This window comes from Myodes glareolus, chromosome 22, assembly GCF_982192425.1.
Source record: "Myodes glareolus chromosome 22, mMyoGla1.1, whole genome shotgun sequence".
In the NCBI taxonomy this organism is placed as follows: Eukaryota; Metazoa; Chordata; class Mammalia; order Rodentia; family Cricetidae; genus Myodes; species Myodes glareolus.
The window spans coordinates 2,765,157-2,908,064 of record NC_142047.1 but is presented as its reverse complement, the minus strand read 5'-3'; the positions used below and the strand labels follow the sequence as shown (position 1 = coordinate 2,908,064).

The 142,908-nt window shown below is 45.5% G+C and overlaps 4 protein-coding genes across 14 annotated transcripts in view; all 4 read right to left on the bottom strand.

The window, feature by feature from the left end:
- Positions 1-18,523, bottom strand: part of Mcm5 (minichromosome maintenance complex component 5) — a 20,375-nt gene extending 1,852 nt beyond the window's left edge. The window contains exons 1-15 of one of the 2 annotated variants that reach the window (XM_048438242.3): positions 18,244-18,522; positions 17,911-18,037; positions 17,702-17,830; positions 15,978-16,150; positions 14,433-14,588; positions 12,668-12,834; positions 10,901-11,072; positions 7,806-7,917; positions 6,286-6,429; positions 5,922-5,987; positions 5,478-5,654; positions 3,916-4,028; positions 2,740-2,868; positions 1,317-1,459; positions 1-91 (exon numbers count right to left, since the gene is read on the bottom strand). The exon at positions 1-91 is cut by the window's left edge and continues 37 nt beyond it. In XM_048438242.3, the coding sequence (XP_048294199.1) occupies positions 1-91; positions 1,317-1,459; positions 2,740-2,868; positions 3,916-4,028; positions 5,478-5,654; positions 5,922-5,987; positions 6,286-6,429; positions 7,806-7,917; positions 10,901-11,072; positions 12,668-12,834; positions 14,433-14,588; positions 15,978-16,150; positions 17,702-17,830; positions 17,911-18,037; positions 18,244-18,410 (2,066 nt within the window). In that variant the 5' untranslated portion in view covers positions 18,411-18,522. Of the gene's footprint in view, positions 92-1,316; positions 1,460-2,739; positions 2,869-3,915; positions 4,029-5,477; positions 5,655-5,921; positions 5,988-6,285; positions 6,430-7,805; positions 7,918-10,900; positions 11,073-12,667; positions 12,835-14,432; positions 14,589-15,977; positions 16,151-17,701; positions 17,831-17,910; positions 18,038-18,243 lie in introns of both variants that reach the window. The other variant, XM_085682109.2, reaches the window with a different exon arrangement.
- A 4,843-nt stretch (positions 18,524-23,366) lies between these two features.
- Hmox1 (heme oxygenase 1) lies at positions 23,367-30,620 on the bottom strand. Its single transcript, XM_048438243.3, has 5 exons — positions 30,446-30,620; positions 28,595-28,715; positions 27,008-27,499; positions 25,557-25,656; positions 23,367-24,169 (listed from the first exon to the last, which is right to left on the bottom strand). Exons 1-5 carry the CDS (start codon positions 30,466-30,468, stop codon positions 24,036-24,038), a joined length of 870 nt encoding a protein of 289 aa, XP_048294200.3. The 5' UTR covers positions 30,469-30,620; the 3' UTR covers positions 23,367-24,035.
- Positions 30,621-58,490: 27,870 nt separating this feature from the next.
- Tom1 (target of myb1 membrane trafficking protein) lies at positions 58,491-93,361 on the bottom strand. Of its 3 annotated transcripts, XM_087900185.1 has the most exons (16): positions 93,202-93,361; positions 80,301-80,385; positions 76,912-76,990; positions 75,667-75,816; positions 75,271-75,405; positions 75,032-75,178; positions 72,732-72,848; positions 70,051-70,184; positions 69,078-69,111; positions 68,462-68,555; positions 66,700-66,820; positions 64,276-64,351; positions 63,024-63,095; positions 61,109-61,168; positions 59,450-59,489; positions 58,491-59,357 (listed from the first exon to the last, which is right to left on the bottom strand). In XM_087900185.1, the coding sequence occupies exons 1-16, from the start codon at positions 93,251-93,253 to the stop codon at positions 59,203-59,205; spliced, it is 1,551 nt and encodes a 516-aa protein (XP_087756311.1). In that variant the 5' UTR covers positions 93,254-93,361; the 3' UTR covers positions 58,491-59,202. The 3 variants fall into 3 exon arrangements, with proteins under 3 accessions (XP_087756311.1, XP_048294205.2, XP_087756312.1); XM_048438248.3 differs by lacking the exon at positions 63,024-63,095 and having other exon boundaries at positions 93,202-93,360; XM_087900186.1 differs by lacking the exon at positions 80,301-80,385 and having other exon boundaries at positions 93,202-93,347.
- A 1,136-nt stretch (positions 93,362-94,497) lies between these two features.
- Hmgxb4 (HMG-box containing 4) lies at positions 94,498-133,869 on the bottom strand. 8 transcript variants are annotated; one of them, XM_085682115.2, is made up of 11 exons: positions 133,779-133,869; positions 127,897-128,045; positions 127,713-127,791; positions 127,491-127,605; positions 125,997-126,949; positions 106,049-106,130; positions 104,048-104,112; positions 102,613-102,718; positions 101,274-101,443; positions 96,795-96,917; positions 94,498-96,406 (listed from the first exon to the last, which is right to left on the bottom strand). In XM_085682115.2, exons 5-11 carry the CDS (start codon positions 126,879-126,881, stop codon positions 96,362-96,364), a joined length of 1,476 nt encoding a protein of 491 aa, XP_085538241.2. In that variant the 5' UTR covers positions 126,882-126,949; positions 127,491-127,605; positions 127,713-127,791; positions 127,897-128,045; positions 133,779-133,869; the 3' UTR covers positions 94,498-96,361. The 8 variants fall into 8 exon arrangements, with proteins under 8 accessions (XP_085538241.2, XP_085538239.2, XP_085538240.2 ...); XM_085682113.2 differs by lacking the exon at positions 127,491-127,605 and adding an exon at positions 128,669-128,772 and having other exon boundaries at positions 133,779-133,859; XM_085682114.2 differs by having other exon boundaries at positions 133,660-133,794.
- Between the last annotated feature and the right edge of the window lie 9,039 nt (positions 133,870-142,908).

The following is a 142,908-nucleotide window of genomic DNA, read 5'->3' as shown; positions in this document are numbered from 1 at the left end:
ACCTGGGAGCCAATGGCAAAGCGGCGCTTGAGTTGCTTCTCAATGCGGCTCAGCATCTCTTGGTCCTCCTGGGTAGTGAAGCCCTCCACTCCTGTGAAAGTGCAATAGGGAGCTGGGTACTAGAAACCCCAGTTCATCTATACTGGGAGGGTCAGAGAATGATAGCCTCTCAGTAGAGTGGCCTAAACTAGAGAGAAAATTAAAGACAGAACAGTGTCAGGTGACAGTGGAAACCTTACCATGGAAGTGAGAACCAAGAAATATAGGGCGCAACAGAGGCCATCCAGCAGGCCCAGCGCCAGGTGGTAGAGACCTAGCCATCATGGTAACTGAGAGCCAGGCACCATGAGGCCCTGTGGGTCACACACACTGAGGCAACAGGAATAGTCACAGAAAGGATCGGCCAGAAGCAGTTATGTTTGGTTGGGTTTATTTATTTATTTTGGGGGAAATGTTTCATTGTATAGCCCTGGGTGGCCTCAAACCTCAAACTCAGAGATCTTCCTGCCTCTGCACCACCATGTCCAATGGAAGTACAAGTTTGGAGTTACAGAGCAAGAAGAGAGGGAAGGCAGGACCTGATAGGGTCCAAATATGGGAGGTGGCATTCATGAGAACTCCTGGGTAAGAGAAGCCTACGATCTCCACCAGATGGGAGAACATCATTCCTTCTCCAACACACCTGGCCCAGCTGTCATTACTCCCCACCACTCCTTACACTACCTATATTTACCTCGTACTGTATCCCAACGAGAAAAGTAAGAAAGTCTGTGGGATAGGTAGAACAGGGAGGTTGGGAACTGCTTGCTTACAGCTCTGACACCTAGACAGTGACTGGTAAATTCTCAGCCAGAATCCTGGCCAGATCAGAGTAAACCTAACTCTGAAGAGGCTGACATATCACCAGTCTCAGAGGACTAGCTGAAAACAGGCAACAGACACTAGGGCTCAGGCATCAACAGGCCTGTGTTCCACTAAGACTTGAGACCAAGGCACCACGGAATCTCTGTGTCAGTCTCATCTCCGAGACAGGAAGGACTGACAGCCCGGAGTCCCAGATGTGGCTGCCAAAAAAGATGAGGCCACAGGCTGGGAAACTCTACAATCCTGAGCTCAACACAGGATTCTTCACCAGTGACAGGCCAACAATTAAATTTAATGAACTGGTTCAAGAAGCCTAGGGAAAGCTTCCAAAATAGTGAAAACACTCAACGGAGAAGTGGAGGACAAAAGCACATCCAGGCAGCACCCTGCAGGCCAACAGCTAACTAAATCTCTAAGTCTAAGGTCAGGACTACAGCCTAGCACTTACTCACCTGACAGATTGCCAGATAACGCAGCATCCAGTGTGGACACCTGGAATAATCTCAGTGCTTCCTCCACATCAGCCTCAGTGGCAAAGGGCTGCAGTTTCATCTTACTAAGGGCCTCAGCAATGCGTACAATAGCCTCCAGCTGCCTGTTGGAACAATAGAGTACTCAAAGGCCTCAGCCCATTTACTCCTCCCACCCCCACCCCCATCCCTCAGGAAGGAGCATGGCCAAGGTAGTTAGAACTATAGGGGAGGGGGCTGGAGAGATGGCTCCGTGGTTAAGAGTATTGCCTGCTCTTCCAAAGGTCCTGAGTTCAGTTCCCAGCAACCACATGGTGGCTCACAACCATCTGCAATGAGATCTGGCGCCCTCTTCTGGCCTGCAGGCATACATGCAGACAGAATACCGAGAATACTGTATACATAATACATAGGGGGAAAAAAAGGAACAATAGGGGAGATTGCTGGATAGATTGCTGCCCCCATTATCTATTACTGGAACCCAATTTTCATTTCAGTACATGCTGCCTGGTAAAGGATATTGCCTGCCTCTTTGGTCAAGGTGGTTTGTGTAAACAAGATGTGACCAATGAGCTCTAAATCCAAGCATCATATGAAAATGTCAGAAATATCCTTCAGCCTTGATGAACGGGAGGGGCTTGGTCCAAGCTCAACTTAAAGTGCCAGGCTTTGTTGACTCCCCACGGGAGGCCTTACCCTTTCAGGAGTAGATGAGGAATGAGTTGGGGGGCAGGGAGGGAAACGGGTGGGAATGGGAGGAGGGAAGGGGGGGAACTGGTGTATAAAATGAAAAACAAAAAGCGTGTCCCCAGGCCGCCTCTCTTGATGACCAAAGTGATGGCTGGAACTTCTAGAACCTTATGGGGCTGAAAGGTTGACAGTGATGGACATAATGGAACACAGGTTGACAGCTCTGAAAAACCACCATAAACTACATATTCCCCAGTTTCATAATGAAAATAAACTTCCAACGTAAGCTACTCTCTTTGGGTTTCATTATACACAATCAAATCTACTTGTAACTTGTAATCAATACTAGAGGCAGGATTCAGCTTAGATAGCAGGCCCCTGCTGTAAGTATAAATAAAAGTTGAGATCCAGTGACAATCAAATTCGTTATAGTTACATAGTTGGCCAAAGGCTACAACAGAGGCCTTGCTTATCTCCCAGGACAGAGTGCTCCCCCTTACCTCAGTCTGCTTCCCAGAGAGGGAAGATAGGCAAACTATAGAAGTGAGGCCCACCCAACCACCCCCAAGCTTAAACAAACATACAAAGACAGACCATTAGGAGGCCAGAGCACATGGTCCCAGAGGCTCCCTTTCCCACCCCACCCTGGGCATGTATCACAAGGATGGCAATGGCCAACTGGCCCTACTCTGTGAGATGAGGCCCACTTGCTCACCGCACAGTGATGGGGATGCTGGAACGGCGATCACTGTCCCTCTCATGCTGACGGGCCCCACTCCGCATAATGATATAACGATTCTTCAGCTTCTCTGCTGCCTCTGCCGACAGCCGAGGGCCACACCTCCTGCAGATAGCAGAGTGAACTAGAGTGAGGCCAGCAAGAAATCTATCTCTGCCCACCCCATCCCCAGGCCTCTACTTGGCTTGCAGACATGGATGTTCCGACATTACTTGCAAGTCATTTGAAAGAAAGAGGGACTTGGGCTGACTATGAGCAGGTGTCAGAGATCTACATGGCATCTCTCTGAGAAAGCTGGTTGAGATCTGAGAAGACATGAAGAAAACTACTCTAACTGCTACTGGCTGCAGTGTGCTATCTGGCCAACAGGTGTATATTCTTCCAGCACTGAGGTTCCACAGCAGCAGGCTTCTGAGCAGTTTCCTCCTCTCCACCTCGCTGATTTGAGAAAACTGAGGACCTCCTCCAAGGCTTCCCAAAGCTCAAAGGCACAGGAACTATCAGACCAGACTCTGATGCCCACTCACTCTGGCAGGTCCATGACCTGGGGGATCACTCAACTGCTATGATAACCAGTGCCCCATCTTTGGGACCAACCTTTTCAAAGATAACTAACACTGAGAAACTGAATGAGGTTAATTAAGTGCACAGCCTTTGAGGCAGGTACCTGTCTGTTCCTACATATGGCCTCAGACAAGTTACCTAACCTTGCACCTCACCTTTCTACAACAGAGCTACAAGTCATTTATACACACACACACACACACACACACACACACACACAAAAAAAAAAAAAAACATGCCTAGGACAGAAGAAACGTGTAGGGTTCCGATGACAGTTAAAGCTGCAAACCACTGAGTACTGACCCAGTGCAGAGAGATGCCAAGAATTTAACCATCTTGAACAGTCCTTATAAAACATCAACCTTGGGCTACTGCTTGCTTGAGTAACCTGCCCTTTATTGTGGACACAACAGTAGCTTTGAAACAAATAACCTTACACTCATGGAATGAGTCACAGTAGTAGATGAGGGCAGAACGCAGTTCAAAACATGGTTACCAAGGAATCCTGGGTAAGGAAGGAGAACAGATCTGCATGCTCCCCACCCATGAAGCCCACGTCACCGAACAGGGTTTTCTCCCAACACTCACGCTCGGCAGTAGGCAATGAACTTCTTCATCTTGGCCAGGTCAATCTCACCCTCCACAGCCTGTGTCTGTGTCAGTGCACTCACATGCAGAGTGATCACATGTTTGGCTAGCATCTAAGCAAAAGAGGAAATACTGGGTAAATACAAAGGTTGAACAGACAGGAAGAAATAGTGATGTGGTTGGTAGGTGCTTCTGCTCCAGTTCCTGTGGCCTATCTACTGCTGGAAAGTCTCTACCTAAGGGTGGACATGGGCCTGAGTGGTGGATCTTTGTGAGTTCAAGGCTAGCCTGGTCCACAGAGTGAGTTCCAGGACAGCCAGGGCTACATACAAAAACCTATCTTGGTGGTGGATATTGGACATACCCAAGCCAATGAGAGTCCATCCTGGGATCTCTACTAGAACTACTGGAAAAGCCTTCTTCCTTTATTCTTTAGTGACTGTTAAATTACCAGCTAACAAACTGAGTACATATTATTGATTCTATTGATACTCAGAATTGAGTCAGGATCTCTTACATGCTAAGAAAGCACTCTGCCACTGAACAAAATCCCCAGTCCTTTTTTACTTATTTTGAGATATGAGTCTAAGTTGCCAAGCTGACCTTAAAGTTGCAATTCTCCTGGTTTAGCCTCCACTGAAAGTACAAGCCTACTCCCCTAAACCTAGTCAATCTTTTTTCTCAATATTTATTTATTATGTATACAATATTCTGTCTGTGTATATGTCTGCAGGCCAGAAGAGGGCACCAGACTTTATTACAGATGGTTGTGAGACACCATGTGGTTGCTGGGAATCGAACTCAGGATCTTTGGAAGAGCAAGCAATGCTCTTAACCTCTGAGCCATCTCTCCAGCCCAACCTGGTCAATCTTTACCATCTCTGGTAGCTTGAAAGAAAATAGTCCCCCAAAGGAAGTGGCACTATTAGGAGGTATAGATTTTTTGGAATAGGTATGGCCTTTTGGAGGAAGTATCTCACTGTGGAGGATGTCTCAGACCACTTCCTGTTGCCTATAAGTCAAGATGTAGAACACTCAGCTCCCTCTCTAGCACCACGTCTGTCTGCATGCTGCCTTGCTTCCCATCATGACAATGGACTAAACTTCTGAACTGTAAAGCCACCACAACTAAATGTTTTCCTTTATAAGAATTGCCGTGGTAAAGTGTCTCTTCAATAGCAATAGAAACGCTAACTGACATAGGGAGCAACTGCCTGAGAATGAAGCAGAGAGACAGCTGGGCCAACAACCACCTGTGCACTAAACTTATTGCCTTACCAAATTCCATAACTATTTTCTTTCAGAAATTTACTAGCGAGGGCAAGGAATGAAGCGCAGTGGAAGCTTCTTGCTAAAATCACACAGCATCTCCCTCAAGGCATAAATAGGACTAGGCCACAGGACTCCGGGTCCCTCTCCAACACTCTGCAAGTCACTAATGCAGTCATTTCATGTGCTTCTTGCTTACAGCCTGAGCACCAGCATTTCCCTGGAAAAATCTCTTGTTCACTCTCATGACCATGAAACCACCTGGACCCACCAGCCCAGCCACTGAGACATACCATATCCCTCTCCTCATTGTGCTCATCTTTGACGATGAAGATCATGTCAAATCGGGACAAGATGGTAGGCATGAAGTCAATATTGTCCTCCCCTTTTGTCTCATCCCATCGGCCAAACACTGAGTTGGCTGCCGCCAGAACAGAGCAGCGAGAGTTCAAGGTGGTAGTGATCCCAGCCTGAGGTGGAAAGTGGGGAGGAGACAGTCAAAACATTCTGGGACAGACCTCTGCTTCCTCGCATATGAACTCATATACACACACACCCAAATACATACATGTGTGTGTGCGCGCGTGCATCTAAGGATGCATGCATGTATGCGTGTCTGTGCATGCTCCAGGCCTGCTGCTACCAGCACAGTCCTAGGTAAACATAACTTGGTACGTCCATCAGAGCAGCTTGAAGACCACCAGGCTGAATTGATGAAGGATGAAAGGGCCACCCACCTTGGCAATGGAGATAGTCTGCTGTTCCATGGCTTCGTGGATTGCCACACGGTCATCTTCCCGCATCTACGTTGAAAAGACACGTCTGTCAGAATCCTCACCCGGGAGGGAAAAGTGGTAGGAGAATAACTAGGAATTGCTACCATTCTGTAATACAGACTTCAGATCAGCCAATGGCAGATGACCACATGAGCTTGGCTTTCACTCTCGCCAATTTCCAGAGCATCTCAGAGAGGTAAAGCAAGCAACTTGCCCAAGTTACCCCAGAGTGATAGGCACAAGAACTACATACAAATCTCTCAGAAGTGCTGTGTGCTACCACACCTGAGTCCACACACCCCAGTTCTGCAACTAGAAGACTTACCTTGTCAAATTCATCAATACAGACAACCCCACCATCGGCCAGAACCATGGCTCCACCTTCCATAATAAAGTTTCGGGAAGAGGGGTCCCGCATCACTGAGGCAGTCAAGCCAGCAGCACTGCTGCCTTTTCCAGATGTGTACACCTTAGGAAAGTGAGGAGAGGTGTCAACAAGAAACCAGAAGGCTGTGACTACTCCACATCACACTGCAAAGCTGACCGTACAGTCCAGAACTCAAGGCCCAACTGAGAATTCTTTCTTCTGCAAGGAAAGTGGCCATCCTGGGCCTCAGCCTAGTTGAAGAGTTTCTTTGAAGCTGGGCAGTGTTGGCGCACACCTTTCATCCCAGCACTCAGGAGGCAGAGGCAGGTGGATCTTTGTGAGTTCAAGGCCAGCCTGGTCTATAGACCTAGTTCCAGGATAGCTAGGGTTGTTACAGAGAAACCCTGTCTTAAAAAACCAAAAACAAAAAAAGTCTCGCCTGAGCACAGCCCTGTGACATAAGCAATGAGGCCCAGAAAAGGAAGGACATATTTCAAGCTGGCCTCAGGGCTGGTTCTTAGGTTGTCTCTACCCTTAGCTCTTCATCTGTGAAGACCTGCGTGCTACATGCTGTCAGACTCCTTGAGATACAGACCTACCTGAGATGTCTGTAAATGAGATACTCAGATCAGACTGTACTACTGGGAATGCCAAGTACTTGTTTATAGTAGGCCTGGGCTGTGGCTTTCCTAGCATGCACAAGATTTTTAGGTTCCATCTATACTGACAAAAAAAAATTATTTATATTGAACTACAGGTTAAACAGATTATACAAGTTATTTTTACCTAGTCTTTCTTTCTAAATGTGGCCACTACAAGATTTAACATGACAGAGCTCACATTTTCAGGCCATGGTATTTCTATGGGATGGCGCCAACATGGTAAACGTAGCACACACCCTCTCCATCTAAAACCATCACTTCCTACTGCACAGTCCACTTACCCTGATCTTCCCAGACCCAGGGGACCTGGATCATTAGACACACTGGCTCAAACCTTGTTCTAAAGTCCCCCAGTAGTGGGATCTTGAGCAAGACACTTTATTGCTTCATTCCTACCTCCAATGCATAACACAGGTAGTAATACTCATGAGGAGACAGTTAGATGAGTAAAAACTTTACAGGCACATCAGGAAGCATCTGGCCCATCTTGATACCAGCTATTATCACTAGCGGTGCCATTATTTTGCAACTAAATAGGTTGATGCTCAGGGAGTCTAGGCTACCTCTTCAAAGTCCATGTGACTACTGCCAGTCTGAGAAGCAAACCAGGCCTGACTCAATCCAATGTTCTTACCACCCACACCTATCTGTTGTCCCTTCCTTCTCACACAGCCTCTCTGTCATCCTGACAACAGACAAGATGAATGAGGAAAAAGTAGGTCCTGGTTGAGCAAGAACCCATGGATGCCCAGAAACTGAAGCTTTATTCCCTACTGGATATCCAACACAAGGAGAAAGTTGTCCCCAGCCACTCACCCCAATGGGAGAGCACTTCTCCACAAACTTCAAAAGCTGCGACTTGGCTGTGCCAGGGTCCCCCAACATCAGCAGGTTGATGTCACCTCGGCGAGTGAGTCCATCAGGGAGCCTAGACACATCAGGTTGGTAGAAGACAGTGAATCTGTGGGCTGTCCTTGAACTCCCCATCTTCCTACCTCAATCCTCCAAATTTTAGGATTATAGTTAGGCATTACCACTTCTGGCTTTGTATGGGTTGGTCACCTTCCCCTCAGAGTCTCAGAATAGGTGCAAATGACACTTTGGCCCAGAAACACGTTCACACCCAGTCCTGTGCTTCCTAGCCTAACACTGGGGGGCAAGGTTTATTTCCCAGGTAGAGATGTAAAGGAAATGAGGGCTATTTACACTGCATTCATTCCTCCCTTAGAGTGGGGGAGGCACACCTGAGAGCTATGTACACTGCAGAATAGCCACAGAGCAGGATCCAGTCCAACCTGGTACCTGGGGTAAGCCCCTTCATTCTCTGTGCCTCAGTTTCCTCGTCTATGAAATGGACACTACAGTGACATCCTTATAGGCTAAGAGGACAGGGCTGGGTTGTAGTTGTACCAATGAGTTTCACAAGAGCCGGGAATGGAGCATAACAAAGGTTTATTTATTTGGGAATAAACTCACAGTAAGGGCAGTCATCGCAGTCCTCTGCATGTGCTGGGAACTGGAACCAAATCCAGCAGAAACAGGGCTGCACAGGCTTTGCTTTTCATCCGTACTTATAGTACATGAGACCACGCCCAAAGTGGGCCGGTATCGTAAAGGCTATTGGTTGAAAGAGCTCCCACAACACTCCCCCCCCTTTCTGTCTAAATAAGAGAGCTGAGCTTAATAGAAAACTATATACAATAAGAACAAATAAAGTATTGTCCAGGGAAGAGGCAAAAACATACATAAAAATTAGAATTACAACCAGCATAAACAACATTGAACAAGAAAAATATGACAAATGTTTCAATAGTTATCCTATCCTAAGGCGTCTAAGCCATATATTAAAAATGGCTTATATACATACATATAATGGTAGTTGTCACTTATTAAAAATCAAAGCTGATTTTGGAATTATACGATGGTTCTCCTCTAAATCCAAGCATATTGTTAAAAAAAATTCAAAGTTTCTGTCTCATATGAGGAGACATCTGGTATGGGACAGAAGGAAGATAAAATCTAGGGACTGTAGTTTCTCAAAACTTTGCTTTCAAAAATTTTACTTCTCCCCACACCTACTTTTGCCTCTATGGTACCCTTTCATTGAAGTATGTCCACAGAAATTCAAACTTTCCATTTTGATATGGATAAAGTTTTCCACAACGAACAATAAATTTTCCTGCAGTAATCTTTATAGTCTCCAGGAAGAAGATAGAGCAACAACAACAATTCCACCTGGTTGATATGGTGTCATTATACTGATGGCACCACTTTAAGATGGGTTTGGGTTATAAACTGCTCAAGATGATTTCAACTTGGCTAGCTGAGATGGTGCACCTTCTTACAATGTTCTGGCCAGAACTTCAAACAAGAATTTCAGAAAAACCCTACCAACTACTCAGAGACTATCTGCAATTGTACCAGACAATAATCTTGAAATTTAACCATCATTTTAGTTTATACAGGATCCCATAGAAATAATATTGCGCCTATGAGAGGTGGAAGTAATTCTAGAAAATGACGTCCACTCTCCCAACAAAGTTTTTCCTCAGGGTTAGGGCCATCTATTAGGAGTTAGTTGTAAGTTGTATAGAGTTTGGGGTAGAAATGAAGTAGGCTAAGGGATCTCTCTTGAAAAAAAATGGGGGGAGGGAGCCAGGCAGTGGTGGTGGTGCACATCTTTAATCCCAGCACTCAGGAGGAAGAGGCAGGCAGTTCTCTGTGAGTCTGAGACCAACCTGATCTACAAGAGTTAGTTTCAGGACAGGCTACAAAGCTACAGAGAAACCCTGTCTCAAAAAAAATCTACCAAAAAAATAAAAGAAAAAATAAAAGAAAGAAGAAAAAAGGAGTGATGGATGGGATGGGATAATAGGTAGATTCCCTTCTCAGGTCTTTGATGGGGTTGAAGACAAAACAGTCCTCTCATGACTTAGCCAATATAAGACTTAGACTCCTTAGGAAAGAGTAACTATTGAAACATTTAGCATGTGTTTCTTGTTTGATGTTGTTCATGTGGGTTGTAATTCTAATTTTTATGTATGTTTTTGCCTCTTTTCCCTAGAAAATACTTGATATTTGTTCTTATTGTATATGGTTTTGTATTAGGCTTAGAACTCTCTTATTTAGACAGAAGGGGGGAGTGTTGTGGGAGCTCCTTCAGCCAACAGCCTTTAAGATACCGGCCCACTTTGGGTGTGGTCTCATGTATTATAAGTACAGATGAAAAGCAAAGCCTATGCAGCCCTTTTTCTGCTGGATTCGGTTTCAGTTCCCAGCGCACACAGAGGACTGCAAATGGCTATCCTTACTGTGAGTTTATTCCCAAATAAATAAACCTTTGTTATACTCCATTCCTGGCTATTGTGAAACTCTTTGGTACTACTATAATTGGTTCAGGACACATTAAGCACAAGAACGCTCTGAACATATAAAAAATGTATTAAACAGTAGCCACTAGTGCAATGTCATTGCTGCAACTGTCTGTAGCTGTATTTTGGTTTCAAAAGGACATAGGAAGCCATAAGTGACCCACACCTGCAATCTTAGAATCTGGGAGACTGAATCAGAAGAATCATAAGTTGCAAGGGCAGCCTGACTATATAATGAGAAAAAACAAAAAATGTGTTTCAAAAAAGAAAAACTAAAACTACACACACACACACACGACACTTTCTAAGTGTTAGATGTTTCACATGTCTCATTCAAACTTTGTTCAAGGTGACATCTCTCACTCCCCATACTGTCTAGGGCAGAGATCAAATCCTTGGTCCTAGCCCAATGTTTTCCCACTGTGCTCCCCATGCCAGCAAGCTGAGGAACCTGGGAGACATGAAGAAAACTAAGTTCTCAACACAGATGTCCTCCTGCAGCAACCTTTGTTATTAATACCCTCCTCCCAGGCTCCTCACCTCTTCCGTGAACCCCCAAAGAGTAGGCAGGCTATAGCCTTTTTCATATCCATGCCCCCAAAGATGGAAGGGGAAATGCTCTTAGAGATGAGCTCATAGATGTTGGGGAGGGCAGCCAGGCGACGAAATTCCTCCTCTTCCTGTGGGCTGACAGACCCAGCAAAGCTGCGGCCTAGGAGGACAGACAAGTGCATAAGTGAGCAAAAGGCATCTCCTCCAGCCTACTGCTGGGCCTAGTCCTAAATCAGGAACCTCCTCACCCCCTCAGCACACTCACACCCCCTCAGCACCAGGAGGGCACAATCTCATTCAAGAAAGTTAGGGCATAGGACTATCCCAGTCTTCTAAATCTCAAGGGTCCAGTGAGGAAAAGAAGGTTCCAAACAATCAAAAGGACAGATCATGAGTAGGGTTAAGTGGTGTACTCCTTTAATCTCAGCACTTGGGAGGCAGAGACAAGAAGGTTTCTGAGTTTGAGGTTAGCCTAGTCTACAGTGTGAGTTCCAGGACAGTCAGGGATACAGAGAAACTGTCTCAAAAGACCAAAAACAAACAAAACAGGCCAGATCATATGACCCCTGGGGACCATTGGCAAAACTCTTATAGGGCAGACAAAGTAGAGAATCAATGCAATTGTTTGGTTGCAATAGCATGGCTCACTTTAGTTGCTGAGGAATGGAGAAAGTGGACTTTCAAGTGTTCTTCCAAGAACAATCTAGGAGAAGAGTGGGACTCAGACCAGGGCACTAAGAAGTGGACAGTCCGGAGTGTGAACGTAGAACAGCCAAACAGCATACTTGCAGATGAGGTGGAAGGATTTAAAAAGAAAAAAAAAAAAAACAGAACTGAAGAGGACCTGGAGGGTTTGCTGAGCAACTGAAAGTGGGGGAAGGCTAAGGAGGAGCCAGTTTCAGAAGGTGGGAAATAAAAGTGCTTAACTGTAGCCACATTAACTCTGGGATGGCAAGTCAAGCAGAGTTAGATTTAAGCCTGGAATATGGCTAGATAATCAGGTGGCTTTTCCAATTTTAACCCAGGAAGGAGTTTTATGAACATAGAATATGGACAAGGTACTCAGAACTCCACTCTAGCCCAGAGGTTGCGACGACTGCCCCTGCATGCTAAGCATGAGTTTTCTACTCCATGTGAGAATTGAGGCTATTTACTTGATTCCTGACATTCGAGAGTTGAAGCTATTTACATGGCCCCAGCCATTCAACCCAGCTCTTACTAGAGATCCAGTTACATCCACCCCCTACAAGGCCTGAGTTCCCACCAGCTCTCCTATATTGCAAGACCCTTCTTCTTCACCTCTCCATCCTTCCAAGTCAGTGCTGACACCCAGGTGAAGGAAGCCTTCCAACAATTCTAGCTCCTTTTCAATACCTTGATGGAATCAAGCAGTTCAGTTTCAGACACCTGCTCCTCAGAGGCCGTTTTTTCAACTAGGCTGCTCAACCCTCTTTCATTTGTCTCCTCTGCAACTACTGAGACGCAGTACAGCACACACCACATTGCATCTATCTATTGCACTGAGTCATGCAACTCAAGCATGCATTTAGGCAACAACCTCAGAGCAGGAGCCACAACTATAAAATAAGTGGACATTTTGGGAAAACAAATTTTTGCTTTCTGAAAAATAAACACCCTGGGATTGGGAATATAGTTCAGTGGTAGAATATTTGCCTGGTATGCACAAGGTTCTGGGTTTGAGTCCTACCATGAAAAAGAAAAGAAATGCATGTCCTGATGGTTTGAGCAACTCACCAGAGCCATCTGTATCCACCTGGATGCCCAGGACCCGGATATAGGAACTCCGGATGCCCACACCCACCCTGTCCCGGCCCTTGCCGGAGTTCATTCCAAACTTCTTGATGGAATAGATGCCCATGATGGTGACTCTGTTCCCAGGAACAACCTTGTCACACAGGTACCTGAGAAAAATGCAGAAAAGAATAAAAAACAAGTGAAATCCAGGGGTGACAGTGTGGTGAGCTTAGCACTTCTACCCCAGCATCACTATCAGGCTGGCTGGATCCTCACAAGGCCTAGAGGAAGGGTGCTTTCCTTACTCCTGCTACACACCCATGTCTGTCTGGATGCTGAGCTGGCTCTCATTGAACTCAGGACGTCACAGGTTGTGCTGGTGGAGCTCAGCCTTCAAATGCCCTAGCCCCATTTTCTCTGTGGCCAGGCTCAATTTTGCCTCCTTAGGGGACCTTTCTCCTCATACCCTCCCAGATTCCTAGCAAGGACCACTCTCCATTTCTTCACACTCCCCAAACTTAACCAAGTCAGCCTGTCTCTAGGTTTTCAGTCAGTTCTTTTAATAAGATTGTAAGAGGTTAAGTCTCCAAGTTTCCCTAGCAGTGTGCCTTAAAAGATCAAAGCAGCTGTGTGATCTCAGAGAAATCACTGTGCCTCTCTGAGCCTAGAGACATGATACTTAACCTGATTTGTCTCAACTGTTGGGAATCAAGCAAGGTAAGAAACACAAAGATGTGGGCAGTGGTGGCACACACCTTTAATCTAAGCACTCAGGAGACAGAGGCAGGTAGATCTCTGAGGGTTTGAGGCCAGCCTGGTCTATTGACAGGTTCCAGGACAGCAGGACAGCCAGGGTTACACACAGAGATAGCCTATCTCAAAGAACAAAACACACACACACACACACTTTTTTTTTAGAGAGATTTATTTATGTATTATGTGTACAGTGTTCTGCCTACATGTATTACATGTATGCCTGCAGACCTGCTGGGAATTGAACTCAGGACCTCTTAACCGCTGGTCTATCTCTCCAGCCCCACAAAGGTGTTCTATACACTAACACTATCAGGTCACAGCTTCACAGGACTGTTTCAGGCACCCATACTGTTTATTAACCTCCTACACATTTCACACCTTAATTCTCAAGCCCTCTGGATACTCAGAGAATACTCTAATACCCTATACTCAGTTAAGGAATTGTGTTAAACCCAATGAATGTGTTGACATTCATTGTTAAGCAGTCTGAGACAGTCCAGACCTCCATTTTACTGATGGGGAAAAAAAATGAGGCTTAGGGTGTAGCTTTCCAAAGAGTCTGAGTCTGCACACTCTTGCCAGTGATAAAGCTGACAACCATGGTCCATCACTCCCCAGAAAGCTTCACATCTGCACTTGACGTCAGGTGTATGAGCCCAGGGTAAGCACTCAGGGAACTGTAAACCTTCACCCCAGGTCAACAAAACCACAGGCAAATTCTTAACAGGAAGCCTGACTAGGACAGCAGACAGAATAGCAGCTAGCACAGCTGCTGGTGACTCTACTGTGCTGAAAGGGCATAGGCCTTGGTACCGCTGTCTAAGTCATCTCACCTTCCCCAGCTACAGTCCCCATGTAAAATATGGGTAGACAGGCCTTGTGAACTATGGGAGACTAAGAAGCACCAGACACCACAAGAGCTCTACCCTGCACACGCACTCTGCTCCAGATGATCTCTATGGTACACCTGAGTGACACATGCAACAACCCACAGCCCCTGCCAACTTACCTGTCACAGTAGAGCTGCATGTGCCTGGGCATCTCACCATGAGGCACTGCATCAGGAAGCTCCTGAAGTTTCAGGGTCTGGAAGTCAACACACTTGCACTTATCAGGCATGATGAAGTAAGGGTCCAATGGGCACTTTGGGCGCCCCGCCTGATCCCTGGACAGGGGAGAAAGTAGTCACCAGAGTTACACTGAGAACCCAAAGGCAGTGCTCATTCATTCAAAGTCAGCCTTGAGATGCAGCAGCAATATAAGAAAGAGCTGTGCTAAGTTTGGGGAAAAGCCTGGAAGGGCAGTTTCCATGATGGCAGGATGCTATATCCAAAGTCAGAACTTCAGGAGCCTTGGCACACTGAGGTGGCAGTCATTCTCATAATTCCCTCATGAGGCTTCACTGTCCCAACATGTGAAAGAGAGGCTATATACCAAATTCCTTCCTAAACCGCATCCACAGCCAAGATCTTTTCCAGTAAGATTTTACCACCTCTAGAGCATTCTGAGGATGCAGACTGTAAAGCCTATAAGCCTACTCAACTAATATAGGTGAGACACAGCAGTGAACCAAAAGTCCCTGGTCTATGAAGCTAAGTTCTCATTAGGATTGAAATGACATTCAGTAAAAGTAGGCAGGTGAGAGGGTGAGCAGATATGTGTGCACCAAATGCAAGCACAGGATAAGGAAGAGGATAAGGTAAGAGGACAGAGAAGGAGCCTAAAGAGACAGGAAAAATGTGGCAGCCTGAGGGAAAACCATTTAGGCAGAGAGAACTAGACCCACAGCAGCCTAGGGAAGGGCCAAGCCACCCTGCTCTTGGATAGGGAATAGATTGAGGAGCGGGAAACCTGGGACACGGGGAGAGGGAGGAACTCCTCTGTGGCTGCAGGTGAGGGCAGGCAACAGCCTAGGACAAGGCCAGTATACCTCAAGCAACATGGAAGCTGAGAAGAAACCAGAAGAGAAAGCCAAAAGCAGTCAGGATACAAGTAGGGTTCATTAGATCAGAGTCAACAAACATTTTCTAATAAGAACCATACAGTAAATATTTTAAGTACTGCTAACTGAAAGACTATTTGTTCTACCACTGGAACAACATGCAAAATATCAAGGATAGTCAAGTTCTCAGGCAGTACAGTGGGCGCTCTGGCTCTAGCCCAGCAAGTCAATTTGCTTTAGAAGATTCTATATAAGCGGGGCAGTGGTAGCACACCCAGGCAGATTTCTGAGTTCAAGGCTAGCCTTATGTACAGAGTGAGCTGCAGAATAACCAAAGCTACACAGAGAACCTTCCCCGTCAAGATTCCATATAGAATCCATCTCTAAGGACTGTTTCCTCTTCAACCTTGGGTCTCCCACATAGGTTGTATGACATTCAGGTGGGGCACCCACATGAAGGAATACCATGCCAGGTCTGACCCAAGGATATCGCGCTACCCAGCCCTTCACAGAAGGCCTAGAACAAGTAGCTACAGGCAGTACTTGCTAGGGTTGTTGGCTTTCTTTCATTCAGGTCACTTCCCCCAGAGTCCCTCCCGGATATACACTCACATATTGCACTTCCTGGGGAGGGCATAGCCCTCTAGTCCTGGACGCATTGCAATATTGGTGAGGGTGTTGTGGCAGCTGCGGCACTGAATGGAGATACGAGTAGCTTTGGCACGAACCGCCGAGGCTGAGATGATGATGCCGGGGATCTTCACCAGGTGTGACATCATGTCTGACTGTAACAGACACACAAGGAGACTTGATGGTTAAGGAGAACCAGGAGACATGAGAAGATATGGACAAGATCTGGAAGAGGTGACAAAGCCATGGCTCATAGTTTAGCTCAGACTTTTCAGAGCATCCAATGCCAGGCTACCCAGACACCAGGTTCAGGAGCCTCAGACACAGGCCAGAACTTTCAGGGGCCTTGCAGAACAATGGGAGAGGACTGGAGAGACAAAGGAAACAAGAAACACATTTTATGACAAAACCAGAAGACCGAAAGTCCAGCTCTAACAATAACTTCCTGTGCTGTACCACAGAGAACAGACATGGGCAGAAGCCCAGGTTCTAGTTCAAGTTCCATCTCCAGCCGCTATGGACCTTCTGCCAGAAGAGGGACAAGCTTCTCTTTCCAATGAAATAGCAGCCCCCACCCAGACAGATCCAATGCCACCATCACAGATGCAGAACCTACGATGCAGTTCAGTTCTAGACCAAGACTGCGCAAAGGACTCAGAGCTGTCTGTGGAAGCTAGACTGTCCTGCTAACCGAGAACTTGACAAGGACTCCAAAGCTGCCAAGCTCTACTGGGGTCAAACAAAATGAAGAATAGCCTTCGGTGTAGTGACGCCAAGTGAATGGTGACACCTGGACATTACTACAGAGTACTGCCACATATACTGTGCTTTTGATTCTCAACAACCCTAAGACAGATCAATAATCAGTGCTGCATCCTCCTTCCTGCTTCCCTTTCTGCCTACATTATAAATCCCCTTCTACATAGCAGCTAGAGGGATCTTTGAACTCAGGCATCGGTCTCAGCTGGAGTTAAAGAGTACTTTGCCAGCCTCATAGAGAGAAAATGGAATCAGGGCCAGTGAGTCTCCAGGAACTGCACATGTGGAAGAGATCTGGACTCCCACACGTTATCTCTGCTCTCCACACTTGCAAACATCCACCTCTTTTACCAACATCCACGATCAGGGGACTCCAGCTGCACTGCCTTCTCTCCACTCCCCCAGACAGGCTACCACTATCGCCCCAGGGCCTCTGGACCTGCTGCTCTTTCTTGAGCTGGTGGGAAGCCTTTCCAGATTTTGACCCGGATGGCTACACACCCTTCAGTTTCAGCTCCAACATTACTTCCTCAGAAGTATTCTCTGTCAACTCTCCACCCCTCTCAGTCATGGTCACAGTGTCCCCCATTTCTTTTGGTCTTTTTCTTTTTTTCTTTTTTATTTTTTTTTTCTGAGACTGGATCTCACTATGTAGACCAGGCTGGTCTCACAGGTTTGCCTGCCTCTGCCTCTGAGTTATGGACGGTGTTTACTTATTTTTCAGTCTCCCCAATGGACAGGAAGTCACTGCTGTTTCTACAAGATTCAACTCTGCCTTCCCTTAGGACATCCATCTACAGAAGTAATTTTACACATAAGGACACAGGCTTACTAAGTCAAATGTCCTGCTCAGGGTTACACATCTGGTGCCACAGGCTACCGATACCTGAGCCTTATGCGCCATGCATCAAACACGTCACCCTGACTGGCCCACTCAATAGACCCACCTTCAGAATCCGAATGCCGGATGGGCTGGCATCTGACTTGAGCATGACCTGGATGTCCTGGAGCTGCTCATCACCTGCAGGCCGGGGTCGGGTCACCTCATCTGCTACCTCCTTGGCAGCTTCCTCAAGCTGAAGAAGAGGAAAGGTATAAGCTGCTGGTGACGGGACAGGGCCAGGCTATACAAGACTCTGAAACGGGCGCTACTCACCAGTTGCAGGTGCTCGGCTGGCTGTTTGTACAAGTAGTCGGCCAGCTCCTCGTCAAAGCTGGCCAGGTCCTCCATCTCCACCTCGACCCAGTATTCCCCCAGGTTGTAATGCCGCTTGAGTTCATCTCTGTAGGGGTCAACAAGAGGGCAGGGAGGCAGAAGGGCGCGGTGAGAAGGAGCCGTCAGCCGCGGGGCCCACGCAGCACCCCTGGCACCGGTGCCCACGCAGCACTCCTGCCCCCACCTCCCTCGACACCTGACCCGAGAGCGGTGCAGCCTTTACCCCAGAGGGTCCTCCCTAGACCTCCTTCCGCCTCACGCAAGCGGTCCCACCTGTACTTGAAGGTGAAGCCCGTGCGGTCGGTGCCCACTCGGTACTGTCGCAAGAACTCCTTGAAGCGCCTCTGCAGCTGCGACTTGCGGGCCTGGCCCTCGTCGGCGCCCGGGTCGCCACCGAAGCTGTCGCTGTAGAAAATGCCGGGGTCGTCGAAGCCCGACATGACTGCACCTGCCCGTCCCTCGGTCCCTCACCTCGCAGCGCCGGGCCACACGAAACTCTGTCCCCTAGATGAAGCCGGCTTTCGCGGGAAAACCAGCCTTGGCGTTCGTCCGCCGCGGCGTCTGCGCTCTCATTGGTTCGCTCGGCCCCACGGCCAACTATTGGGCCGTTCTGGGTTCGTCGAGTCCCGCCCCCCTGCCAGATTCCCAAAATGATTGGCTGTGATTCTTGGGGGCGGGCGTCAGGCACCACTTCCTTCCGGTCTCCATTTTGTGAGCGGGTCGTTTTGGCGCGAAACTTGTGAAAAAGGGGGAAGCTGTGACTGTGGCGCGAACCAAGCCACACAAAGATGGCGGAGCGTCACGGGAGCGTTGTGCTCATTTCTTAAAGTCTTTTAGGTCTGGCGAGGAAGCCCAGCCTGGTGGCGCACGTCTATCAGCCCCGCTACAGGAGAATCGCAGTAAAAAAGATGGGCCTGAGAGATGACTCAATGATGAACAGCGGCGCTTGCTGTTCTCGGTTCCCAGCGCCCAAGTCGGGCTCACAACTGCATGTAACTCCAACTTCAGGGGATCCAGCGTCCTCTCTGGCCTCAATGGGCACTTATACATGATATAGAGATGCATGTATTTTTTAACTTAAAAAAAACTGTAGCAATGGCTCAGCAGTGTAAAGAGCGTATTGCTCTTGCAGAAGACAGTTCCCCCCCACAAACACCCATATCGGGCATCTCACAGGCTTGTAACTCCAGCTCCGGGGGATCAGATGTTCTCTGGCCTCTGCAGGCAAGACCACTTACTACTTGGGTACACATAAATCTCCCACGGGTATACACAGACACGCATAAAGGGTAGACTCCCTGAGTATCACTGATCATGGCGATTTGTTCTAGCCCTGAGGAAAATGAATGAAACTCGGCCTTAAAAGTGGGAGGGGACTAGAGAGATGGCTCAGCGGTTAAGGGTACCCTGGTTCAACTCCCAGCGCTTACATGGCAGCTCACAACGGTCTATATTTACAATTCCAAGGGATCCGACACCCTTACACAGACAAAATAAATTTTTAAAGAATATGTAGATACTGTAAGAAAAATCACCCCTCTCTGAGCTACTGGGAGAAAGTAGCATGCCTGAGAGGTGTCCTTTTGCCCCAGCCCAGCAGGAGACGCCAGAGTGCTGTCCCTTAGCTCTTACGACAGGTTGCTTTCCGGTTTCTGACTGCTCACCTACCCCTCAAGCCAGATGGTACTAAAAGTAAAATGAACTAAAAGGAACTGCTTTCTTTCATCCATATCCAGGTGAATGATGATGACGATGGTAGAAATTTTTTAATCCGTTGGCAATGCTTAAGACAGGCGAAATTCATAAACAAATTTCCAAATTGAATTCTTGAAAAAAAATGACAGATTTGGTACAGCAACACTAGTCGTGTAATTCCCCTTGGTTGAGTTCCTACCATGCACATGAACAAGTGGAAACCTGTTCTGTGCCACAGCCACTCAAACATGTATTTACAGAGAATAAAATATATGTATTTTTGTAGTTTATAAAAAAAATCAAGTGAATCTAAGACTTGGTTTTCTCAACATTTCATGGTCAACCTGTGTACCAAGAGATCTAGCACATTCTATTTGAAGTTGCTGTATTCTCTTCTTGACCAAACTCTAGGCTCTGAGTCTGTTCTCAGCAGTTGTCACCAACAGCAGAGATGTAATTCCATATGATTGATTGGAGCCTCCCTCAGGTGCAGATGGGATACTTGACTTACTGTACAGAAAAGAATTTTAGAAAGAGTCAGAGTGAGGCAGAGTCAGCAAGTTTATTGGTCAAGAAACAGGCAATATTAGAGAGATGGCTCAGCGATTAAGATCACTTGCTCTTGCAGAGAATCCCAGTTCAGCTCCCAGCACATACATAGTGGCTCACAACCATCTGTAACTCCAGTCCCAGGGCATCAGATGCTCTCTTCTGGCTTCTACAGGTACCAGACATATATGTAGTGAACATATGTAGATGCAACCAAAACATTCATACACATAATATAACCTTAAAAATAAATAAATTGCCAAGTGGTAGCAGCACATGCCTTTAATCCCAGCACTCAGGAGGCAGAGGCAGGCAGATCTCTGAGTATGAGACCAACCTGGTTTAAAGAGTGAGTCCCAGTACAGCAAGCATTACACAGAGGAATCCTGTCTCAGATGATGATGATGATAATAATAATAATAATAATAATAATAATAATAAAAATCTTAAAGGAAAAGAAAAAATAAATGGACAGATGCACTTACAGAGAGCCAAATGAAGGCATAAGTGCTTCAGATCCATTAAGCAGATAGCTTGGGGGTTTTGGAATTCAACTGCTTATAGGAGTGAACCACACTCACTAAAGTGGGAGGAGAGAGGAGTGTGTTGGTCTATTCATTTTCTTATCAAAAGATTTTCTCTTTTTGTTTGTTTTGCTTTTTTGATTTTTAAGACAAAGTTCCTCTGTGTAGCTTTGACTATCTTGGAACTAGCTCTGTAGACCAGACTGACCTCCAACTCAGAGATCCACCTGTCTCTGCCTCCTGAGTGCTGGGATTAAAGAAGTGTGCCACCACCGCTCAACTGTTTGTTTTAATTTTAAGATATTTGTTTTATTTGATAGTGTTTTGCCTGCATGATGGTTTGCACATGAGAAAGTGTGAGAGCCCTGAAATGAATGGTTTGTGAGCCGTTGTGTGGTGCTGGGAACTGAGCCATAATCTCTCCAGCCCCCTATATTGAAACTCTTGACCAGTCGGCAAGGCAAGAGACATGAGCCAGGTCCAGACAGGTGAGGGTGGCTGGGCTGTTTTCCTGCCTATCCCTCCTTCGCCTCTACCTAAAAATAACTTGAATAACCATTTATATTTGGAATGGTTCAAGGCCATATCTCTAGCCAGAGAAAATGGAAGTGACAAAATCACCGGCACTGTTTGCTCCACCCAGCCCTGAGGATAGAACCTGCTGCCCAGTCTTTGTAAGAAGATAGAATTTGGACTTTGATAACTGTCTGCTGGCAGGCACAGCTGACCTCAAAACATCTACATTAACCAACCCTTTATAATTCTCACTCTCTTAACTCTGGTCAGCCCATTAGCCCCCTTCTAGTCCACAAACCTACCACTAAAGACCCAGGGTAGGCTGGTACTTAACTATTCTTTTGTGGAATTCAAAACTAGTTTGCTTTGTCCCTTTTTTCTTCCCTTTACTTCCTCAACCTTCAGGTGTTATGTTTGAACCAAAGGCATCCCACATGTTAGGCAAGCACTTTACCACTGAGCTATATCCCCAGGCTCTTTGTTTAATTTTATATGTATGGATGTTTTGTGTGCATGTTTGTTAGTGCATTACATGTGTGTCAGATACACAAGAAGGACAGGAAGAGTGTTTTGGATCCCTTGAAACTAGAGTTACAAACTGTGTGAGCCACCATGTGTGTGCTGGGAATTGCACTAGGGTCCTTTGTAAGAGCAGGCAGTGCTTTTAAGCACTGAGCCATCTCTTCATGATCTCCCCCTCAACCTTCCTTACTTTATCACAATGAAAATGTTCACAAGTGAGGAAACTGGGCCCAGAATGGGAGAGCAATATTGTTATCTGATGTCTATGTTTGGCATATATCTATACCTCTATCCTGAATTTCATAAAGAATGACTTCCAGACCTGGTATATCTGAATCATCCAGGATGCCTTTCTTGTGTGGTAACTCTGGGATCCCACCTCTTGGCAAAGCTCTAACCTCTGTGACTGAGCACCTCCACGGAGGTGGAGCTTCTGTGCACAGAATAGTGTTTTGACGTCATTTTGACATTACTGTATTCCCTCATCAGCAGTGAGAGGCAGACGTATTGCTCATTTTTCCATGAACAAATGAGATCTGAAGCAATGTGCCCATGGTTCCAGACTTGTTAATAAAGACAGTAAGAGGGACAAAGACCTGCTAACTCCCAGACCTCTGGTACCAGTGGTCCAAAGTAAGTACTTTGTTTCCTGCTCTACCTCCACTGAACATACAGTGGGAACTTTCCGTTCAGTGTTTGGATGGCTTTCATCACTTGGGCTGAAATCCTTCCTGACACTGGCACATTTGCCATAGGATATAGATCCACAAGCATGACAGATGACTCCTCCAGTACAAGAATCAGAAGACACTGCATAAGAGCTGGATGATGGAAGGCCTTGGGATTGAATGTGCTTCTCAAGACAAGCAGGTGAGGTCAACATTATTGTATTAATGTCACAGGTGGTAACTTTGAGTCCCAGAGGGGTTAAGTGACCAACTCCAAAGTGCAGAAGTAGGTGGTTCCGTAGGAAAAGTACTTGTTGCCCAAGCCCAAACTCAACTTCTGGAACCCACATAAAGTGGAAGAACTGTCTCCTCACACTGACTACAGGCTGTGCATCCCAACATGCATCACACACATACAATGAGTTAAAAATTAGAAAGAAAAAACTTGAACCCAGATATTCACCCTAAGTATCATTCAGAGCATTAGCAACTTTACCCCAAAATCTGCCCATTTCAGCCTCAGGCAATGTGAGCCTTCAGGCTGAGAGATATGTCAGTCAGGCATGGTGCCATGTGCTTGTAATCTTAGAACTGTAGAGGCAGCAACAGGAGGGTCCCTGGAGCTATATACATCTGGGAGCTAGAGGCCAGTGAGACACTGTATCTTAAAATAAGGTGGACTGGCCAGGCATGGTGGCCCATGCCTTAATCCTAATCCCAGTTCTTGAGAGACAGAGGTAAGAGGATCTCAGTGAGTTCAAGGCCAGCTGGTCTACACAGCAAGTTCCAAATCAACCAGGGTTACATAGTGAGATCCTGTTAAAATAAGATCACTTCCAAATGTCAAGCACAGTCCAACATCACCTGCCCTCCTGCCAGGTACTGAAGAGACAAGAGGGGTAGAGACATGAAGACACTTCAGTGACTGTCAGATAATGTCATTTATTATTTCATACAGAAATTCAAGACCAAGGTTACAACTATTAAATACTTCTTTCCCACCCACCCCTCAAAAGACAGCCCAACTTTGTTAGAAAAAAAGCAAAACACCACTATTCTGGTGGGATTGGGGATTTAAAAAGACACTCTGGATGGTGCTGGTGCACGTCTTTAATCCCAGCACTCGGGAGGCAGAGACAGGAGGATTTCTTTGAGTTTGAGGCCAGCCTGGTCTACAGAACGAGTTCCAGGATAGGCTCCAAAAGCTACAGAGAAGAAAAGAAATCTTGCCTCAAAAACAAAACAAAACATCAAACAAATAAACAAAAAAGACAAACACAAGACTGAACACCTCTGCACACTGTTATCAAAGTGGCCATGAAACCTTAGGGAAGCGGTCATGGCCAGTTCACACCGACACCAACAACCAAAGGCCTTGGCTCAGATCAGCTGCCACTTAAGGCCACTGGCTAGATGTGCTTTTGGTGAGGGAAAAAAATGCATCAGTCATCTTTCTCCATTCAGAGAGGGGCTAGAAGCCCCAAAAGCGTCTTAGAGGCCCAAGAGAAGAGAGCCAGGCAAGATCTCCCTTATAGAGAGAAGGCCCTTCATGGACAGAGTTCACAGCCCCTGGGGGCCAGCACAATCACATTTACATGGCATAAATTCCCACTGCCACTGTTGCCATCAGAAAGCTAAGAGTAAGGACCCATCGGAGGAGTGGCGCCTGGGATGAGCTAGTGCTGATTCGGGGCTTCCCTCTGGGTATCTCTTCAGGGGTAGTGTCTGAAAGAGAAAGACAGAAAAGGTCAAACACATGTAGCCTAGGGTATATGACATTGAAGTACATAGTCTAAAGGAGATGCAGTGTCTGTCTCTGGTACAGCTCCAGTCCAAGGCCACAATTCTGCTACAGCACAGAGTGTCCACCAGCAACTGTGTGAATGCCTTCAAAGCTAGAAACTCCACTCCCAAGCTGTTCATTCTCCTATGTTCAGCCACATCATCTCAAAAGAAAGTCCCAATCAGGTAGCTAGTACCATCAGGACTGGTCACATTTCAGGCACCAGAAGCAACATTATTAGTAACATGGCCATGGGATCCTGTCCCAGTTGGGAGAATGGGAGAACCTTAGGCAAAATGTGGGTTAGGATGGCATCGAGCAAAACAGTTTCACATAACCTGCCCTGCCCATCCTCTCAACCACTCCCTGCTGTGGGATAGTGATCTTGTACTCGGCAAAGACGTGTCACTTCTATTGGTTTAATAAAATGCTGATTGGCCAGGCAGGAACTATAGGAGGGACAACCAGACAAAGAGAATTCTGGGAAGACAAAAGGCAGAGACAGAGGAAGCAAGATGAGAACGCCTTACTGAGAAAAGGTACCAAGCCACATGGCTAAACATAGACAAGAATTATGAGTCAATTTAAGTTGTAAGAGCTAGTTAATAATAAACTTAAGCTAATAGGCCAAACAGTTTACAATTAATATAAGCCTCTGTGTGTTTCTTTGGGACTGAATAGAATGGCTGCAGGACCGGGTAAGACAGAAACTCTGTCTACAACTTCCCTGTGCCACACTCTGTCCCAGGGATGGTAGGCTCAGGGAAGACACATTTTGTGTCACTTTGGTCTTTTCTGAAGTCTTAATATAGGTCCAGCTATCATGTAGGAAGGCACAGGAGAAAGGGACTGGCACCCAAGGTACAGTAATCACATGTCTTCCTAGTGTCCCCTGGAAGGTCAGCACTTGAAATAGGTTTCCAAAAGCCCTGCCTTATATGGGGGTCTTCCAGAAGCCTTTAATGGGTCTGAAAAAGAAAACACAATAGCACCTATTTGTGAAAGATTGAGGCAGGAGGATTGCTTGTTACCAGGGGTCTAAGGCCAGCCTGGGTAACACAGTATAAGTGCCTCAATGACATTTTGTGGGAATGTTCCTAAATGAAAGAATTTCTGTATACCTCAGCCAATACCCAATGTGGGGAAACTGAGGTAGAAAAACCTTACAGCTCACCCAGTCACACATTACAGGCTGACCCCAGGTCCTTTTTTTTGTACCCTATTTCTAATTTAAAACAATCAGAAAAGGGGAGAATAAAGAAATCACAGAGACAGACAGCTGTGCCATGTTCCTGCCAAGAAGAGTCAGAGGCAAGAAGGCATCTTTACCTTGCACCAGGCTACCAGACCGCTGGCGAAGCCATTCCATCTGTGAGGGGATCTGACCCTTGTGGTCCTGTATCAGCAGCCCCTGCAGCTCCTCAAACAGCTAGAAGACAAGACATACTTGTCATGTTAATGCCACTCAGTGGTGGCCCCACTGCAGAACTTGAAACATGCTATGAAATACTGCAGAAATGACACAACTTAAGAAAACCATCAAACACCCATGTGTCTTTCACCTACCCTATGAGAGACAAGACAGGTTTAGTTAGCTCCCCGTCTGTGCTTCCCCAATGCTGTCTGTGCACTGCTTGGCTCATCTTTGCTAAGGGGCTGCTTGTGCAGGTGAGGGAACCACAGCTCCTGGAGCAGGGCTTGCTCGAGATTGACTAGGGGGTCAGGATGGAGACCCAGCTCTCAGCTGGGCTAAGGTTTTTTTGTTTGTTTGTTTTTTCCAGACAGGGTTTCTCTGTGTAGCCCTGGCTGTCCTGGAACTCATTCTGTAGACCGGGCTAACCTTGAATTCAGAGATCCATCTGTTTCTGCTTCCCAGAGAGTGCTGGTAAAGGCATGTGCCACCACCTTCAAGCTTCCTATCCTCAGAAGGATAAAATGGTCTAGATGTGGTTGGATTTAGAGATTTGAAAGGATAGTTTCCTAACAGGTGCTTGCCTGATGACCCTTTTAAGGGATCCCAGACTGAAAGCAGGAAGTCAGGAGGGTATGAATTGAAACCCTGACCACCAAAACAACCCCATCAACAGGACACTATACCCTTCCAGCTCTATCTTTCAGACCCTTGCTCAAAATCCACTTTCTTAGAGACTGGGAAGATGGTTCAGAGGTTAAGAGGACCAGCTGCTCTTCCAGGAGATCCAAGTTCAATTCCCAGCACCTACATGGCAGTTCACAACTGTCTGTAACTCTAGCTCCAAGGAATCGGACACCCTCACACAGATACACATGCAGGCAAAACAATGCACATTAAAAAAAAATCATTACAAGATCCACATTTGCAGAAAGTGAGACATCTCTGTGACTATGTAGAAAATCTCCTAAAGCAAATGTCACCTGAAGCAGTTCAGCCCCTGAAAACCTTACAGTGCCAACCTGGCTATGCATAAGTGCATAAGTACCCTTAGAGTCACACCACTGTCACAGGATGCCATCTCCATGACGGTCATGTCCCATAATACCAGAGAGCAATGACATCACAGAGCTTACCCTATACCAGCCCTTCCACAAGGTCGGAACTGTATCAACTTGCTTGCCCCTCACACCTTGAAAATGGACATTATCATTATCCCTATTTTGCAAGTAGAGAAACTGAGGAACTGGGAGATGAGATTCGTCTGTGATCACCCAGCTAGTAATCAGGCCCCTGGTCCCAAGTCCTTGTACTTAACTATGATTCCAAGACCAACAGGAGTGTGACCTGGAAGAGCAGTGGGGCTCACCTCAATGTTGAGCAGGAACGCGGTCTTAGCCTCCTCTGTCACCCTGTGCTTCACCTCAGGTGTCATCTCCAGGGTGTTCATGCGAGCACGATAGAGCTGTTTGAACTTGGAGGGGTTGTCGATGTTGGGGAAGGTGAAAAAGGCCAAGCCCTCACCAGAGCCGGGCAGGGCCAGGGACTTCTGTGCGATCTTCTTCAGGACCTGGCCCCCTGAGAGGTCGCCCAGGTAACGGGTATATGTGTGGGCCACCAGCAGCTCAGGATGAGTGTGCCCCACCTCGTGAAGGCGCCTCACATAGTGCTGTGTGGCTGGCGTGTAAGGGATGGTCTCTTGCCAGTGGGGGCCATACCAGAAGGCCATGTCCTGCTCCAAGGCAGCCTTTCGGTGCAGCTCCTCAGGGAAGTAGAGCGGGGCATAGACAGGGTTCTGCTTGTTGCTTTCTATCTCCTCCTCCAGGGCCGCGTAGATGTGGTACAAGGAGGCCATCACCAGCTGAAACCAGAGCCAGTGTCTCAGGTCCCTAGAAAACCCCTCTCTGGCTGCCTACTGGGAGACTTTCTGTCCCCACCACTCTGCAATCCTTCCATCTCCACCCAGCTCACAGTGTTCTCTACTGTGTGTCTAGTGTTTTCTTTTTTTCTCTCTTTGTGGCTTTTTGAGACAGGTTTCTCTGTGTAGCCCTGGCTACACAGTCTTTGTCGGTAGACCAGAATGACCTTGAACTCAGAGATCTCCCTGCCTCTTCCTTCTGAGTGCTGGGATTAAAGGTGTACACCACCACTGCCCGGCTGTATCTAGTGGTTTTTTACTGACATCAATTTCACAACTGTGCCAGGAAATAGCAAAATCAGAGTCTATTGTGTATTCTGGGTACTTAAGAAAGCCCTGCTGTCAAAACCAGATTTCTCAGATGCATTCGGGAGGCTGAATGAGCTAGACAATCTCACTGCGAGGACAGGACACTGCAGGGCTAAGACAACTTCCCCTTGCCTTCAGGAGCAAATTGGAATTGGGTTAAAGACCTGGGTGTGGTGGTACATGCCTGTGGTCCAAATACTCAGGAGACTGACTCGGAAGCACTGAGAGTTCCTGAACTATGTAGTGACTATCCAATAATCCAAGAACTAGGATTCTAGGTCAGCAGTTGGTTGAGAAGCTATCCAGCCCATGCAAGGCATAGGGATAACCAGGTCAAGAGTGCATACTCTGAAATTAGGCCATCTCTGTTTGGTTTCAGTCTTTTCCACATAATGCTCACTGTGTGGCCTCTTAACCTCTCAGGGCTTTCCCCTTATCTACCCCTCAAGGCTGAGACAGGAGAATAAGCGACCAACACAGAGTAAGTGTTCACTTAGCCATGCTGCTGTCTAGGCTCCTCTGTCAGCATCACATAGCAGGCCAAGCACTTGCTGTGTGACCCTCTCCTCTCTTCTCTGAGCTAGTGTCAAAATTAATAGAATGACTTCCTTGGACAAGCCCTCATCATCCCTGACTCCAACCTCTCCATTCAGTTATTGGCTTGAGAGCTCTGGGCGTACCTCCTACACCCCCTGCCCCAAATGTTTTGGCCAACCTACAGTCACATACCTTAAAGCCTTCCCTGGTCACCTGGCCCTTCTGAAAGTTCCTCATGAACTCAACATTCTCTGCCTGGGTATGCACCTCCTTGGTGGCCTCCTTCAAGATCTCAGACAGATCCTTGGGCGTGCTGTGGAGAAAGGGAGGAGAATCAGCAGGGGGTGGCTGTGAATGGGTCTTCCCAAGCTAAACACAGAATGCTGGGACCTCACCGGCACAGACTGGACCTACAGATAGGTCCAGCCTCCAATCTAGACAAGCCGTGGTCTTAACCATGCAAATAATCATCAATTATTAAATACTATGGGATGTAGTTCCCCAAACCACAGGAAGAATTCCTATTCTAGTTACTTCTAGTGAAGGAGAGGGAAGGTACGGGCTGACCACAGAGAGGAGTCACACCACTCCAAGGTCCATGTTCAAGAATAGATTTTTTTTATTTTATTTTGTTTTTGAGACAGAGTTTCTGTGTGTAGCCCTGCCTGTCCTAAAACTCACTTTGTAGACAGGCTGGCCTCAAACTCAGAGATCTGCCTTCTGACTCCTGAGTGCTGGAATTAAAGGCATGTGCCACCACTGCCTAGCTAAGGATAGAAAACTTGATGAGCTATGCCCAACGTGAAGGTATTTTTTTCAAAAAGTTTCAATTATGAATTTCACAACCAGCTGGGTGTGGTGGTGCAACCTTTAATCCCAGCACTCAGGAGCAGAGGCAGGCGGATCTCTAGGAGTTTGAAGCCTGGTCTATTTACATGATGAATTTCGGGACTATGTAGGAAAGCAGTTAAAAAAAAAATTAAAAGACAGAAAGAAACTTGCACACACACCCACATTACATGCAAAGTGTCTGCATTACACAGTCTTTGTAACCCAACTTTACTCAAAGGAGTTCTGCAGCAGCAAGATTTGAGAGTTCCAGGCCAGCCTGAAGGACTCATTTAAGACACTGTCTCTAAAGAGAAAAAGGGCGGTTGTTGTACATTAGTGGTAGAGTGTTTGCCTGGAATGTTTGAAGTCCTAAGTTCAGCCCTTAATGCTGAAAGGACAGGGGTCCGGGGTAGACAGGATGAGATGGCTCTGCCAGTAAAGGCGCTTGCCACCATGTCGGATAACCTCACCTTCCTTGGAATCCACACGGTGGAAGGAGTTGTCCTCTGACCCCTACATGTTTAGTGTGGCATATATGTAGCCACTTTATATGCAGAATAAATAAAACATAGTGGCCGTGGTGGTTCCTATCTTTAAACCCAGCACTTGGGAGGCAGAGGCAGGCAGGTCCCTGTGATTTCAAAGCCAGCCTGGTCTACAAAGCAAGTTCCACGATAGCCTGGGCTGTTACAGTGAGAAACCCTGTCTCAAAGAAACAAAAAACAAAAACAACAACAAAAAAAAAAAAAGAGGAGGAGGAAAAGCTAAGTATGGTAGTGCTGTATCTTTATTCCAGCACACCGAAGGCAAAGGGAAGAGGATCTGAGTTCAAAGACAATCTGGTTCTGTTGTTGCTGTCTCCCTAAGCCTTGCATTCTCAGGTGAGGTTGAAAACTGCACAGCCACGGTTAAGTACAGCCAGACAAGTGACCACTCCACGCCACCAGGAGAGCCAGAGCATCCCCCTAGAATGGCGGTGAGTCCAGGATCCAGGATTCAGCAGTGCGCTCACCAGCCCTCAAACCTGGATGCCATAAGGACGCTCTCATCCCGTCACCCACGGGTGTCAGAGGGGTGAATCACATTTTCTGCCTCCAGCTGCCCATGGCTACAGGTAGACTGGGCGGCAACTCGTCCGCCGGCCCCACAGCATTCCCAGGCTGAACAGGGAACACGGGTCGCCACACTTCCCGTCCCCACGCAGCTACTTGCCTGTCGGGCTGTGGACGCTCCATCACCGGGCTGGACTGGCTCAGGCTTTAGGCTCTGCTTTAGGCTCCGGGCTATGCTCGAGATGATTCTGCTCTGGCAGACTCCACTCAGTGGTTGTCGGCTGAAAGTCTGAAGGCGACAGGCGACTGTAAGCAGCTGCCTAAGCCAGCCCTTTAAGTAAGAAGGTCACGTGGCGGCCGCCTAGCTGAGCTCGAGTTCTGGCTCCAGTTGCAACACCACGCCCCGGGGCGGGTTGGCCTGGTCTGCAAGGGGATAAGTCATATGACCCTGGCAAGCAGTGCTACAGGATCTGGGGGGGAAAAAAGGAAATCTGAGTGAGTTGCCTGTGGGCAGGATTTGGATTCTTTCCAGAACTCTCTCTACACTACTCAGTGACAGGAAGACGGGAGTAGCCCCTCAAGAATCTTGAAGGTTCCAAAACTAAGAGACATTGCTGATGGGCAACCCCATGTACTGCCCCACCCGGGCCTTGGGTTCACCTGAATCTGCCTTCCCAGAACTCTGTGAGGACCCCTGGTTTTCTCAGCTTCTTTATGGACACTCAGCCCTGCTTGGTTTGCCAACACCCGCTGAGACTAACTTTTCCATAGTTCGTCCCTACACATGGTACTGGGTAGATGGCTCAGGCTTCACAGATGGGAAACCGAGCAGGAGGACTGCGTGTGCTGCCCAGCAGGGGTTCATGGAGAACAGCACCTGAGTATCTGGCTGCCTTCTCCTCACTCCTAGAACCTGGTCCACACCATGACTTCCTAATGCCTAAGTCAGGACACATCCATCATCACAGACACCCACTGAGGCTTAGCAGGGTAGGGCTTGGACAACCACCCAAATTCCTGGTGATGTGGACCCCTCAGGACCGGACAGAAAAGACACAAACATACTGGATGATTGCACAAAGCACCCATAGTACTTAGTTGTCCCTTTTCGGGTTAAAAGTGACTTCTTTAAAAAAAAATATTTAGGGCTGGAGAGATGGCTCAGAGGTTAAGAGAACTGACTGCTGTCCCGGAGGTGCTGAGTTCAATTCCCAGCAACCACATGATGGCTCACACCCATCTATAATGAGATCTGGTCCCCAGAACACTATTTACATAATAAATAAATTAAAACAAACCAACAAAAACCAAAAAGGAATCAGAAACTTTCCCCCTACTTAATATGGAAATAAATTTAAAAAAAATATTTATTGCTGGGTGGTGGTGGTGGTGGTGGTGCAAGCCCTTAGTTCCGTCACTCAGAAGGCAGCAGCAGGCAGATCCCTGTGCTTGGTCTAGAGAGTGAGTCCTAGGACTACACTGAGCAGCTCTATTTCAAAAAAGAAAAGAACAAAGACGAAAACAAAAAAACAAAACAAAAAAATTATATTTATTTTTTGTGTGTGTGGACCCAAGTACATGTATATATGCATTTGTGCATTCAGTTGCCTGAGAAGGCCAGAAGAAAGCATTGGATCCCCTGGAACTAGAGTTACAGGTGGTTGTGAGCTGCCCATGTGGGTCCTGGGAACCAACTCAGGTTCTCTGGAAGAGCAGCAAGTACTGTCAGCCTCTGAGCCACCCCTCCAGCCTAAAAGTGACTTCTAATGTCAACAAGATTTCATTTTTGTTTGTTGTTTCTTCTTTTATTTTTTAAAGATATTGTTTAGAAATGGTGGTTTCAAGTCCTCAACTCTGAAGAAAGACAAATGGAGATTGGCAACTGCCTGTCAAGGGTGGACTCCCCTTCGAGGGGAGCGGGATGGCCAAGTCTCACCCGCTTGTGCCCAAGAGTCTGTTGCACTTGGTAAAGTCCCCTACATCACCGCTGTCCCACTCAGCACAGTGACAATAGAATAGCAGCTCCAGTAACTGAAGACCCACGGCACGTGGACAACTCATCTCTCAAGAACTCCACCAGAAAAGCCCAGGGGCTGACTTTAGAGAACAGGACAGAGGCTTCCGCTTCTGATAGTACGTGAATTTACTGCAGCAGGAGGACTCCACATTCCCTGGGAAATAGGCAGCATATCTTCTGCCTGCGAATGATGTAGACAGGACAAGTGGCTATGACCATTGCCAACCAGCAGGTGCTTCTCTGGGTGTTCTGGAAAGGGCCATTTTCCCAGGGTGGATGGACAGCAAGTGGGCTGCGACTCTATCCACTTCGTGCCGTAAATCCCAGGGCTGGACCTGTGCCTGGCACATGACTGACGGTTAATAATAACTGCAGGAACGAGGTTGCCCAAAGACTCCTGATGGGAATGGGAATGAGGTGATGATGTTGCTTGGCTGTCATGGCTCGAAGCTGCCAGGAAGGGCACAAAGTACAGTCCTAGCCAACCTTTGTTCTTGCTGTGTGCAGAAGCTCAGCTAATCCTGGCAGCAGCCGTGAGATCTGTCCAACTGCCATCTGCATCTCTCTTTTGTCTACTGGAGTCTAACGAGGAGCAGTGAAGTCAAGGAAGTTTCTTGTCACTCGGCTATATTGATGTCAGGAATCAAAATTCTAGCCCTGGTAACAGGAAGCTAGGCCTCCCTCTTGACCGACCACCTTATCCCAAGCCCTGCAATGGAGGGTCCAGGAGTTTAGGGGGCAATAATGGGAAATCTGTAGATCTAAGGACCGCAAAAAATGAAACTCACAACATGAATCTCCTTTTTAGCATGGGGAGCTGGGGCACCCAAAGATAGAGGCACTGACTCAGGCTGCGGCCCTGTTAGAGACACAACCTTTGTTTAACCTGTGTTTCTGACTTCTGTGCCGTGACTTGTTCTCTGGGAGCCCCAGGTGTATCTAAAAGATAGACTACACACAATTTGGGGACAGGAGCCAGACCAGGCTGTTCTGATCGCTTCCCAGACACCGCCCGCTCCCCGTGTGCTCACACACACACCGTGCCCACACTGACTCAGGCAGCCAGACCAGGCTGTTCTGATCACTTCCCAGACCCCCCTCCCCTAGTGTGCACACACACACACACACACACACACACACACACACACCACGCACACTGTGCCCACACTGACTCAGACCAGGCTGTTCTGGTTCCTTCCCGGACCCCCCTCCATCACCCGACTCCCATGCCCACACTAATTCAGACCCCAATCCATGCCCTTTCTCTTGCTGCAGTGACTAGCTGAATACCCAACCCTCAAAGATGTCTATACCCTGACATCAAGACCAGAGAAAAATTCTGAAGGCAGATGTGAGACTGCCCTAGACTGTCCCTCAAGATCCAGGGTCATTGTTAGTATGCAGGCATACCTTGCCCTGCCCCACGGGAACCCTTGCCTGGATACTAAGATGGATAAGGAGAGAGAGGGACAGGAGACGGGAAGATGCTGTCCTGCCTCCTACACCGCAGCAAACTGACATACACACGCAGCAGCGTCAGAAAGCTAGAAACACAGGGAACTCCTGCTACAGGAGTTACCCACACCACCCCCTCCCCAGCCCATTTCACAGGCTCCTGCGGTGAATTTCAGGATAGAACAGACGTAACTCCAAAGCTTTCCAAACTTTGTGTGTGTGTGCCTCACATTCACGCCAGTTTGAAGTGTGTGTGTGCCTCACATTCACGCCAGTTTGAAATGTTTCAGACAGGGCTTTACAGTTTAGAACCAAACGAGAGGCTTCTGTACCTTGCTGGAGCTTTCATTTCCTCCTGCCTGGGGCTAAAGTTACCCTTTTACCAACTAACTTCTTCAGAGGGAAGCTGAAGAAACAGAGAGTGACTCAGCAAAATCTGCCTTCCCTTTGTCTGCAATTTCCCTCCCAACCATGACACAGCACAAAAGCAGCTGCAAAGCAAAGGAAACTGCAACTCAGCATGGGAGGCGGGGCGGGGGTCAGATTTGAGTTTGGGTTCTGCTTCCAGCTGTTGTGGAAAACAAACAAGGTTCAGGCTCCGGGACAGGGCAGCGGGGTGGGGAGGGGGAGTGGAAAGGGGGGGAACTCTTGTGCCTTCTACCCCAGTTTGATGGCAGAAAGGGGATTTGTGTGGCAAATTCTTCGAGCAAGAATTCTCAGAGGGCATATTGCCTACACCACGCCTGAGACAGTCCAGGAGGGGATGAAAGGCAAGGACTTCAATGGGGATCTTCAGCCTGCACATACACGGTGTGCTCCCTGATCCAAGACATGGATGACAGGAGGGTCCATAAGTAAGGTGGAAATCCTCTGACAGGCAGACAAATACATGCTGCCACACATGTAGGACAGAAAAAGAACATTCCTAATGAAACAGTTGCCCAAAGCAGAAAGACAGGGCAAATGACAACTGACCTCTGGTAGAGAGCTCCATGACAAACCCCGACACAGACAGCAGGTTGACAGCTGGATCAGACACAAGACCCTTTCCACACCTCGGCTTTTTCTTTCTCCTCCACTGTGACATCACTGCACACCCATGGTCAACACCTGTCAAGGGCTCCCTGCTGTCTCTGGGGTAAAGTACAAGGCCTTTATCGGGGCATAGCTGGCCTTGCAGATCTGGCTGAGCCTACCTCTCTGGCAGTGGAGTCCCCCCACACACACCAAGCGTGTCAGACTCAGAGGAGCCAGAGGAGCACGGCCTGTCTGGAACCACCAAGACTGTTATCCTTAGGGTTGCTAGCCTCCTCTAGAATACCACTTTTGCCAAGAGACTAGTGAGGTACATGCCTGTCACCTAGCACTGTGGAAGTAGAAGCAGGAAGAATAATCAATTCACTAAAGAAGCAAGAGTTACTTATGTAAGATTTTTTTTTTTTAATCGGGGCCATCAGCTCACAAATAACAACACAAAGACTTATTACTAATTATGAAAGCTCGACCTTGGCTTTTATGCTTTGTCCCACTGGTTCTTATAACAAATTGATCCATTTATATTAATTTATGTTCTGCCATAAGGCGTTACCTCTCTTCTGTCTTATGTCTCCTGTTTCCTCTCCATGTCTTAGTGGAGAATTCTCCTTTCTTCTTCCCTGAGTTCTCCCTCTGTCCAGACGTCCTGCATATCCTCTCCTGCCTTGGCTGTTCAGCTTTTATTACACCAGTCCCAGCCATACATCCCCACATGGTGTACAATATCTCACAGTATTTCCACCTTTTGTCTAAATTAAAAGGGAAGGTTTTAACTCTAACACAGTAAAGCTATATATAATAAGAACAATTATCAAGTAAGGATTCAATTTACAATGTCCAATTCATTTGTATTTGGTAAATTTGGAAAAAATCGCTCTATTATCTGTCTTACCTTGATGAGTCCAAAGTTTTACAGCTATAATTTTATAACTTGTATTTCCATCCTAAAACTATCTTTTTAGATGTTAGAACATCTTTTTAGATAAACAACTTAAGCTTTTATGTTTTCAACCTTACAAACTTTACAGCTTTTGTGTAAGTTCTTTTTTCTGAATTTGGTAACAAGGAAAATTGTATATCTAGTCTTCCAAGTACTGGATTAAAGGTGTGCACCACCACCACTTGGCAAAAATACATAAACTTTTGAAGGTAACATATGCATCAGTCTTAACACAAGCATGGAATGTGCAATGTATACAAATCAGCTAAAGATGATTTTTCATTTTATGTTTTAGCTGGTAAAAGGCATCTGTCACTTTATAAACACATTTGAACTGCATAACCGAACTGTAACATGAACCTCCATCCTTATGAACGGATGGCACGTAATAATAAGTGCTGAGGTCTCTGTAGCCAACAAGGCTATCCATCCAGTCTCAGAGCTGCTCCCATGCAGAGATCAGCATGTGTCTCCTGTCCTGTAGTCTTTCCTGACTTCTTCCCTCACATCTGCAGTCAAGATCCTCATGAGGTCTCCCTAGTCAAGTCTGATCTTTACTAGTTTTTGAGTAAATCCAAAGCTTTTTGTTTCCTGTGAAAACAAAGGCATAATCTTTCCTGACTTCCGTTCTCTAAAAGGTATAGGCTGGTTTAAATTAGCAGTATTTTCACAATCCAATATTTCTCAGCAGCAGTCATTTTTAAAAATTTCAAAGTCAGGCTGGGTGGTGGTAGCACACGCCTTTAATCCCAGGATTTGGGAGGCAGAGACAGGAGAATCTCTATGAGTCTGAGGCCAGACTGGTCTACAGAGTGAGTTCCAGGACAGGCTCCTAAGCTGCAGAGAAACCCTGTCTTAAAAAACAAAACAAAACAAAACAAAAAATTCAAAGTCAACAAAGCACCACACAGGGCCCAGATACCCTGTGTACTTCCCATCCGTACATGGCTTATCCTTTATATGATCTACTCTCTCTTTAAAGACTGTACTTTATTAAACTATTTTTACTACTATCTATATCCATTTTATTTTCTTTCTTCAGCATCTAAGATTCTTTTAAAGTATTTGTACCTTTTTAGAGGTTTTGTGTGTGTATGTGTGTGTGTGTGTGTGTGTGTGTGTGTGTGTGTGTGTCTGTACCTGACTTTCTGCTCCTCTGCAGTGTTCTCTGCCTGTGTGAGGAAAACTTTGAACGGCAAGGCTACCGCCATGCTGCTTTGGTGGCTGGTTCCATCCCCCTTGGTTCCATGAGAGCCTAGCTTCATGCTGGTGGATATTGGCCCTGGAGCCGTATTTACCCACCTCACCTCCTGGAATTTTTTGTGTCTGCCTGGGGCAGGTGTTTGTACCCAGTGTCAGCTGCTCAAGTGCTTAGTTGCTCAGCAAAGCCTCTTAAAAGAGCCATGTCTCTGTATGCCACCAAGCCTACCAGAGAGACTGTGGTCTCCAGGAAGCCATGTCTTCCAGGTTCGGAACTCTTGGCTTTTAGCTTTCTCAGGCCTTATGTGGATATGCAGGCCCCACGTGGGCACCATGTGTACGAAGTTCTCAGGCCTTATGTGGATATGCAGGCCCTACGTGGGCACCATGTGTAGGAAGTTTTTTGTTGGGACTGCAGCTCACAAATAACAACATAAAGACTTATTATTAGTTATAAAAACTCGGCCTTAGCTTACACTTGTTCCACTAGCTCTTATAATTTAAATTAACCCACTTATATAAATCTGCATTCTGCCATGTGGCGTTTCCTCTCTTCCATCTTGTATTTCCTGCTTCCTTTCTGTGTCTGGCTGGCAAATCATCCTTTCTTCTTCCCCGAGTTCTTTCTCTACCCAGAAGTCCCGCCTATACTCTTCTGCCTAGCTATTGGCTGTTCAGCTTTTTATTACACCAATCACAGCAACACATCTTCACACAGTGTACAAATATCCACTAGGTCTGAGAAAGGACAGCACAATGCCAATTCCACCCCTGAGAGCATTCTACACTTACTAAAAGGGTTCACTTAAGGAAATGGGTGATTCTTATTGCTACTGAAAACATCTTTTATTGCAAGTGATTAGAATCTTACTCTAATAACATGCTATGTTAGCACATGATCATTTTGAACCGAACATAATAGGACCCCCCAAGAGTTCGGTGCTCTCCCCTCCCTTACCTGCCCCAAAGTAGGCTTAGCATCATCATAGTGGATAAAAATATTGGATCTTTCCAAACTCAGAGAAAGCCACTTAAGGTGTCTTTTATAGTAATTATTTTATTTTCGGTGTTTGGGTGCTTTGCTTGCAGGTATGTCTATGTACCACATGAATACCTGGTGTCCAAGAAGACCAGAAGAGGGTATTGTAGACACCCTAAAAGTGCAGTTACACGTGAGTGTAAACCGCCATGTGAGTGCTGGGACTGCACCCAGATCCTTTGCCTCTTGAGTGTGGGGAGGGGCTAAAGCCCTGCTTCACCGGGCACAGTTTCGCTGGTCTTTTTGTTGTTATTTTACTTACAGTCAGAGAGCCTAGGAGGTAAGAGGAAAAGGTTCCTAGACCAAACTACTCTGTTAAAGTTTCCTCAAGCTCTAAGTGTCCACCTACTCTCCAAGCAAGGACTTAAATTTTAGAGGCTGTTCAGGGACACTCATGGTACTTTATTTGCCATAGTTTCAAACTGAGATAACCTATACATCCCCCAGCAGGTGACTAGATAAACAATTGTCATATAAACATGAACACAATAAACAGGAAGGGATTGATTCATGCTGCAACATGCAAGTCTTCAAAATAGCTACACTGAATAAAGACAAAAGGGTGTGCTGGCGCATACTGTTAATCCTAGCACTCGGAACAAAGAGGCAGGCAGATCTCAGTGTGTTCAAAACCAGCCTGGTCTACACAGCAAGTTTCAAGACAGGTAGGGCTACACAGAGGGACCCTGTGTCAAGAATTCAAAAAGCAAAAAGGCACTTGCTGTGTAATTCCATTTACATAAGGACATGTATAAAATATATAACAGAAGATTTTATATATATATACATATATATATAAACATATATTAAACGAACTTAAAAATCTAGAAAATGTCAAGAAAACTAATCAAGTATCTTGTTATCTGGTCAAAGGCTGGTCTCAGCAAGGTGAGAAAAACCTTAGGAGTGATGAACATGCTCAAAACCTTGGCAGTGGGGATGCTTTCATAGATTATGGGGCCTGAACTCACTGTACTTTGTACATGTGTAAAGTTTGTTGCAGTTCAGTTTTAGCTCCATGAAGCTATAGACTCAGACAAGGCTTCCCTGCTTTTTCCTATATCCAAACACTTTAAAGGGCCTGCCCTCCAGACCCACTGCCCTAAGACACTCCACTCCACCTAGTTGTAAGCAACCCAGTATTGGGAAGCCAGATGACTCAGGCATCACCTTCCTAAGCTAGAGCTTGGTAGCACCACACAGGCAGTGTCTGCCTACTTAACGTTGGAGGCTTGGAAAGCTGGGCTCAACTCCTTCCTGGAGGCCTCAGACTCACCTAAAATGTGGAGCCAGGTGTACCTGGCATCCTGCATGTTCCTCTTCAGAGTAACCCACCAGGCCTAAATACCGAGGGTGTAGATAGAGCCACACCCTTTCAAAACATCATCCAGCATCCCTCAGCCTCCCTCAGGCTGGAGGTCTTCTGTTTGGACACCTAGACCACAAACACCACATTGCCATGTGCAACCTGGCTATAATTCCATGTCCTTGGTTGTGCATGAAGGAGGGATGCCTAGGACAGTGTAAACGCTAATGAAAGGAACTTCAAGCAAAGGTTTGCAACTCGAAACAGGATCCTGACAAATAACTGTGTGCACTTAAATTCCCTAAGCCTCTATTTCCTCATTTGACAAAATGAAGATTAAAAATTGCATCCACTCAGTGTGGGGGAGGATTGGGTCAGTTAGCATCTGTAAGAAGCTTGGGGCGGGGGGGGGGGCTGGAGAGACAGCTCAGAGGTTAAGAACAGCACTGGCTGCTCTTCTAGAGGTCCCGAGTTCAATTCCCAGCACCCACATGGCAGCTCACAACTGTCTGTAAATCCAGGATCCAACACAGACATACATACAAATATATTTAAAAAAAGAAGAAGCAGCTTAGAATTGGGCGTGGCTCAGGGAACAAACAGAGGAAGTGTCAGGGAGAGCCAGTTCCCCTTTCACCATTTAGACCCAGCTCTTCTCTAGAAATTTCCAAAGGGTTCTGCACTCAGGTAGGAAAATCAGTAGTGTGTCTGACCAACCTTGTTCTCCACCACAAGTTGTGAGCACCAGCTTCCTTCTGTCTCTTTTCATTTATTTATTTGGCTCAGTGGATAATGAGCACGGCAAGCATCTCTGACAACCTGAATCCGATCCCTGCAAACCATGTAAAGATGGAAGGAGAGAACCAACTTCACAAAGTTGTCCTCTGACCTCCAACTGTGTACCTCCCCCTGTTCTGAGATATTCACCAGAGAAAACCCCTCAAACATGGATTTATTAATCAGCCAGTTAACATACTGGATGCTCAGGATCCCTGTGTAGGCCTGAGACTTTCTCAGGGGGAGCTTTTAAAAACAAAAAACATATCCTGGATTGACATATTTCAGTTAACAAGAACAATTAGTGAAAAGCTCTGTAGACCAGGCTGGCCTCAAACTCACAAAGATCTACCTGCCTCTGCCTCCCGAGTGCTGGGATTAAAGGTGTGTAACTTTTATGTGAGGCACTTATGCTAAGGAATAAGGGAATCCATAAAAGGCAGAGAGGCTATGGGATGAGCTGAGTGAAGAAGAACCACATACCAGGAAAGACAGATAATAGAATCTGCTTGGCCCTGCTCCCTGATTTCCAGATCACTGCTTTCCTCCTGGCCTGTGGTTGATAGGTTTCCACCACTCAGAGACTGAATTTCCTGTCTTTGTTGCTATTTTGTGGGAGATGTGTGTGTGTGTGTGTGTGTGTGTGTGTGTGTGTGTGTGTAGAAAAGGGGTCTGTTTTGTAGTCGTGCCTGGCCTAGTTTTCAGGCAGGAAACTTGTCTTCTGCCATAGACACTAGGATTAGAGAGGAATGAGTCAATATGTCCTGCCTTGGTCCGTCCGTCCTTCCTTCCTTCCTTCTTCCTTCCTTCTTTTTTCTTTCTTTTTCTCTCTCTTTCCTTTTCTTTCCTTTTCTTCTTCTTCTTCTTCTTCTTCTTCTTCTTCTTCTTCTTCTTCTTCTTCTTCTTCTTCTTCTTCTTCTTCTTCTTCTTCTTCTTCTTTTTCTTCCCAAAACAGGGTTTCTCTGTGTAGCTTTGGCTGTCCTGGAACTCACTCTGCAGACCACCCTGGCCTTGAACTCACAGAGATCCACCTGCCTCTGCCTCCCAAGTGCTGAAATTAAAGACATGCACCACCACCTCCTGGCACTTTGATCTTTTTTCAACTAAGCTTTTCAGTTATTTACTAATAGTGGTGAACATCTTTAATCCCAGTGCTCAGGAGGCAGAGGTAATTGAATTCCAGGTCAGCAAAGGCTATATAGTAAGAGCCAATTTTTTTTTAAGCCTTTACCACAAAATAATTCCCAAAAGGCTGGGAAGATGGCTCAGTGGGCATAAGTGCAATCCTGACCACCCAAGTTCAATGTCTGGAACTCTTGAAAAGCTAGAAGGAGATAACTGACTCTACAAAATCATCCTCTGACCTTCACTGAGTGCCCCTCCAATCTCTCTCTCTCTCTCTCTCTCTCTCTCTCTCTCTCTCTCTCTCTCTCTCTCTCCCTCTCCCCCCCCATACACACGTTATTTAAGTGCAGACTGTACCCAAATCCTGTTCATCTGAGGGACAGCTTTGCTGTTTCTGTCCTCTGTGCTATCCTTAACCTCTGCCTTGTCACCTTAATGTCTTTCAAAAACACAAGCCAGCTGTTTTCTTTGTGTTGGATCTGAGCCTGAACCGAGGCGCGGTCCCCCCCCCCCCCCCCTGCAATGCAAGCCCTGGGGATGTGCGAGTCAGCACGTCTGCTCTCCTTCCTGCCAGGACTCCTCCTCCAGGAGTTCAGTCCGGAGCAGTTCAAACCATGACTCAGCGCAAACAGACCTCGGGACCGTGACTCAGCACCACGTTGTCGGGACCGTGACTCAGCACCACGCTGCTCCGAACCTTGACTCAGCAGAAAAGGCTCAGTCGGGGGATTGGATTGCTCGATCCTAGAGGATTGTTTAGGACTACAGAGCTCGGGGCGGGGTCGGCTTAGGCTGCTGCTGCTCCCTGGGGATAGCTGGCTCACTTTGCACCCTGGCCCCTTTTCCTTCCCTCTCTGAGCCCTGGGAAGCTTGTGTGGGACTTGTCTGGAGACCCTACTGAGAGCCTCAGAAGCTTGGGAACCAGCTGCATTTTCACACACACAGCTGGGTACTGGAAAGATGGGTCAGTGGTTAAGAGCACTGACTGCTCTTTCAAAGGACTCGGGTTCAAATTCCCAGCATCCACATGGCAGGTTACATCTGTCTGTAATTCCAATAAAACAAAACAAACAAGAAACCCTGTACAACAGGCTGGATGTGGTGGCATATGCTTTGTTGTTGTTGTTGTTGTTGTTTGGGTTTTTTTTTTTTTTGGTGGGGGGTGGTCTTGAGACAGGGTTTCTCTGTGTAATAGCCCTGGCTGCTTTGTCCTGGAACTCTTTCTGTAGACCAGGCTGGCCTCGAAATCACAGAGGACTGCCTGCCTCTGCTTCCGAGCACCAGGATTAAAGGCGTGTATCATTTATTAGGCCCAGATCATAGAGTCCCCCCAAAACCAACCTAGGAGACTGAGTCCTGTATGTAAAAGCAAAGCGCCTCTGTTCTTATACAAGTTTGCAAACTCGGACTTTCCCTGTGTCCATCGTATTGAAGTGGTCCGAGCGCCCCGAGCTCAGCTGAGGTTGGGATTTTGTAGGAGCAAAATGGGGGTGAGGGATTTCTAAGATTCAGGACCCCTGATTGGCTGACATTTGTCTAGGGGTGTCCTGGTGGAAAGCATGGGTGTGTGCTGGCAGGTGCTCCTGTCTACAGCGGTTGGAATGTTAGGAATTTCCTTTGGGTGTGGTGCCTGGGTGGTCTCTCTTGAAACCAGGGTAAACTACTGAGACTTGGGCCTCTATTGAGCTTGTCATGGCTGGGTCCTACATCACTACGTTTGGTTGTCGCTTGCTTTTTTAATCCCAGTACTTGGAGGTGGGTCTCTGAGTTTCAGGACAACCTGGTCTACAAAGTGAGTTCCAGGACAGCCAGGACTATAGAGAGAAACCTTGTCTCAAAAACAAAACAAAAATCAGGAGGAGACTGGAGACGACATTCAGAAATGCTGGAATGAAGGTAAAAGCTGACAGAGATGAGTCCTCTCTGTACGCAGCCACGTGACTGCCCAGGATGTGGCCCAGAGGGCAAGGAGCTGGGCGGGCATCACTGCCCTGCATATCACTCCATGCCACAGTACCAAGACCCCTGAACTCGGAGCCAAGTCAGCCTTCAGCTCTTGCACGCTCAGGCATGAAGACTGAGGATGTCACCTCAACCCCTCTGACAGTACTCGAAGGAAGAGGGGGTCATGTGGTCACCATCTGTGAACAGGGCTTCTCAGATTATTTTCTAACAAAACCCTGCTCAACAGACTGTTTTCCTTCCACTTAATACTATCCTTGGCTGTTACACAAAAACTTAAGTAGTACATTTTAAAGCATGCACTACAGTCCTTGGCCCATCTCCATAGAGAAAACAAAACAGAAAACATTTTAGACCACTAGTTGTGGAAACGATGCCTAGTGGGCTTAGGAGGAGCCGGCTCAGTGGGTAAGATCCACCTTTCTTGGGAGTGCTAGGATTAAAGGCATGTGCCTCTATTGCCCTACTGCCTCCTAATTTCTTAGCTTTATGCCCATAGATGAGTGCATCACTCAACTCTCATTAGAGAAGCTTCTTTCTGAGGAAATGGAGATTAACACAGAAGCAAAGAAATGGTAAATGAGCAGAGGAGACTGTGGAGTGCTCAGATCAAAGTGGGACCCAGAGATTGTCTTATAAGAAAGATTGTTAGAGCCAGAGGGAGTGGATGTCTGCAGGAAAATAGTCCTTGCTGGGCATCACAGCGCAGTCGCACAGGTACAACCACAGTAGCTGGAACTTGATTTTACAAGACCAGCCCAGCCCAAAATCCCAGCACAGGCCTGGAGGAAAGGGAATTTATGGAAGTCCCACCTCTATCTGAGGATCACTGGAAGTGCTGTGTTAGTTTTCGTCAGGGTTGTGGTGGCTAATTGTAAACCTGACAGGTTGCCTGTGATGAGTACACTAGTGATCACCTCCTGGACCTCAGTCCTCAGTCAAACTGTGTTGCTCACAAGAGACTCAGACACAGGCCTGTGTGGGCATGAAGGACATAGTGAAGGTTTCCGGAGCAGGAGATGGGAGCAATGAGCAGCATGCCTAAACAACGGGACCTTGTCTCAACCAACCATCCAAACAAACAAACAAACTAACTAACAAAAACCACAACAGAAGAAAAATCAACCTTAGACCCGACTTTGAATCTATTAGTAATAAACTGTGGGATTAAACTTGACTTCCTCTCCTATTTTATATCTACTTATTTATGTGGAGGTCATGTGTGCAGAGGAAAACTTGCTGGACATGGTTCTTCCCTTTCATGTGGCGTCTAAGGGCTCAACTCATGTCAGGCCTGATGACCAGTGCCCTTCCTCAGGGAGCCCTCTTGTGGTCCCTCTTTCTCCTTTTATGTTGCCAGAACTTGAAACCAAGGCTTTGCTTGGGGTCAGCAGTAGCTTTAGCCCCCCAGAGCCCTAAGCCCTCTACAAGTGGCCCCTGATGGAAAGACACAGGTGTGTCCAAAAAGCAAAGCATGGTCTTTCCCTCAGTGCTGTGTCCTCCCTTCCTCCTCTCCGCTCTTCCTCTTTCTTCCTCAGCCTCACCAGCCCAGCCGCTTTCCCTTCCCCAGACACTGTTCAGTTTCCACAATTTGGCCAGGCAGCCATGGGGGCAGGGATAGTCCAGGTCTTGTGCCCATAAACAAAGTGTTTATAGATGGAATATCGGGTTCATAAAGCTGGGGGCAGAACCCGGGTCAGGGTCAACCCCAAGTGGTGTGGATGATGTCGTGTGATGGGGGGAGAGGCAGTGACTATGTACTGTCAATCACTGTGCTCTGAGAGGGGACACTGACGGCCTGGGGCTGTCACCCCTCTTCTTAGGTGGCTTCCCTCACAGGTGAGTCCATCTTTATGCTCATTAGTAGAGAGGGTCCTGGGAGATGTTTGGAGGACTTGACAGGGCGCTCTGTGCCCCATAGAGATTCTAGATTTTCCTCGTCCCAAATGAGTTACTTACTATCTGTGTGGCCTTGGGAAAGTTGCTTGCTCACCAAACTCACCGGTGATACTAGAATGTTAGATTAGAATTCAGGGGACTGCAGGGAGGGCAGGCCACGTGACAGGTGCTGTGTGCAGGGACTGTGGCCTTATGGAAAACAGTGATCCTCACTTTGTAAGATCACTGGAGGGGCTGGAGAGATGTGGTGAAGAGGTCTGGCTGCTCTTCCAGAGGCTCTGGGTTCAATTCCCAGAAACCACATGGTTGCTCGCAACCATCTATAGTGGGATCTGATGCTATCTTCTGGCATAATTTTGTACATCCAGATAGAGCACTCATACATAAAAAATAAATAAGAGAAGATGAGTGCTGCAGACTCAGAGTGGCAAAACCAAAGCAGTTCATTTTTCAGCTTTGTAAAATTGGACATCAACCTAAAGAAAAGACAAAATGGCTAGCACCAGCTTAAAACAAAACAGTGAGTTTTATAGTTTCAAGTCATGAAAAAATTCTTGCTCTCTTTTTTCCATAGGCTGATACTCCAGAGAGTAACCGTCTCTCCCCACCTCAACTCCCCTATTGCCTTGGGGGTCCAGTTCCCTACTTTCCCCCTAGTGAACTCAGTCATGCAGCTGATTGTAACTTTTCAACTCCAACCTAAACAAGCAGCATCTGCCCTAGTGGGGGATGACAGAAGCCTGGCGCCTCCGCTTCTCCATTACTCATTGGTGAACTCTAAATGTGCATCACACTGGACATAGACCAGAGTGATTTACTTCTTATGGCCTGATGGAGCTCACGTGCTTCAACTAAAGAAGTAGCTGGGTTTCAGCTCAAACAAATTCTTGACTAGTTCTCACACAACCCAGGTTGGCCTTGAGTTCCCTAGATAGCTGAGGATGACCTTGAGTCTCTGATCCACTTGCCTCTATCAAAGGCTATATCCTAATCTTCCCTTATAGTTTCTCATAAAGACTTAGAAGTCTCTCATATGACATATACAATAGATTGAACTAAAAAAAGAAAGAAACTAGCTGGCTGGTGGCATATACTTTAATCCCAGCACTTGAGAGGCAGAAGAGGCAGAGGTAGGTAGATCTCTGTTAGTTCTAGATCAGCCTGGTATCCAGCACTAATTCCAGGACAGCCAGGGCTACACAAAAAAGCCCTGTCTCAAAAATAAACAAACAAACAAAGCAAGAAAGGAAGGAAGAAAGGAAGGAAGGAAGAAGCCCTATAAATGACTTGACATAGCCCAGACTGGTGGAGGCTCTGGGCTAGCCTAGGCCTTACGCTCTCTAGTTGGATGTGTCCATGGGGTATGGGTACTGAGGTGGTGGTGGCTTCTGTTATAACAACTCCTACCACCTCGCCTCTTCTTCAGCATGTGCTGCTCTGTCACCTGACATTCCCCAGAGGCCAACAGAGATTGGGCCTTATATTATCTTGTGCTGCTGTCATCCAAGAAGTCAGGCAGGTTGCCAGGGCCAGCACTCAGGAGGCCAGCATCCCCAGAGACCTTGTGGGGTCAGGAACCCTACAGGTTTCTATCAATAAATCAGTCAATCATTTGATGGATCAGTCAGTTGTGAGATGAAGAAACATTCCCAGCACTCAGCACATTAGACCATGGTGCAGGAGGACGATGGTAGGACAGAAGAGGTGGGAGAGGCCTTCACTGAGTGAGCTCCCTGCCCACGACCCATGGTGCTGGTGATGGAGCCTAGGGTCTTGCCTCTCACTCCTGCAAGCAGGGCAAGCACTCCTTGTCTGAGCCACACCCCAAGCCTCTGTCAGTCCAGTAGTAGTGCCCTTTAATCCCAGTACTCAAGAAGCAGTGGCAGGTAGATTCCTGTCGGCTCCAGATAGCCAAGCCTACATAGTTAGACACAGTCTCAAACAAACAAAATAAAGAGTAGCCTGTTATAAGAATGCAGCTTGTACATTAGGAAACTTTGCTAAAAACTGTGGTAAAGAGGCTAGGGAAAAGGTTTTGTCAGTAAAGTGTTTGCTGTGTAAACACCAGTACATAGGTTTGAATTCTCAAAACCGTTGGAAAAGGCAGTGCTAGCTGACTGGGGAGGCTCAGTGGTCTACAGCCCTTGTGGTTCTTGCACAGGCCTTGGCTTTGACTCCCAACACCCACATGGTGGTTTACAATCTTCTGTAACTTCATCTCCAGAGGATCAAATCAATACCCTTTTCTGGCCTGTTGTGGGCACCAGGCACACATGTGGTGTACATCATCAATGTAGGCAGAACACTCATAAAATAGAATAAATAAATCTGAAACCAGAAATGTTTTTAAAGTCAGTGCTGGGGGTCACAGACAGGAGGACGACCGGAGCTCACTGGCTAGCCAGTTTAGCCCACTGGTCAGCTACAGGTTTAGTGAGAAGCCCTGTCCCAAAAAGCAAGTGTAGAGTGATTGAATAAGACAGTAGACATTGACTTCTGGTCTCCAGGGACACACATATGTATATTTGTATACATATACAGGAATATGCACAGAAATAAGGAAAAGTAAAATAAAAGAAAACTTGTTGTAAACACATAACCATACTGTCCATCTCTAGAAATTTCCCACCAGCCTGCACCAGAACTCTATGGACTCCACTAAATATTGTGCCAATTTACCTCTATGGCTTAGTTTGTGGGCAGAGTTGGGGGTGGCTGGGAGGAATGCCCTGACATTGGAGGTGTGCCGATAAGACCTAGACCGATAATGTCAGGGTTGGCTGTTGTGGTATGCCAGCCTATGACTGTGTGAGTCTCCACCAGCTGCCAGTTGAGGCAAAGGCCGATTTCTGGTTGCTACTGAGAAGATGGTTTTGCTGTGGGGGTGGGTTTTGTGATTCTCAGGGGACATGTTTTGACCTGCAGCTTCCCTGCACTATAAACCAGCAGAGCAGTAATCAGGCTTCCTGTCTCCCAGGGCCCCAAGTTTCAGTAGGCCACCTCTGGCCCATAACAAACATGGGGAGCTCATTCTCTCTCCTGGTCATGTCATTACCTTCTAGAACTGTTCAATAGCCCTCCCCCCTGGATGTGAGAAGAGTGTGATTGATAATATGACAGGCACTGCTCCCAACAGCTACCTCCTCCTCTCCACAATGGACCTCTAATTTGTTTCCATATGGACAATAGACCTGGGGATGGTGGCGCTGAGCCATAAATAACACACATGATAACACACATATCTAAGGTGTTAGAAGCCATCTTATGATCCTTCCATTCACCTTGCTATTGTAATCACAGAGAATTCCATGATTGTTGAACATCTGGTCAGGAGGTTAGGGATGACTGGGCTGGAGGAGATGACACACCGAAGGACAGGTGAGATAATTTGTGGGAGGGGCATGTTTAACAGGGAACAACAAACATCTTATATAGAGACCATAGGGTGGGGTCACAGGAGTTTGAGGCGTGTGAGGGTGGAAACAGTTTGTGTTCTGAGTGTTACAGGGGCCAGATCCAGGAGCCTTGGCCAGGACAGAATGTGAGTGAAGGATTTGATTGCTTGAAGTACTGAAAACATTGGTCAAGGCAAGTGAGATGGCCCAGTTCATAAAAGTTCCTACTGCCAAACCTACCTGAATTTGATCCCTGGGATTCACATAGCAGAAGGGGAGACCTGAATCCTGAAAACTGTCCTCTGACCTTCCTAGCAGGCAAGTACACATACTCATAAGTAAGTAAATAAATAAATAGACAAATCAATGTAATTTTAAAAATAAACATAAAACATGGTCAGATTTGCATCCTAGGGGTTTAGGAGATAGTTCAGTCATTATAAGAAGTCACCCTGCACTCCCAGAGGACACAGTTTGGTTCCCATTACTCAGGTTCCACATCAGGTAGCTCACAATCACCTGTAACTCCAGCTCCGGGGAATCCAATGACCTCTTCAAACATACACTGTGCTCTCAAGCACCTATCTATAAACACACACACACACACACACACACACATACACACACACATGCACTTAATTGAAAAATTAAAATAGATACCTACCAATAGAATATATTTTTTAAAAAGAACATCCTGGCAGTCAGATCGTGGTGGCACATGCCTTTAGTCCCAGCACTCAGAAAGCAGAGGCAGGCTAATCTCTGTGAGTTTGAAGCCATCTGGTCTACAAAGTGAGTTCCAAGATAGCCAGGGGTGTTACATAAAGAAATCCTATCTTGAAAAACAAAAAACAAAAACAAAACAACACAACAACAACAAAAGAGCATCCTGGCTCTGCACGGAGGGTCTCCTGCTGGGAGGCCCGTGCCCAGGGTCTGTGCTTTACCCCTAACAGCAGATGACGTGGAGGTGTGGAGGGTGGAGGGGAACTTCTGCTTTTCATGGAGCCCCAGCACCCAGTTCTTCACAGAGCTTCCTGTTTTGTGCTGACTCAAGCATGAACTGTCACCCTTCTCCAGTTCCACAAAGTGCCACTCTTGACAAATATTTGTAGGCAGAGCATCTGGGGACACTGGGAGGGTTGCTATTAAACCACTTAGAGAAGAAAGTAACTTGACACGTTAGCCATTCTTCTGGTTGACTCTGGTCTCCTCTCCCATCCAGCAACTCATCTCAGAGCCTGCAGACTCTGCCTGGTTTCCTTTCTGGCTCTGTGCTCTGATGCCCATCTTCAAAAGTACACTGGCATGGTATGGCCACTGCTCCGTTCCTGGCAGGAGCCTCAGCTCTTCCCTTCTTCTTGGGTTTCCGGATCCGACAGCATGATTCACAATGAGCAGACTTGGCTCCGTGTCATCCACTAGCTGTCCTGGAAGTTGTGAGCCAGTTCCCACTCCTTTGCTTGCTTTTTGACAGTTTGGGCAATGCCACTCACCGTCTTGTCCCTTTTATGCAGAAAAAGTTCTAGCCTCAGTCAAGCAAGGTGGATTATGTCTGCATCCTCAGTTTTAAGTGGTAAAGGAGGAAGGATTGCGAGTTTAGGTCAGCTTCAGCTACACAGGCAATTGGCTGGCTTGGAACTTGCTCTGTAGACCAGGCTTGTAGTGATATTTCTTTTGTATTTTAATAAATAAACCTTGCCTGAAGATCAAAGAGTAAAATAGCCGCTCTGGTCAGCCTTACAGACAGACTGTCACCAGGCAGTGGTGACACACACCTTTAATCCCAGGAGCCACACTAGTTTGCCATAGAAATTGGGCAGTAGTGGTGCACGCCTCTAATCTCAGCACTAGAGAGGAATATAAAATGGGAGGAGACAGCTCTTACTCAGTCTCATTCTGAGGATTCCTGGAAGCAGGATCGCCTTCTTGGACCGAAGTAGAGGTAAGAGATAGTGGCTGGCTGTTTGCTTTTCTGACCTTCAGGTTGAATTCCAATATCTGTCTCTGGATTTCTACTAATTGTGCTACACAGGCTGGCCTCGAACTCAGAGATCTGCCTGCCTCTGCTTCCTGAATCCCAGCACTTGGGAGGCAGAGGCAGGCAGATGTCTGTGAGTTCAAGGCCAGTCTGGCCTACAAGAGCTAGTTCCAGGACAGCTATGGCTGTTACACAGAGAAATCCTGTCTCAAAAAAACAAAAAGCAAAGCAAAGCAAAATAAAGGTGTCCAGCACCACTGCCTGGTCCTTTCGATTTGAGGCCAAACAAACAGCAAAACAAACAAAAGACACCACACAACAGGCAGGTATGTGAGATGGCTCATCCTGTAAACACTAGGCCTGCAGTCCTGAGTGAGCTGAGAGAAACCAACTCCCATTCGCTCCTCCCTGACCTCCACATGTTCAGTTGTGCACATGTGCACTCAGGTGTGTGTGTGCATTTAATATAATAGTAATCATTTAAAAACTGTTTAAAAATACAGGGGCTGGAGCAATGGCTCGACAGTTAAGAGCACTGACTGCTTTATGAGAGTACTGGGGTTGGAGTTCAGGCATCCGCATGGAGGCTCACAAACACCTGTAGCTCCAGTTCGGAAGAAGACAAGCACTCTTCTTTCTTTCTTTCTTTCTTTCTTTCTTTCTTTCTTTCTTTCTTTCTTTCTTTCTTTCTTTCTTTCTTTCTTTCTTTCTTTCTTTCTTTCTTTCTTTCTTTCTTTCTTTCTTTCTTTCTTATTATGTATATAATAGTCTGTCTGTGTGTATGTCTGTGGCCAGAAGAGGGCACCAGACCTCATTTCAGATGGTTGTGAGCCACCATGTTGGTGTCAGGAATTGAACTCAGGACCTTTGGAAGAGCAGGCAATGCTCTTAACCACTGAGCCATCTCTCCAGCCCCTTTCTTTCTTTCTTTCTTTCTTTCTTTCTTTCTTTCTTTCTTTCTTTCTTTCTTTCTTTCTTTCTTTCTTTCTTCCTTCTTTCCTTCCTTCCTTCCTTCCTTCCTTCCTTCCTTCCTTCCTTCCTTTTTTTTTTTGGTTTTTCAATACAGGGTTTCTCTGTAGCTTTGGAGTCTGTCCTGGAAGTAGCTCTTTTAGACAGGCTGGCCTCAAACTCACAAAGATCTGCCTGCCCCTGCCTCCCGAATGCTGGGATTAAAGGCGTGTGTCACCACCGCCCAGCGACAAGCCCTCTTCTGACCTCTGTGGCACTGTATGCAAGTATTTCACAGACATACAGCAGGCAAAAACACCCACACACATAAAAAATACATGAATTTTTAAAGTTCAGCCTCTAAGCTGGAGAGATGGCTTAAAGGTTAAAAGTTCTTTGCTTTTACAGAGGACACAGGTTCAGTTTTCAACACCCACACCAGTGGCTCACAGCCACCTGCAAACCCAGTTCCAGGAGTTTCAATTCCTTCCGGCCTCCATGGGCACCTGCACACAGAGTGTACATGAGCTCACAAAGGCACACATGCACACACATAAATAAATAACGAATAAATCTTAAGTCAAACCTTGACGGTTAAACCTTAAATCTCATGAATACCCTCTTCTTGTGCTCCTGCAGCAGCCCAAGTGAGCCTAGAGGGCTCCTGGTGACTGGAGGGTGTGCGGGCCTATGTGCTGAGCACCGCAGCTATGATGGCAGCGTGGCAAACGGGCCAAGGCTGAGCCAAGAGGAGCCTGATAGAAGAGGAGGGGCTGAAATGCACCACTGTCTGGATGTGGAATGCTCCAGTCTGTCTCCAAGCCACACTTTGTGCAATACAGAAGAAAGCATAGGTGTCTGCTCCTGACCTGCAGCTAGCTGGTGGACTAGAGGTAGCGCTCCTGGCACACAGTGACTGAGGAGGGGTGAGGACATGGATACCAGGAGGGGCTAACACAGACAATGGCAGTAAAACAAGAAACGTCTTCAAGGACAGTGCGCACTACTGGGGGTTATTGAATGAGCATGTCCATGAGGTTGAGGTTAAGGTTGGCCAAGAGTGTCTCAGAGGCTGTAGCCCAGTGAGTCTGGTTATCCTCAACTCCTGTCCTTTAGGGGCAGGGGTTCTGCCTCAGGTAGCAGGACTGCACAGACAAAGGCTAGGCAGGTAGAGTGTCTCTGATGGGCAATACTGGACCCAGTTTGATTACTGAATTGTAAAAGGGAGAAACAGTAACTGCCTAGCATATTGAAATACAATGCAGACAAAACCACAAATGTGCACATCTATACATGAATGTGCACATCTATACACGAATGTGCACACAGTGATGTTCCCAGCCTCCATGCACAATCCCAAAATTTAGAATATGCCCTCAGAGTTCCTTCTTTAAAAAAAAAATTAAAAAACAATTTCTTTTTATTTCATGTGTATTGATGTCTTGTCTGCATATGTATGTCTTTGTGAGGGAGCCAGATTCTCTGAAACTGGAGCCACAAACAGTTGTGAGCTACCATGTGGGTGCTGGGAATTAAATCTGGGTCCCCTGGTAGAGCAACCTAGGGGGACCTTATTGAAATGAGGCAGAAGTGGACGTTGACCTAGCTGGTCTCACCAACCTCATCCCTAGGGCTTTGGTAAGGGCTGCATCCCATAGGAGCACAGTTACCTGTAACTCCCTCCATAGTCCCCTTTACTTGCTAGGGGTGGGGCCAGGGGGCAGGAATGTTCCCTAGCCTGAATTTCACTTCCCCCTCCTTTTTTGTTGAGACTCGGTTTCTCAGTATAGCCTTGGCTATCCTGGAACTCACTCTGTAGATCAAGCTGACCTTGAACTCAGACATCCTTCTACCCCTGCCTTCTGAGTGCTGGGATTAAGGGCCTGCACCACCACGCAACTGGTCTCTTTCTTTTGAGGCCTGCTGGATCTTCCCATCTGCCTGTCCATTCAACCTGCTGACAGATGCTCTCCTCTCTTGTTGGTCTGGTGAGCAGCATAGTCTAACTCTGCTTTCCTGTCTCTACAGATGACTTGGGCTTCTTGTCTTCTCTCCAGCTTTCTCTGTTTTGAGACAGGTGATGTGGAAGTCCCCTCCGGGTATTGCTTTTCTTGGTTAATGAATAAAGAAACTGCCTTGGCCTGTTGATAAGGCAGAACTTAGGTAGTCGGAGAAGACAGAACTGAATGCTGGGAGAAGGAAAGAGTCAGAGAGACTCCATGGATCCTCTGCCAGAGATAGACGTGCTGGAACTTTGCTGGTAAACCATGACCTTGTGGTGATACACAGATTAATAAAAATGGGTTAAATTCTGATATATGAGTTAGCCAATAAGAAGCTAGAGCTAATGGGCCAAGCCGTGATTTAATTAATACAGTTTCTGTGTCATTATTTCGGGGCTAAGCTAGTCGAGCGACTGGGAAACAAACAAGTAGCCCCCTGCTCCTACAGACAGGTATCTGTCTGTAGCCCAGGCTAGCCTGAAATAATGTAATCCAGGCTGGCCTTGGACTCATAACTTAGCCTTCTGACCATGGGGGATGATAGGTGTCTCATTTTTTCCTGAAGTGGGTGGGGAAGTTTGAAGGTAGACTGGGAAGAATAGCATAGCGGGTGACACTTCTATGGGTTAATGAAGGGGGCAACTGAAGCCCAGAAAAGGGAAGGCATTTGCCTCAAAGCAAACAGTATGATACACGGATGTGTGAGGCAGAAGCTGGTCCTGCTTGTTGACTCCCAGGAGGACTCCGGCCACAAAGCAACTTTCTCGGAAAAGGTAGGCCTAGGGGTCCCCACGCTCTGGCTCTGTACTGCCTACCTGGTGCTCACATCTGGGTGGGAGCAGTCTCTTTCCTAAGCTAGGCTGAAACAGTGGTATAGGTAGAGGTCTGAGTTCAGAGGTTGCCTGCCTCCTGATTTTTGTGCTCCCCATGCACACAAATCTAACTAAAGATTGCACCAGGGACACATAGTTAGAAATAAACCAGTGACTGCTTATGAAGAAGGACAAACAGCTGTGCATGGTGGCACACACTTTTAATCCCAGCATCTGGCAGGCAGAGGAAGGTGGATATCAGAGTTTGAGGCCAGCCTGGTGCATAGAGCAAGTTCCAGGACAGCAGTGCTAGTGAGCAACGAAAAGTTTGTGATCCCAAAAGACTTCCTCTCCTCAGAAAGTTGGACTGAGCATACTCCACTCATTGTATGCCGCCCTGGTGGGAAACTTTTCCAGTCTTTGTCACCTGACTTTTTTTCTGGTATGTTAATCTTTTTAAAGACAAGATTTATTTTATGTGTCTGAGTGGTTTTTTTGCTTGCATATATGTCTGTATACCATGTTTTAGGATTATGCTGGCCTTCCCTGTCACCTGGCAGGATGAGCCCAAACAGTAGCCTTTAAGAGACAAGCTCCGCCCACTCTCAATATCTCACTCTGTAGTTCAAGCTGACCTTGAACTCAAGTTTTCCCCGCCCCCTGCCCCGTCCCATTCTTCTGAAGTAACAGCCTCCTTCTCTCTCCTTCCTCCCCTGTACACCCACCTTTTAATAAAACTTCACACTCAGTCTCCGCCTGCATGCCGTATTCTGTTTCCTGCCCACGTTCCTCACCCACCATGGGACCTGCTAGGGTCCCTCTCGCACAGTAAATCCGAACAACATATACATGTCTGGAACCCATAGAGGCCCAAAGAAAGTTGTAAATTTCCCGGGAATTGGAGCTTGTGACATTGTAAGCTAACATGTGGATGCAGCTGTGGGGACCGGATGCAGAGTGGCATCTGGCAGGGGCAGAGTGCAGAAAGGCTAAGCAAGGCAGCGGGAGCGGGAGGATGGAGATCCAGATGGGTGCCAGTGAAGCTTGTTTGTTGACTGGTAGGTGCTCCTTTTAAATGAGTAGGCAGTCCTAGTGAGCAGGTAGAAGCCCCAGCCGTACTCGCTAGACCCGAGTCCTTTCTGTCTCTTGTTCCAGCTCTGCTCTGGGTGGTTCTGGAGCTGGGTCAAGTGTGATCAGTTATTGCAGATCTCCGTGAGGACAGGGATGGAAGCAGGTGTTACATGCCACTGCTCTGTACAGTGGAGTCTGTGTGTAACAGTCATGGGCAGGAAATGTCCTTCCAAATGCATATGTTGAAGTCCTTGGGTGTGACTATATTTAAAGACAGCACCTCTGAAGAAGTGACTAAGGTTCTATGTGGTCATCGGATGGGGGATAATCCAACATAGCTATATCTTTCTAAGAGGAGGATGTCAGGGTGAAGATGGCTATCTCCAAACCAAGGACATCTTTGCCACACCTGAATCTTGGAATTCCAGAACAAATGTCTGTTGTTCAGTCTACTGTGGCTCTTTGCTGGAGAACCATGTAAGAGAACTGCACCGACCAAGGATCTCTGCGGACCTTTCTGATGCTGGAGGTGGGGGACCTTTCTGATGCTGGAGGTGGGGAGACCTCCTCCAGGGACAATTACAGAACTGCCCAGATGTGGGGTCTGCCTCGACAGTAGGTTGTAGATGTCACTCTACTGTCTGCCCTTTCTCCCCTCTTCTTCCCTTCCTGTCCCGGATGAGTAGCAAGATTGCCACTGGTAGTGAGGGGACTGCAGTGGCCCAGAGGGAGTACAGGAGCCTGAGCAGGAGGAGTGGTATTTGGACACAGCCATGGGGTCCAGGGGATGATGGCCTGGAGGACCTCAGATAGGAACAGCAACAGATTGGTGGTGATGGGATGTAGCAAGAAGCAAGAGCGGACAAAGTCAGTCATGAGATGATGCCCGAAACCACAGCACTCAGAATTTGAAGAGGGAGGTTAGGAGGTTTGCTTGTTCAAAAAATGAAAAATAAGTTGGGTGGTGGCAGTGCACACCTTTAATCCCAGCACTTAGGGAGGCAGGGGCAGGTGGATCTCTGAGGTCATGGCCAGTCTGTTCTTTAGAGTGAGTTCTAGGACAGCCAGGCCTACACAGAGGAAACCCTGTCTTGAAAACAAACAAACAAACAAAAAACCCAAAAGCAAACAAAAGCAAAAACTAACCAACCAACCAACCAAATAGAAAAATGAAAAGTAAAATGGGCAGTGGGGCTGCTTCTCTTTACTGGAGAAGTTGGGCTCTGAGGATGGCGCTGGGCTATACCTAGCGCCATTCCTGACTTCCTGCATGTATAAACAGCTGCAGCTATCCATGCGCACAGGAGCCACTAGCCTGCATGTCAGGCTCCTCAGGGGCACTGGAAGATGGGCTCTACCTAGCCACAGCCTCGCCTCCAGTCTGCTGCTGACTCCCTACAATTCAAAAGGCAGGTGGGGTCAAAGCTGAAGGTTCTAGGAATCAAGTCCTTAGCTGAATTTTGAAGGAGGAACTTCAGATCCTTCAGCCTCCAGCTCCGTTTCACCTGTCAGAGAAGTGAGGGTAGGGGTGGGGAGGTATTTGTGTGTACATATACACTTGTGTGTTCAAGCAGGGGAAGAAGGAGAGTCCCTGTGCTTGCAGCACTGCTGCCATCTTGCGGTCACAACGAGACATTTTGAAGCCAGGCCCACTCAAGTCAGAGCAGGACAGCCTTCCAGCTATCATGGAGTGGGCAGAGGATTCATGAAGTGCTGGCCTGGGCAGCAGACCTAGAACCAGAATCCATGGTCAGTCTCTGCTTCACTCCTATTGCTGGGATCGAGACAATTATGACTATCTTTGCAAGGGGCATCCAAGGTCAGGGGGAAAGCCTGTGCTGCCTTCTAGGTCTCCAGCAGTTGTCCTGAATGGACACATACCGGGAACTGGGAAGCAACACTGCAGGCTGCACCGCGGACCCAGAGCAGCTGTGTGTCAAGCCATGCTGTTGCCAACTGACCGTCCTGAAGTCTGCAGACAGGGCCTGGTTTCCTGCCAGCATCCCCTCTCCTAGCTGTCTGTGTGATCGCCCGAGAGAGAATCCTGTAGTCTTGCCCAGTCTTGGTGGAAATCTGGGGGTTGATCAATTCCCATTTCACAGTTAGTGCAGTGGCCCCTTTATCTCAGACCTAATCTTTACTGTCCTTTCCCTTTACTTACAAGCCCCCGTGCAGGAACATTTGTGACATTCCCATATGTATCCCTCACACTGAAAACCATGTCTGCCCTACAACCAGCACTTACAACAATATTGAACCCTGGTAACACACAAGATGGTAGCAGTGACTATTGGTAGGGCTCTAGGCTTCTGGAGTGGTCTGTGGAAACTTCCCTGGGCTTTCTAGTTTAGACAGGAAAGTAACAGCCTTGGCTTTGATCATTCCAAAGTCAGCTTCCCTAAAGGGGTTCAGATATGGAGAGAATGAAGGAAGCAGGCAGAGAAATAGACTGGGGTCCCTTCCCTCCATGACTTATTAAGTTACTAATCAAACAAGGCCCTTCTTATCTACTTGTAAAGGGTGGTAATAAAAATGGATGTTGTGGGACCAGACCAGGGGTAGATGGGCTTGACCTAGACATGCACTCAGCCCTTCCCTGCTTAAAGATAGAACAGTCAGGGGCCATGCAAGCTATCCCTAATCTGGTTCTTTCATGAAATTGTTCCTAGAGAGCTGGGTCAGGTCTCAAAGTGCAGGTACCAGATCCTGTGTGCTGACTACTTCAAGCCTTCTGCTCTGTTGCTGCTGAGGGTTGGGTTAGCAGGTACCCACAGCTCAGAACAAGGCTTCTTGAGGGCTGTGTAGAACTAGGGAAGGTCTGGGTACCTATACCTGATGTGTATGGCCCAGTGCCCAGTACTGTGTGCCAAAGCGGCCATGAGTTCTAGTCACTGGCATGCAGACAATGCAAAGTACCTGGGCCATGGCTGGCACCAGCGCCCTCCCTGTGGCCTGCTACCCCAACATGCCAACACTGTCCACCAATACTAGGCTTCTTTTCTTGACCAATGTGCCACTGTCGTAGGATGGGCAGAAGCATGGAGATAGTAGTGTATGAAAGAACCCAAAGAGGCCGATGCTGTCCTGTGCAGAGCAGATGGAAGCTGGATTTGTGTGATAACACGGGTTTTATCTGTGAGTATGGCTATGTGCTCTACCCTGCTGTGTCGTGAGTGTGATCTCCAGACCATACTACATCTACAGATGCCCACCTCTCAGATAGCTCAAAGTAGGCCCTGCTCATCAAAATGCTTCCTGCCAGAAGCAGATCACGCTGGCAGGTGGCTTTCTATTTTATTTGAGGACACAAAAGGCACCTCTTCCTGTCTTTACCTGAGGACCAACCAACAGATGAGCCTCAGGTGGGTGGAGCCCTGCTGGAGGAACAGAGCAAAGATGGGGGAAAGGCAGTGGAGGAACTGGGGATCTCTGGATACCCAGAATCCCCAAGGTCTCATCTTGACACCTGGACTGGTGAGGTCTTGCAGTTTCGTACCTGACAGTGGGTAGCTCAGCAAGGGCCACCATAGTCCACCCCAACAGCCAGTCAAAGCCTCTTCAGGCCCTGCTCTGCTGGTACAGGGATGGGAGAGGCTAGAGTAATGCCTCCTCTATCACCTAGACTGGAAGTGTGGATTCTGGAGGCTCCCATGAGCTTCCTTGGGGAAGGAGCCAGGGGAATTTCATGGAAGCAGTCTCACACCAGGACAATCAGGTCACATCAGGTCAGCTTGTCTGGGGCTCCAGGTCTCAGCAAAGTCAGAGTGGACAGCAGGATGGAGGAGGCAGGACTAGTCAGGATCCCAGTGGAGGGCTGACCCGTTCCCCCAGTTCATTCCACTGCTGCCCAGGCTCCAGGAGGAAAGAAGGGGGGTAACAAAGCACCCCCAAGCAGCCTTAACACCAAGGGAGGGAGGGGCCCCAGTGGATATGAGAGTGCTAGGCCCTACATTCATAAGGCAAATAGCATGTCATCATCCTTCTCCTTGGTCTTCCTTCGAGGAGTTGTGCCAGGAGAAGGTCCCAGAGGTCCTTCGGCTGAAGGGCTGGCCAGGTTGGGCAGTCGATCAGCAGCCTTGGCCCGTTCTTCCAGGAATTTGTCAAATTCTAGTGAAAAAGAGTAGGCTTGTAGGCTAGAACTGGGAGAGACAGGGCTATTAGTTTCAGGGGAAGAGTAGGTAAATAGGGTGGTCTGTTACCTTCACTGGTGACACCAGAGGGATCCTCAGCACTGTTACCCTGAGAATGCAGACGGAAAGAGACAGGGGTTAGTACTGCTGGGAGCATGTATAACCTGCCACACAGTTGGCAAAGGCAGGTCTTGGTGTTGTGCTTAAGTTAACCATGGTGTCAGGACCTGAGCATCAGGGCTCCAGGTGTTCTAACTTCGATGAACCATGACTTTATTCTCCTTTGAAACAGGAAGGCTGGGGCTTAGCAGCTGAAAGCTCACACTATTCCTACAGATGACCTGAGTTCACTTCCAAGCACACATATAACAGCCTATAACACCAGGTTCAGGGGAACTAATGCCCTCTTTTGACTTCTGTGGGCACTGCACTCACATGAACACACACACACACACACACACACACACACACACACACACACTTAAAATACAAAATTAGGGCTGGAGAGATAGCTCAGTGGTTAAGAGCACTTTTTGCTATTGCAGAAGACCCAGGTTTTGTTCCCAGCACCCAAATGGCAGCTCACAACCAATTATAACTCTAGTTCCAAGGGATCTGATGCCCTCTTTGACCTGTTCAGGTACCAGGTATGCATGTGATGCATATACATACATACATTCAGGTAAAACATTCATGCATATAAAAATAAATAAATCTTAGAAAATTCAATCTTTCTATGTTAAGAAACAGAAAAAAATGGCTATGCATTGTGGCACATGCCTTTAAACCCAGCATCTGGGAGGTGGAGGCAGGAGGATCTCTGAGAGTTCAAGGCCAGCGTGGTCTACAGAGCCAGTTCCAGGATAGCCAATACTACATAGAGAGACCCTGTTATCAAACCAAAACCAAAATCAAAACCAAAACCAAAACCAAACCAAAACAAAAAAACAAATGAAGGAAAGAAGAACCTGTAGCGGACACAGGTCGAGCCCTGGTGTGGTACCCAGCACCACATTCCTTTCCTCCAGGATCTAGAGACAGGGACTGTCTAGCTCCATGGATGGAAGGCCAGCCCCCACTGGGGCTGTTTGAGCTAAAGCTATGCCCATGTCTGCTGGAGGTGAGCTACAGCCCATTAACCACCTGAACATGCAGGGCATGGGGTGCAATGAGGCTTCTGCTCAGTGAGCAGGGCCTACGTCTTGCTAGTCCTTGGTCTGATTTGGTTAGAATCAAAGTCTTGCTGCTTATGAGCAGCGGGCCTTGGAAGGCAAGTGCCCAAGCTGTCACTGGGTCTTTAGTGTCCACAGAAGTGGTGGTGGAAGCTGAGGGAAAAATCCCGATGCCAACTCAGGACTTGTGCCTTCTGGTCCCTTTAGAAAGTGGTAGCCAGTAACTGGGTCCCTTGTAGTTCTCAGCCTTTTTGATATGAAATGGGGTGAGAATGATGCCTCCCTCCGAGTGGATTTAGGTCTCTTGGGGCTACTATAGCTACACAGCTTAGCATCCCTCTTGGTCTATAACCAATGCCATCTCCTGAATGATGGCTGAGACACACAGGGACACACTGAGGTGTGATCTGGGACAGGGAGGCTGCTGCCTGGGAAAGGATGGTGGCTAACTATATGAAGATATTAATACTTCTCTCTCTTTACTAGTCATTCACCAGGCCCCTCTACAAGACAAATGGATCTTTGCTTGGTAGGCAAGAGGGGAACCCCAACTTACCACATCTGTGGACAGCCACTGTTCAATGTCCTCCATGATGCGGGCCTGGGTGGCGGGGATCTGGAAGGAAGGTAGTAGTGAGGCAAGTAGGGGCAGTGGTCTGGGTGCTGAGAAGGAAGCTGAATAGTCCTTGGAATTCACGTCCCCACCCGGATCTCAGTTTCCTCCATCTCCTGCTGGGGTATATCCTAGAATTACCTGTTCCAGCTACTTAGGATCACTCTGCAGTGGTGCCAGGCTGTGGGTGAAGGAGTGCAGATGCAGAAGAGTATGGAGGGACTGTGCTCCCAGCAGCCAGAGTAGGCAAGGGGCAAATAGGAGAGAGTATATGTCTGGTCCCGACAATGGGAAGTGTGGGGAGGTATTCCAACTGGAGATGGGTTTTATGCTATGATCCAGGACAAAGACAACCCTGATCACAAGTGTTCAGAGCACTTCCAGGGAGGTGGTCTCAGGGGTAGCTTCCTAGATGGGCACATTTGACTCTGGCCCAACACATGATGGCTCCTAAAGGGAACAGGGGCTGGGGTCTTCTACTGTTAACAGTTTCCACAGTGTCTTCTGGTTGGAGGTCATGAGCACAGACATGGTCTGCTATGGCCCCTGGAGTGACTCCTGGCATCTTACACAGTGTTCTGGTACTTGTCTTCCTGACAACATGACCACCATTCAGAGTGCTGTCAGGAGGAGGTAAGGCAGGCAGAGAGCCCATACACAGAAAGGCTGGAAACTCCAAGTTCCCATTGGGCAGCTTTTGGACAGAGGAGAGTTAGAGTTTCTGATCAAACCAGTTTAGGGGCCAAGCTTATCACGTAGTGCAGGGAAGAGGCGGGGGGCAACTTTCCAGCAGCAGGTGCTCTTGGTAGGTCAGGCCTGCCCAGCTAAGTGTTGCCCCTTGACTGTTAAAGAAAGGAGTGGTTAAATCGGAGCCTTAGCCCTTTTCTCTTGGGGCTGCCTAGGGTCATACTCCCTAGTACCAATTCTGTGGCCTGACAATTCATGAGTAGGTTCTTTACACGATCACCCCTCAACCCAGGCAAAAAAACCTCACCACGGTGGTGGGCAGTAATGTTAAGTTCAGGGTCAGTGGCGGGCTGGTAGCCACTTCCATCTAGATGATCAAGTGTACATATGTGACTGTGTGTGTAGGTGTGTGCATACACAGGTATGGCAGCAGAGAGACAAGGGATAAAGGAAGCAACACAGTGTGTCTCACTGATGGGAGAACCATGATGGTAGAAACCCAGAACTTCCAGACTGGGTTAATGTGAAGAACAAATAAAAAACAATAACTCCTTGCCATTCCCATTGAATCCCAAAGGGTGGTGTGCACACTCTAAGCTGAAGAACAGCGCCTGTCAGCCAGATTAGTGACTGGTCAAGGGCTTCTGAGGGGTACCCAAGTTTCAGAAAAATTGCTCTTCCCACTGCTTTCATATGACCAACAGCAAAAAGGAAGCCTTCTAGGCCCCAGAACAGGTGAGTGGTGGAGGAACTCTGGTCCATTATTCACTGACCTCCCTGTCCACTCTACACAGACCAGTGTAGGCCTAGGCCACTACTGCATCTCAGGAAGAGAAGGAAGAGAATCTGGCCCTTCATGCAACAATGTACACCACATAAGTTGTGAATTCTGCTGAGTCTTGGACAAAGGCACTGCCTACCAGTTTCAGTTTGGACTTCAGTCTTGACTCATATCCAGGCAGTCAGTGAATTATGTGGCTGTGACTCTAGTCAGACTTAAGCCTCTGGGCGTGGGTGCTGGCTTGGTCTTCAAAACAAACAGCTGCCCAAGTAAAGGGGAGAGGGCGCAAATGAATGTTATGTTTGTCAGTGAGTGGGGCTGTGCATGTATTTCCTACTGTGGGCTACAGCAAGGTGCTGTGGGAGTCTGAAAACACAACACTGGTCATACCTGTGGTGGCTGTTTGTCCCGGAAGATGCCCCCATTTCTGGGCGGCAGCAGGAGTGGACTATGTGCTGATTCCTATGAGGGGAATATGAGGGCTTAATATAGGGCCAAGCATATAGGGCATAGGCTCAAGAGGTGATGGCTCAAAAGCATGGATAGGCACCAAGGCCCAGTGCAGGTGTGCTCTGCTCTATCCAGCTGTGGCCCTTAGACTCCATGAAGCCTGCCTGCCTCAGTGTTCTGTGCCTCTTCTGCTCTGACTTGAAATGGACCCCAAGCAAGAAGCTAGGAGGCACCTGAGCAGGACCTCCTAATAGAGTTCTGGTTTCCTTTTGGAGTTGAGTGAGGACCCTCCTGTGCCCAAGGCTTTCAAATGGCTTTTTATCTCACCTAGGAAAATGTCCACGGTCCTACCCATCCCTTAGACCTCTTCTTCCACTTCTCAGGCCCACTTGGCCTCAGAGTCCACCTGCCACACTCCTCCTCTGTGACCTCCTGGCCCTCCCCTACCTCCTAAGTGGGGTGTGCTGTTTCTTGCTACCCTACCCTCCCAGTGACTTGGCTCACTATAGATTATACTTGGAAATCTTGTCACTGGGAAGGGTAGTCACAGAATTCTCAGTCTGGGCATGTGGCTTCCACTCAACACAGAGCCAAGGAATTAACTGGACTTAAAAGAGTGCCTGGGAACCTGGGTGGTGGTAGTACACACCTTTAATCTCAGCACTTGGGAGGCAGAGGCAGGTGGATCACTGTGAGTTCCAGGACAGGCTCCAAAGCTACAAAGAGAAATCCTGTCTCAAACAAACAAACAAATAAACAAACAAACAAAAAAATGAGTGCCTCTTGTTCTAGGGACTCCATTTTATTCTCCTCTGCCCATGCTCCTGTAGTGACAGGATGCTGTTTTCTCACAGGCTGCTCTCAACAACTGCTGCTGTTAAAAGTTCCAGGGAAAGAAGATGAAACAGGGCTAGTGGGTTAATTGCCTGATGACCCAAGCTGGTAGGGGATGAAGTAGGATGTGAACTAGGACTACACTGGACACCAGTTCCTGAGGCATGATTGTATCTGAATCCTTGCTGGGTGAGTGCCTCCTTGGCTCTCAACTGGGGAAAAAAACAAAACAAAACAAAAAAACCAACAGAGAGTCAAATGGGAAAGGGTTGTACCAAACCAGCGCTGAGCTCACAGTGGGCCCATAGTCTGTTCCTTTTGAAGGCTATGGGTAGAACAGGACTTTTTTTGTACTCACCGCTCCAGTGTTTTGCTGCCGGGCATCCAGGGCCCCAGCCAGGCCATCTGTGGTTTGGGGGGCTTCATATTTGACCCTGAAATACAGAGCAGCATGGTATAGGATGCTACCTGACCATACTGGGCCTCAGGCAATGTGTGGGACTAGGTGAGTCAGACTTGGGCTGCCCTGGGCAGGAGTACCTCAGGTCATAGGATGGCTTGACCTGAGGCTCCTCTCCAAGCCTGGGAAGAAGAGACTCCATTTTCTGCCATTGGGGATTATGCTCAGATATGTGCCCCATAATGATGTGCATCAACCAAGCATGAGAATCTAGGGATGGCATGTGACCAAAGATCAGGAACAAAATCATACATGGCTATGACCACACTGGGCCAAGTTGAGAAAGTAGGAAATATATTCTGACCCAATGCCCATGGAGAATTATTTTTCTTTTTTGTTTTTTTGAGACAGGGTTTCTCTATAGCTTTGGGGCCTTTGGAGCCTGTCCTATAACTATCTCCGTAGACCAGATCTGTCTGTCTCTGCCTCCTGAGTGCTGGAATTAAAGGTATGTGGGACCACCACCTGCTGAGAATATTCATAGGTTCATTTTTGAGCAGTTCCCATCTGAATTTCATCAACTTGGTTCTGTTTAAGGGTATATTTGAATGGAGGAGTTCCTTCTACTGTCAAAATGAGTGTGACTATCTGACATTGGCTTGCCATCAGCAAGACTCCCTACCTCTCTGATGAATGTGTTACAGGGAGGTCAGCCAGGCAGGCAGGTGGAAGGCTAGGGCTGGGAGGGATGGAGTTGGCACCTGGCTGCTGGAACATGAGGACAGGGAAGGAGTATGTGGTGTGTTTGAAGTACAGCCTCAGGGGAGTAAGAGGCCACCCTGGAGTGGGAGAAAGGTTAGGACAGTAAGGAAACTATTTGGGAGAAAAGGTCATCCAGGTGACCACATGGGAGGATCTATCACAGCATAAGGGTGGGCTAGCCAGTCATGCTAGGGCCCAGTTCTGTCTCTGTGGGTGCATTCTATAGGGTGGGGACCAAGCATAGTGAGGGGTACAGGAAAAAACAAAGGCCTAAGAGGGTACAGAGTGGCTATGCTAGTCAGTGGGAGCTGCAGAGATGCCAATCTGCTAGGAAATGCTTCCCCTGCCCCTGTTGCCCCCTATTGCCAACATGAGGTCCTCTAAGTATCTGCTCCCTTTCTCATATGTGTGCCCAGTGAAGGGCCAGAGTTCAGCTCTCTCACCTTGCCTCCAAGCCTTTGCACATGCTGTTTCTAGAGCCTAAACTGCTTCCTAAACCCTTGTCTGGCTTTGAGTCCTCTGAGAGCTACCTGCCCTATCAGTCAGCACTGTACCACACAATGGCCATGCACACTACTACATAAAGACTGCTGCCCCAAAGGACAGGCTGCATGTATGCCTTCCCTGTGGAGGGATGATGGTGCAACAGTGCATTCCAGTCATGGTGGCAAACCAATTCAGCACTAGGCACTCTCCAGTGTGCCCAGTCGTTTTGTACGCTGGAGTCCACATAGACAGGCCACACTCTTGAGTGCATGTCCCACTAGACTCATTAGCTTTCATCTGCATAGCAGCCTCAGCAGCATCCTTAACTCCATGGCAATAGTAAGCCATTAGTCCCAGAGCCTCTGGGCTTGGCATAGTATGGACCTGCTGGCTGCAGACTATCAGATTGTATCTGGATCTATAGTGCACACACGGATTCCTCTCTGGCCAATTTCAAAATTCTTAATGACAGAATAGTCACTAAGGAGCCATATGGGAGCAGCTAGGAGGCTTCTAGAACTTTCCTTGGTTGTAAGACCCATAGCTGCCCACAGCTCAGTCAAGGTCGTAAGCAAAGGATAAGAAAATAGTAGCAAACCTATTTCCTTAACAAGCCACATGTGGAGAAAGCACAAGATCAGCCTTTGGAGACCTACTCCATTATAGGCTCTGACTGACGACATGGCTCCTATGGATAGCTCATAGGAAAAGACATACCTTCTCTGGGGAGGAGGGTGGCTATGGGACAATTATCAAGACCTGGAAGTCCCTAAGGCTTTGTTAGGGGCCTTCTTTGCCCATGGGGGTTTGGGACTGGCTACACATTACATAATACAGTGGGCCAGCCAGACACAATGTTTTGAACAAATGGCCAAAGGCTCCCAACATGTGCTGTCCTGTGGCTTATGGTCAGCTCTGGTTTTGGTTCTGGTCAGATGCTGACATTCCTTCCCTGCACATCCCTTCCTGTCTGTGGACCACAGCGCTCTCCAGGCCATGCTGAACTGAATTTAGGGACTGTGTGTCTTTCCTTATGCCTGGCCACTTCCAATCCAGACTCAGAGATCCTGAGCGATGCTCTCGCCAATGGAGAGCCTCCATCTGCAGGAGAGCAGGACGGAACAGAAAACTTACCCTTTCCTTTGGTCAGCCAGCGAGCTACCCCGAGTCAGAGCAAACATGTCAAAGTCATCTTCCAGGTGACCTGAGGTCTCCAGAGATTGCAGGCCAGCTCTCACACTGCTGGAGCCAAGGTCTGCAGAGACAGAAAGGCCGGGTGAGATATCCACTGGCTCTACCCATGTCCCATTAGGGTCTAGGGCTGTCTGCTGGAAGAGCATCAGGGCTTAGGTGGTGGGAGTTGGACTTCCTTTCTGTTGAGTATACTCATCTCTAAGGTATACACAATCACCTTCTTCTGGCTATGGTGAAGAAGAACAGGAAAAACACCTGCTAGAGCAGCAGTTCTCAACCTGTGGGTCACGATGCCTTGGGAAGTTGAACACTTTCACAGGGGTTGCGCATCAGATATTTATATTACGATTCATACCAGTAGTAAAATTACAGTTATAAAGTAGCAATGAAATAATTGTATGGTTGGGGATCACACTGCACTAGTGGAAGAGGCTGGACAGTGTTGAGATCTGACTTTTACAAGTATAATGCCAGTTATTCTTAGTGGGAGCTGAATGGATTCTTAGGGCTTGGCATGGAGCAGGCAGTCAACAACATTACACCCAATCTCAAGCAGACCTGGTGGTGTAGGCCTGTAATCCAAGGTCTAGGGGAGACTGAGGTTAGCCTGGGTTACAAAGAATGTTCTAGGACAGCTTGGGGAACTTTGTGAGGTCCTGTCTCAAAATTAAAGGGTTGGGATACAGTTCAGTGGTAGAGCATTTGCTTGGCATACTTGAGGCTTTAGGCTTAATCCCCAGCAATGCACTGTATAAAATAAAACACCAAAGGGGGGAAAAATCCAAATAACAACAACAAAAAAATGGTAACTGTTCACATTTATCAAGAGTATAGTCAGGTGCACTCACCTGTAATCTCAGCATTTACAGAACTAAAGCAGGAGGATGGAGAAAGTTTAAGGCCAACCTAGACGAGTTACTAAGCATTTTTAACAACAACATGGATCAAGCCAGTGGTGGTGCTGCTCACCTTTAATCCCAGCACTTGGGAGGGAGAGGCAGGTGGATATCTGTGAGTTCGAGATCAGTCTGGTTTACAGAGTGAGTTCTAGGACAGGTAAAACTACACAGAGAAACCTGTTTTGAAAAACAAATAAACAAAGAAACAAACGAACAAACAAATAAACAGATCCAAAACCATAAAAATCAAATAAAACCTAAAACTATCCACTCTTTTCAAAACAAAACACCAAAAGAAATCAATAAATGAGCTGGGAGCATAGCTCAGAGGCAGAATACTTGCCTAGCATGTGCAAAGTCCTGGGTTCTACCCCCAAGTACCACCAAAACACAGAGTGCCGTCTGGCTCAGCCCTGCTGGAAGCTTGTTTCTGGCAGTGTCTTGTTCTACCCTCCCACTCCTTCTTTAAGTAGGAACTGATTACTGAAGCTGAGCAGCAGACTTTCCCAGTGCCCTCAGGTTGTTCGGGTAGGGGTGGAACTGAGGACCGGGTAGGGGTGGGGTGGGGAAGCAATCACTGCAGAGGTATGGTCAGAGCACAGTGGGATTTATTAGACCCAAGGGGCATTCTCACATATTTTGTCTCAAGTGCTCAATCCTGCAGTGAGATTTGGATTGGGATCTAAGCAAAGCGAGACCTGGACCAATGCATTGCTGTTGGGAGTACAGAAAGGCACCCCCAGAACTTTGAGGTTACATATGCATTGTAACAAACCCTTGGCTGGAGCCCTCAACATACTTACTCATTCCTGCCAGTTGGGATGAGAGGTTGTTGGTGGCTGTGGGGTCAGGACTCATGTCAATCAGGTCAGCGGCTGACTCAGTTTCACTGGAGGTCTGAGAGAAGGGAGATGATCCTTTCTGGATGCAGTGATCTGTCTCCAGGCCCCAGCTTCTCTGAATGGGAGTTGGGGAGCTTCTCCCCCTCCACTTGGGCTCCAGTTTGGCTGTACCCCTGGGAGGCTGGGAAGGCCTGAGGTACCAGCTAGTGGTGGCAAAGCCTTATTTCCCTTAAAGGGGCAGTGGTATAAGAAGTCAGAAGAGGGCTGGAGAGGTGGCTCAGAGGTTAAGAGGACTTGAACCAGAGGTCCTGAGTTCAACTCCCAGCAACCACATGGTGGCTCACAGCCATCTGTAATGATATCTGGTGCCCTCATCTGGCCTGCAGGCATACATGCAGACAGAAAACTGTATACATAATAAATAAACCTTTAAAAAAAAAAAAGAAGTCAGAAGAAACTTCCCTACGAGTCTAAAATGTACAAGTACCCTGTGCAGAGCTTCAGGGAGAGGGTGAAAACTTCCTTCTCACTTCCTATAAATACAGCACAACCTAGTCCCAGAAGAGATGCCTCTTACCTTGGCTGTCTGGCCTGTTCGGAACCGTTCAAACCTACAAGACAGAAAAGACCCCCAACAAAATGTCAAACTGATACAGTCCCCAGAGGACCCCTACGAGGGTTTGAAACCACAGGTCACTAGCAGGGTGATGAGATACATTGGTCCTCACTGATAGATCCAGTGCATACTAGTGGTTCCCACATCACCACTAGCTGAGTCCCTCTTTCACTTGCACAAGGGCTGGGAGTTATATTTTCAGTTAGAGGGCCACCCTGTAATTGTCAGTAAGAAACAAGTTGACAAAAAAACAGAGAAAAGAAAGGGACACTAGCAAGAAGAGAAGTGTGCTGTTTTGTCAACTGACTCAGCTACTTGCTCTACACTAGGGATGTGGCCACTTGATCTACCCCTGACCATCAAGGGACTGAGGAGGTGGATGGAGAAGATCTTGTGCATCCTACTGGAGTTGTGACCTGGTGTAAAGGACATCACTTCTGAATTCATCTTCTGGTCTGGTATAATGTCTCTGGGTACCTGCCTGCCAGCTAAGGTGATGACTTAGTTGAGAAACTAAGTAGCAGTGGTTGGCACTGGAACAAACTGATGAATTAGAGGCCTGATGATAGGGTATCGGGGGTCTACCACACAATGTACCTCAAGATGGCAAGGAGGAGGTCTTGCATTCTACTGGGCTAATAAACAGGAGAAGCTGACCCATTGTTGCTCTCAGGGGCCCAGCCTCTCTCAACGGATTGCAAATCATACAGTAAGTGGGGAAAGAGGCACACAGAGTGGGATGTGGATAGATAATAAACCCTGTTCCCAGGCAAGCAGAGTGCTTTGCCGCCTTCTTTCACGACTCCTTACTACCTAAGCATCTCAGTGATGGGCAGGGAGCTAGAGGCATGTTCCCCTGCTGGTGTCTGAAGAAGGCACAGGGAAAATGACTGTGGAGAAGCCAATGCCAGGGCCCAGGGTGGGATGGGACTACCGTTCATGACGCAGAAACACATTGTTGAGGTTGTCATTGACCATGAGCAGTTCCTCGGTCAGTTGCTCATTAGAGATGCGTGGAATGAGCTCCAGGACCCGCTGCTGCATGGCACGGCAAGTGCGGTTGAGTTCCTGCATGAAGAAGTGGAACATTCAGGCAACATGGCAGGACAAGGCTATTCTTAATGGATAGTACTTCATCTGGGCCTGTTGTGGAGGAAGGGTCTTTAAGGTACCACAAAATAGGTTTTGGGAATCTACAAACCTGTTTTCAAGATCACTTCTCAGGGTACTCAATTGTAATTACATTATTTAATTGGGAGATGGGGTCTTACTATGTTGACTAGGCTGATCTGGAGCTCTTGGCTTCAAGTGATCCACAGCTTCTGGAGTAGCTGGGACTGTTAGGTTTCACACTAGCATTTAAAGTACAGGAACTCACCGTGTTAGTGATTCTTCTGGCTTAAAGAGACTACATGCAGACTGAAGAGTCAAGTTTCTGATACCATATTTGCTTCCTTAAAAATCACTCAGACTCCTGGACCAGCTAGTCTGGCACATGTGGTGAAGCAGCACAAGAGAGACATTGTCTCAGACAGAGTGGAAGGAGAGAACCAACTCTCTAAAGTTGTTCTTTGACTTCTATATGCATGCCGTGGTATTTGCATGTCCTCACTCTTACACACATTATACACGCAGATGCTCACAAAAGGGAAAACCAAAGGAGGATGGGGAGGATGACAGCCATGACAGGTCTGAGAATGGGGGCTGGGGATGGGAACAAGTTGTAACTTCTTTGACTGTTACCCCCACATATCCTGATTTTGAGTTTTTGCCTCATTATTCTCATTAACTGGCTTTTTTTCTTTTGCTAAACCTGTTTTGGGATAATTTTTCAGATTTATTGCAGAGCTGCAATGATGGCTCAGAGTTCCCATGTACCTTTACCCAGTGTGACATTTATTCAAACTAAGACACTAACACTGGTATTAACTAAACTACATGGTCATGTTTTTACCACCTTTTCTGCTATCTTTTTTCTGTTTCTGGATCCTGCACTGCGTTTAGTTATCATGTTACTGATTGGTTTTTAACCACAGTTAAACTTGTTTTTGAAAAAGAAAAATATTAAGAGGCTGGGTGTGATGCTATGCATCTGTAACACTGGCAGTCAGTGGCTGAGGCAGGGGGATAGAATGCTCAAGACTAGCTTTGGTTGCATAATGAGACCTTGATTCAAAAATAAAAAAAAGTCTACAGGCAACTGGTAAGATTGGTCACTTCTTATCCAGTACCTGTCACCTGGCTATGGACTATGGTCACATGCCAGCACACTTTCTCTTGTGGGGATCAAAGATGAGGCTCTGCACTAATCTTTGGCTTCCTGTGGGCCTTGTTCCCCACCCACTCCTAGGTCAGGCCTAGAGTTTCTTTATCTGTTCAGGGTGACTTCCAACATCCCTGGGCTCCTTTTCTGTGCCTCCCATGATGAAGCACACCCGAGGATTAGTTTGTTCCCTATTGGGCCCCTCTGGACAGCAGAAGAACACAGCTTGAAGCTGTTGCTTCAAGATATGAATCCCAGCTTTGCTACCTATCAGGCATATGCCCAAGACATGTTACAAGACCTCTCTTTGCCTTGGTTTCCTGATCTGGAGAAAGTGTGTGGTTAGGGCTATGAGTGACTATATATCAAGTACCTACATAGAGTTTGTTTGACACATTCAGAGTGCCCATCATGTGGGCACTGACTCTGGGTTACCCTGCCAGTTGGTTACAGTCTTCTGAGTATCCCAGACTGCACATATCCACGTGGACTTGTCTTGAAACAAATAAAACTAAAAACAACCCTTAGTCAACTCCCTTTCTTCATCTAGTTCTCATGCTCCAGAGTCTACTCAGCTAAGATACTCCTATTTTACCCTGCCCCTGTCCCCACCAAGTATGAGATTCTCTGAGCAGTCACAGGGGCATAAAGACCTTGCCCTAAACTGCTCTCTGAGGGCTGGTGGGAGAGCGATACATGAACAGCCCACTGAGCATTCTGCACATAAACATCCTGCCCTCCATGCATTCTGAAGATTCCTAAGCTTTGGCACTTTCTAACTTTCTTACCTCCTCCCTGAATGTCCTCCACAGGAAGGCTGCCTAGCTCCCTTCACTCTGGTACCGCACCCCATACGAGGATAGGATCAAGTGAATGTTATATGACAGTCAGGAGCAAAATCCAGCATTTCCCACCTGCCTCACCTCTGCAAGACCAGATATTCACTCTCTCAAAGCCCATGTTGCTCTGTTCCTCCTGCTTGCTCCCTCAAATACTATGAAAGGTAGAAATCAGTCCTTCCAGCTTTTCCCAGTGCTGCTCATGCTATCAGTACTGGGTGCAGGACTAGCTGGTTCACACTACTCTCATTTAATTCCCATTCATCACTTGTAGCAAAGCAGTCACATAGATGGAGAAAATGAGGGGCTGGTTTGTGCAAGCCAGAAAGCAGCAGAATTAAGATCTGATTTCCCATCTAATGAAAATCCAAGACTCTTCTTTGTAATATTTTCTATTGCCTCAGAGTTCCCAGCAAAACCAAAAGAGTGCCACATGGGCAGGGAAGAAACAGGTATGCATGTACACAGGGTCACTTGGGTGGGGATGAACCTGGAGGCAGGCTCTTTGCTCACCTGCAGTAGTTCCAGGTCTGCAGGCTCTATCTGGGTGGGTACCAGCTCTGTCAGCATCTCCGACATCACTCGTACATTTCCACTCACCATCTCCAGCTCACTGCGCAGCTTCCCAATCTGAAATGCACCAGAGTGAGGGGAGAGAAGGCAGAATCTAGAGCCCATGCTGCCCCCACAGACATATGGCTCAAGAACTGCGCCACCAACACTTTCTCTGCACAGCTTCTCTCCTGACTTCTGGGTGCGGTCTGTACTCAAGAGTCCCACCACATAGCCCCCTCACAGAGGTACTACCAACCGCTGCCATCTCTAAACCAGAAGTCAGGTGCAGAGGAGAGGGTGAAAGAAGTGTGACAATCAGAGAGGAATAAGCCAGTGAGTGTGGTTGGAAGAGCACCAGCATCTCTTTGGGCAAAGATGGCAATTAATGAGGCCCTAGGGAGTGGCAGTTTTCCCAAGGGAGTAAGAAGGTTGTAGGCACCTTATGTCTAGGAGGACAAAGTGTTGTTCTGTCTATGTCTTTCCCTCTCTTAAGAGAACTGGGATTTTGTCTTGTCTCGATTCATTTTTGGGCCCAGGCTCATCCAAAAATAAGTCCCACTTGAACATGAAACTCAGATCCAGTGCTTGTACCTGTGATCAAAGGCCTGGAGACATGTAACAATAAAGTTGGTCAGTGTCCTCAAACAGATTAGGTTGTGAGGGTCACTGTGAAGTGTCTTTTGTGAACTCCGAGAGACTTCATATTAATATGCTCATGGGCACTGTGTCCACTTTGAATGCTGTGAATCATACAAAGGCTCCCCCAAATGTATCTGGATCAAGACTCACGTTATAATGGGATGGATCATGAGTCTAATGGTTAGAAAACTACATTTTGGGAAATACTGGTATATTCCAAACTGTGTGGCTGAATGACAATGAATTTCATGATTATGACAGCAACTACCATTTACTGACTAGCACTGAACACACGCCATCATGTAGGCTCAGACACCTGTAAGGAGCGTGAGGATGAAGAAACAAGCACGCAGAGACAAGCACCATATCCACTGAAGCTGACCGACAGCACACCACAGTGTCAGGCGGAACGACTCATTTAATAACTCTCTTGGTGTACGTGGACAAGCTGCTCATCACCAACTTGCCACATCCAAACCCAAAGGGACCTAACCACAAAGGAGCTAGGAGTTACATCACCACACTGCAACATCTTAACATGCCCCAAGAGGCAAAAGGGGCTAGGAAATCAAACAAAAATACTCAGCTTTGTTTAGCAAGAACTTTCTAGCACTAAAGTAATCAATTAGTCTTAATACATAGACATTAGAAAAACCAGTTAAAACTAGAAGCAAGGTAGACAATTGCTTTGGATAGCAGGGCAATTTTACAGTTTTGTAGGCTTTAATTACTTGCTTAGCATGCCAGTCATCTCTAGTTGTGTTTGCTGTGGTGCATTGTTTCATAACTTGCTATAAGATAGCATGGAAGTTTCTCTTTGTGGGGCTGAGACTGTGCACTGCACACAAGTGGTCAAGAGACCATTCTTTGGAATGAAGCTTATCTACATCATGTTTATGAACTTTTACCTCCATCACACTAAGCAGCTAAGTGAAGTATGCTTCATTGATGCCGGTCAAAGGTCTGTGAAGACCTCCAGTCCAGCCCCATACCACATCTCAGGTGAATGATGATCTAGATTACAGCTGCCTGGTCTGGGGCAGGTAACCCTCTATAGGGTAGGAAAATTTCCCCAGAAGCTAGGCCTCCAAGCTTCTTCTTGAGGCATGTGGGAGGCCTCACTGCAGTACATATGCACTTTCTCATTCTCCCCCTCTCTCCACCCCACCCTCTTTTTCTGAGACAAGGTTTTGCTATGAAGCTCTTAACTCACACAGAGCCACCTACCTCTACCTCCCGAGTGCTGGGATTGAAGGTATGCCACCAATCCCAGCAAGCATATAGATCCTTTAAGGTTGTCCTCAACTTGATTAATTCAGATGAAATTCTATGTGAGGCTATTACCACAAAAATAAAGTGGAGTGGCCCAAGTGGAGGAGACTGCCTGCCTGCTGGCCATTTCCTCTCCTTGGTGCTGCACAGGAGGCTCCATGGATGGAGGAGTTTGGAGGTACTGACGGCACGCCAGTACAGATAAACTGGAACTGGAATCCCAGTGGATTCTGAGTGAACTTTATCCTGAACATGGCAAGAATAGTGTACATCTGTGGGCTGCTGGGAGGACAGAGAAATCTCCAGTGCTAGGGACCTTATGGTTCTGTCACAGCTTGTCTGTTTACCTGCTCAGGAGTTGGTGTGATGGGTGAGTCACCTGGGAGGACAGCTGGAGTGGGCAGAGGGGCGACATGTTGGCTTAGGTCTGCTCGCTGACTGCTGTCGGAGACCACAGAGTTCTGTGCAGATGGTGTCTCTGAGTTGAACACAGTCTAGGGGCCAAAATAAAGGGTAAGTGAGGCCTCCTGGAAAGGTACTATAGGCCCCTCAAGATAGCTCCTGCCTCACTTAAAGTTCTCCTTACCCTTTGTGGTGTGTGGATTGGTGACAGCATGTCCAGGTCAGTCATGGGGAACTCCAGGCCTTTCCTTCGCAGATCCTCATAGACAGCAACGACACCTGTCAAATCAGGCGAGCTGCGGAACGCGTCAGCCCAGGACTGAGAAGGGACAAGGACATGGCCGGTAACCACTGCTCACCTTCTTTTCTGTGAGACTACCCCACCCTGGCACCTAGACAGAGGACAAAAGTGCTTCCCCTTCTTCCTTCTGTCTGGTCTTCTAACCCTGTGCACCAGGCTCAGTAGACAGCTATAAGTAGACAGTGATAAGCAGTTCACTAGCTGACAGAGGAAGATCGGCCTCGTTACTCCCTGACCCCTTGAGGTTACTAAGCTGTCCCACCCTGTCAAAGAGCTCACCTGGATGAGGTTCAACACCTTGTCATGCACAATAGTTGGTGGATTGTTCTTTGGCAGGATGGTCCTCACCAGTACACTCTCCACAAAGTCTTGGCTGGCCACCAGTACATGGAAGCGGTGCCCGCAGTTCTTAACACATGTTTCCAAGACCTGTAGGTCAAGGTGCACAAGAGAGAGTCCTATCAGAACAGGTGAAATGGGCTGCTGCTCCAGTGAGGCTCCTCTTCTATCCCAGAGGGAAGCCAGGCAGAGGAAAGGAGGGTTCCAGAGGGTATCTCCTAGGACATGGGGATGGGAGCATTGCTAGATTTGGGGGCTTGCCACCTAGGGGACTGGGACATGCAGAATGATCTGACAGACAGAACTCCCTTCCTAGTAGGCCAGGGACTACTATAACATAACCCTACTTCCTAGCTCATATGGTCTTGATCAGTAGTTCTCTAATTCCTAATGCTACAACGCTTTCATACAGTTCCTCAAGTGTGGTCACTTCTAACCATAAAAATTATTTTCCTTGCTACTCTATAACTGTAATTTTGCTGTTTTATGAATCATAATGTAAATATATGATGCAGAGGATATCTGATATGTGACCCCTGTGAAGGGTCATTAGACCCCCAAAGGGGTCATGACCCATAGGTTGAGAAGCACTGGTCTAGAGTTTCAGAGGTCCTCCAGTAGGAATCAGAGACAACTTGAGTTTTCCCTATTGGTAGGTGACACTATGACTCAAGGACCAAGCACTGACCTTCTCTTCCTATACCTAGCCAGAGTTTCTTGTGCTTTGCAGGGTAGTAGGACCATCTGGATCTAACTACCACCATGGTACAGGCTAGGAGAGGGTGTTCTCCTACCCATTCTTCAGACAGGCTGTCCTAAAGACAGGATGGATGTCTGGTGCTTTGCCTGTGTTGGCCTGGCTCAGTGCCGTGGCCAATGTTGTTCTTAGATACTGGTATTTGTTTTATGTTCATTTTTCAGGGTGCAGTTTTAGAGGACATAGTTCTGGTGTGTCTACCTGCTATGCTAAGGCTAGGAGCTCCTTCTCAGCTCTCTTGCTCTGTCATCCTCTACTAGCAGTGTGGATGGGAAAATAATTTCCCCATGGTGCTTTCCTTCCTAGTCCTCAGACGAGAAAACCAAGCATGGATAGGAGGACCTAGACCTAAGTAAGAAGAAGCAGCTTTCAGCAGACCATGATCCAGCCATGGGAGCGATTATGGAGGGATAGACAGACAGACTCACTGTGAGGGCCAGCATGACTTCATGGAAATTCTTATTCCCCACGATTCGCTTCTTTACGGCTCGGAAGGCATCTTTGGGGCTGACAAAAAAAAAAAAAAAAAGAAAAAAAGAATGGTAGGCGTAGGCCTAGAACCCTCTTCCCCAACACAGAAGGCTAGGCATCCAAGTTCAGGAGACTCTGCAAAGCTAGAGTGGGTAGAATCTTCCCTCTAGCCTCTGCGTGATCTGTGAGCCTGGTTCTGATCACACCAGGATACTGTTGCCCCACTGTGGCCTTCTCAGGAAAGACTGATCCCAACACCATGTAGATCCTAGGCCTCCTGTCATAGACTCATGTTGGGCAAGATGTGAGTGCCTGTCAAAACTACAGACTCCTAGGCCTCAGCTGAGAGTATCAGAACTCAAGAAGTGGGGAAGTCCCAGAATTTTCTATTTCTCATGTACCCCACAGCTCCCAGGGCCTTCTGGGTGTTGGTGTTAAGGACAAATGACCACAGGGAGAGTGTTCTAATCCCATATCTTAGATAGTTCCACTACCCATCTTTCAGTCAAGTCTAGCCAAGCACCTGTGTGTGCATGTATATGAGTGCATGTGTACATGTGCGCATATATACTACTTCCAAGGATTCTGGGATAACTGAAAGAAGAAGCAGTCTTGAGGGAGAATGGGGTAGGGTCTAAAAGACCCTCAAGGAAGTAGTCAACCCTAAAGGATGGGTAGGACAAATGGGAGGATAGCCAGAGAGAATGGGTTCAGGTGCAGGGAGGGCTTGGTGGGGAAAAGCTGCTCTGGACGGACAGAGAAGGAACAACACAGTGTAGAAGTGGAGGGCCAGGAACCTGGATGTGCCTACATACAACAGGAGATCAGAGAGAGCCTGGTGGCTTCCTGTCCTCCCTGTTCCACCTGCTAACTATTCCTCCCTAGCACTGTCAGAGCTGCTCTGCCCTGAAGGCCTCTGTGGGACCCTGCCCATGGTCCAAACCCAAGGGAAGGCCTAGCGATCCACGAAGCCTCCAAGGGGTTTTCCCCTCTAGTGTGTCTTGTCATGGAACACCAATCTATCTGGGCAGAGAAGACAGTTCCGAGAGAGCAGGCAGGCAATGTCCTTTAAACACTGTCTTTCAGAAGAGCTGGCCCACTGCAGGTGCCCTGGCAGAGGGGCTTTGATGTTTATTCTGATTCTGCATGTCTGTCAGTGCTGATTTTTAAGGGCCACATGGAGACAATATGGGACCCTGGTAAGATCCTTAGCAGAAGTGAAGGCAGAGGACTCCAGGATCGATGGCACATGGAGGCAAAGCTGTGCAGGTGGTCAGTGCTACAGTGGAGAGGCCATGGCAGGTACAGGAGGCTGTCCAGAAGAGTGAGAACAGTCTTTACTCAAAACCTCAGACCTTGCTTTTCCCTGGCCAGTTCCAGAGGCACCTTGGCTTCAAGAGTCCTTGGTGTCAGCACTGCTATATTGTTTGGATCCTGAGTATCTTCCAAAGGCCCATGTGTTTGAAAAATGTTTTTATGCTCACAGTGGCACTGTTGAGACACTAAGACACTACAGAAATGTTGAGGTGGGGTCTAGGCTGGGGGAATAGCTCAGTGACAGTGCTTGTCAAGCACGGAAGACCTTGGGTTCCACCCCAAGCGTGATAAATAAATGGGGGGGGGGGGGTGGCGCTAGAACCTGCTGTGGTCTTTGTGTCAACAGAAATGTGACTTTAAAGGGCATTGTGGAACCCTGATCTCTGTCACTTTTCTTTGGTTCCCTGGCCATGAGGTGTGTGGTTGTAGCTCATTACACATTCTTCATGGTGTGTAACATCAAGACTGTGAGGCAAAATAAAAACTTCTGCTTCAGCTCCAAAGTGAATTTGAGGCTAGTGAGACCCTGTCTCAAAAATAAACAATCAAGAAGCAAACCAAACCCAAACAAAACTGAGATAAAGTTTTTTCTTTACAAGCAAATCATCTCAAGGAGATTGTTATAGTTATTAAAAGGTGACTGACATAGTTGCTGACTTGTGGACCACGTTAGTATTTGTAAGGTACTTGTTCCTACTTATGGAGTGACTTGTAGAAAAGGGGGCAGCACTGGCAGTGGGCCATGTATAACAATAACACAGATAAAGTATATGACAATGGTATGATTTCAATGAAGACATAAAATTTTAGATTAATGAGGCCAAGAATCATGCCTGTCATTGCCTACTGCTGGATCCTCAATGCCCTGTGCTATGTTTTGAACATTTCCAAGTTCACCAGGAGATGGGAACACTGCCTACTAGGTGTTTTCAGAGGCTCAGTAAGCGTCTCTGCTTCCTGTCTTCTTTCCTGGTGGTCCTGACACCTGCCCACTTGCATCCCACCCTCACTAAGGTCTAGATGCAGATGTGGGAGTGAGCCACACAGCACAACTGAGGTCTCCCTGTACTTCCCACTGTACTCCCTGTCTCCTGACTGGGAGAATGTTCTAATTTACCAGAGCAGAGGCTCATCCTGCTGTACTCCCTGTCTGCTATGGCTACCCACACTCCATATTCACCCTATTTTCTGCTCCACTCAAGGACTTAGACTAGAGTTTTGGTAGTTTGAGGAACAAGTCCTGGAGAGGTAATGTGATTGTCCATGGTCCATCACATTGCATTAGGTAGAGGAAGACAGGACTCTAACACCTTTCCCACAACACACCAAATGCTCTGGCTGGGCTCAGCACTCTGACTGCCCTCTCCACGCCCCGGAGGCCCTGCTGCTTCCTAATCTTAAGAAGAGAAAGTGAGAGATATAGCTGTCCTCGGACTCCAGCTCTCAGCATGCAGAAAAGCACCAGGAATCTCCAGCTGGCTTTGTCCCAGGAAGGTGATGCACCAAGGCTGGCGCTCCAGATCTGTGTGACATCTGGGCACAAGTTCAGAGATACTGTGTGTGTCACAGAACCTAGGGGTCAGCTGGCCACACACTGTACTTTCATTTTTTTTTCCTGAGACAGGGTATCTCTGGGTAGCCTGGTTATCCTGGAACTTGTTCTATATACCAGGCTGGCCTTGAACTCAGAGATTTGCCTGCCTCTGCCTCCTGAGTGCTGGGATTAAAATTGTGGGTCACCACCGCTTGGCTTACACTGTGTCTTTGAATTTAACATTTCTGAGCTTTTCATTTACCTGGTGAAGGCACTGGACTAGATCATGGTCAAAGATGTTTAAAACGCCATGTTGTTGTCTAGGCTGGGACAGGACACTGCATAGCAGGATTAGACTTTGTGACCACAACAGTGAGGGGCTAGGGAGGATCACCTAGTAGGTCACAGATATGATCAGTGCTAGTGTGTACTGTGTTACAGTTAGCTGTCACAGCCTGTACCACCTCCCACACCCTTCCTTGCCAGGGCCCTTACCCTTCCTCGGTCTCGTTGATGATGTCACAGATCTCCATGTTGAGGGCCCAGTCCTCGCTCTGTAGGGAGCCATCTGTAGCTTTCTCTGTGAAGAAACTATGAGTCACAAATGTATGGAGGGTCCTAAATAGGCAGACTCAAGTAGTGGAGAAGGGAATAGATAAGACAGAAGCTAATGAGTGCTTGCTTTCTCGGCACCCAGGTTTATACACTGTCTCACTTGTCACTGGATTGTACCAGTTATGTGAGGCCAAAGGTGTCCTTGCTTGTTCATGGGTAATGAAACTGTGGCTCAGAGAGTCACAAGTACATAAAGGAGGCCAAGAACTGAGGCAGGCCTGGCCTCAGAGGGCTTCTTTGTAATAGGGCAGCAGAGACCATGTATTGCTTTATTAGTGTAGGCAATACACAACTCGTCACTTCATATTATCCTTTGAGTTGAAAGTAGTCACATGGTTTAAAACATAAAAAGTTCCAAAGAAGTATTCAATGGGGAGAAATTGTCCCTACCTCAGGTCTCATTTCTATAGGCCGCCACACATGACACTCACACTCTGTTTCACCTCTTGTCATGCCTGGGCTTGCAAAGCAAATGCATGCATTTTTATCACATGTAAGCGGTATGACGGTTTCTTCTATTCTCTCCCGGATGGGAACTGGCTTTTCATACCACCATGAGGTAGTTCCTCTCTATAGATTGGGCCAATGTAACAGTCTCAAGCTCAGGCAATGTTCAAATGTTCAAACTTTCTCAGAATGACTATGAATGCTGGTTGCAGATTATTCTGTTCCTACTGGAGCCTGAATGCAGGGTCTCATGTATGGCAGGCAAGTGCTCTACAACTGAGTTGCTTTCCTAGCCCAATTCTTTCTTTTAAATTGATACAAAAGTCATAACACAAAATAACACCTTCAATTGTGTAATTATCTGGTACAGTCATAATGCTGTGTAACCACTTCCACCCTCACAGTATTTTCATGCTAGGGTGATCCTTGGGGTAAGCTCTGATGGGTAGGTGAGCATGGTGGCATGCATGCATAATCTCAGGATTTGAGAGGCAGAGGTGGAAGGACTGAGTGTTCAAGGCCAGCCTGGTGCTACACAGCCAAGTCCAAGGCCAACCTAGGCTACATAATAAAACCTCATCTCAAAGAACATCAATGGGTGTTAAATGAATGATGAATCCAGGAACAGACAATGTGAGGGCTTTCACCAACCCTTCACACACACATTACCATGTCTATTATTCATATACAATACTCACATTTTGTTCTACCTTCTGTCAGGCTCGGGCTGGCATAGCAGATGTATTTTTACCATAAGTAAGCTGTATGATAGGCTAACATTCAATATTCAGAGGGTGAGATCCTTGATGTCTGCCCAAATTCCCCTCCTCCTTAGCTGCCATGCTGTCTTTCAGACTCTGGCTGTAGGTGGTGTACTGCTGATCAGCCAGTTTGGCTGGTAGAGTCACTTGTCTCACAACGAAGACTGTCTTTATTGCTGGGTGGTGCTGACAGCTTACCATTGCATAGTTATCTGTAAGCCAGGCCCAACCCAGGCACTGAGATGCCTGGTGGACAAAATGGTACAGTTCTCACCCCCATGATATCTGGAACAGGTCCTAGTATATTCTCAACAGCACAAGGAGAGGACGAGGGTGATCTCCATGTGACCGAGTGGCCCTGCTCCTTTCAGCCCGCAGCAATGTCCCTGCTGGGCTGGGTAGGCAGCCTTCAGTTCCACCTTTGGTTCCTGCAGACAGATGCTTGTGTGGCCCAAACATATGACAGGAGGCTGAGATAGAAGGGTGGCTGCTTTGCCACTGGCTTATGGCCAGGGGAGGAAGACAGATCTTTAGAGGGTTGGAGACAAGGCCTATTCCTTCACAAATATCTACTGAGTGTGGCTTTTGTGTTCCACTTCTCATCTTGAGGCCAAGTGTCCCCTTGAGCAGGTTATGACTTGCTACAGACTGCCTGGGAGCAGGGGCTGCTTAAACATGAAAACTTGCTCCCCTTCCACAAGCTATACTCGGTCAGATGGCCAGCAGTTACTGAGTTATCCTTGACCTCAGACCTATATCTAACAGTCACAGTGTCTTGCCAGTCCCACCTCCCAAGTCCGTATTGTGTCCATTCTCTTCTCGCTCCCTCCCCATATCTACCCCTTCCATGAAAATGACCATATCCTTCCTGTGCCTCACACAGGGTTTCCTAGTCTTTGTCTACAAAACCCTTCTGTAATACTTTAATCTCTTGAGCTATATATTACATAATCACCAGTGTAATTAACTAGTTATATAAAACACAAGATTTAGTTGTCATCCCATGAATTGTATACTACTATCTCATCTCACTAGTGAGGAAACCATAACAGAGCGGACAGTCCCTTAAAACAGACACCCAGGCTGGCCACAGTGGTGCTCACCTTTAATCTCAGCACTTGAGAGGCAGAGGCAGGCTGATCTCTGTGAGTTGGAGATGGGCCTGGCCAACATAGCAAGGCCAACCAGAGCTACTCAGATCCTTTCTCAAAACATCAAAGCCAAAACCCAAAAAATCTCAGAACAAAAAAACAAAATACCAGCCAGCTTATGGAAAGGGGTGGCTGAAGAAGACAAAAACAAAACAGCAGTCATCCTATAGTGAGGAATGGCTGGCCTTTTTCAACAAACTTGCCAGGTTTGCCTTGCTGCCTGGCTCTTACTGGGGTCAGGACATTCCAAAGCATCCTCCTGACCTTCCTGGGGCTGTGTACTCTGCCCTCCCCGAACTCAGTCTTTCAAGGGCCTCTCAGCAGTTTTGCTGCTGCTGGCCACTGACACACCCTGGTAACTGAGCACCTTCTTCTCCTGGGGAGAGAGCTGAAGTTTCAGAAGGGACATAGCTCTGTGGGAAGGTCAGAGGCTGGGGAGGAAAAGCTGGGAAATCACAGGTGGTTATGAGGCAGGGGCAGAAGTAATCTAATTAGCGTGGCAAGGACACCAGCAAAGGTGAAGATCTGGGTGATAAGCAGAGGGGAAGGGGACTATGACCTAAATGGAAGAGGGAGAAAGAGAGGAGGTGGTGGCAATGGTAATATCATCTGAGCAGTTTAAGTGGAAGTTGGCTGAAGGAAGGCCTGGTGGGTCTGCGCAGGCCACTGCTTCTCAACCTAGGTCTTCTGGGGACTGAGTAGCTGCAGAATCCTGGACTCCCTTCTGACGTGTCCTGAGGAAAGGTGTCCTGTAAGTGTGAAATCTGACAACAATGGCGTCATGCTTTGCTTTTAACCATAAAAATAACTTGCTATAGGGGCTGGAGAGATGGCTCAGAGGTTAACAGCATTGCCTGCTCTTCTAAAGGTTCTGACTTCAATTCCCAGCAATCACATGGTGGCTCACAACCATCTGTAATGGAGTTTGGTGCCCTCTTCTGACCTGCAGGCATACACACAGACAGAATATTGTATACATAATAAATAAATAAATATTTAAAATATAAATATATATATATATTTATATATATATAATAATATATAATAAATATTTAAAATATAAAATATATATATATTTGGAGACAAGGTTTTTTCATGTAGCTTTAGCTGTCCTAGAACTAGCTGTGTAGTTCTGGGACTTGAACTCACAGAGATTCACTTGCCTCTGAGAGCCTCCCAAGTGCTGGCTGTGCACCACCACTGCACAGCATAACTTGGCTGGGTGGTGGCACATGCCTTTAATCCCAGCACTTGGAAGGTAGAGGCAGGTGGATCTGTGTGAGTTCAAGGCTAGCCTGGTCTACAGAGCAAGTTCCAGGACAGCTAGGACTGTTACACAGAGAAACTCTATCTCGAAAAACCAAAACTAACAACAACAAAACAAAAAAACCAAACCAAACCAAACCAAAAACCACTAACTTGGTTACTAGTTTCTAGAGCACAGTAACTGACTCCTTCACCTCCAGCTGCTGGGAGGTGACCTTCAAAGGGCTGCTGGGCAATGGCTCTTGTCTCTCAGTTCCTGCAGGTCTCTGCTGTCATTAAGGGCTTGCTAATGCTTAGGGATAGTGGTCCTGTGGTCAGAAGTTTGTCCTGATGCAGGTATGTTCTGTCCAGAGGGTCCCTCGTCTTTTATCTGGCACAAAGGGAACACTCCTCCCTTTATAGTGACTTGATCTAGGCAGTGGCCTGGGCCTGCTGGCCATATCTCCTAACTCAAACAAATTCATCTATGGGTCAAAATGAGCAAGTTCATGTCTACATGTATCAGATCAGGTTGAACCTGCCTGCTTCACGGCAGTGTTGGCTTCTCAAGTCAGTTGTCTCATGTCAGGTGAACGCAGTGATGATCATCTGGGTCTGACTGCAACTTGGGTCAAAGAAAAGTAATGAGTCACAGCCAAAGGTCATGCACTTGACTGTGCTCCAGGCAGTTGCTAAGGTGCCTGCCTGCCATCTGGTCATAGTCAGTGCTAATCTACAATCCCTGGCAGGACAGCTGCCCTCATGGTACCACAGGAGCCCTGCTCTTCTGTCTCTTGGAACCATTCTGTAGGTGCTCAGTAGAGCTACAGACAGAATTACAGCTATGGCCCATTGCTTTCCTGTTGCCACATCAGTGGTCTTCTCACCTGCACAGGTCAGAAGCTGCCACATCTCTCATGACAGGCTAGCTTTGGACCAGGTGCCATCAGCTGCCCAGGCCTGGACTGTCGTCCCCACACCCTTTTCCTTTAATGCAATTCTAAGTAGCACACTTTTCTGTTGAAAAGTTATCTGTAGCTTTGCTACAAGGGTCATAATCCAAACTCTTCAGAGGAACAGTCAATATTGAGTCCTACCTTCAGAACCCTTTCTCTTTCACATTCTTGGGTCCTACCTGGAGGCATCTTTCATGCAGTCAGACAGTCAGTTCACACATACACTCAATGGGCACAGTATGCACGAAACATAGGACTGAGAATGTCCTACACACAGTGACACTCACTACCCTCAGAACAGGCTAGAACAACTGGGAGAACAGAGAAGTCTGTAACTTGCCACAGCTGCATGACTGGTAAGCTGCAAAACAGAGATTCACACTTCAAAAGGTCTGCTCCTCAAACCCACTCACTCTTTCTTTGTTTAGAGAAAGAATCTTGTTTTAGTATTTCATTGACACTCCTGGAACTTCTTCTGTAGCCAAGGCTGGCCTGGAACTTACTCTGTAGAGAGGAATGGCTTAGGACTTACTGTGTAGAGAGGATTGGTTTGTGACTTACTGTGTAGACCAAAGCTGGCCTTGGATTTACTGTATAGATAAAGTTGGCACAGAACTTACTGCATAGACAGGCTGCCTGGTGCTCACTCTGTAGGCAGGGCTAGCCTAGGATTTACTCTGTAGGTAGAGCTAGCCTGGGACTTGTATTGGTTCTCTTGTCTTTGCTTCCACCTGAATTACAGACTTAAACAGACCTGTGCCACTATTACATATCTCCCAAATGCCTTGAAACAAGTTCAGGCTCTGGAAGAGACATTGGTGAGAAAGGCCAACAAGGTCCTGCCATTAGCAAATGTGTAGTCCAATGGAGGTTATGGTGGATAATGCACACAGTGAGACTGAGTCAGCACACAGGCTGTGGGGCTAGGAGGCAGAAGAGGAAATGAGTCTGCTAATCCACACCCCACCCTTACTCCACCCACACCCACCATTAACCATCTCCTCAGCTAGCCTCCTCCAGCACCATGAAATCACCAGAAAACAAGATCAAATGACCAGCACTCACGAAGCAAGTGTCTGTGTACGAGTTCCCTGACCCTCCTTTCCTGTCATCTTGGTGGTGTGTTAGCCAATGCTGAAGAAGACAGGCAAAGTCTGCTTGCTTGCACTAACCCAGAGAGCTGGCCACTTGCCCTGTCCCCTGAAGTCTACTACTGCTTGCTCAGATCATAATTCTCCAGGTCCACACTCTTGGTGTCAGAGAGGAGAAAGTCCTTGTTTGTTTGTGCAACAATGTGCTGAGTCTCCAGGCTGCCAGGTGTTTGGTTCAGTACTATAACCTGTACCTCCTTCTCCCCAGTACTGTTTGCTGCATTTCACACCTTAGCCTCCATGCTAATGATGAAATGGATTTTGGTAAGGACAGTATTGAGATGTCAGCCCATGGGAAGCTGTCTCTCTCCAGATTTCTTGCTAGGTAAACAAGTGGTTTCCTGTTTTGCCAGAGGCAAGTGGATTAGGATTCCTCTACTGAGACCTATGCCTGGCTTTCCTACTGTCTATGCTGTGGTACCTAAAGTATGAATTTGAGTGTCCTAGGCTTCCTGGAGTTTGACAGTCAGGACCCAAGTGCTGGGATGGTCTGAACCTTCTATAGTTCAGCTTTCTATCGGCTGTGTCTGGGCCTGATGGCTCAATTTTTCTGGGACTGTACCCTTGTCACTTAAGTCAAGTCCTAAACCCAGCAATAAGGTCAGGTGGTCTTCTGGATACCTTGAGTCCTCTCTGTTTGCTCCTGCACTCAGTAGGCCACCAGCATTCTGCACAGAATATAACTCTTAGTAACTCTCCAAGAACCCAGGTTTGGTCTGTCTGTCCTTTGCATTAGAGTGTGATGCACCTGGAGGCAGGTTAGAGCTCATGAGTCTTCCAGTTCTCTATGGATGACGCCTGCAGGACCTGTTTGCAGTGACTGGATGGTGATGAGGCTACATTTTCAGCATTGTTACCTGTACAGTGAAGAGAAGCACCACCTCCACTTGACATTCCTTGATCCCTAGTAGCTATTCTCCTCTCCTCTCTTCTCCTCTTCCTTCCCCTTCCTTTCCCTCCCCTTCCCTCCCCTCCCTTCCCCTTTCCTCCCCTCCTGCCTCTGCCTCTGCCTCCCAAGTGCTGGGATTAAAGGTCTGTGCCACCATACCTGGTCCAGTTCTTTTCTTAATCTGCCCTTTGACCTAACATCCTTGCCCCTGATATGAGTTGATTCTGGACATAATCCTCCCAGTCAGCACCATCCCAAGTGAGTCCTGGGATGCAGGATGGTTGTGCCAGCCACCTGCAAGTACAGCGTGGGCATCTACACATGGTTGTAACTCATCTGCTCACAACGGATACTAGGGCTCTGTGGACACTTGACATATGACATTCGTGAGAAGAGGATTAAAGTGTGCATGTCGAGCATGTCATGTCCACTGAGTAGTGTAAGCACCAAACAAATATTACCCACTACAAAAGTATCAGTCATAAAACCATAGTCCAAAATTTTAAGCCTTCACATAAAAAACATTCTAAAATCATACAGAGTAGCCAACTATTTTTTCCCTCTCTGTAGCTAGCAAGTTGTCTTGAATCCTATTTTCCAAATGAACAATTCTTTCCAGACCCAGACTGGAAAGTTCTATCAGTGCTGAAACACCCTTTCTTAAAACCCTGGTTGTCTCTGTCTTTTTTTTTTAAACCATGGCCACAAAAGAAACTTTATGGAGGATATTGTCCACATTTTTCAAGTTGATGTAACTATAATTCCTTGCTGAGAAACTTTCGGTTAGACAAAGGAGAGTTTCTTAAGCTGTTTAGGCAGGAGGGGGTGTTGGTAACATTCTCTACCCCACTTGGGATTGTGCAACATGTGTGGACAGCCTGGGTATAGGAGGTAAAGAGGGTGCTGGGATTAGTTAGGGTTCAGAGAGATGGAAGAAAGGCTAGAGAGACAGTTTGGTTGGTTATGTGCTTGCTGTGTTTATTTAGACCTTGTTTCTGATCCCCAGCACCACGTAAGAAGCTGAATGTGGTGGTGTGTACCCAGTGTGCAACACTGGGGAGGCAGAGACAGGAGAATACCAGGAGCTGCTGGACAGGTAGTCTTGCTGAATTGGTATGCTTCAGGGCCAGTGAGAGAGCCACTCTCAAAAAAAGTGAAGAGCAATCAAGAAAGACATTTGACACTGACCTCTGACTTCTACACACATTCACACAAATGCACATGACACCATGCATACACATATGCAAGCATATACCATGCAACACATGCATACAAAATAAAAGAGAAGACTGGAAGAGTCTGCGAGAGAGAGAGAGTGGGCATACAGATATCAGTGGGCTCACTGACTTTAAGGCATGCACACCTATGATTGTAGAGGCTTGGCAGGTCCAAAATCTCAAGTCAAGTGAGAATCAGCAACAGATGTGTCTGCTGGCAGTTTCTCTTGCTTTGGGGATGTCAGTCTTTCCAGGAAAGTCTTCAATTGATTGGGTAAGGATCATACACACTGTAGAAGGCAATCTGCGCCTGTTAGAGTCTACTATTTCATTATTAACCTCATCTAAAACTTAGCTTCACCAGGCTGATGAGATGGCTTAGTGGGTAAAGGTGCTTGCTGTCATGACTTCAAGTATGTAATTGTGAAGGGTAAGGTTAAATGAGTGAGCCAATTAAAGGAAAACACTATGAAAATAATAATAATAAAGGAGGTATGCAGATACAAAGGTTAAAAGCCAGCAGATGAATGTGACAGTGTGAGAGTATTGGCCTAGATCAGGACCACCTTGATCAGAGGGTTAAGAGTTAAAAGTATCCTAAATCCCTGGGCTCCACACGGAGGGCTTTAGTTTAGCTGCCTAAACACTACCCCCAGAGAGCAGAAATCCAGGACTTTGCTTTTATTTCTCAGTGCTCCATGTGGGAACAAAACCTATTCAGCAGCTCAGTCCCATAACCAGGTTGAGTCCTATCCTCAGGAGAAGCTGCTCCACCCTTCAGCTTGAAACCTAACCTGCCTGTGAACAAACATGCTGCCACCCAGGCAGTGACTGCTCATATCCCAGGGACACAAAGACCAACACAAAAGCTGCACTGGAGTCTGGGCCTTGCATTGTTACCTTAGCTCTGCCACTAAGTGTGCCTAGGAACAGTGACACCACCAAGGAGAGTCCCCATGGTTAACAGCTGCAGACTCCTCTTGTCTGGCAGGCACCAGGCCAAGTGCTTCAAATGCCACACATTACACAGCAATCCTACCTGACAAGTGTTATTATTAGCCTCCTTTTACAGACAAAGAACTGGAAGATAGTAAGGTTAATAACCTACTCCAGGTTACAGAGCTATTGTTTGACTCAAGGTCACCTTGGGCCTTACTAGTATTTGTCCAGCCAAGGTAAATCCTTATGCAGACACTGTTTTGAGATAGGGTCTCACTATGTAGACCAGGCTGGCCTGGAACTCAGAGATTTGCCTGCCTCTGTCTCCTGAGTGCGGTATTAAAGTCATCAACACCACATCCCCCAACAAGAATAACATTTAGTGGTACATGGAAATGACATGAACTCAAATTCCATGGCCCATTTAGTTTTACTGGAGATGGCCACGCCCATTCATTTACCTATTATCTCTGACCACTCTTATGCGAGGTATTTAACAGAGACCATATAGCCTTCCTAAGCCTTGAGGATTGACTATGTGGTCATTTGTGGAGTAAGTCTGGTCGAGTACACCCTGTCAATCGATGCAAAAGTCCGCCGAGGCTCCTTGTTCTTTTTCGTCAAGAGTGGGCAGGGGAGCTCATTATAAACAAGATAGCTGGCTCATTTCTGACAAGTTCTGGGTTCGCTGCTGACTTCCTATTGTAATACCACCCTGCCCCTCTGTGCCTTGTAGTGGGGGCGCCTTTGTGTTTCATCACAGATGGGGATGGGAGAGATAGGACTGCACTAGTCAGCAGTAGACAGAGAACGATACCATCTTTTCTAACCCAGCCTAATGTCTACAACATGGCCTAGCCTATGGGTTTCTAGTCCATCTGCTCCAAAGGAAACTCAGAGCCCTGATCCTGATCATTTACTTCTGATTCCTGTCTACGGGCCCATGGGTAGGCTTTGGAAACCCAAGGACAGCTCTAACCTGTGTGGGTGTGTGTCCCCTTCCTCTCTCCTCAAATAGCCTGGCTCACTGGCTATGCTCTCCTTTAATCTACAGTAAACCTTCTCCTCCACCATGCTTAGGAGCAGTCATGTCCTTCCTTTTTTTTTCTTTTCTTTTTCTTTCATTCCTCCATTCACCTTCTGGTAGATGCTGAGACAATAGGAAAGGAAGGGATAGATAGCTCCTGACCTCAAGTCCAGCCCAGCTTGAGGGCAGACTTGCAGGGATAGTGGTGCATCAGTATGGTGGAGGTGGAAACAGTAAATTACAGTAAGGCACTCTGCAGAACTGGCTTTCTTACAACCACTCTCAAGCAAGAGAGCTTAAGTTTACAAACCAAAGCTCCCAGAAAAGCTACACAAGGCTGAATGCCTACAACTTTGTGATTGTGGAGAGTGGAAATGTTGCAGATCTCAAGACCAATTAATAGAAAACTAGTGTCCACCAACCCAAGAGTCATCAGCTAGCACCTGAGACATACAGCAGAGATTTTTGTGGTAATCTAAATGCCTGATTTCTGGCTTGCTCTTGTTCTGCAGCAACAACAACAACAAAATATATCATGAAACCATTTCCCACATTGGAACATGTTATTTGGGGTGACATATTCTGGATCACAGCAATTCATATTTGGCTCAGGGATAAACTATCTCTGATTTCCCTTGAGGTGAGAGCTGTGTTGTGCCTCTGGGAAGCACAGGGACAAGAGAGAGAAAAAAAAAGCAGAGATTGGAGCAGGAGTTAGGAAAGGCTTCAGGGAAGAAGTGATGGTGCCCATGCTCTAAGGGATGAGCCCAGCTCACATAGAAACAGACCAGCAAACATTAAGGTGTCTGTGAATTGTGAGGCCAGTAAGGTCCTGATTAGCACCATTTAGTGACATTGCCTCTTATGCTGACCATACAAGACTCTCCTCTCAGGGCATGAGGTCAGACCCGAGAAGACACCATTTTATTCCTGTATCAAGGAGGGGCCTAGATTACAGGAACACAAGCAGCTAACACCTGGCTGCCGATCATCACAGCCAGCCAGGCCCACTGTACAGGTGCAAGGTCTTTAATACTTGTAAGCTGGTGGGGGGAGGACTGCTTAAGTTCATAAATTCCAGGCCAATCTGGGCAATATTGAGACTGTCTCAGACAGACAGACAGACAGACAGACAGACAGACAGACACACACACACTTTCAATCTCCAGTACTTCTGTCTACATATGGATGAGTATGGAACACTCATATTGCTATTCAAAGTAGGGTTCTCTATGTAGTGCAGGCTGGACTTGATCTCAAAATATTCCTGCTTCAGCCTCCTGAGTGCTGGGATTATAGGCCTGCTCCACCACACCCGGCTTTTACAGCCCCAGAAGGCCTGCTTCAGTTGTATTATCAATTCACTGGGCTTTTGGGTCTCAGTCATCACCATTTTCCCTTTGTAGAACTCAGTCCCTCCCCTCAGTAACAGGACTGTGCAGATTGGTAGTTTTGTTTTGAGACAGGGTCTTTCTGTGAAGCTCATACTGCCCTGAAACTAGTCCGGATAGCCTGGGATTTGGTGACAATCCTCCTGTTTTAGTCTCCCAAGTGCTAGGATTACAGACAGGTGTGAGCCACTGCTTCTGGTGCGAGGTTCTAAAATTTGTGGTCTCCCAGCCAACTGTAAAAAGAACTACTGGTAACCCTACAGCTGCCAGCCTGAATCTTGGATGGGTCCAGCCTATTCTGACATGAACCCCAAGGCAGAGAGAGCCCAGCAGTGATATTTAGCCAGTGCGCTGAGGTACTGATATAGCAGCATTCTGCCTGTCCAGAAGTATTTCTTGCTCAAGGAAGGCAATCTTTTAGGGCAGGAAGAGATGTTGAGTTTTGAACAACTTTAAGCATATTGAGCCCAAATAAGCTTATACAGAAAGTCTCAGGACTTTGTGGCTGGCTTTTCAGACCAGACTAATTTGCTTATTTTACATAGAAAGTCTGTGAAGAGGGCTGGCTGCCTTCTCCTTCCAGGTCCCAAACAAGGATTCACGATGGGGCTTTTGTGAAGCACCCGGGTTTCGGACACTAGCAGTCTCTTGCAGAGAGCTGACGAGAACCTCAAAAGAGCCACTAATTGTTGCAGTGGCGGTTACAACACAGAGTTAAGCTAACGACTTCGGGGAAGCCTTGGCTGCCAAGACAGGAAAAATGCAAAGAATGATTTAACTAAAAGATCCAGTCTTCCCAGTCTGGACTCAAGGCGAAACGCCACCAAAAAGAATTTCACAATGCTGTCGGGACCCTTCGGGCAAGAAGGGTGTGTGTGTGTGTGTTCACACCCAGACCACCCATCTCAGGGGAAATGTCGCCGCCTGCCCTCAGCCGGCACCTTCTGACGGACTTAAGCCCCGTAGGTGGTATAAGAGTGACAATGACAAGCGTTAGCCATGTGTCAGCAGTATCCTTAGTGCCTCACGCTTATTAATGCATTTAATGATCAAACAAGTCGAGGAAGGCCGGGCCACTGTCCCTTAACTACAGGCGAGGAACACCACTGGAGCCACGTCACACAAACCCGAGTCTCCCGACCGCGAGGACAGAGGCGCGGCCGAGCCCAGACACCTCGATGTGCCGGAACGTGAGGGGCCGGCGACGGGGAGAATGACCTGAGTGCGGTCAACCCGGGAGGGGCCCTCAGCTTGCGCGCGCCCGGTGGCAGCGCGGCCCAACGCCTGCTCACCACAGCAGTCCCTTTAACCCAAACTTTCTCCCTCTACTCTGACCCCCAGAACGCACGCATTGGCTGAGGCACATCCGCCTGGACCCGCCTTCTCCTCCTACCTACTGGTCACCCCCAGCATCAATCCCCATACGGGGCTTACGATTGGCCCGTGATCTTGTCAATCAGGTGAAACTTAGGAGGCGGAGCCAAGAGCGCCGCGCCAGCCTCGCCGCCCTCCTCCCAGCCCTGACTGGGGACTCCGACAGGTCCCAGGGCCGAGGCCAGAACGGCACACAGGGGCGGGCGGGACTGCGCGCGGCTCCCGGAACTCACCGATCCGCTGTCCCACCGGAGAGCTGAACGGGTTTCCCAGGAGAAAGTCCATTGCCGCGGCTACCGCTGCCACCAACTCCCAGAATCAGGTGACAGCAACCGCCGGCGCCGCCGACCCGTCACGTGACCTGCTGGTCGCCCCGCGGGGAGGGACCTCTGAAGCACAACCACGAGGCCCCGCCCTCTAAGCCACGCCCCTGGAAGCCTTCGGCTCTCTGCGGTGGAATATAGAAGTCTTCACCTGCGGCTACTGGGTCTCTGGCCAGGGAAAGACTTGGGTCAGGTTACACAGGCTCAAGCTCAGGCTCCTATCGTGTCTTAGCCTTTGGTCCTGCAGACCTAGCCCTGAGTGACAGCCTCCTACACACTGTCGGACTCGGACTTTCTTTTTGATGTCTCCCTGCTCCAAGAGCCGCCCTGTGTGTACCCAAGTGCCTGGGGTTTGTGCTCCTTTGAGACAGAGAAAAAACTTGGTCTATGAGCGCCATTATTAAGGCGTGCACCACCACGGTCCAGCTTCATCCTTCCATTTTTTGGCAATGCTGGGGCTCATGCCTTTAATATTAGTTTTATTTTGCTAACTTAGAATTTTTAACATCTTGTATTTCCACTAACTTTTTTTTAACCATGAAAGGTCAAATTTCCATATATTCAATGCTCATAATATTACCAAACATTCACTTTAGGCAGGCTGGCTTTAGACTCAGAGACAGAGAGGTAATGTCACCTTTTTATTTTATTTTATTTTTTAACAGACAAGACTCTGGAAGCTCCTGGAACCATAAACTGTATGTTTTCAGCATAGGATTTTCATGTAACCCTGACGAAAGACTGATGGATACTTTTTAGGCCAATACCATAATGTACATGGTTTTATTTGCCAAGCATTAGAGCCACAATTATCAGATTCTCTAGTTTTACAATATGCAAGTGATATTTGGGAGCCCGAGACAAACAATAGCTAGGAATATGAAGACTTGACCTCTATTTCAGATTTTGTTTTAAAATTCTTTCATTTTAATTATGTATATGGTATGTATCTCTGTGTGGGTATATGTACTTGTGTGCTAGTGCCTAAAGAGGCTAGAGAGGGTGTCTCATACTCTGGAGCTGGGATCTAACTTGGGTCCTTTGCAAGAGCAGAAAGTACTCTTAACCGCTGAACTATCTCTCCAGCCTCCGTCCACTTGTAGAAAAAAATTAGGGTAGAAAAGAGTGAATGACAGGTTTTATAATTTTATAGCAACTGTAATTAACCCAATTAGGGAAAAGACAGCTAAGACTGGACTACAAATATTAAAAATGAGATCTTTAATATAAGTACAAAATTTTGTTTCTTTATACAACTGCAGTATGATTTGCATCAAACCACTAGGATTTATTTAAAAAACAAAATAAAACAATGATATAAAAACAGCAAGAGGGCCTGAATCCAAAGTTTTTCCTCTAATAGTACCAAATACCACAAGTTACAGATTATTATACAAATGTATACAAATCTTTAATACAAATACAGTAGGGCTAGGCTCCAGAGGAAAACAAACACGCAAAGGCCGGTTCTCACCAGGAGGTCACTGCTGTCTGTAGCAGTGACAATGGAGGACTGACTGGCTGCTTCCTGCACCATGTGTCTTCTTGGCCTCTCCTCACACCATTTCTCAAAGGAAACTTCTGCAGGTTCAGATGAGGTTCTGACCTGTTAACTCAAATTTAAATTTCTGCTCTTCTTGATTTCAGTTTCCGCATATTCCTGTTTCTTTCTCTACTTGCCAGATTAAATCTCAAAACTGTTCTGAGCCGAGAAAGGGACTGAATGTCCAGAACACCTGTGAGACTCTCAGCTGTGAAGCAGAGCGAGGCTTGGGAAGGAACTAAACAGGATGGCAGCTGGCTACATGGTCCAAGCGTTTACTGTTATGCTGCCCTGTTCCATGTAGGCCAGAGGAAGAAAGCATGGTTACCTCAGCACGGTTTTGGAAGGAAGGGCATCTCACACCAAGTTTCCAAACAACCCTGGAGTGCTCAACTATCTTCTAATGGGGAAGCAGAACAGGTGCTTTGGGAACTGTGACATTCCTATTTCACTTTCCTAACACTATCGAGGGCCATAAAGCTCCTTTTTGAATCATAACACCTTAACATATGGATGACCCGGAGCTTTTAGGCAGACACAAAGAAATGACAAGTCTGTGTGCTCCACATGCTACTGCTGGTGGAGGCTTGTTATTAAATTATATATACAGAAATTTACAGGATAAATTAAAATCTAAAAATTCTAAATAGTTAAATACACATAATTAAAATGTACGTTCACACACAGTTATATTGATATAACCAACTGAGAACTGATGACTCCTTTGTGACCCATATGTATGTGGGATACAGAGCACAATCTGCCTGCCAGGGGAACCAGAGCCAAGAAGCAGAAGATCTCTCAGGATTTGGTGGTTAACCAATGCTGCCAATGAAAGATACCAGCTTTGGTTTTTACAGATCATGCTTTCTTGGCCAGCCAAAGCAGGCACCAACAGTTTTGACCTCTCCAAAATATTTCTCTGCTGCTAAGAATCACATGACCGCAGTACCAACAGTTACAATAAAACTGGAGACACAGATACCTGCTTAGTAGGAATTGGACTGAGTCCCCTATCAGTCCAACTAAGCCATCTATCTCCAACTCTCCCGGGTCACTTTGAGTCAAACAGTTTGTAGTCAGCTGGCATCCTCCCATAATCTTTACTGTATTTCCAATTATAAGACAGGTAAGGCAAATGGTCAGTGATGGGTCTGGAGGTACAAGCAAGCTTGGAAAAAAATCACATTTTAGCTGTCTATAATGAGATACACATGGCACCCAGAATAAGCCCCTATTCCCCAAGTTACACTGATTTTTAAGGCAGATATTTTTCACACAAGAAATAATCCCAAGTCCACATTCATGCCAAGGTCCTTTTTAGCTGAACCCTTGCCATTTCATAAAATTATTAAAAGCAAAGTAGTTATAATCCTACATATATACTGTACATTATATATATATATGTATATATAGATATAAAAATTTAAAACCTACACCCAGAGATCAGTGGAGGATCGGGAACAGTCATATATACATAAACTAGTAAAGGGGTAGACAGGTTTTTTGTCCCAGGCTTCTTGAAGGTCACAGTCCAGGCATGATGTATGCAATGTTGTCCAGAGTGTTTGACTGCAAAAAGGAGAAAGGGCTCAATTGCGGCATGCCTCAGTGCGGTCCCTGAGACATGTTATGTTCAGGGAGAGATGGGAAAGTGGGCTAGGCATGCTGCTGTCAGCTACGCCAGGAGCTTCTTTGCTTATGCCTCACCTTAGAGCCAGCAGCAGGAAGAAGTCCCTCTACTGCCTTTTGAGTTGGAGCTCCATAAGGACTAGACTACACTGCTTCTCTCTAAAGTACTGTTGTGGAAATGGCATGTTCTGAGGGACAATAATATGTGACAGATGTGCCACGTGCCACCAAGCCTCAGGGGCAGTGCTTGGTGTGCTCATTAAGGAGGTTTTTTGGCTCCAAAAGGCCCCAGTCTTAAAAAAGTTAAGGAAAACAACAACAAACTCACCAAAACCTGTTTGGGACAGCCATTCAATTCAGGTAGTTGTGTGGTCAAGCATGCCAAAGGGCCAAGAGCACAGATAATGGAATCCAGGAGCACTGACAAGCTGCCGGACACTGCTACCATGCCCTGCAAGAAAAGCAGATGGCAACTGAGTTGCACCTTAGTTTCTCTTCCTGCTCAACTCTCTCCTGTTTGTAAGGTCTTGTTCCTCTTTTCTACCTTCCTGATAAAGCAGAGCAACAGAAGGCACTGTGGATAGTCAGCAGAGGATCTGTGAGAGGCTGGACACACAGGCTACTGAAATTCACCTACATGCAATCAATAAGTGCTAAGTTTCTGTTACTTCCCTACATCACTACTGTACCTTCTCTCCTCAGTGCTGGTTTCTTTACTTACAATCTAAAACAAATTTTCTCAGAAGGTCAAGAAAAAACTTTACCCTTCCCGCCCCGGAAAAAAAAAAAGCCTACTCAAAAACCCTCTGCAGTCCTAGAATAGGACACTACAAATACTTCTGTGTACTTGGCTTAGATGCCTGCCTTCTCTTCCCACCTCAATAGTAAGTAGAAGATTCTTCTAAAGATCTGCTTAAAATAGGCTGAAGCCTAAAGCCTCAGTGGCCCTTCTTCCATCTTCCTCCCCCTTCCCAAGGTGGAAAACCAGGCAGCTGCTGCCTTCTGTTCACAGCGTCTCCTCAGCTATCCACCCACTCCCTTTCACCAGGCCTTTGACTCGCATAACCTAGTACAATGCTTCCTGTCTCTCCTTTGGAGACAGGGACTCACTTTTTAGCTAAGGCTGGCCCAGAACTCAAGTTTTTTTTGTTTTTTTTTTTAAAAAAACTATATTTTTCTTTTAAGCATTTTGGTGTTTTGCCCATATGTGTGTCTGTGTGAGGGTGTCAGATCCTGGAGTCACAGAAATGGTGAGATGCCGTGTGACACTGTTCTGTGACAGCCACAATAGCTTAGGAGAGCAACACGAGGAGGGAAGGCCAGGTGGGCACTGTTTCTGGTATTAAGAGTTGTATAAAATTGTGATGAGGCTCAGGTATTCAATGCCTACACTAAGGAACTATGTAAATCAATGCTCCTGAAAGTGTGGTATGCAATTTCAGGCGGCATACATATGGACTTTAACTATTTTAATAGTTACAAACCCACTATGCTGTTCACTACTGGAGAGATGGTTCAGGAATTAAGAGCACAGGCTGCTCTTCTAGAAGACTTGGGTTCCCAGCACCCATGTGGTAGCTCACAACCACCTCTAACTCCCTCCAGCTTCAGGGGAGTGGAATCCTCTTGGCCTCCATGGTCACTGCACACTTGGACCTCAATTACACTCATAGACATACACCTTTGGGAAACCAAATGAGTACTAATGGACTTCGAGTTTCTTTTCTTTTCCTTTTTAAAATATTTATTTATTTATCATACACACACACACACACACACACACACACACACACACACACACACACACACTGTTCTGACTGCATGTATGCCTGAAGGCCAGAAGAGGGCACCAGATCTCATTTTGGATGGTTGTGAACCACCATAGAGTTGGTGGAATTGAACTCAAAGACCTCCGGAAGAGCAGTCAGTGTTTTTAACCGCTGAGCCATCTCTCCAGCCCCAGGCTTTGAGTTTCTTTCTGGGGTAATGATAATGTTTTAGTGACAGTGAAGGGCCCAAAACTCTGAAGAGTATTGTCACTAAATCCTGCACTGTAAAAGGTGAACTTTTGGAATGTGAATCATATTTTTAATAAAGCTGTTACAAACGATAAGTGGACAACAGAATCTATACTCTTTCTGGTTATGGTAACCTCTCCTCATCTGCAGTTCCCCTTTCCATGGTTGTAGTTACTCAGGTTTTTTGGATGTTTCTTTTCCAGACAGTGTTATGTTATGTACTGTAGTCTGGCTTCAAATTTGTCATCCTCCTGCCTTAGCCTCCCAATTTCTGGGGTTACAGACATGCCCACCACTCAGCCTCAATTCCCAATTCTAAACTGCATACATGCTGTTGGAATGGCATGCTATGTGGACTGTGAGTTAACTGTAGTTAGCACGTCAATGCTGAATGATACCAGATCAACTACTGTACACAGGGGTAAGTGCTAGCTGTGGGTATGGTCATGTAGCTGGGTGTCTGTTTCCTGCAGTGTACGCACAAACTCTCAAAGCACGTGTGCATGCTTCTGACTGTTTATTATATAAAATTACCTTCCAATTTGACTGTAGTAAGCATCCTAAGACAGTCAACAGACATTGTAAATTCTTGGAATAATCTCATAGAACTCAAAAATATTTATTTGCCAGGTGGGTGAAGGTAGCGCACGCCTTTAATCCCAGCACTCCAGAAGCAGAGACAGGTGGATCTCTAAGGTCAAGGCCAGCCTGGTCTACAGTATGAGTACCAGGACAGTTGGGCTGTTACACAGAAAAACCCCCGTCTTAGAAAACAAAAGAAAATATTTTCAAACAAAAAGTTAGTATTTTGGAAAATCTGGATAATGAATGGTGCTTAAAACTGTTTTACTTGCAACTTTTTAGAAAATATAATGGTTAAATGTGAAAATTCAATAATGATAACATCATTTTATTGGAAATAGTTTTTTACCTACTTGGGTATTTGAGCATGTATGAGAAAGCCCACATTCTTTCACCACCTGCTGAATTTTTAGAAACTAGCCAAAGAACTCAGATGTAGATTCAACTCCTAGAGCTTTGAATGATAATTTAACATTTGCCTAAAAACTAGTCATTAGCTTCTATATTTCTGCACTGACTTTCTAACTTAAAAATGGTTTAATAGCAAACAATAATTCATTTGCTAAAATGTCTCAGAGGTGAGCACTGAACTGCCACTTAGTTAGCTGAGGGGCAGATGGGTTAGAAATGAGCACTTTCAGAGGACAACCCGAGTACATAGCACTGCACCATTTATCGTTTACATTCTTTTCTTCTTTTAATTGTAATCGAAGCAACAAAAGATTGTACTTTTATGTGTGAAAGTGTATTGCCCACCTATATTCTGTGCACTTTGTGTGCATAGCTAGAGAGGGTGTCTGGATCCCCTGGGACTAGAGTCAGGATAGCACCCATGTGAGCTGACAGCTGTCCACAACTCTAGTTCCAGGCAGCCTCCTCTTCCTGCAGTTGTGCTCTTATTCCAGCCCCTTTCTCTCTCTTTTTTAATTTTTTTGAGACAAGGTCTCTCTATGTAGCTCTGGGTGCCCTGGAACTCACTGTGTACAGCAGGCTGGCTTCAAATTCGCAGGAATCTGCCTGTCTCTGCCTCCTGAGTTCTGGGATTAAAGGTGAGTGAATCTCAATTCTTTTGAGATTGTAATATAATTACATCATTTCCCCCTTTCCTTTCCTTCCACCAAACCCTCCCAACATTCCCCTCTTTGCTCTCTTTCAGATTCATGCCACTTTTATCATTAACTGTTGTTACACATGTGGGGATGTCATGTGTGTAGTTTTCTCCAAAACACATAAATACAAATTGCACAGCCTATATGTTGCTTGTATATATGCTTTCAGGCTGACCGTTTGGTATTGGATAATCAATTGGTGTGCTCTTCCCTGGGGAAGACTATTTATTCTGCTCTCAGCACCCCTTCGCTGCCTGTAGGTCTTTCTATAAGATCGAGCCCTGTGAGCTTTTTCCTAGGACTCTTTCTTTCTCATGCTATACCTCTAGTTGGCTTCAAACTTGTGATTATCTTCCTGCTTCTAGCTCCTGAATGCTGGGATTTTCAGAGCATGATGGGAACTCTTCTTATCCCTGTATAATCTTGTCTGAGCATTCAGAAATGCAGAAACTGCATTAAACAATCCCAGCTCTCAGAAGCTGCAAGGGTGTCCACTAATTTTTCCACTGCATTTTAATTCACTTGGGTTTATTTTTTTGAGACAGGATTTCAGTCTGTGGTCTAGGGTACAGCAATTCTCCTGCTTCAGTCTCCCAAATTCTGGGATTATTAGGCTGTGTAGCTTCCACTTAATTTTTTTAAAGAAATTATTTTATATGTATGGGTGTTTTACCCATATGTATGTCTGTACACCACATGCATACAGTGCCTAAGGAGGCCAGAAGAGGGCTCCAGATTTCCCAGAACTAGAGTTGTAAGCAGTTGTGAGCTACTTGTGGGTGCTGGGTTTTGAATCCTGGTCTTTGGGAAGAGCAGCCAGTGTTCTTAACTACAGGGACATCTCTCTAGTTCTTCCACTGAACTTTTAAAGACTAAAACCCAGCTACAGGGTATCATGACTTCTCTTAATGCTGTTTATAAAGAATGGTATAATGATATAACTCTGAGAGCCAGTAGTCAGACTCTGATCTTTAGATAGCTTTTCACTATACCATGGGTACTTGGCACAGTTTTGCATAAAGTAGTTGCTCACTAAATGAAGAAATGGATCTAAATGGCATAGGAAACAGGAATCCTGCTAGTGAGTGCTATGCTTACCTCTGTCTCCTGCAGGCGGTGTCCAATGAGGCTGAGGGACTCTCCCAACAACTGGAGATGAGCAGCAACATCAATGGGCTCTGTTTCAGGGGCTTTGGCTGGTGAGGCTGGCAAAAGCATTGTGGTGGGTGGGGACTTCTTCTGGGGTGACAGTATTCCCACAGAAGAAGCTGAGAACAGAGGGATAAAAATTTGTCTATGGCCTTCAACATCACAAAAAATGACAATTTCTGTCTTAAAAAACTATACCAGATGGAGGCCGAAGATGGCTCAGAGGTTAAGAGCATTGGCTGCTCTTCTAGAGGTCCTGAGTTCAATTTCCAGAAGCCACATGGTGGCTCACAACCATCTTATAATGAGATCCGATGCCCTCTTCTGGTGTGCTGGCATGCATGCAGACAGCAACAGTGTATACATAATAAATAAATATTAAAAAACAAAACAAAACTATACAAGGCATTAATTAACTTATGTTTGTGAGTTAAAATTAGTTTGACTTTGTTTGTTTCGAGACAGGGTTTCACTGTGCAGCTTTGGAGTCTGTCCTATTATGCGCACTGCAGGTTAGAATGGTCTTGAACTCACAGAGATCCACCTGTCTCTGCCTCCCAGTACCAGGATTAAAGGCATGGACTACCACTGTCTGGCTACTTGACTACTTTTGTGTGATCCTTGAGATAAGAACAGTTTTGCTTAAAAAATGTTTTATTTATATTTATTTTATGTGTATGAAGTGTTTGCCTAACATGCAGGTCTATGTACCTACATGTGTGCAGTGCCCAGAGGCCAGAAAAGGAACTGGAGTTATTGTCAGTAGTGAGCAAGGTTGAGGCTGGGGTTTGAACCCTAGTCCTTTGCAAGAACAGCTAGTGCTTTTAACTGCTGAACCATCTCTCCAGCCCCTAGTTGCATACATTTAAAGCGTTGCAAGAAAAACAAGCAAATAAACAAACAAAAATGAAGGTATGACTGGGAATGCACTTAGTATACTAAGGTTGTAATGTCGACTTTCTGGATCCTTTTTGCTTTTTTAAAGACAGAGTTTCAGTGTGGTCCAGACTAGTCTACAATTTGCTCTGTAGCTCAGGCTTTGAACTTGTCACTCTCCTGCTTGCTGGATTACATGCAAGCAGAAGGCCCCTGCCCTGGTTTACTTTCTGCATTTTTACAGCAAAGTCTCTGACTTCTTACAGCTTCTAAATCTGAACTTCTTTTATGTAGCCTGTCAAGGCTTACTTCTATTATAAGCTGTTTGCTCTCCCAACTTCCTAGCAAAGAAGCAGAATTCACAGGGCATTAGAGAAAATCCATTCAAAGCAGAAGAGAGAAGTGACTGTACCTCTGGCTTTCCCGGCACCTTCCGCACTGGATGCTTTTCTCTTCACAGTCGTGGCTTCGGCTTTGTTCTGTTTGTGCTGCAGATATTGAGCCTTTTGCTTCCAGATCTGCAACAGATTAGCCACACAAAATTTAAAAAGAAAGGCAAAAGAGGAAGCAGAAAGCGAGCAAAGAGCTGGGAGAAGTTGGAGAGAGAACAAACAGTAACTCAGGATCTTAGGTCACTCAAGTGGGTTCAAGCTGATCTTAAATGCAGGCCTATAAACATCCACTCTTTAGTGCTGAGGGTCAAGTGGCAGTACCGTTAGAATACTCTAAGGTTAAACGCAGATCACACAGCAAACACCTGGCTCAGTATAATGACCACATGGCTAACCACTTCCTCTAACCTGCCTGGCAGTGGAAAACAGCAAGTTATCAAGAATAATCTGGGTGGAAAAGAGCTGTATTCTAAAAAAGTCACTCTTTAAAGGAAGAATTGCAATTCTAGCTCCCACACTACCTTTGTACCAAATGACAGGGATGCAACTGCACGTGATTTAGATGTGCTATCATTGTTTTATTGGCTCTTTTATTTTCCTTAAAAAAAAAAAACCAACAACAAAACAGACTTGTTCAAGGCCCAAGCTGGCCTAGAACCCACAACTTTCATGCTAAGTGCTAAGATTACAGGCATGAGTGACCATACCCAGAAGTCTTATTAGCTTCTTGATAAGAGAATACATTGCTAATGGCTAATGAGAATGGAGTCTCAGAGTTTGGCTAAGGGAATCCCATGCTTTTCTTATTTAGAGTGAGGATCATCAGTCCCAAGACCATGGGCAATTGGCATTTGCAGTAGGGTGCTGTGATTTTAGATTTTTAAAAAATATTTTAATCAACTTTTTGTTTTACTTAAATACAGTTTTTGGGGAAAAGTAGACAGCAGTAGAAAAAGGCAATCTCCTTACAGCAAGAAAAGCCTGGCTTAACAGTGACCATATCCTCTGCCAGCCACTTCTATGGCTTCAGTGTTGTGTTGCAATGGGATGCTTCTGTACACTGTAAATATGTATTTTTCCCACTGGTAAATAATAAAAAGCTGTTTGACCAATAGCCAGGCAAGATAGTGTTAGGTTGAACAATCAAACTGAAGACATGGATGAGAAGGGGCGGAGTGGAGAAAGAGGCAAGCAGCACGCAAGAATCAACATTACAGTAGACCAATAAAAGCTAAGGCCACGCAGCAATATACATAGGTTAAGAGAAATGGGTAATTTAAATGTAAGTGCTAGTTAGTAATAAGCCTGAACTACAGGTCAAAGAGTTTGTAATTAATATAAGTTTCTGTGTGATTATTTGGGAGCGTGCAGTCAGGAAATGAAAGTGCCACCTCCATTTACATTGTATGGCTGGCTGGCAAGATTAACGAAAACTAGGCAAGAAAACAGACTTACCAGTTTGTCTTTTTCTGGCAACTGCTTCCATACTTCGGCCAGTTTTTTACTAAGTTCCCCAAAATCTGATACAAAAGAGTTAAAACAAAACAAAACAAATAAACAAACAAAAAAAGCACTGTAAGAAAACAGAAGACTGGGGAAGCAGAAACTGGAAAAGGGTTTGTTGGAGCAGAGTTCTTTTTCTCCCCCCCCCCCCCCCCCAAGACAGGATTTCTCTGTGTAGTCCTCTGTGTAGTTCTACCCTGGAACTCACTTTGTGGACCAGGCTGGCCTCAAATTCAGAGACCCCCTTGCCTCTGCTTCTCCAGAGCTGGGATTAAAGGTGTGCCCCACCATGCCTGGCAATGTCTACTTTTCCACAGCACCTTTTTGGCGTGGACAACCACTTTATATATAAGCCCAATGAGACAGAGACATAACATGATTTGTGTAAGGTCAGGGTAGTGTCTGCTCATCTCACTAAGCAACAAAGAGACAAGCATCAACACTACAAAATACATGCAAGGGAGCTCAAGGCCTACACTCTTGGAAATAAGAGACATATTCTGCATAGTTACGTGCACTGATGCATTGGTTTTTTGTTGTTGTTGTTTGTTTCTTTTAAGACAAGACCTTGATATAACTGCCCAGGTTGGTCTGAGACCTGTGATCTTTTTAGATTAGCCTCCCCAACCCAGGGATTACAGACACGGGGTTGGATCCTATATCTGTTTAATTTATACCTTAAACAAAAGGGGGGGGGGTTCCGGGCCGTGGTGGCGCATGCCTTTAATCCCAGCACTCAGGAGGCAGAGGAAGGTGGATCTCTGTGAGTTTGAGGCTAGCCTGGTCTACAAGAGCTAGTTTCAGGACAGCCAAAGCTAAACAGAGAAACCCTGTCTAAAAAAAACAAAACAAAACAACAACAACAAAAAACATTCAAACAAACAATAACCCCAAACAAAACAGAAAAAAAGAAAAGGAGCACTGACATTAAAAGTGTGTGCCACCACCACCCAGCATATTTCCCTCTTCATTGGTTAGGAAATATATACTGGGACTATGGCTCTATGGACAGAGTGCTTGCCATACAACCACGAGGACCTGAATTTAGATTCCTCAAAACTCATGTAAAAACATAGAGAATCTCAGCACTGTAAAAACACGAGGAACTCTGGAGCCCACTAGCTATATGGCCTAGCAGAATAGATGAGTTCTAGGTTAAGTGAAATACCCTGCCTCAAAAAGAAAGACAAGACCAAGAAAATGGCTCTGAGGATAGACACTCACCTCTAAGCTTGATGAACCTAAGTTTAATCATCGGAAGATACATGTCAGGGAGAACTGTTGTCCTCTAACTTCCACTGTCATACACGTGAGCGTGCGCGCGCACACACACACACCCCTCAATAAGAAGGATCTGGAGAGATGGCACTGCCTGCTCTTCCAGGTCCTGAGTTCAATTCCCAGCAAACACATGGTGGCTCACAACCATCAAGGAATCTGATGCCCTCTTCTGGAATGCAGGCATATATGCAGACAGAGTACTCATACATTAAAAATGAAAAATAAGTAAATAGGATGGAGCCGACATGGTGGCACATACCTTTAATCCCAGAGAGGGAAAAAGGCTCTGTGAGCTGAGGACAGCCTAAAGGGAGTTCCCCAACAAGTAGAGCTACATAACAGAAAACATACAAAATACTTAATAATAACTAAAAATGAGGTGGAAGCAACTGATGAAGACCCCTGATATCATCAATCTCTGGAAAACTCTTTTGTAGGCAGGGTGAGATAAATTATTTGCAGATCTGAGGAATTACAATCTGTTTGAGACAGGGGCTTATTCTGTAGCACAGCCGCCTCAGCCTCCTTGGGACTGCAGGAATGAACAGCCCAAGCTCACCTCAATTTGTATTCTAATGCTGCAAGATAATCCAATTAATTAAATGCACTGCTTCAGAGAGTAGAAAGTAAAAACAAAACAGAACAAAACCCAAAGCTTGGAAAGGTTCTTACCTATACCTGGATGGTCAGCCACAATGGTTACTCGGTACTCTTTACAGAACACCTGGTAGGCAGACATGTTCTTTTTTTTCGGCTAGTGCCACAAAGAAAACAGAATAGGGCAAAAGATGATTAGGACACAAGTTATATATTTTCTATATTCTTCAGCCACAAAAGAGTTATATTCTATGATTTTTCAGAAAATCTGTATTCAAGCCAATTCAGCAAGGGAAATACGAGATTCCTTCTCATATTTTATAACTCTCCCCTGAGGGTTATACTGTTGAATGGTCTTACCTGGAAAAGGACATTAAATATCTATCCAAACCTCCCACTTGAGGATGAAAAACAGCAAACAGAAACAGAGATTTGCTGAAGGTCACGCCTGAGTGGGTAGTGTTAGCCCCAGAAGGACTACGGAGCAGAGTGGCTACCACGGGCCAAGGAGACAGCAAAGCTTCCTCACAGAAAATGGAGCAGTATCACCCTATAAGGGTGTCCTAATAAAGATGTTTTCAAAGGGTCTTTTCTCAACAAAATACCTCAAGAAACAACAACAACAACAACAACAAACAAACAAACAAACAAAAAACCAAACAAAAAAGAAAGAAACAACAAAAAACCAAACCAAAGAACAGGTAAAAATAAATAAGCAGATAAAACCCTCTCACTTTCTTAATCTAGATGTTTCAAAATCTGATAATCCTAAAAGGTCTTTGTGGTCTTATAGTTAGTATAAGGATACAACCCAACAATACAAAGCCACTGGCAACTTGTTTGCCTTAAGAGTCTGACTTGTGACCAAAACCCAAGTAACAACACATCCCTTTGTGTCACTTCACAGAGCTGCTGGTTTGACCAGGAGAAGCCTGACTGTTTTCTTTACTACCTTGGTCACCAACACTCACCTGAGCTATAAATGGTGTGTTTGTTGTGAATCTATGCTGACCTATTTGCATGCCCGAAACGCACTTGAGAAGGAAAAAAAAAAGGTAACTTGTACAAGTCTGTACATTTCTAAATCTTTCTCTCCAGCAGAACCTATCTCACTGCTAAATATTGAAGATATTAGGCATAATCTGCACATGAAACTTTCACCTCATCTAGCCACTTTACAGGCCTTGCAACAGGCATTTTAACAATGTTGTCTCAAACATGGTTCGATACTGTTACTTTCCTCCTAGTCCCAAAGCTACTTAGAGCTTAACATAAACTACCTTCTTAAAATTAATCATAGTTTTTGGTCAATATCCAAATTCACACATGAAGGAAAAATTCCCCCTATTATAGAGAACTCTATTCATTATAAAGCAAACAAACTGGTATTTATCAAATAATTATACTGGGTATAATAGAATGAATGAGCTTGAATTCCAGATCTTACAGGAAGTTAAGAATATCCGGAGGGGGGAAGAGGATGGAAGAGGAAGAAGACGGGGGAGTGGGTGGGACACAACGTAGGAAACACATGAACTTTGTCTTTAAAGGTCCACCATCTTATACTCAGTTCTGCTACACGGTTGATCTTGAGTAAGCACACAAGAAATGGGTAGCTTTTCTGATATGTGGCAAAAAAGTTTAAACCAGGGTGGGGTGGCTCACATTTGTAATCCCAGGACTCAGTAAGCAGGTGGATTACAGAAGAGTTCTGGGCAAGCCCATTCCTTATTAGAGACCCATTCATTTATAAATATTTACTGAATATCCATCATGTACCAGATGCTGGGAATAATATAGCTAGGATTGAGATGCATAATCTAACAGAGAAGACATACATTTTTTTTGGGGGGGGCAGGGCAATGGTGGCCCCCAATTTGGGAGGCAGCTGAATCTCTTGGAGGTCAAGGTCTGTCTGGTCAACAAGGTAAATTCCAGGACAGTCAGGGCTGCAGAGAAACCCTGACCCAAAACAAACAAACAAACCAACATTTGTTAGAATAAAACACAGAAGTGGAAAGAAGGGTGGTTGTGGCATACCCTTTAATCCCAGCATGGAGGCAGAGGCAGATAGAGCTCTGAGTTGAGGTTAACCTGTTATACAGAGCGAGTTCCAGGACAGCCAGAACTACACTGAGAAACCCTGTCCTGAAAAACTAAAACAACAAAACCCCACTGAATCTGGAGGCCAACAGAGAGATCCTGACCAAACCAAACACCAGTTACACAAATGGTTTCATTTTCCCGAGTTTTAGCTTCTTTAAATAAAATGTAGATGGTTGAAGAGGTAGTGTGAGAGCCAAAATTACATCTTAAGTTTTAATTACTATGCCTGAGAGATCCAAAATAAAATAAAATAAAATCTCTGATCTGCTAAGTCCCTTGCTCAAGGACAGACAGTTCCTGAAATGCTATTGTTTATGGGAGAGAACAAGCCACACAACTTCACTCTTCTAAACAAGCTAGTTTGACCCATCTGTACTAGATTCACAGGCAGGAATATATCAGGATGTATGCTTGCTCCTGATTGGACCTGATGGGGAAAACAGTTATGGATTTTCCTTCCTAAACTGCTGTAAAATTATGACTCCAAGGCCATTTTCCAGGATCCTGGGTATGGATCTGGCCAGAGTGCATTCACCTGGCCAGTATTTAATTAAAGCTTGCTTCAAGGGGCTGGAGAGATGGCTCAGTGGTTAGAGCACTGGCTGCTGCTCCAGAGGACCCAGGTTCAATTCCCAGCACCCAAATGGCAGCTCAAACCCGTCTGTAACTCAGTTCCAGGGAATCTGACATCTTTACACCAATGCACATAAAAATGATTAAATAAAGTTTACTTCAAATTTGGCTCTGGTCTTATTCTCAATTAGTGGGATTAACAGTAGCCAGTGGTGGAGCACTGGCCTAGCATGCAAAGACACACCATTACTCAAAGGTGGAGTTAATCAAGTGTTCCAGACTCCAGCAAGTGCTTAATGTTTTTGTGCAAGTGCTTAATGATGATTTCCAAGATGCCCTCCAAGACTGTGCTCCCTGATGTACATGTCCTTTTGTGAACAAGGTATTGAATAGACACTGGCTCCTATATATTATATTACACAGCAGAGATTTTGCAGTCATAACTAAGGCATCTAATAAGCTGAATCTGAGTCAATCAAAAGGGAAGTTTTTCTGAATGAACCCTTAATTAAAAGAAACAAGACCAAGTTGGGTGTCTGATGGTATACACCTTTAATCCCAACACTCTGGAGGCAGGGGCTGGTGAACCTCTGTGAGCTCCAGGCCAGTCAGAGCTACTTAGTGAGAACTAGTCTTAAAAGAGCAAAACAACAAATGAGACAAACCCATAGTTACCACAAACTGAATCAAAGTTTGAATAAAGAGGTAAAAGACCGAAAAAGAACCAGCATGGTAATAAAAGGGGTGCAAGCAGTACTGACCGGTACAGGAACACACATGCACACTGATGGGACACAGCAGACAGCCCAGAAATAGTTACAGCAATGTGCTCAACTGATCTTTGACAAACAAGGCAACACAACAGAAAAGACAGTATTTTAAATGAACCACTAGATAATTACAAGCTGGGGGAGTGCGGGGCGTGGGGAGGTCACCACTACAACAAAACAAAAAACCCACACACAGACTTTATATCCTTCAAGAGAATTAATTAAAAAAATAGGCTTAAAGATAAACACAAAGCCAAAGACTAGCAAGATGGCTCAGGGGTGGGGGTTGGGCTTGTTGCCAAACCTGAGGACCTGAGCTTAATCCTGGGGCCCACATGATGGGAGGAAAGAACCAATTCCTGCAAGTAGTCTCCCCCACCTCACCCCCTCACTCCCCCCCAAAAAAAACAGTCGTGTAGAACTTCTGAAAAACCTCCGTGACCTGGGGTATTTTAGATAAGATGCCAAAGGCTTAAACCCCAGGGGAAAGAACTGATAAGGACTTCCTTAAAATAAAAAATTAATCTGGGTGTGGTGCTTGTCTCAACTTTTAAAAAAAAAAAAAAATCCACTGTCAAAATCCAAAAACTTCAATTTTTTTGCTTTGCAAAAGGCACTATTAGAAGAATGGAAGTCCACAGATTGCAAAAAGCACTTGCATAAGACCTATCTGATCAGGTACTGTTCTCCAAAGTGCACGAAGAACTCTAAAATCAACAAGTAAATATAAACTGGGTCAAAGAGGCTAAAAGACACCTCACTAGTAAAGATAAAAGGAACACAGATGAAAAAGGATCCACATCATGCTCTCAGAGAAACACGCGTTACACACTGAGACATTATCAGACCACTGACCATACAGGCGGCTCCTTCAAGGATGTGGAGTGGCAGCAGTTCTCAACTGGCAGATGTTTGAAATAATCTTCTTTTTGGATTTGGTAGAAGTGCTGAGACAATTTCAGGTGTTCAGAACTTTAGTAAGGATGGCCACCTACAAAGGAGGAAGCTGGGACACAAGAGCCCACAGACACTGAAGAACAAAGGAAATGCCTTTTCTTGAACACTTTAGAGGGGAGGAGGTGTCTAAACTTAGAGGGAGGAGTTTAAATTTAGCATAATAGTAAAGTCACAAGATTCTATTGTACTGCCCTGTTAGTGGTTGCTGCAGGCTAGGTTAGGGAGGGTACTAGATGAGAGTGGCTGGTCTCCTACAGAGGAATTGCTGTATGCAAGGGGGTGGGGGGGGTGTTTGAAGACTGTTAAGGTGGTTTTTTATAAACTAAATATGCCTCATCATACAGACCTTCACTCTCCTTTGTTATTTACCCACTGGAGCTGAGAGCATCTCTCCACATAAAACAGATGCACAGATGATATCTATAGAAGCTTTTGATCCACAACTGCCCAAACCTGAGAGCAACCCAGGCAGCCTGCATTTGGTGAACAAATGAACTGTGGTACAGAAAACAAAGTACAATTCAAGAGACAAGTTTTGAAAAAGGCAAAATATGGAGACAAAAAAAGGTGAGGTGAACAGGTGAACTGAGAATTCTAGGGTAAAAGTACTTTGTGATGCTATCGCAGCAGAGAGAATATTTTTCACATTCATAGAAGGGACAACACCGACAGCACAAACCTATGTGCACTATGAAGATACGCCAATCTGAGTTTGGATTCATCTATAACAAGTATACTGGTAGGGATGCTGATAGTAGAGGGGCAATGCACGGGTGGGACAGGGAATATATGGTATACGGCCACATTTTCTTCTCAATCTTGCTGTCATTCCAAAAAACTTTACTTATTTTGTTTTGTTTTCTGAGATTGGGTCTCACTAGGTACACAGCCTTGGATGGCCTGTAACTCACTATGTTGACCTGGCTGGCCTCAAACTTGCAGCATTCACCTGCCTCCTGAGGGCTGGAGGCACTAAGCTTTGCCCAAAATTTTAGAAATTTTGCTCTACAAAAGTAGTCTGAAAAGTTTCTTCCCAGGTGTGGTGACTGCTCACTTAGAAGGCTTAAGCAAGAGTATTCCTAGTTCAAGGCCATCCTGGGCTACTGAAGAAAACTATCTCAAAGAACTTAAGAGTAAAAACCATTAATTGACTTCAGTCTTATGAAATTCCAAGAACAGAACCTAGGCTTCCACTCTACAGAACACAGGGATGCTGGTTTAAATCACTATGTTTGTGATAGTCTACAAGTTATGTTGCGGTCGTAATCAAATAGTTCTTCTCATTCCCTCTGTATATTTAAAAGTAGAAGCAGTGGCACCCAGGGAGCCAATACAAACTTTTTAAAAGTAGAAACTGTGGTGGGGGGAGGACTGAGTGAAAATGTTTGACCTACTCGACACAAAACAAGGGAAGCCAAGGACTAACAAAGTTTTCATTTAAATAGTAAAGGTCACTTGCCAAGGTATTACAGACCTTTATTCTCAGCATTTGGGAGACAAAGGCAGACAGATTTCTTGAGTACAGGCCAGCCTGATCTAGTACTGAGTTCCAGGTCACCAGAACTACATAGTGAGACTGTCTGGAAAGTAAATCTACAAACACTCCCTTATTCTGACCAGGCAAACAATCAGGAAGGCTAACAGCACACCTTCCTCTTCCTCAGCTCCTCCAAGTCCAACCCCCAATCTCATTCCAAGCTCTGCAGCAGAGCACCACTGCAGCCCCTCCTCTAGTAGAGCACATAGATCCTCTCCTCCTAGCCCCTCTCCACTCACTCTTTCATCCCAGTTCCCAACTCCAGCAGACACTCCCTGGGAACCAATCCACAAGCCACTCTGACCAGGGAAACAAGTAGGCTAACTGCAGATCTTACGTCTTTCTTCATCTATCCCTGCAAGGCTCACCCCCAGCTTTGAAGTAGACCCCATTCCTAGGGGACTAAGCAGACCCTGGTGGAACACCCCATTTTCCTCATTCCTGTGGAACGTTCCTAGCCCCTCCCAATTCCTGTCAGCTCCTAATATTCAAAAACATAGTTTACATAAAATCCCTAGTTCCCACACCTTTCAGGACCCTAGAAAAATTTCCAATCAGACAACACAGTCACCACACACTCCTAAGAACCAGGAAGAAAATAGAAACCAAGGAACTAAATACCCAGCCAAAATGTACAAGACCAGATGCCAGCACCTAGAATTACAATCTTCCCAAACCCAGATGCCTAGATGCCTGTGTAAAAACAACCAACAACAGCCAGGAAGGTAAGTCTCCTGAGAGCCCAGGAATGCTACCACAGCAGGCCCTGAATATTCCCATATAGCTGAAACACAAGAAAAAGACCTTAAAACAGCCTTTATGAATGACAGAGGTCTTTAAAAGAAATCTATGAAAGAACAAACAGTGAAAAGAAATAAATAAAACAGTTCAAGACCTGAAAGTAGAAACATAATAAAGAAAATCCAAACTGAGGAAATTCTGGAAATGAAAAATTTAGGATCTGAACAGGAACTACAGAGGCAAGCCTCACCAACATAACAAAAGACAAAGAAGAATCTCAGGCATAAAAGACACAATAGAAGAAATATCAGCCGGGCGGTGGTGGTGCACGCCTTTAATCCCAGCACTCGGGAGGCAGAGGCAGGTGGATCTCTGTGAGTTCGAGGCCAGCCTGGTCTACAAGAGCTAGTTCCAGGACAGGCTCCAAAGCTACAGAGAAACCCTGTCTCGAAAAAACAAAAACAAAAACAAACAAACAAACAAAAAGAAGAAATATCAAAGAAAATGTTAAATCCTAAAAACAGAAAATCTGGGACACTATGAAACCAAATCTAAGAATAACAGGAATAGAGGAAGAAAAACCCTGGGCCAAAGGCCTGGAAAATATTTTCAATAAAATCATTTCCCTAACATAAAAAAGGAGATAACAATAAGAAGCTTACAGAACATCAAATAGATTAGAACAGAAAAGAAAGTCCCCCCCCATTACCTAATAATCAAAGCACTAAATATACAGAACAAAGAATACTAAAAGTTGCAATGATAGAAGATCAATGATAAAACGCACACAGACTTACGGGAATTACACCTGAGTTCTCAATGAAGACTCTAAAAGCCTGGACAGATATGCTACATACTCTAAGAGACTGCAGACGCCAGACCAGCAAAACTTTCAATCACAATAGATGGAAGAAATAAGATATTCCAGGATAGAAACAAATTTAAGCAGTAACTATTCCAGCTCTAAAGGTGGCACTAGAATGAAAACTCCAACATAAAGAGGTTAACCACACCCAAGAAAACACCGGGAATAATTAGTCCTAGACCAGCAAACCAGCAAATTAAAAGAGAGGAAGTGTAACGTCCACCACCCTCCATTTCCCCTCCCCCGAAAGTAACAGGAATCAACAAATACTCTTCATTGATAGCTCTCAAAATCAATGGTCTCAATTCCCCAATAAAAAGACACAGACTAAAAGAATGGATGAGAAAACAGGATCCATCCTGCTGCATACAAGATAGGGTTTTGCTATAGCTTTGGAGCCTGTCCTGGAACTAGCTCTTGTAGATCAGGCTGGCCTCGAAATCACAGAATCCGCCTGCCTCTGCCTCCTGAGTACTGGGATTAAAGGAGTGTGCCACCACTGCTTGACTAAGAAAAACAACTTAACATGAAGGATAGCCATCACTTCAGGGTAAAAGGAAGGAAAAAGATATTCCAAGCAAATAGACCTAAGAAGCAAGCTGGTATAGCCATTTTAATATCTGACAAAATAAGACTTCAAACCAAAAATAATTAGAAGAGATAGGGAAGGACACTACATACTCAAAGGAAAAATTCACCAAGAGGACACTGCAATTCTTAACACCTATGCACCAAACACAAGGGGGCATTGTAGTGGTTTAAAAGAAAATGGCCCCCAAAGGGAGTGACACTATTAAGAGGTATAGTTTTGTTGGAGTAGATACAGCCTTGCTGGAGGAAATGTGTCACTGTGGAGGTGGGTTTTGATGTCTCCTATGCTCAAGTCACTCCCAGTGAGACAGTCTACTTCCTGCTGCTTGCATATCAACTTGTAGCAGCTCCAGTTCCAGCACCATGTCTGCTTGCATGCTGCCATGCTCCCACCATAATGATAATGAACTAAATGTCTGAAACTGTAGGCTACCACTGTTTGGGTCCAGGCTTCACCCCAGCCCCTGGCATTCCTATGTCTGGGGAGTCTGAAATGTTAGGGTGGAACTTTCCATTCCAGACTCCACCTCCGAGAAAGGACGTCTAACAGTGGTCCCTCCCCAGAGAGGGTCAAGACCACTCCCACAGGCTATTTAAACTGCCCCCCAGAGACCTAACACATGGTCTTCTTGGTCTTCTTTTCCCCTCTCTGTGGTTTCCTGGTTTTCCTGGAAGGCCACCTGGGAGTGCTGGCATCCATTAAACCTGGGCTTTCCCTAATTCGGTTTGATTTGGTCTGATTTGGATTATTGCATTGGCAGAGAGGTTTATCAGGGCCATAAAATCTTTTCATCCACCTGAAATTAAATGTTTTCCTTTATAAGAGCTGCCATGGTCATGGTGTCTATTTACAGCAATATAAACTCTAAATAAGACAGGCACCCAAGTTAATAAAAAAAAAAAAACCACTATTACAAATCACATATTGACCCTACACACTGATGGTAGAACACTTTAATATCTGACTCTTACCAACAGATAAGTCATCTGGTCAAAAACTGGACAAAGAAATGCTAGACCTAACTAATGTTATAAATCAAATGGTCTTAACATATTTACAGAATATTTCACCCAAACATAAAAGAATATACGTTCTTTCATCACCACATAAAACCTTCTTCAATACTGACCATATACTTGGACATAAAACAAGACTCAACAGATGCAACAAAATTGAAATAACAACCTACATCTTATCTGACCACCATGGATGAAAGCTAAGTATCAACAACAGAAACAACAGAAAGGTTACAAACTCATAGGAATTGAACAACTCACTATTGAACAAAAAATATGTCAAGGCAGAAATTAAGAAAGAAATGAATAAAAGCAGGAGGTGGCAGGTCATGCCTTTAATTCTAGAACTCAGGAGGCAGAGCCACACAGATCTCTGTGAGTTCGAGGCAACTCTGGTCTACAGAGCAAGTTCTAGGACAGCCAGTGCTGTTAAACAGAGAAACCCTGTTTTGAAAAACCAAAGAAAAGATGAAAGAGAGAAAGAAATGAAAGAGTGTCTAGAATTGAATGAAAATATAACACACATTTATGGGAGACAATGAAAGTAGTTCTAAGAGGCAAGATCATAGCACTATGCCTACATAAAAAAATTGGAGAGATCTCACACTAACAACTTAACAACACACCTAAAAGCTCTAGAGTAAAAAGAAGAAATCATATCCAAAAGGAGTAGGTAGCAAGAAATAATCAACTCAGGGATGAAATCAATTAAATAGAAACAAACAAAAACAATATAAAGAATCAATAAAACAAAAAGTTATTTTTTTGAAAAAAATTGACAAACCACTATCCAAATTAACTAAAAGTCAGAAAGAGAATATTCAAATTAACAAAATCAGAAATGAGAGGGAGGCCAAAAACAGACACTGAGGAAATTCAGAGAATCATAAGAACATACTTTAAAAATCTGTACTCTACCAACTTTAAAATCTAACAGAAATGGCTAACTTTGTTGATACATAATACCTACCAAAGTTAAATTGAGATAAAAAATTAATTTACTGAAACAGAAGCCATCATTAAGCCCCCACAAAAGCCTACAGTTAGATGGCTTTAGGATAGAATTCTACCATACTTTCAAAGAATTCATGCCAATATTCCTCAAATTATCTACCATATAACATACTGAAAGAAGAAAACATATGATCATCTCATTAGACGCAGAAAAGGTCTTTGACAAAATCCAACAGTTCATAAAAAAAAATTCCTGGAGATATTAGGGATATACCTAAACATAATAAGGGCAGTTTGCAGTAAACTCATAGCCAACATTAACTGAAATGGAGAGAAGGTAATTCCACTAAAATCAGGAACAAGACAAGTTTGTCCATACTTTGCATACCTATACAAAATAAAACTTCAAGTCTTAGCTAGGGCAATAAGACAATTGAAGGAGATCAGGGGATTACAAATTGGAAAGGAAGAAGCCAAAGTTTCTTTATAGGTAGATAATATGATAGTATACAAAAGCACCTACAAATTTCACCAGGAAACTCCTATAGCTGATAAACACATTCAGTGAGACCGCTGGATACATGATTAAGTCAAAAAATCAGTAGTCTTATATACAAATGATAAATGGACCGAGAAAGAAGTCAGAGAAATAAGACCTTTCACAATACCCTCCAATAATATAAAATATCTTGGGGGTAACTCTAACCAAGCAAGTAATAGACTTGTATGATAAAAAATTTAATGTCTTAGAAGAAAGAAATTGAAGAAGATATCAAAAGGTGGAAAGATCTCCCATGTTCATAGATTGATAGGATTAATATAGTAAAAATGGCCATCCTACCAAAAGCAATCTATAAATTTAATGCAACCTCCATCAATATTCCAACATAATTCTTTACAGATTTTGAAAGGCCAATTTTCAGCTTCATATGGGAACATGCACACACACAAAAACCAGAAAAAACACAACAATTCCAAATGATAAAAGAACTGTGAGAGGTATCAGTATCCCCAAGTTCAAGTTGTACTACAAAGCTATAGTGATTACACAGTATGGTACTGGCACAAAGAAACATTGATCAATGGAATCAAATTGAAGACCCAGACAAAAATCCTTGGACACCTGATATTTGATAAAGAAGCCATAAACACACACTGGAAAAAGAAAGCATCTTCAACAAATGGTGCTAGTCAACTGGACAGCTACATGCAAAAGAATCCAAATAGAAGCATACTTATCATTCTGTATAAAATGCAACTCCAATGTATCAAAGACCTCAACATAAAACTAGGTACACTGAACCTGATAGAAGAGAAAGTAGGGGCCTTGAATGCATTGGCACAGAAGACTTTCTGAACAGAACACAGATAACACAGGTACTAAGATCAACAGCTATTCAAGTGGGACTTAATGAAACTGAGACCAATAGGGGGCTAATATCCAAAATATATTAAGAACTCAAAATAAAAAGTATCAAGAAAACAAATAACCCAATTAAAAAATAGAGCACACACCTTAACAGATTCTCAAGAGAGGAAACACAAATGGCTGAGAAACACTTCAAGAAATATTCAACATCCTTAGTCATCAGGAAAATGCAAATAAAAGCTACTTTTATATTTCATCTCAACCTGTCAGAATGGTGAAGATCAATAAAAGAAGTGAAAGTTCATGCTGGTGAAGATATGGAGTAAGGGGAAAATCATCCATTTGGTGGGAGTGCAAACTAGTACAGCCATGATGAAAGCCAATGTGGTGGTTCTTTAGGAAGATGGGAATTGATTTACCTCAAGTTTTAGCTATACACCACCCAAAGAACATTTCATTTTACCATAGAGATATTTGTTCAACCGTGTTCATTGTGGCTCTATTCATAATATCCAGAAACAGGAAACAATCCGGATGTCCCTCAATAGAAGAATGGATAAAGAAAATGTGGTCCATTTACACAATGGAGTATTATCAGTCATTAAAAATATCACATCATGAAATTCACAGATAAATGGATGGAACTAGAAAAAAAAATCATTCTGCATGAGGTGTCTCAGACCCAGAAAAATAAATATTGTACATGTTTACTCATATGTGGGTATTAGCTGTTAAGTCAATGATAATCAAGCTACAGCCCATAGAACCACAGAGATTAGGGACAGAGTAAGAGATCCAGGTACAGCTAGATCTCATTAGGAAAAGCAAATAGAATAAATTATGGAAGGATGGATGGGAGGCTCAAGTGGGGAGGATAAAGGAAAAGTGGGGTGACCTAGACTGTAATGTTGTAGGGGGGCTCTGGGAGTTTCAGTGGCTTCATTTACTTAGCAAGAGTCTTACATCCCTAAATTAGGAGACTTATTTTAAATTATGTGCACATGTGTCTGTGTATGTGGAGTACCCCTGGAGGACAGAGGTTGTCTGCTTCCTTGGAGCTGAAGTTATAAGCAGTTGGGGGAGCCAAATTCAAGTCCTCCGCAGGGAAGTGTGTGCTCTTAACTGCTGAGCAACTCTCTAGCTTCAATCCTAAATGTGTCTTAACTAAGACCCTTCCTTTTATATGCCATGAAACACATGTGTGCATGCGTGCACAAAACACACACACACACACACAGGCTGTATCAGGGCATTTGTACACGATATATGGGGTTGGGGAGAAGAATCTGAAGACCCTGTCATTCATTCTACCCTATGAATCTATATTTTGTAGAATTATTGGTGTGTGTGGGGAGGTCTGGAGAATTCAGCATTAAAAACACTGCCTATTCTGCCAGAGGACCCTGACTGATTAAGTCCTTAATTCCTTATTCTGGCCTCTGTGGGCAGTAGGGATACAAATGGTGCACAGACATAAATGTCAAGAAAATACCTATACACATAAACTAGTTAAAATAAAACAAAACTAAGGCTCCTGAGCCTATGCCAATGATAGACATCATATAGCACCAAAAAGAAAACTAGGCTACATTAGGAGATATTCTGTAGGCCGAGGATCTACTTATCTTCAAAGTGAAGCCTTCCCAAGGGGTTCTGACAGGAAGTTCTACCTACTACATGAAACTGACATGCTGATTTGGAACCTAGCCATTGTGTAAGATGTACATCCAGTCTGTGGACCTAAAGTTCAGATTTCCAAGTGAAGGGCTGAGCATTTTCTACAGCACAAGCAGTTAGAAATGTAGGAAAGGTGGATGATATTCTCCCACACAAAATGGTTGTATGAGACCTAAATGCAAAAACAGGCAATCCTCCCAGGGGTTGCTAACAAAGCAAACTTAAGAGATGGTAAGCAAATCAAAGATGGATACAGGTACTGAGTCCATAAAATGGTAACACTCTCAAAACTTGGATACTAAGTTACCAGAAACAAAGTACTTGTAACAAGCAAACTCACTAAATATCCTTAGGTACAACGTTACAGGCAGAAGTGGTTTGGTATTTGATGAAGTAAATCACAATAGGAGGTTTCAAAAACCAGCTTCTTGATCTTGTTTAAAAATCCTGTTGAACTTTTTTTGGTTCACACAACCAAGAAACTGATGAAAATCCCTCTTCGTGATGGTAATTTAAGAGTCAGTTTCAACAATGAAACATCATGGGGTTAAGACAAAACAAAGGTTATGAATCTTAAAGTTGGGGGTTTGCAGAGTAGCTGCAAGTAGTAACGTGCTAGCCTGGTCTACAGAGCGAGTTCCAGGACTGACTCCATAGCTAGTGAGAAACCTTGTCTCAAAAACAAAATAAAACAAAGTCTCTATGCTTAACCCAATATATAAAATGAGTGATTAAGCGGTTTTCAAAGTAGATTTTAGGTTTCTGCAGAACAAAGGTGACAACCGACATCTACAGAGCTGAGTTGTATTCTGAATGTATGTGTCTTGGGTTTGGTTTCCTAGCACAGCAAAAATAGAAGAAAACACAACACTAAAATAAGGTGCTCAGTAGCCATGCACAAAAGTTTTATGTATAGTGGAAGGATTATAGGCAGAGTTAAGGCATCTGTGTTGATGATCCTGATCAATCATGACCGATGACTGATAGATAAAAAGAAAGCCTGGCACATGCAGTAAGTAAACAGATAGTAATTCTTACCATTTATTCCTGTTATTCAGCCTTGGTTTAGCCAGAGGAACAACTTATACAGCACTATCCTAGGTTAACTGTATCTTAGAATTTAGTTATCAGTGGATCAATAAGTATGATGGGACCCTCCACCTTCCTGTCCCCCCCAGACAAATAAATAAATGACTATTAATAAGTTTTTTAAAAGAAAACTTCTATCCTAATGTGATTAGCCTTAATTGGAAATCAAGACATTATTATACAACTTCTCTGCTATTTCATAGAAAGCAGGACTCAAAGTAAGTTATAAGTACTTACCAGGCTAATGGCATCTCTTCTTTCCTATTCATATACTAACTTTCTGCACATAATCACCTGGTTTTTATTCTAGTTTCAACTATTTTCCCAAATTCTGGGTTATGCATTCCATTGCTCCCTGACTGGATGATATTTTAACAACTAGCATTTACTGAAAGCTAGCCATAAAGCAAGCTATAGCAAAGACGAAGTTCCTAAAGGTTCCTGGTTCTCAATGTTTAAGTGTTTTTCCGCAGTGCTAGGGGTTGAACCTAAAGGTTTTTTTAAAATATTTATTTATTAATTATATATACAATAGTCTGTGTGTAAGGCTGTAGGCCAGAAGAGGGCACCAGACCCCCTTTCAGATGGTTGTGAGCTACGTGTGGTTGCTGGGAATCGAACTCAGTACCTTTGGAAGAGCAAGCAATGCTCTTAACCTCTGAGCCATCTCTCCAGCCCGAACCTAAAGTTTTTGAGAATGAAAAAGACTGTTACACTGAACTGTGTCCTGAGCCCTTTCCTTGAAGCTTTCGATGTAGTACTTGTTTTGATTTTTATCATAGCAATCCCAGAAAACAACCTTTTTTATAGGCACCATCATGACCCAAAGAAATGTAGGAGCTGCTGAGTCTGGAAATGACCTTGAGATAGTAGCTCCTAACACACCTAAGGCTTGTCACTGAGGCAGCAACACCCCCTTAAAACACCTAAAGCATACCCAAGGCAGACCCCAAGGGAGTTTGCACGAATCATTTTATTTAATAATCCTCAACAGCCCTACGTGAAGTACAGCTGTTACCCTTCACAAGTTACAGAACTTGTCTAACATTACACAGCTTCTGTTGTCAAAATAAATTTTTAAGTTACATTTATCTGGGGGATAATGTATGTCCTGCTGTGTACATGAAAGTCAGAAGACAAGCTGTGTGTGTCATTTCTCTCTTTCCACCCAACCCCTGCCCCTTGGGTCGAACTCGGGTTGTCAGGTTCCTCCATAAGCAACTGTACCAGCTGAGTCATTTCTGGCCTGACCCCACTTCTAAGGACCCACTCACCTATGTTAAATATCCTGATGCTTGTTTCTCAAAATCTCAATGAAAATTACCATCTGTCAAACTAACTATTCTTCTCATCTTTATTCTTCCTATAGTCCACCACAGAATCTAAGGTGAAGTAGGTCACTGAAGTTTTAGCACTCCTACCCAGTGTCCACCCATTTCAGACTGAGGGAGCATACCCAAAGCACCTTTTCTATTTCTGGATGAACTTTTCCCTCAACTTACCTTTTTTATGTGTATGTGTACGTGTGCATGTGCAGGTACACAAAGTCTCCAGAAGATGTCAGATTCCCTGTGCTGGAGCCACCTAGGTAAGGATACTGGGAACCAAGCACAAGTTCCCTGCAAGAGATTCTAGTGTGCTAACCAGCCCCCTCCCTGATTTAGATTTCCCTTTTCAGACATGCATTTATTGACCATGTATGTGGATGTGCACGACAGTGCTGCAGTAGAGAGGTCACAGGAAAGCCTGCAGGAGGCAGCTCTCTTCTACCCTCTGGTCCTCAGAGATCAAACTCAGCTTGTTTAAGCTTGGGGACAAGTGGCTTCCTTTACTCTTCCAGCCACTTCCCCTGAGGACAGTTAGTTTTTTATACAAAAGTTCAGGAAAAGATACATTTTAAATTTCATAGGGAATTCTATGTCTACACCCATGTTTAAAAAATATTATATATACATCATAAACATCTGTTGATAAATGATTCCATTCAAAATAAAACTATTTCCCACTTTATACTTCAGCTATTTGCAGCTTCCCACTTGTAAGATCTTATTCCTTCAGTTTCCTGAATCTATCCCTTCTCTTCCCCCAGGGTTCCATCAGTGTCCTCCACTCCTGCGATCCCTATCTGCGAGCTGTTCCATCCTAATTCACCTGTTCTTGTACAGCTCTGCCATTTCATCGTCAAACTGCCAGAGAACATACCAATGCGTGCCTTAGAAACCAGTTAACTGCCTTTTTTTTCATTTAAGAGATTCTCCACACTCTGACCCCTTTCTAATTTTTTTTAATATTTATTTATTTATTTATTATGTATACAATATTCTGTCTGTGTGTATGCCTGCAGGCCAGAAGAGGGCACCAGACCTCATTACAGATGGTTGTGAGCCACCATGTGGTTGCTGGGAATTGAACTCAGGACCTTTGGAAGAGCAGGCAATGCTCTTAACCTCTGAGCCATCTCTCCAGCCCCCCCTTTCTAATTTTTCAATACTATTTTATCTACATACCCACTTGCCTGACAGATAACAGAAAGGCACCAAGGATGATGTCAGATTTAACAGAGAAGAAGGAAATGGAAAAGCCAAGGTGAGGAAAGGAGTTTGGCACTGGGTGAAGGAACTCTCAGGAATGATGGTGATGTCTAGTTAGCTTAAAGGTGAGTCTGTGCATTTGTCAAAAAATTCATAAAATGGTTTACTTTCCAAATGAGCATTTTGCCCTATGTAATTTTTATGTAAGAAAAAAAAATAAAAAAGGTCAGTAGGTCAGTGATGACCTCGCTATCTCGCAGTGTGGTCAATCAATTATTATAGTAAAAGAAGACAAGGAAAAATCATTGAAAATGAATGTCCAATTCAAGTTAATGACATACAAGTTGAATCTGGCCATGGTGGTACACATCTATAATCCCAGCACTCCTGAGGTGGGTAGAAAGATTATCTCAAGTGCAAGGCCAGCAGCGCTTAATAAAATCATACACAGAGTATCAACCTGGATTTCATCAAACAATTTGCAAATAAACAAACAAAAACCTACCATATCCAGATCTGTGCTCATATGATCCAAGGTATGGCTTTTACATACACACACTGGATGGTGGAGAAAATAACTTACAACCTACTCTTTATAGACAGAGATAAAATTCTCATTCCCAAATTATTTTCACTTTATCTTAAACTTTGAGACAGTCTTCCTGTGTAGCAACATAAGCTAGCCTTAAACTTGATTCTCCTGCTCTTCTTTCCAAGTGCCTGTTACCACATCTGCCTTTTCTGTTTTTTTCTTCCTTCCTTTTTTCCTCTCCTTCCTCCCTCTTTTGTTTTGGAGACAGGGTTTTTCTGTGTAGCCCTTACTGTCCTGGAACTAGCTTTGTAGACCAGGTTGGCCTTGAACTCATAGAGATCCACCTACTTCTAACTCCTGAATGCTGGAATTAAAGATGTGCATCACAATGCCCAGCTGGTTCTTTTCTTTCTTTCTTTTCTTTCTTTTTAATTAAAAAACAGAGTCTTATGTACCCCAGACTGGGTATGGAATTGTAATTCCCCTGCTTCAGCTTCCCAGATTTTAGGGTTCCAGTCTTCCACCACCAAATGACACCCAAGTTCTAAATATAGTTGGTTATCCTTTTTTTCAGTAGTTTTTCTTTCAGATTTTGTATATTTTACTTTGCAGAAATATAAACAAAGAAAATGGAATAGTTGTTTCTAGATGACACAATTATTTGTACTTTCTGTTACTGAGAGAAAAATTTGTAACTTTTTCCATTAAAGCTCTAGTTAATTCATTCATGGAATACAATTATAATAAGACTTCCATGTTTTATTTCTGAGCTTATAAGTTTATTTTTTCTTTTTCTGTTTTTTTGCTTTTTTAATTTTTGGTCTTGTTTACACTGGCTTTGAACTATTTTTCCTCCCTCATTACTGCTTGACAAAGTTTCAGCATTTCAACTTTTTGGATCAGAATTCTCCAGTACCATTTTTCTTTCATTTTTAATGATTCTCACCATGTGTTACGGGAGTTCCCTTATGCCTGTCCCTTTGGAAAATTTTGTGAAGCCTTGGTGAAGGATAAAAATGTGTAAAATAGAAGCCTCCAAATAATTCTTTGGAAAAAATTCCCACCACATGGGGCTGGAGAGATGGCTCAGCAGCTAAGACTGCTCTTCCAGAGGACCAGGGTTCAATTCCCAGCAACCACAAAGCAGCTCACAACTGTCTGTAACTCCAGTTCCAGGGGCTCTGACACCCTCACACAGACACACAGACGTATATGAAGGCAAAACACCAATGCACATAAAGTAAAAATAAATTGTTTAAAGAAAAAAAAAATTCCCACCACTGTGGAACCAGATAGCATGATAACTGCTATTCCCACACAAGCTAGCACCATGCTGCCACAGAATTTAGATGAGTAATGTATGCTCGATAAATATGGTATATTTGATTTATGCCTTCTCAGGGTCTACTAAGGCTCACACTTTATCTAGCTCCATCTTTGCTCACTTTTAAGCTTTAGCTATTTGGGTAAACTAAGTCATACAAAAAACTACAATATATTCTATAATGAAATTTCTGATCCCCCTCCCCCCAAAAGTCCTTTTCCCAAGGTCAGGCATTTAGACAATTCTCCATTTCCTCAGGGGCTTGAAGTTCTGCTTGCTAAAAATTATTATTCTTATCTCTTACAAGAGGAATGGCCCTCCAGTAACTGCTAGGCTGGTGCCTACTGTCAAGGTCAATGATAGCGTCCTCAAGCCCTGGTCTCAAGGTACACCTCAGTTCACACATCTCTTTTCTCCCATTTAATCCTCTGTATAACTATAGAGTTTAAATGGTGTATTCTTGCTGGGTGATGGTGGCACACACCTTTAATCCCAGCACTTGGGAGGCAGATGCAGGCAGATCTCAGTGAGTTCGAGGTCAGTCTGGTCTACTAAGTGAGACAGCCAGGACTGTAACACAGAAACCCGATCTCGAAAAATTAAAAAAAAAAAAAAAGGGCAGCCCCATCACGATTCACCTTCAGACCATCTCCTCCCCTCTTTTCCCTCCACACATCATTTTTGGGACCTGAACACCCCCACCCTATCTCCCACCCCCTGCAACCAAAGCTGGTCTCCTGTTCTCCTGCCTCAGCCTCCTTAGTGTTGGAGTTACCTGAATGGGCCACCACATCCAGCTGAGTCTACAAGTTCCTAACAAAAATAGCTATTATTTGATAACAGGGTCAAACTGTTTTTACCAGTTCCTAAAATACATCTGCTGGAAACCTTCCCAAGTGGTGAGGTGACTGATTTCTCACTCCCATCTCTCCAATGGACAAGGAGTTCCCCAAGGACAAGAACTGTGCCTTGGGCTGGAGTGATGATAAGCCATTAAGAACACAGACTGCTCTTACAGAGGACACGGGCTCAGTTCTCAGTAACCCATTTGTCAGTTCATAACCATGGGTCATTTCAGTTTAGAAAATCTCCTCCAAGATGACCAAAAGGATACCTCAGCGCATTTCTCAACTGCCCTGGCAGACAGTGGGTGCTAAGGGAAAGAAATGGGGTACAGATGCTTCAAGGACTTTTAAGAATGATGGTGTTTGATCAATACACTGGGGAGAACAGCCAGGAACAATTACACTGCTGCCACTTTTGCCCCAGACAAATCTGGCCATCGGTAATAATTTACTCTTTGTGCCACCCCATCAGATCAACAATGACTTGGCTTAAGGTGACTTCCAACTCAGGGAAAACCTGTTTCATGAAGACCTCTTCTCCTTACCTTTTCTCCCCTCTCTCTCTCTCTGTCCTTCTCTTCCTTTTTCTTTTTTTTCTCTCCATGTCCATCTGTGTGGAGAGCAGGAAGTGGTAGGGTGGGGATACTGGGGGCAGGGCTGGGTGTCACCAAATGCTCCCGAGCAGTGCCATGCTCTCGGGCAGTGCTTGCCGCCAGCCCTGAGCTTCTCTTGGTACGGGAGTGTCGCTTCTCCTTGTGTCTGTCCTTGTCCTTCTTCTTCTTGCTCTTCTTTGACTTCTTCTTCTTCTTGATTTCCCGGTAAGAATCATCTATGATCAGCTCACCGGCTTCCAGTTCCCCACCAGAGGATGACTCCGAGTCTACTAGCATCGGGTCAAGTCCTGTAATATCGAGGTTAGCACTGTGGGGTTCTGGAAGCTGGGAGGCATCAGATCCACAGCCTTCGGGGCCAGGAGACGAATGTGAGTCTGAGGATGACTTGTGCTTCTTCCTGGCTGTTTTCAGGAGGCTCTGTAGCTCGTGTCCTAGGAGTAAAGCACCTTGCTCATCCCGAGCCAATTTCTTGGAGGACTTTTTCAGAGAAGTTTGTTGGGCAGGGTACTGAAAAGCCTCCTCCTCCACTGAACTGCTTCCCTTCTCCTTTGGTGAAAGAATAAGTTTCATCTTTAAGCCATCAGGCTCCCGAAGAGTCAGTGTCTCTGTGTTCACATAAAGTGGCTTCATTTTTTTGGGTTTGTGGGCACTGCTATCCTCCAAGGATAGCTCCCCACTGCTTCCGTTGCCCTTTTTCTTATGGTGTTCCTTTCTGCTCTCCAAATGGCTTGAAGAACTGGAGGACTTCTCCCCTGCTTTCTTGGAGGACTTGGCACCTGCTGCCAATGGGGAGGTGATGGCTTTCAACAGGTCCATTGCTGTGTCGGCAGACTGTGGGCTGGATTTTTTCTTTTTCTTCTGTGATGATTCCAAAGACGAAAAGTCTAGAAACAATCAAGAGAAGTACTGTCAACAGGACTGGAAGTAACTTCTAGCAAGTGTCCTCTTTCAACAAAAACACCCAACTGGCATGAGGAAAAGGCTAATAGGAGCGATTTTGGAGGGAGGTACTTTCGTTCCTAACATTCAGAACCCCCGTGTACTTCTTGGCGTGGTGGATTCAGTCTTTGGCTCTCGAGACCATTCTTGCTGCTAAAGCTGATTCTCTTCCTTGAGTCTTCACAAGAGACAGAGAAAGCATACATGGAATAGAGCTGTGGGATTAAGGGTAGTTACAATCTAGATTAGCTTGCAGATGGAGTGTCACTGGTTCTTGTGCTGAGGACAAACTCATTCTAGTGAGAGGTTAGTCTCATCAGCTACATGTAGAGCACAGCTAAGAAAATGGGTTTTGTGCGTGGATATATGCTGTCTGAGAAATGCCCCATAGATATGCAGAGGGCCCAAGGATTGCATTTGGCAAAGGGATGCTAAATAACAATGGCACAGATAAGTGAATGATTCAGGGGAGAAGGAACCTGGTACCTTGTTTATCACAAATGAAGACTGTTCTTCTATGCTGAATCCTCCAAAATACCAGCCCTCCACCTCTCTCCTCCTTCACACTGGTTTATCGGCACTCAGAACAAGAACCACTGTCCTGTTAAATAGGCCACTGAGTCAGCAATATCTGGGATCCCTTCCCCTACCCCGACTCCAAGAACCAGAGATGCGCATATCCCACCTGCAGCCCATTCCCATTCTCACCTCCATAGTAGTAATCATCAGGGGAGTACTTCCTCTTCTTCCTGTGTGTGTCCGTCCCCAAGAAGAACAATTCACTGTCCTGTGGTTAAAGAGGAAGAAGAATTGGCGAGCAATAAGATGGCAAGGTAACGGTTTGGAGCTGCTCTCCTGGGATCCTGGCTTTGAAAAGACACCTGGAACTGACCTTTGACTTCTTCTTGGAGGAACTCCTGACCTGTGCAGCAACCTCTTCTTCTTCCCTTAAGAAGTCTTTGTAAGACCGTTTCTTTTCTCGTTGGCTTCGGCCAGCTGCAAGTCCTATGTCCTCAAAGCTGTGATCACCATCAAAGCAATCTGGGAAGCACAGGTTCATTTAGAAATGGAAATGACTAAAGTACGTAAGAAACATAAATGCAACAGTCCCATTTCCAAGTTCAAGTTACATCTCAGTGCAGCCAGTGAAATTCACGGCTAACCCCAGAATGCCAAGACGACTTCTGATGACCTGGCTTCAAACACAAAACTCAAACCTGAAAACACAATGTTTCCATGTTATGCAAACGTTCATTGTGCATCCTCAGATATGGTTTCTTAGTAGTGATTTGGCAGGTAGACACAGACTTGCGAGGGAAGGCTGAAAAGGGTAAGGATTCATGTGCTGTGCTGCTCTGTGGGAGTCCAGTGTGAGATTCCTAGTCCCAGACTCATGCACACTGGAGCTGGCAAGGACTAAGAGTGCTGTGGGGATCACCCCAATAAACTAAAAGACTCTTATTTCAGACTCTGGTATAGGAACCCCTGTCCTGATTTTCACTTCCATGGGCCCAGTCTGGGAATGATGGAGGCTGTGTCTCAAACAGTACTCTGGAGCATCACTTGGTCTAGGCTGTGGTGCCCAGTCTTGGTCTCTACATCCATGGACTGCAGGGAATGAAGAGGTTATGCCCTTTGGAATGCTTCTGAGTAAGGGGTCATACCTTCTTTCTTCATGGAGTCATCATAAGCCATGGTGGTCCTGCAGGGCCTTTGAGAATGTGTTGTGTCACTGTGTCCTGGCTCCTTCCCGTCTACAGGACAAGGTCTGAGAAACAAAGAAGGAAAACCTTCCTGTAATGTGAAATCACTGTGGAGAAGCAACCTTCCAGGTGGAAATTCCAAGTAATCCAAGGGCTGACTGGAAGGAACACAGGAGTGTCTTGTCACCTCCACAGTCTGTGCATATATTGGAGTTGAACTTGCAGAGAGGATGCTAAGCTTAACTGGATTTAATTCATGTATCAAAGTTGACATATGAAGAATATATAGAATACTTCTTAGACTAAAAAACTTCCAAAATTAAGGAGAATTTCTGGAATGCCAACAGAACTAATGACACTGAGACAGGGTGGAAACTGACATTAAGTCAGAGGCAAGGGTTCAACCATGGTCACAGGATGCACAGATGAAGCCAGATGCTTAGGAAGACAGAGAATATCAAATGCCAAAGGACCACAAAATCCTATTCATGAGACTGGTGAGCCAATAGAATCCGTTGTGTCGTAATTTAAACAGAATACATACAGATATTAATAATTTTAAAGCTTTGCATTCTGCTGGGCTTTATGAACTTGTTCAAGTTCACTGAAGTATGAAAATGGGCATACTTCTCACATTTGTTGGCTATATGGAAACTTCCAACACTAGCAAGTTTTTTTAAGGCTAGAAAGTAGGATGGAGAATTGCCATTTATCTATTGATGATGAAATTATGATTAAGATTTTCACTAATTTATAAGCACTATAATTTAAAAGTTCTAAGTACTGGATTTTGTTGAGACAGGCGTCTCCTTATGTAACCCTGGCTGGTCCAGAACTCACTATGTAGACCAGACTGGTCTGGAGTTCAGAGATCCACCTGCCTCTGTCTATTGAGCACTGGGATTAAAGGTGCGTGTCATTTTACATAGTTCTCACAGAGATCTGCCTGCCTTTGTCTCCTGAGGACTGAGATTAAAGGCATGTGCCACACACCTGGTAAAGCAGTAGTTCTTAACTTGTGGGTTGTGACCCCTTTGGGGGGGGGTCAAACAATTCTTTCACAGGGGTCATATAAGACCACCAGAAAACACAGAGATTTACACTATGATTCATGCCAGGGGCAAGATCACAGTTATGAAGTAACAATGAAAATAATTTTATGGTTATAAATCACCATAACATGGGAACTGTACTGAAGGGTCACAGCAATAGGAAGGTTGAGCACCACTGCTATAAAGCATTTTGGGACAGTCAAGTTTAGATGTCCACATTGACTTTGAAGGTGGCAGAGTTACAGACTGTATTGTAAAGTAAAATCCTTAAATTACCTTTAGGACAGAAAATATTTGCAGAATTCTTTCCTTCCTTTCTTTCTTTCTTTTTTGGTTTGAGATAGGGCCTCACTATGTAGCTCTGGTTGGCCCAGAACTCACTTCTTTGCAAAATATTTAAAATAATTATTTTGAAAATGTTTTCAGTTAGTCAAATGCTTAAAAGTTAATCTAATTGGCAATTTAATTTTATTTTTATGTTCATTATTATAAATGGATTTAGGACTACTCATTATTGAGGATTACACATGACTAAGCCCCTTAGCTTGGTGTGGAGAAAACAGCATATATTTTGGGGAATAGAAACATTAACTGGATTAACAGGGGAAAGTTTCAAAATTTAACAATTCAGAATTTTTATTTAGTGAAGTGTGGTGGTGAACGCCTTTAACCCCTTTAATCCCAGTCCAGTATGGTCTACATGAGTTCCAGGCTGACCAGGGCTTCAAAGTGAGACCATACTGTCTCAAAAACAAAACAATAATTTTTTTTTTTTTTTTGCTCTAAAGCCACATAAATACGATGCACAGCTAGGCCAAAGTTGAAAACACAAAGAGGAAAAGCGTTGCCAAGGTTTTCTAAGTCTAAGCAATAGAAAATGTGAAGCGAACAATGCATTTGCTCCAGGTAAGGGAACCCAGAGTGAGCAAACAACATGAACTGGATTATTCAGAGTCTGCACTGCACACTGCTTGCTCAAAGGGCCTTTACATGAAATAAAGGGTGAGAATGTAGAGTCAGGCCTCATGTAAGAATGTGAAGAGACATTCAGTCAGTTTTTCCTGTTCGGGCATTTATTCAAGTTTCTTAATTAGATACTGTCCTTCGCTTCCCACACATTGGTGAGGGCTTAAAAGGGAGTGAAGGTGGGTCTCTGGGAACGAGATTCATTCTTTTAAAAAGGGCAATTATCGCCAGGTGGTGCACACCTTTAATGCCAGCATTCAGAAGGGAGAGGCAAGTAGATCTGTGTATTTGAGGCCAGCCTGGTCTACATAGTGAGTTCTAGGGCAGTCAGAGCTATTTAGAGAGATCCTGTCTCAAACAATGGCAATCTTCTCACTAATACAGAATGACAAGTTTATTAGAAAGCCATACAGGTCACCTTGCCTTTCACAGACTGATACCAAGTAGAATAGCTTGAAGTGCAATTTTGGGCTTTTCACACCAGATAAATTTTGGCACATAATTCCTGAGAAACAATGCTCCTTGCCCACAAATTTCAATAACACTCTTACTTAACCTTATAATATAGCCATCAGTCCTTGGTCAACACCAATAGACTTGTAAATGTAGGTAAAGGTAGGCTCAGAGACTCAGGTGTAGGCTTTCCCCTTGAGAATACTGAATAGAATTAAGTCATGTCTTATTATTGGGAAGGGGACTGGGTTTTTAACTATACATGAAAAAGTTATTTTTCTGACTGCTGTGAAAAACTAGTAGATTTTTAAAAAGATGTTGAAAGGAACATAGAACTAGGAAATGCTCCTGAGGGCAACTTAACACATATGGCTGGCTTTATGTAGTAGGGTTAGGCCTGCTATTGGAACTTTCTCAAAAAAACTAAAGAACATTTTACAGGATATAAAACCAAATGTTTATGGAAAAAATAAGTGAGCCCTGAACACAAGTCCAATTCACCAATATGTGAGGCAGTCCAGAACTTGAGAAATACCATGGACTAGTTCATAGGCTGTGTAGACGGACAGGCCCTGAATCGTGGCTGAGGGTTCACAGGTAGCTGAATCACTAGAGAAACACAGTACCAGGGGGAAAATGTCTCAAGCAGCAGTGTGAAAGGGAGCAGAGTTCAGGCAACATTTATACAAGATTAGATGAACCCCTGATATTCCTTCCAAGTCTCAAATAATATCCAAGATAAATTGAGGGTTCAGGGGTAGGAAGCAAACTGGGAGGGTCAATGAGGACGAGAAAAGATTTAGGTTTGATTTTCATATCAGAAAACAGGTACATTAAATGTTGGCAAACATAAAATAGGAACTAAAACCCATTCTCTTGAATTCCATAATTTTGGAGTTTACAATATTCGATGTTGTCAACTTCATGAGGCAGGATAGTTTTAAAGCTAGTGTTTGCCTAGTGTGCAGAGAAATGACAACACAGTAAAAATAAACGTTCATTATTTAATACTGTTTATGCCATTATAAATAGTGAATGCTTAGGAAACTTGAAAATTGTTAAGTGGCTCTTCTGAGGTTTTTCTTCAGGATTTGAAAAAGAAGCAGGTTGCTGTTCCACTTGAAAGTAAAACTGCAAGTCAACCTTCAGGCACGGGCTTTTTGGATAACCAAGTAATTATGAAAAAAAATCTTCAGAGGTCGTATTTTGTTATTTTGGAAGCTCAAACTAACTATGAAAAGAAGTTCCAGAAAATAATTTTTTGGAGGTAATCTTAGTTCCAGCAATCACTAACATGTATCGTCATCCCAGAATAGATAGGAGAATTGAAAAAGAATAAATAAAATCCACCCAGTAAACTTGGCATGGAAGGTCTCCTCCAGGCGGGAGTTTTCTCCATGGCTGTTTCAGGAACTCAAGATTGCCAGTCCGAGCAGGCAAAGGAAGAAACACATCCAGCTAGTTACAGTTTCTGAAATTTTGTTGTTACTTTAGGACAGACAGCGCAGGTGAATTCTTCTTATTTCAGTGAGTTTCCTTCCATCACTAATATCTCCGAATTCTTGCCACACCCTTTTCCAAGGACCTACCTATGCAGCACTCCCAGTCCCTGCCAGCTTTGGAACCTGCAGAGATCTCCACAGCCAGGAATGCGCATTGAATCTTCTCATTGCAATGCAATTAAGCGGAACCACGACCACTGCACAGATTGGCTGACAACACACAGTTCCACAAGACCAGCGATCCAAATTTTGACAAGCCATGTGCAATCAACAGGCTTTACTTCGGATGTAGTTTCTTAAAATTTACTTTGCTACAAAGGAATAGGATCGGCCAGTAGCTTAGAAAGAGGGGTGGGGTGGGTGGTAGACAGTTCTCTTCTTTATGACATAAAATAAAGTGAATCTACAAGTAGTGGTTCTGGTGGGAGAAATGGGCCTGTATGGAGGAGCTTCCAACTAAGGCATGCTCAAACTGGGTCGCACGCAAAGAATACATACAATACGAGATTGTTTATCCGCACAGTCCCCAAGACCACCGTTCCGGGGTCCGCGCTGTTACCCCGGCAGGTCTGTTGCAACAGCTACTTCAACAAACCTCGGCGCGACGCAGGGAGCTGCCCGCATCCTGCCCGGCTCGCCGCGCGCCCAGCCCTCCCTTCCGCCCCGGGACCTCTCCTGACAGCCCCAGACAACCCCGCGCCCCGGCCCGCAGCCGCGCTCCGCCCGACCCGGGTTCCCGCGTCCTGGCGGCCTCCGGCGCCCCGGAGCGCCCAGACGGCGGCGCAGGGGGAGGGGCGGCGCGGGCCGCGGGTCCCCGGGGCGGCCGCACGCCCCCTCCCGGCCCCGCAGCTTTCCCGCCTTCCCCGTTTGAACAGCTCCCGCCGCCTTCCTCCTGCGGCCCGCTCCAGCCCCTACGCCGGGGCGGCTACGGCCGCTACTCCAGTCCCCGGCTTGGTCCCCGAGCTAGGCCGTAGCGGACCTGGGGCGCCTCCGGGACGGTGTCGCGGGGCCTGAGCGGTGGGCGGAGGCCGGGCGGGGCCGTTGCCGCCACGGGGTGGGGGTCCGGCCCGTCCTGGTGGGGGCTCCGCTCGCCGCTACCTTCACTCGACTCGCTCGGATCCCGCCTCAGCGACGCCGCCCGCCGCCATCTTGGAGAAGGAGAGAAAGCGCGAGCGACCAGGGAGCCTCAGTCGAGCCCAGAGCGCAGACTCCTACTGCAGCGCGGCTATCGCGCCGGTGGCAGAGCGTCGAGTGCATCGAATGACACTCGCTGAGCGCGGTCGCGGTAGCATTTGAGAATAAGCTCAGTGCTGAGTTTGGGCTAAAAATCGCTCTCAACATATCACTTCCCAAGTCTTCTAATCAGTTTTTAGTAAAAAAAAAAAAAATCACCTTCCTACAAAGAAATCACAAATAAAAAAATACCAAGGCAATTAGATTGACTCAATCATTCAAACACCTTCCCTGACCATCTCTTAAAAAAGTCTTTACAGCTCCCTGGCCATCTATGAAAATAGAACAGCCGTTCCAAAAGTGTGGAGCTTCACTTTGGATCTTACAGGTTCACAATTAGTTACATTTATATGCTCCTCTCTACCACGTACAAAACAAAAACACCTGAAAACATGCAAAACCCAACCAAACAAACAAAATACCTGAAAACTCCATGTCAGACAACATCAGAAAAACAATTAGTTTTGCATTCTTTTTTTACAAATTCGTAGTCCTATCTACATTCTCCGGCTTCCTGGTCACCTAATAGTATCCTTGTTCTCTTTTTGCCTTTAAGTCTTCTGATTCTTAAGGCAATGTTTTTTTTTTCTTTCCCAATATAATAATCTAGACATTCAAGACGTGAAGATAAATAGCAGTATTTATTTACAATTTAGCAACTGTGTCTGGATATTAGCTGTGTGAGGTGAAGTGGAAGAACATACATTTGTAGGGCGTGCTGTAAATTTGTTTTCTCACCAAATCGTCACCCTCCCTTCTTCCACATGCAGACTTAAATTTTCATTTAAATGTTTACAGAACTGGAGAATTGGTTCAGTAGATTAAGGCACTTTACACCAAGCCGGTGGGTATATTTTTGATACCAGGAGCCCACATGGTGGAAAGAAAAAACTTATTCACTTATGTTGTGCTTTGACTACCACAGGAGAGCTCTTATTTATTCATTTCCCTCCCTCCCTCCCTCCCTCCCTTCCTCCCTTCCTCCCTTCCTCCCTTCCTTTCTTCCTTCCTTCCTCCCTCCCTCCCTCCCTCCCTCCCTCCCTCCCTCCCTCCCTCCCTCCCTCCCTCCCTCCCTCCCTCCTTCCTTCCTTCCTTCCTTCCTTCCCCTCCTTCTCCCCAGGGAGGGTCAAGACCACTCCCACAGGCTACTTACCCCCCCCCCCAGAATGAGCAGGTGGTCTCCCCTGTTCTCCTTTCCCCCCTCTTTCTGTTTTCCAGAGTGCCACCTGGGAGCACTGGCATCTATTAAACCTGGCCTTTTTCTAATTCTATTTAATTTGAATTTGGTCTGATTTGGGGGGTGGGGGGAACCTTGACATTTGGAGGTCCCACTAAGAGGGCTATTTTTTCCCACTGGCCCAGGGCTACCTGTTGGAAAATGCCCTTGTTGCCCGTGCTCTCCCTCAAGCTAAGATAGGTTTGACTTTGGCTTCCCCTGGATGAGTTCCCCTTTTTTTCAAGTATATGCCCGTCAGGTAGCCTGTTGAAGCCTGTGCCAGAGCCTGGTGGGATTCCTTGGGACTGGAACATCTGTCCACGAAATTTTCACACCCTCTGCTTTTTGACTCGAGTCTTATCACAGAGGATGCATTGTGGTCGGCATTGAGTCCCGAGATTTGGCTACAATTTGAGGACTGATCTCCAAATGCCCTTGGGCTGCCTTTTATAAAAATCCTTTAAAATTGGGGCTATATACAAATAGCATAAAATATCTTGGGGTTACTCTAACCAAGGAAGTGAAAGACCTATTTGACAAGAACTTTAAGTCTTTGAAGAAAGAAATTGAGGAGGATACCAGAAAATGGAAAGACCTCCCCTGCTCTTGGATTGGGAGAATCAACATAGTAAAAATGGCAATTGTACCAAAAGCAATCTATAGATTCAATGCAATCCCCATCAAAATCCCATCAAACTTCTTCACAGACCTTGAGAGAACAATAATCAAGTTTATATGGCAAAACAAAAAACCCAGGATAGCCAAAACAATCTTATACAATAAAAGAACTTCTGGAGGCATTACCATCCCTGACTTCAAACTCTATTACGGAGCTACAGTATTGAAAACAGCTTGGTATTGGCATAACAACAGAGAAGTCGACCTATGGAATCGAATAGAAGACCCAGATATTAACCCACAAACCTATGAACACCTAATTTTCGACAAAGGAGCTAAAGGTATACAATGGAAGAAGGAAAGCATCTTTAACAAATGGTGCTGGCATAACTGGATCTCAACCTGTAAAAGAATGAAAGTAGATCCATATCTATCACCATGCACAAAACTCAAGTCCAAATGGATTAAAGACATCAACATTAATCTGACCACTTTGAACCTGATAGAAGAGAAAGTGGGAAGTAGTCTACAAGATATAGGCACAGGAGGTCTCTTCCTAAGTAGGACCCCAGTAGCACAGACAATAAGAGAAACAATGAATAAATGGGATCTACTGAAACTGCGAAGCTTCTGTAAAGCAAAGGACACTGTCAGTAAGACAAAAAGGCTGCCTTCTGACTGGGAGAAGATCTTCACCAACCCCTCATCAGACAAAGGTCTGATCTCCAAAATATACAAAGAACTCAAGAAACTAGACACTAAAACTCTAATTAACCCAATTAAAAAATGGGGTACTGAACTGAACAGAGAATTCACAACAGATGAACTTCGAATGGCCAGAAGACACTTAAGGTCATGCTCAACCTCCTTAGCGATCAGGGAAATGCAAATCAAAACCACTTTGAGATACCATCTTACACCTGTCAGAATAGCTAAAGTCAAAAACACCAACAATAGCCTATGCTGGAGAGGATGTGATGTGGGGTGAGGGGAACACTCATCCATTGTTGGTGGGAATGCAAACTCGTGCAGCCACTGTGGAAATCAGTGTGGCGGTTTCTCAGGAAACTGGGAGTCAACCTCCCTCAGGACCCAGCAATTCCACTCTTGGGAATATACCCTAGAGATTCCCTAACATACTACAAAAGCATTTGTTCTACTATGTTCACAGCAGCACTATTTGTAATAGCCAGAACCTGGAAACAGCCTAGGTGCCCCTCAATAGAAGAATGGTTAAAAAAGGTGTGGAACATATACACATTAGAGTTTTACTCAGCGGTAAAAATCAATGACATCTTGAATTTTGCATGCAAATGGATGGAAATAGAAAACGCTTTACTGAGTGAGGTAAGCCAGACCCAAAAAGAGGAACACAGTATGTATTCATTCATAAGTGGATTCTAACCATAATTAAAGGTCTTTGAGCCTATTATTCGTGATCCTAGAGAAGCTAAATAAGAAGATGAACCTGATGAAGATTATTTAGCTATCCGCCAGGAGGTAGGAAATAGACAAGAGTCCCAGGTAACCTTGGGTGCATGGGGGGGGGGAGGGTTGTTGGAAGGGAAGAGGGTTAGAGAGAAGGGAGTAGGGGAGGAATGGGTAAAGCTAGGTGGCCTGGGATGGGGGGAGGGAGGAAGGATGAATATGGGATCAGGGAAAAATATATTTCAACTAAGGGAGTCATTTTAGGGTTTACAGGAGACTTGATTATATATGGGATCCCAGGTCCAAGGTGAGATCCCCAGATTGTTCTCTGGACAGAGGAGAGGGTGCCTGAACCGGCCTTGACCCATAACCATACTGATGAATATTTTGCTTATCACCATAGATCCTTCATCTGGCGAAGGACGGCAATACAGACGGAGACCCACATTGGAGCACCGGACTGAGCCCCCCAAGGTCCAAATGAGGAGCAGAAGGAAAGAGAACGTGAGCACGGAAGGCAAGATCAGAGGGAACCTTCATCCGACGATGGATGGCGATACAGACGGAGACCCACACTGGAGCACCGGACTGAGCCCCCCAAGGTCCAAATGAGGAGCAGAAGGAAGAAGAACATGAAAAAGGAAATCAGGACTGCGAGGAATGCTCTCACCCACTGATACAAGGGGACGGATCTAATGAGAGGTTACCAAGGCCAGTTGGACTGGGACTGAACGAGGACGTGATCCAACCAGATTCTCGGAATTTGGCCGGATTCTCTGAATGTGGCTGACCCAAAGTCTTTCTGAAAAGCCATTGACTATGACACTGGGACTTGTTTCCTCTGCATATACTGGATTTTGGGGATCCAGTCTGTTTGGATACTCACCTTCCTGGACCTGGAGGGAGGGGGGAGGAACTTGAACTTCCCACAGGGCAGGAAACCCTGACTGCCCTAAGGGATGAAGCGGGAGGAGGAGAGGGAGTGGGGGGAGTGGGAGGGTGTTGGGAAGAGGGGCGGAAATGGAAACTCTTATAATTTAATAAAATTACTTTCAAAAAAAAATTGGGGCTATCTAATGTAAAACAAACAAGGCTCCGAATGTCTACGGTTTCTGGATGCTGTGCCCCACTCCCCTTTCCCTCTCCCCTCGCTGCTTCTCTAGCTGTTTGCTGTTTGTCTCATGCGGGGACTCTACAGTGGGTCTGTTTCCCCCCTGTCTTTCCACTATAAAACTGTATAGGTGTTCCGTCCTTATGTTTCTGTTCTTTCTTGCAACATCTGCTAATCTGGTCCTTACTAGGATCACCTGTGTGCTTTCCTGGCTTCTGCCACCTGCCTATGCTAGGGTTTTTAAATTAGTCAGCTGACACAGGTTCTTAAAAAAAAGTTTTATTTGTCTGCCTGTTAAAATAATGTGGCCACACTATGCTTTTATGTCTACATGTGTATGTGTGTTTGTTTTCATAGCATGTTTGTCTTATTTCTCTGTATATGTGTGTGTTTTAAGATCTGTAAAACTTGTAACTCCCGATTATAACAATTCTGGAAAAATACAAACACGTGGGTAACCTCCATTTTAACTCCACCACCATGTTTAATAAGAGCGCCCACATGAGCTAGTATTCTTTGACTTACTAAAACATTCCTTTTAGTCTTCTTAGATTTCCTAGCATTGGTAAGTTGTAACTAATTGGATAAACATGTTTAAATTTGACTTATATGTCTATCATGTGCCTTTACAGACCTGAGAGACATCATTTAACAAAAGAGCTTCTAACACAGAGACAGGCCAGCTCCTGCAGCATCTGATAGCTCCCCCAAGAAAATGCATGGTTACAGAAGATCTTCTGCCTGGAGTCTTGCCTTTGAGTATGACAAAGCCACCCACACAACAAAAAGTGACCTTCCACCTCATTGGCTTCCTGGATGCTATACTGGGGGGCGGGGTGATCTTCTCATCCTGTCCAGACAGGTAGACTAAATCGTCCCCCCACAGGAAAATCTTCGGGCCTCTTGTACTCAGCAGGTAATGGCAAGCACTGCTTCTAAGGCTGGTGTTCTCCAAAGACTACAGAGAGACTGGGATTGTCTGCATAGCTAAAACAATCTATCTCATCTCTGCTCATTTATCCTTCCCAGATCTCTCTAACGGCATCTGATGACTTAAGGTACTGGTAGCTCATTACTTCATTAGTTAAGTTTCCTGCTAAAAATACAGGCAGGTGTGCCTCTTTCACAGGCTTCATAGTCCAGGATTAACAGGTTTCAGGTGTATCTTTAGAGATCCAGAACTCCCAATTCCCTTTAACTATTTTCTAAAATGTTCCTGTTCCAGTTGTCTTACAGATACCTGCAGGTTCCTAAAATCGTTCTGCTGCTGTATCAAAAATCAGACTAACAGTCTCCAGAGCCTGTTTTAACCCCACCTGTTTTCAAGCATATTTTACAGGTCACTCCTGCTGTCTGGGTCAAGACCAATTTACAAAGGGCCCTCCAGTTAATACCAACACCTGTACTAACTCCTGGAACTTCACCATTAGTACCAAGTCTCCTGGCTCAAAAGGACACCTACCAGCTAAAATCTGGTTTTAAAGGGCATATCTGATCTCTGGTCTCACTTATTCACCTGAATCTCACCGGTACAACCAGGGCACCTCTCTGTCCTGTTCTTTTTGGCAGTTAATGATCCTTCCCTTGGCTAGCCGCATTCATAGGGCCAAGAATAACAATATATTTTTCTCCTAGCCACCTGCCTTCTCATCTCCCCCAAGGAACAGAAGTCTCCAGGATGGCAGTAAACCAGATGCCTCTCCAGCCACACTCTTGCTGAGTATGAGTTCACCAACTCCCAACTCTCCCCTTTCCCATGTCACCCCATGCTTGCAGAAAGTAGACAGACTTGAGCCAGCACCCCCTTTATCCAAGGAGTCTGGAATGTTTGGTTGGAAGCATCTCCTCAGCCCCCTGGCATCCATATATACAAAGAGTCTGGAATGTTTGGTGGAAAGTTCCAAGCCCCCTCTAATGTGGGAGTCCCCTCTGTATCTGGCTTCTCTTGGTTAATGAATAAAGAAACTTCCTTGGCCTGTTGATAGGGCAGAACTTAGGTAGGCAGGGAAGACAAAACTGAATGCTGGGAGAAGGAAAAAGTCAGAGAGACGCCATGGACCCACTGGAGATAGACACTGGGAATTTTACCCAGTAAGCCACTGCCACATGGCGATACACAGATTAATAGAAATGGGTTTTATTAAGATGTAAGAATTAGACAATAAGAAACTAGAGCTAATGGACCAAACAGTGATTTAATTAATACAGTTTCTGTGTGGCTATTTCGGGGCTAAGCTAGCTGGACAGCTGGGATGAACAAGCAGGCCCTTCTCCTACACCCCTACCCTGGGAGTTGCCATAGTCCAGCCTCCACCTCCAAGAAAACCCGCCAAATGGTGACTCCTCCCCAGGGAGGGTCAAGACCACTTCCAAAGGCTATTTAAACTGCTGCTCCCCAGGGAACAAACACATAGTTGTTGAAGGGAACATCCCTTCATCCTGCCTGGCTAGCTTACACCCGAAATATCACACAGAAACTGTATTAATTAAATTACTGCCTGGCCCATTATCTCTAGCCTCTTACTGGCTAACTCTCACATCTTGATTCAACCCATTTCTATTAATCTGTATGTCACCACGAGGTCATGGCTTACCGGGAAAGATTCAGCATGTCTGACCTGGCAGCTCCATGGTGGCTCTCTCTTTCTCTCTGCTTCCTTCCTCCCAGAATTCAGTTCTGTCTATTCCACCTACCTAAGTGCTGCCCCATCAAAAGGCCAAGGCAGTATCTTTATTTAACCAAAGAAACAAACACATAGATAGAAGAACCTCCTACACCATATGGTCTTCCCAGTTTTCCTTCCCCCCTCTCCATATTTTCTCCGAGGGCCACCCAGGAGCATTGGCATCCCTTAAACCTGGGAATCTTCTAATTTGGTCTGATTTAGATTATTGCATTGGCAGAGAGGCTTATTGGTCTGAAAAAAAATTAACTCTATCTATCTATCTACTCACTAGATTTATTTATTTATTTATTTATTTATTTATTTATTTTGGTTTTACAAGATGGGGTTTCTCTGTGTAGCTTTGGAGCCTGTCCTGGAAATTGCTCTGTAGACTAGGCTTGTCTCAAACTCAGAGGTTCACCTGCCTCTGCCTCCCATGTACTGGGATTAAAGGTGTGCACCACCATCACCCAGCAAAAGGAGGACTCTTAAATATACACAAAATGAAAATAAATAAAACCTACAAATAGTTCTCAAAGAAAGAGTACATATTATTCTTAAACAGCAGGGGACCCAATTTCTTCTGATTTGCTGTGGAGGACTTAGATCAAATAGTAAGTTTACAATGTCGAGAACACGATTTAATACCAAGACCCTGCTTTTCTAGCATAGTACTAGTATAGTTTGCTTCCATGTGAACAGTGAATTCTTCATCTGTCCGAGCAAAAGCTGGTACCCCAATCCCTATAGATGGCAAGTGATAGACATACAGGCTTGTCTCTAGGGTTGTGAAGCCCATGAAACTGGAAATCCACATTATTGTGCCCATGGTGCTTTGTTAGGATTTAGGCCTTCTCCTAACTGCCTCTTTTTACAGAGGAGAATTCATGCTGAAAAATGTTGCTGTGGGGAGAACAGGAAGAGCAAGGCAGTTTGTCTCATACTCAGTTCGCAGTGAGCAAAGGTTCGAAGATACATTGACAGTGTCTTTGCCCAGAGTAGTTTTTTCCTGGTTTTGCTCTCTTCCCCTCTGCACTGAGTAGAAGATTGGATTTTAGTTATTGCTCTTACATGTATTAGATGTTGGGATGCAAAAACACCTGACACAATGCTGCTGGATTGATACCCAAAACAGAAATGTAAATACAGTGAAAGTGGTGTATTACAGCCTCAGCCTCTTCAGTTTTTATCCACTGCACAAAAAGATAGTCAATGGGTTTCACAAAAGGCAATAATTTGTTTTTCTGGGATGCTGTCTCTGATTTAGATTTCCATTAGAAGCATTTAATAACCTTATAAATATATTTTGTCTTTGTTGTTTAATTCCTGAATGCACTTGCCAGCATGTTTTCTGTTTTAAGTGATAAAAATCCAGTTTAAAATAGTTAACCAGAATGCTGGGCAGTGGTGGCACATGCTTCTGATCCCAGCACTTGGAGGCAGAGGCAGGTGTATCTCTATGAGTTTAAGGACAGGAGGATCTCTGTGATTTGAGACCACCCTTGTCTACAGAGTTCCAGGACAGCCAGGGGCATACACAGACATCCTCTCCCCTCCCCCCAAAATAAATAAAAGAAAGAAAGAAAAAGAAAAAAGCTAATCAGGAAAGGGAAATTTATTGGTTTATATTTTTTATTATTGGAATGCCCAGTAGTTTCAGGCACAGCTGGATCTAAAGGGGATTCACATTGTTCCCTTTGTGCTTCTTCTCTAAGCTTCTCTTTTTGGCTTTATTTTCAGACCTGGCTTAATACAAAGACCCTGTTTTTCTAGCATAGGGTTAGTATATAATGGGCTTCCATGTGAATAGGTCACTTTCCATCAGTCCAAGTGGAAGCTGGTGCCCTAGTTACTGGGGAGACCCAGCCTTCATCTTCTGTACTGCTTGCAGTAACTTAGGGAGGAAGTGGTTTTCTTTTCTCTTTTGCTTTGTTTGCTTTGTCAAAGTCACAGGAA

Coding starts and splice junctions, on each gene's coding strand:
- Tom1 (XM_087900185.1), bottom strand. CDS start 93,253: ATGGACTTTCTCCTGGGAAACCCGTTCAGCTCTCCGGTGGGACAGCGG. Junction 75,817..76,911: donor AAGTCATGCTGGCCCTCACA/GTGAGTCTGTCT, acceptor CTTGACCTACAG/GTCTTGGAAACATGTGTTAA. Junction 59,490..61,108: donor AGTGGCTGTCCACAGATGTG/GTAAGTTGGGGT, acceptor CTGCATTCTCAG/GGTAACAGTGCTGAGGATCC.
- Hmgxb4 (XM_085682111.2), bottom strand. CDS start 128,981: ATGTCAACTTTGATACATGAATTAAATCCAGTTAAGCTTAGCATCCTC. Junction 104,113..106,048: donor GGCTGACCATCCAGGTATAG/GTAAGAACCTTT, acceptor CTTTTGTATCAG/ATTTTGGGGAACTTAGTAAA. Junction 96,918..101,273: donor ACCGCCTGCAGGAGACAGAG/GTAAGCATAGCA, acceptor CTTTTCTTGCAG/GGCATGGTAGCAGTGTCCGG.
- Hmox1 (XM_048438243.3), bottom strand. CDS start 30,468: ATGGAGCGTCCACAGCCCGACAG. Junction 27,500..28,594: donor TGACCAGGGAAGGCTTTAAG/GTATGTGACTGT, acceptor CTCTGGTTTCAG/CTGGTGATGGCCTCCTTGTA. Junction 25,657..27,007: donor CGTTCCTGCTCAACATTGAG/GTGAGCCCCACT, acceptor CTTGTCTTCTAG/CTGTTTGAGGAGCTGCAGGG.